Below are 107388 nucleotides of genomic sequence, written 5' to 3'. Positions count from 1 at the left end.
TGAGGAAATGACTACTTCTGTGTAGTGACCAGCAGGGGGCGACTCCTCTGCTCCCATAGACGTCTATGAGGAAATGACTCTACTTCTGTGTAGTGACCAGCAGGGGGCGACTCCTCTGCTCCCATAGACGTCTATGAGGAAATGACTCTACTTCTGTGTAGTGACCAGCAGGGGTCGACTCCTCTGCTCCCATAGACGTCTATGAGGAAATGACTCTACTTCTGTGTAGTGACCAGCAGGGGGCGACTCCTCTGCTCCCATAGACCTCTATGAGGAAATGACTCTACTTCTGTGTAGTGACCAGCAGGGGGCGACTCCTCTGCTCCCATAGACGTCTATGAGGAAATGACTCTACTTCTGTGTAGTGACCAGCAGGGGGCGACTCCTCTGGTCCCATAGACGTCTATGAGGAAATGACTCTACTTCTGTGTAGTGACCAGCAGGGGGCGACTCCTCTGCTCCCATAGACCTCTATGAGGAAATGACTCTACTTCTGTGTAGTGACCAGCAGGGGGCGACTCCTCTGCTCCCATAGACGTCTATGAGGAAATGACTCTACTTCTGTGTAGTGACCAGCAGGGGGCGACTCCTCTGCTCCCATAGACGTCTATGAGGAAATGACTCTACTTCTGTGTAGTGACCAGCAGGGGGCGACTCCTCTGCTCCCATAGACGTCTATGAGGAAATGACTACTTCTCTCTTGATTTATTCCCTCAGTGAACATTGTGAACATGAGTTTATGGTCTCAGTCTCTAGTTTCTTCAATACAGCATGATGTTTGTTGATGTTTGTCTTGAGTCAAACAGACCATAAAGCAAGTGATGCTGAAGGGCGGGGCTATACAATAATTGACAGGTTGCACTAAAGAAACATATACTGTATATTAAACGTATAAATTTATTTTTAATTCATTGCTGCCACTTAAACATGCTGCACGCTGTTCCTTTAAAAATCTTTTTGTGTTAAATATGAGTTTTTCTTCCATAGCTGCTTTACTTTATACTTTTTCTTGTTGATTTACTTTTATTTATTACTTATTATTATTACTGAATTACTTAAGAACATTCTGTTATGCAATGGTTTTCTTTTACATTTATTAATTGTAATTTTAATGTTCACATTTGTTTTTTCTAAGGTCTTTTTTCTGTTGTTCTGTTGTAATCTTTAAAGAAAATCCTGAATAATAGAGTTCTAACTTGTGTTAGAATATTTTTTTAAGGCATTTATTTCTATAAAAGTTTGGATTAATCAAATATTTACTTTTTTAAATAAGAACCAGAGACTTTACCTTTCACCAACGAGTATAAAACCCAGCTGTACGCACTCATCCTGTTCCAATAGGAATGTGTGTGTCTGTGTGTGTGTACACATACAATCCATCACCGCGCGCCTCCTCCATTACTCCTGCCGGGGTCTGGAAAGTGTGTAGATGTGTGTGTGTGTGTGTGTGTGTGTGTGAGAGTCGGTGTCCATGGGACAAACTGATTCAATTACTGTATCATTAAGAGATGAATGGAGAGACGTGGTGGAAGGCAACGGGGGAGGAGAGGGGGAGGGGGGAGAGAAGGGCAACAGGGGGGGAACAGAGACGGAGACGCCAGTTGAAAAGGCACAGAGTTGTTGCTCTGGTTGAGGGGGGTGAGGGGCAGGAGGAGGAGGAGGAGGGGGGGGGGCAGGACATTCTCCAGAACAGCGATCGTTCAAATGGAAGTATTTGTTCTTCTGTGTGTGTCTGTGTGTGTGTGTGTGAAACTTCCACCAGTGTTTACAACACGTAGACACACACAGAACCTCTGTGCTACGCTCAGCCAACGAGACAACCTGTGTTTTCTCATCATGAATGAGGTTCACGAAGAGGGATGTGTGTGTGTGTGTGTGTGTGTGTGTGTCCTATAGTTGATCAGAAGTCTTTTTAAATCATCTCCAGACTTGAATAAACTGGGATTTGAAAGGTCTTGAGGGAACACTAATGTGCAAGTAGCTTCCTGGCTGATGATTGGCTGTCTGTGATGACGCAACGTTGTGGAAGATGCAACATGATTCAAGCTGTTGAACTGATGCTGAAGGTGAACTAAGGACCCATCGCTGTATCTATAGACAATGAAATGAGCCGTTGTCTCCCCCTGCTGGTTACATTGGTGTACTACACCACAGAAGCATCCTCTACTCACCTCACTCTTAACTTCTCCTCCTCCTCCTCCTCCTCCTCCTCCTCCCCTTCCCCTGTCTTTCCAGTGCAAAACGAGAATTAGAGAGAGCTTCCTCGTTCTCATCTGTTCTCTGCTCTCCCCCCCCCCCCCCCCCCCCCTCCCTACCCCACGTGTATGCAAAGTACATACATACACATACACATTCAATATCCACAGGTGAAGGTTTTCCACTTGGACACAAATGGTGCGTTGCAGTGTGCGCTCGTTAATGCAACAGTTTGAAGAGAGCCAGAGGGAGGAGGAGGGGAGGGGGTTAAAGAGGAGGAGGTTGTGCATCAGTATATCAGGAGCAGATACTCATGAGTCCACAGAGGAACACCACAAACTAGCACTAATAAGGTAAGGTTGGTCTCTGTTTTTATAATCAGAAGGATCACAACCACTTGTTTACTTCTTTTAAACTACAAGGTGCTTTTCTAAAGTAAATCTTCAAAGACAAGATGTATGGACCATGTTTATATCAATGAATTATACACTTCCTCCGTCAGATTGTTTTTTTTCTTTCAGCTATGGCAGTAAACTCTTCCTCCAACGACTCCCTTCATCCTTCCTACCTCCCTTGCCTCTTCACCAAACCAAGCTCCTTAATCTTCATTGCATCCAGCACCACAGTCGTCCTCCTCCTGGTCCCCCTCTTCGTCCTGGTGCTCTACCTGGGCTTCCAACGATGGCGGCAGCAACGCTCATCCGCGGTGACGAGTCACTCGGACAGCTTTGCCTACCACATGGCCTCCATCGAGCTGCTTGGGGTTCTAGGGTTCATCCTTAGCTGCTCTGGTATCTACAGGCATCAAGTCTCCACATATTCCACGGGTGTCTTTCTTCTGTCGGTAACCTGGTTCGGACAAACGTTCTTTCACATCCTGACCTGCGTGGAGCGCTACCTGGCCGTGGTCCATCCCGTCACCTACCTGAGCCTGAGGACAGAGCGAGGCATCAGAATCAGAAACATCTCCATCGGGGCGGTTTGGCTGCTCAGCTTTGCGTCGCAGACTTTGGAGACTTTGGTGACCTCCCGAATGTTAGGTGTCTCCCTGTTGATCTTCTCCGTTGTCGTCACTTCTTTCTGTAGCCTCTCGGTTCTGTGCACTCTGATTCGTCCAGGGCCAGGGGAACAAGGCAGAGTCAGGGAGGGGGTGGACCAATCCAGGCAGAGGGCCTTCTACACCATCGTGGCCATCCTTGGGGTGCTGTTAATGAGGTGTGCGGCTAGTGTGTTTTACCGCAGTCTTGATGAGGAGGGGGGCGGTTACGCCTGTAGGCTCATAGCTGTGACGAGTTGGTTAAACGTCCCCAGTAGTCTGGTCTTACCTCTTTTGTTTCTACACAGAGCGGGAACATTAGCGCGCTGCAAGAACACCACCCAATGAAAGACAACGGTGTCCAAACAAAGCGCAAAGTGTGCTAATAGAGCGAGTTTAAGATACCACAAGATGAGGTCAATTATTAAGAGTTCTGAGTAAGCAGTAGGAATCCACAAAAGTTGGATGAAATATCACACAGAATACTTTATGAAGCTTTATATTGATGCACATCTGTAAATATATCTAGATATACTTTATAAAAATATAAAGGGAAAATGTCCAATCTGATTTGAATGGTGTAAAAATATGTAATACAAAATGTTTTTGCATGTAGTATACATTTACACAAATGCATATATGTCCAGTATAAATGTCGCATTGCATATAATGACTAAAAGTTGTAGAAACATGTAAATCACAAAGGGATGTTAATATGATATAAAATACATTTACCATTTGGTCCATTTGCTACTATTCATCATTTATCAGACAGTTGTCATGGCCACTTTGTTTTTTATTCAAATTAATTATTTGATTTGGTTATATTTTTGAGAGAGAGACATAGAGAAAGCGAGAGAGAGAGGGGAGGATGGGGGGGCTGTTACTGTATAAACACACACTACAGTGTATCCGAGTCCACAGATTGAGGAGCACCACAAACTAACTCCAATAAGGTTGGTCTTCTGATTACTTTTTAACACTGAATGAAACAGACGTGAAATTATGAAAGCCCATTTCCGTCACAAAAAAGGTTTAGAAAGTCGAAATTATGACTTAAAAAGTCAAAATTATGACTTAAAAAGTCAAAATAATGACTTAAGATACCCTTGCAGCTGGATGTTGACGTCACTACGGTCACAGAGAGGTGTCGTTCGTGTTTTAACAACGTCTCGCTGATGAGCTTTTGAACCGGGAAGTCAGAATCTGTGAATATGTTTTAACTTTACGTTCTACGGACACTTGCACCCACTCAGTTATGAAGGTAGATTTATGTCTTTATTATGCAAACCAAAAAAAATTCGAGAGCAAATTTCTTGCATTGTAAGCAAAAATACAGTTTTTAAGTAAAAATATATGAACTGAGAATTTATTATTTGTTAGTTTTGCTTATGAAACTATTGTTTTTTCTCTCAAAACCTTCAGTCTCAGAAATAAAATCTTTGGTCTCGAATCAAAAAGTTTTGCCTTGGATTGTGTACATAGTGGGCGGGGCTTACGCCGCTGAATGAACCAGGAGTTTCTATTGGTGGATCGACTGGGCACTCTGCGTCCTTTCCGCCATTAAATTCTAACGGGAGGCGACTGTGAGGAGCGACACGGAGGTAAGCAGACTTTGTACTGTAATCATTTAAAGTGAAGCAGCACTTTACGTTGTTTTCATGTTGTTAGTGTCGCGGAGTGTTTTATTAAGAACGACATGGAGGCCTGCTGCGTTGACACTGATTTTATGATAATTTAAAACTAATTGGAAAAAAGGATCGTTGTTTGCAAAATAAGAGCTTTGTTGGCCTTTTACATCAAACATTTTCTATCAATCCATTAAGTGGTTAACAGTCGCCATTGGGTTGTGTTTTTTTTCCTCCAGATATGGCGGCAAACAGCTCTTGCTCATCCCGCAATGACTCCCATATTATTCCCGACTGCCTTTCCTTTACGGATCCCCTCCGCCCCGGACTAAACCTCTTCATCTTCACCGCATACATCACCACAGTCGTCCTCCTCCTGGTCCCCCTCTTTGTCCTGGTGCTCTACCTGGGCTTCCAACGATGGCGGCAGAAGCGCTCCGCCTCCTCATCCGCGGTGACGACGAGTCACTCGGACAGCTTTGCCTACCACATGGCCTCCATCGAGCTGCTTGGGGTTCTAGGGTTCATCCTCAACAGCTGTGATATCTACAGGCGTCAAGTCGCCACATATTCTGAGGGGTTCTTTCTTCTGTCGGTAAACTGGTTCGGACAAACGCTCTTTCACATCCTGACCTGTGTGGAGCGCTACCTGGCCGTGGTCCATCCCGTCACCTACCTGAGCCTGAGGACAGAGCGAGGCATCAGAATCAGAAACATCTCCATTGGGGGGGTTTGGCTGCTCTGTTTGGGTGGGGCAACTATGGAGGTTCTGGGCTATTTATTCATATCTTTAAATTTTTTTATCGTGATCTTCTCCTTGGCCGTAGTGTCTTTCTGCAGCATTTCTGTTCTCCGCGTTCTGATTCGTCCAGGGCCGGGGGGACAGGGCGGGGACAGGGTGGACCAATCGAAGCGCAGGGCCTTCTACACCATCGGGGCCATCCTAGGAGTGCTGTTGTTGAGGTGTGCTGCCGGGCTTGCTTGGGCTGTTCTCCATGAGTTGGGGAAGGAGGATGCGTGTGAGTTTATATCATTTGAAACTTGGGCTAATGTCCTGACTAGTCTGGTTTTACCTCTATTGTTTCTACACAGAGCGGGAAGATTACCGTGCTGTAAGAACAGCAAACAATAAGGGAAGGAATTTACAGAAGACTTATAAAGTAAAAATATAGATGCAGATATAAAAAATTGGGCTCACTGCCTTTTTCATCTTGAATTTAACTCAAGAGGGAATTTGGAAGCTTTTCCCCCATACTTTATAACCATGTATTGTCTTTATTTATTTCCCTCTCATATCCAGCGTGTAGATACCAAGTCTACCAAGTAAAACTTTTGGAAGTAACGTTGTCTAGCTGTGGTCCTGGTTCTCACCAAGGTCTCCGGAAAAGTTAACATGAGAGATTTGGTGTTTCCAAATCCCAGGAATTACAAACGAAACATGGCCTAAAAACAACGTAACGTTCACTCGGCTTCCCACAGGACACCAAAGGGTGCCCTGTGTAAAGGTTCCAAAAAGCTCTGCTCTTATTTTAAACACCCTCTGTTTGGTGCCTACGTGCTTCTGATGTTTTTTTGTTTTGTGTCTCTGATAACTAAACATGTGTTTTTTTTATTAATTCATGATTATATCTTTGGTGTCCTGTAGAAATGTTGAGATAAGAGAGATGTTTGTAAGAGGCTTGATTAACGTAACACAACTATGCAAATCAGTAAATGACTGTGATTTGAATACACAGCAGGCTTCGTTTTCCCATCATTTGAATTCTGTCAATTGTCCATTTAATGGGATTGATGTGTTGTGGTGTGAAGTAGTCAAGCATGAAGGAATGTTTGTTTTGAATATAAGCAGAGTTTAGGTTATTTAGAGATCAACTGTTTCCGAGCATCTACAATGTTCTAATAAAATGTATTCAAAAATGTTGAGTTTTTTATTGTTCGTTTTAATGGTCACCAAGGAGCTGAATCAACTCAGCAAAGTCAGTCACGATAAGGTATAATGTAATATACTAACATAAAGTTTGAGTCTGTAAAAACTGTATGTATATAACGTCTATTTTATTGTATTCATCAATTCATTCAATTCATCAATTAAAAAAAAAAATTATATATATAATTTTGATTCTAGATCAACTTAGATTTTTGGAATGTAATAAAATGTATACAAACAAAAATTGTGTTGGCAAAAAACTGAGAAAGAGGTTAAACTTTTACAAGGTAGAGATCCCGAAACATGGTGAAGTGATGCGGACAAACAGGAAGACTGTCTCCAAGACCCTGAACACAAGGATTACAAAATATTTGCCTAACTCATTACCTGACAGTCAAATGTGTGCAAACTTGTTCCTATTCAAATCAGCTCGAGACACTTTGTCACGATCTGAACCAATATCAAGCAAAACAGACAAAGATTTCTATGAGTAGAACTTATAAGAAAGAAAATGGGAGAGATGGCCATTTTAGTGGGTTAACTTCTGCACAATATATTGAGATGCACCTATGAACCTAGTTTGTTGGGGAAACACCAACTCAAAAGCCCCACAAAAAGAAAATGTGCCTGTTTACATTCACGCCCTGGTTGTGTGTCCTTTCCACAGTCCTGTGTGCGTCGCAGCTGGGTAGTGATGTTAACTTTAAAGCGGCAACGTCATGCGCACGGTGCATACAGGCATATATGCGGCGTTAGCATGTAGCTAACTAGCTAGCTAAACATCCCAGGTGTAGAAGTCTCTTCAGAAGCGACGTATGTGCGGCTTCCCTTTCACACCGGTCCGTGGTCTAGTTGTGAGGTCGGGTTGATCTGGGTCCAGCTGTTTTACCTCTAGTTTCTTCACCAAATTTCTTCTCTCGAACCAACTTCGGTTGGGTCTTCTTGGAAGGACGCCGCCGGTGGCGCTTTCAGCAAAGAGCAAGCCCAAATATCAATGCATTTTAGGATGCTGAAATTATAATGTCACTCATTTACTTAATCACTGATTGGCTGAACCCAGCCAGCCCAGCTGAGACATGGTTTCCAGGATCTTTCCATGTACTCGGTTTAGTATGTTAACATGCTAAACTGATCTAATAAGCAAAAGCACAGCTACAGTTGACACAATATGTTTATATATATCTTCATTATGAGTAGTTCCGGTTTGTGAGAAATTTGCTTATTCAACTTTTACCAAGATGTTGTTTGACAGGATTCAAATCAGCTGTGACTAAAAGTCTGGAATTATTCAAATCAAACACCTGTTTCTATGTGTGTCGCTTGTCATTTTAAGACCTAAACAAGCAACAAGCCAGACTTTGGTCCAGTATTTTGCTAATCAGTCGGTAATGTTATTTTGTCTATAAACAAAGTTGACTAGAAATGACCTAAATTTATTGACGTACTAGAAAAACACAGCATCTTGAAAGTTGCACAGCACAGCGTCTTTAATAAAGAAATATCTTTTTTTAATCTCATACTTTTTCTTTGGCTGAATTATGGCTTCAGAAATTAAGATGAAGGGATTTTGTATTTGCTCATATACCCTGAACGTAGTAATCTGGTTTGGTTAACCTACCCAGTCTGACTTATATTATCAACCTGTGTAAGTAGACTCATTTTATTAGGACGTCAACGGAAAAAGAGTTTGCAGTGAAATTGTCAGGTCATGCACCATGCATGTAGGTCCCTCTCTATCATGTAATGTCAGGTCATGTTTCTGCGTGCCGGTGTGTCATCAGACTGCAATGCCAATCATAAGAGTTGTGATGTGCAAACGAAATATGAAAATATGGACCACGACAAGAAAAACCAAACAAATGCAGAGATTTAATTTTTTGGAGAAACACAATGATTTTAGGGAAATCCAAAAATAACCACAAACCGTCCCAACAACAATAAAACACAAAATTACCACAAATAAATACAATCTAGAGATGATGCATTTTGAAAAGATGAAAATATTGACTCTAATCTGGTCCTTTTACGGATCTGTGGATGTTCTTACAAAACAGTAGTTTTCCTGCCTTGTGGAGAAAAAGAAGAGGCAACACCAGACTACTGGGCAAAGTTAACCAAATAGAGGCCAACCACATACTACATATTTCAGATTCCCTGACATCTGGTGAGGCATACCATGCACAGTAAAAGGCAGTCCCTCCAACCCTCACCAATAGCACCCCCATTATGACCGTGATGGTGAAAAAGGATCTCTTCTTTGCTCGGTCGACCCGCTGTCTGCCCTCCCCTTGTGCCCCTGGCCCTGGACTAATCAGAACGCAGAGAACCGAGAGACTGCAGAAGGAGACGGTGATGAACATCAAGGCGACTGAACATAAAGCCACGATGTTCATTAAATTGGAGTCAGCACGGTATAGGAAACCTATGTCTGCAAACAAGATAAACCAAACACATCCGACGGAGACGTTTCTGACTCTGATCCACTTCTGGCTCCTCAGGCCCAGGTAGGTGACGGGGTGAACGACGGCCAGGTAGCGCTCCACACAGGTCAGAGTGTGAAACAGCTGCTGGCCAAAAAAGTACACTGATAAAAGGCATATACCCACGGTAAACATTTCTGTGATACCAGTGAGTGAGCCACAACTGCAGAAAAGGCACCCTGTGATATTTATGAGCTCGATGGCGACCATGTGGTAAGTGAAGACCTCAGAGTGGCTCGCCGTCGCACCACAGCGCTGCCGTTTGAGTCCCAGGTAGATGACGTAGACACAGGGAGGGAGGACCAGGAGGAGGCTGCAGGCGGTGAAAGTGACGATGCTTAAATTTCCGGCGGGACTTTTGAAGCAGTTTTGCACGAATTCAAAGATATTGCTGGAGTAAGAGTTTGAAGGAGGAAATGTAGAAGAAGAGGTGTTGACTGACATGACTGTGGGCAAGAGGTATGAGTAGAATGAATAAGATAGAAAATGGGAGAGGGAAACAATTGGAAACAGTGAAATTATTTCATGGTGAATGAGAATTGGAATGAGAAGGATACGGTTAAGCAGTTAATGTATACATCTTAAAAAATGAAAAAAAAGTTGAATGGATATTCCTATTAAAATCAATGAATCAGGATGGTCAGAGCTTTTGGCCATTTTAATTGGCCAACTTCAGTATAAAACATACAGACCTTAACTCACTGAGGAGAGGGTTTACAGTAAAAGCTCAAATATCCATGTTAAGGTAAAGATAGATACAGAACAAGCACAAATATTGATAATGCATGAAAAATTAGAATTGAAAACATGGCACAGAGACTAAAACCCCTAAACAAACATTTGTGATGCATCTAACAAAAATCTGTGCGACCTACTTTAACATCACCACTATAAAATCTGACATCCACATTAGATGATTAATATAGTTTCTATAACTTTCAGAATAGTAATGAAACAGTGTTTTACATTTTTATCTACCTGTCAAATGATCATTGTTTAGCATTACTTTGTCATGTGATGACAAATAAAATTCAATAAAATGATACTCACTTTGACGCCTGATGTTAGATCTCACACTTTCTGATCTTCTGTCCTTTGTGTGTCTGGACTGAAAGCTTGTGTGTACTATATGTAATATATATATATATATATATATATATACATGTATACATTTGCATATGAGTCGGTGTATGTTTTGCATGTTTTGAAACTCGTAAGCCTGCATCCTAATAACTAAACAAATAAAAACATTGATTAATGCAAGTAGGAGGCGGGAGTGTGTGTGTGTGCCGGTATAGGTGTGTTTGTGTGGCTTAGTGTGTGTGTGTGTCTGTGAGATAAGGAGGGGAAGATATGAATGACTAAGGGGCTAGCTGAAAGCTAAGCTAACAATCACATGGCAGGTCGTGTGGGACAGGTGTATTGGTTCTATGATCGATCAAAAGAAAGAAGGTCAGACTCAAAACAAGACAGATCGCATGCGGATCAGTGAGACACAACAGCGGTTAACCGCATCACCCAGTCACGCAGTTCGTAACATACACCCATCGCTCGTTAGACAATGCAGCAAACATCAAAACAAATAACAACAACACATGCTAATCAAACGTCTGTCGAGGCTGATGAGGTTTCCTGTTCCCTCGAGTCTTGCTCGGTATCTGCTCGGCCTTGTGTTGCTGGGATCGATTGGACCAGGGGCGGAAAAAAAACTTTTTTTTCTCGAAAATCGAGCCTTCAATGCATTTTCAATGAGGATTTGGGGCTCGCACTTACACACTTGCGTCATACGTAACAGAGCAAAGAGAGCGAGGGGGGTGGGGATATTACCAACACCAGTGTTGTGATAGTTCATGAACTCGTTCATATTTGGGGCGAACGTGAACTGTACGTACTGTATTAATGCCTGATGAACGTTACTGTGAACTCGTGCCGTTCACAGACACCCGATCTGGCAACACCAGCCTCCAGTGTCGCACCGCGCATGCGTCATCAAAAAAAAGAAATGCATGGAGGCGACAGCTGCGTGTAGCAAAGATGCGGCGTATAATAATTAAAATTAGTTTTATGAAGTTACTGACAAGGTCGGTGAGGATGGGAGGAATCTGACCTTTCTTTGCAAACATTTGCACTTTAATGATAACTGTTGTGTTTTTATTCCTTATTTAAAAAAGACCATTCAAGCAGCATGTGTTTGAGAATGTACTGTAGGGGTGAACGCTGCAGCTGCTGCTAGTGTGGAGTGAATGGACAGCAACATTAAAGCAACAATCCCCTCAATGCTAATGTAAACCCTGGTTGGATAAGGATTCAAAATTGGATATGAAGATTAAATCTGATGCGTAGCTTCAGTGTTAAAACTGATTAAATAATTCCTGTCTGTGGTTCTGGGCTGTGGCAATAATTTTGAAAAATAATAGCTTGCAGCAACATATGGAAAAAAAGAACTGAACTAGTTGGAACTGTGAACTTCAAATATTTTGAAGTTTGAACTATGAACTGAACTAGTTCATTTTAAAATTTGTGAACTGAACTTTGAACTAGTTCATGTAGAAAGTGAACTTTCCCAACACCGACCAACACAATAGATTGGCCGTAACACACTCACCCGTTTTAGAATCACATTCTGTTAACTTGTTAGAATGTTAACTTGTGTATAATTCCCAATTTCTATAGATGTATTTGCACTTAATCTTACTAAATTCTACAAGGCAAATAAATTAAGTTAAAACTTTTTCCTTGGCCCCATTTGTCTTTGTAAGAAAATGTTCTATTTTGTCTTTATTATTTTTGTTAGAATGCACCAAAATGCTTCGTTTGTATGTGAAAAAAAAGTATCTTTATTTAGCCCCTACAATAAAATTCACCAGCCGCCACTGGATTGGGAATCTCGTGAACTGTTGAGTTTCTCGCTGACGCAGAAGCTGTTTGTGCTCTCTAACACACAAGCTGAATCTGAGGGGGCAGAGGAAGCTTTTCTTTCGAATTTGGGCTGCTTGGACCGGGAGAACTTCTCTGGAGCAGCTGGCGGTCTCACCGCAGAGGTTTGGTGCGGGAAGCGTTGGGTTGGGGGGGCCTACCCGCTGGAAGCTGGAGAGGCTGAATCCATAACGGCATAATTTTAATAAGATTTCAATCTCTCACTCTGCACTGTAATTTTTAATTCTTTTAATATTTACATATTTGCTGTTTTTTTAATTGTCTTTGAGTCTGCCTTGTGTATGAAAAGCGCTATACAAATAAACTTGCCTTGCCTTGCCTAGATCATATCTCAGGGCTGTTTCACCTAGAGAGAAACCGCACATACGTGTGAGGACCAATTTCTTGCAGGGTTTTATGTCCAGTAGCAGCAATGCATTCAAAAACTGGGAGCTCAACACTGCATATGTATGGATTAGTGTAGAATTTTGGTATTTGGTAATTTAGAACATTGGAACATTGGAACAAATCTCTGAATTAGATATATGATGTATGGTGAAAACAAAGAATCTCCAGGTCTGCTGTCTCTTACATTTACAGGTACATTTAATGAATAAATGACCCCCTATGATGTCTAAGAAACCTGTTTTCATCGGACACATGTGAAAAAAAGCAAAAAAACAGATATTCATTGTAATTGTCTTCTTTATGAGTAGTTCTGGTTGTGAGAAATTTGCTTATTCATCTTTTACCAAGATGTTGTTTGACAGGATTCAAATGAGCTGTAACTAAAAATCTGTATTTATTCAAATGAGCCCGTCTTTGTGTGTCACTTGTTATTTTAAGACATTAACAGGCTGTGAACCAGACATTAGTCCAGTCTTTTCTTTTAGGTATTTCATATTTTCTGCAATGTTTTGATTGCCAATTGTGTTGTTACGGGAATGTGACATGTAGAAAACCATGAAGAAAGGTACAATGATTATAAAAAATAAATAAATAAAGTCATAGCGCCATACAACAGCTCTAATAAAATAAATAACGCTCAACCACAAGGACACGAAATGTTTACAAAGCGCTGTACAACTATAAAACAACAATAGAAGAGTCATTTTCTGTGGACATTGATCTAATCTGATCCTTGTCCTGAGCTCTTACAAAACAGCAGTTTTCTTGCCCTGTGCAGAAAGAGAAGAGGCAGCACCAGGCTGCTGGGCAGAGACAACCACGATGTGGACAACCACACAGTACACTTTTCAGACTCAAGATGCAGATGGTTATATGATGCGGAGTAAACTGTAGCCCCCCCGACCCTCACCAATAGCACCCCCAGGATGACCGTGATGGTGTAGAAGGCTATCTTCTTTGCTCGGTCCATCCGCTGTCTGCCCTCCGCCCCCCGTGTCCCCGGCCCTGGACCAATCAGAACACGGAGAACAGAGAGGCTGCAGAAGAAGATGATGAGGACGATGAAGGCTAAGCACCAAACAGATAACACGATGATTGAATTGGTGTTCACCAAGTATAGGCAAGTCACGTTTGCAAAGCAGAGCAGCCAAACACATCCGATGGAGACGTTTCTGACTCTGGCGCCGTTCTTGCTCCTCAGGCCCAGGTAGGTGACGGGGTGAACGACGGCCAGGTAGCGCTCCACACAGGTGAGAAGGTGAAACAGCTGCTGGCCACAAATGTTCACTGCTAAAATGCTCATACCCACCGCGACCATTTCTGTGATACCAGTGAGTGAGCCGCAACTGCATAGAAGGCACCCTACGATACTCATCAGCTCGACGCCGACCATGTGGTAGGTGAAGACGTCGGAGTGGCTCGCTGCCGTGCCGGAGTGCCGTTGTTTGAGTCCCAGGTAGATGACATAGGCGCAGGGAGGCAGGACCAGGAGGAGGCTGCAGACGGTGAACGCGACGGTGCTAAAGGTGCCGGCTGGACTTGTGTAGCAGTTCTGCAGGAAATGATAGAGACTGATGGAGGAAGAGCTGGAAGGAGGAAAAGAGGAGTTTGTTGACATGACTGTGTGCAAGAGTCAGGGATGGAAGGAATAAGATGGGGGAGGGAAAAACAAGAAGAAATAGTGAAACTATGTAGATCATGACTCTCAGCATCTTCTTTAACAGGCTAACATGCACACAACACCAATGCTAACATGGTGGGGTTTAGCAGGGAATGTAAACGTTTTAAATGATAAAATATGAGTAAAACGGTAATTCCCATTCAAATCAAGGCATTAGGAATGTCATTTTTAAGTGTACCTCTGCAACTGCAAGGGTTTTGGCTGGATAACTTCTGCCCAAATAACTTGACCCACGACAGGTCACCGACTCCTCGAGGTCAGATTAATCCGTAACGACTAAAGCGAGAAGTGGAGTAGTGACGTTGGGCTGCAGGATGACTGGCAACGTAGTCCTTCATCCACACGTTACTGTCCCAGCGTAGGGAACCATCATCGACCGATAGTCACAGCTTCTTTTCTGTCACCACTACAGCGTTATATCAGGGTGGGATTTAGCATCCAAAAGAAATGAGGGAAACAGCCGGCTGGTTCACAGCGGCAGCGCTAGCAGAAGGACAAGCTAGCTGGCTAACTATGAGCTTCATCCGTCTCTGGCGTGTCGTCGACTACGAGCTGGGACGCTTTGCAGCCCCGGTGACATGCTTATCACCATGACAACTAATCAACCGCGCCTTCTTTATTCTGGTCAAATGACCACAAAAAATAGTTTGAGTCAGTTCTACTGCGTTCTAATCCTCTGAATCCAGAACCAACTATTGTTTGGCTATGCTTGTGTTAGCATGCCAATATTATTGAATTAACAAATGCCCAGCTGAGGTTAACACAATGTGTTGAGTTGCAGGGTTCAAATACGGTGGGGGGGTTGTAAAGAATTCACACTGTCGCAAAAGTGTACATAATTGGTCCTTTATTTCATCTTGATATCCGTAAAGGTTATGTAGATATTTCACACGTGAGAGGGACTGGATGTTGCATTGGTGACAAACAACACTTAGTGACCACCGATAGACACAATACAGTAAAAATAGATGCAGAACAATCCCAAATATTGATAATGCATGAAAAATCTCAATAGATAACATGAGAGCATGAGAACATGTCACAGAGAATAAAACTCCCAAACAACTGAACTGTAAAGAAACAAACCAACTACAAATACATTTAAAACAACCACAAAACAGTGGAGAACAACCCCAGAACAACAGCTACTAGAGGACAAGCTAATCTGATCCTTCTCCTCGTTGGTTGATGTTCTTACAGTGAAGCAGTTTTCCCGCCCTGTGAACAAAGAGCAGAGGCAACACCAGACTGCTGGGCAGAGACAACCACGATAGTGACATCCAAATTCTGCACCTCTCACACTCCCCCTGCTGCAAGGTGGCCATATAGACTAGAGTAACTGTAGCCCCCACTACCCTAACCAATAGCACCCCCATTATGACCATGACGGTGTAGAACGCTCTCATCTTTGACCGGTCGACCCGCTCTCTGCCCCCCCCACCTGCCCCCGGCCCTGGACCAATCAGAACGCAGAGAACAGAGAGGCTGCAGATGGAGACGACGATGAACACGAAGGCGAGAGAACAATAAGTGAGGATGTAGATGTAACCGGGCTCGCTCACGGACGCCAAACCCACGTTTGCGAAGCAGAGCAGCCAAACACATCCGATGGAGACGTTTCTGACTCTGGCGCCCTTCTGGCTCCTCAGGCCCAGGTAGGTGACAGGGTGAACGACGGCCAGGTAACGCTCCACACAGTTCAGAGTGTGAAAGTAAAGCTGCCCATATGTGTTTAAGCCATTAAGGTACAACCCCCCCATGACCACTCCTGGGAGACAGACGAGGGAGCCAAAACAGAATAAAAGGGTCCCTGTGATATTCATCAGCTCGACGGCGACCATGGGGTAGGTGAAGACGTCGGAGTGGCTCGCCCTCGTGGCGTTGCGCCACTGTTTGAGTCCCAGGAAGATGACGTAGACGCAGAGAGGCAGGACCAGGAGGAGGCTGCAGGCGGTGAAACCGGCGATGCTAGAGGCGCAGGACGTGCTGTCGCAGTTTTGCAGTAAATCGTATATATTTTCGGAGGAAGAATCCAGAGGAGGAGAAGAGGAGTTGACTGACATGACTGGGAGAAAAGGGCTTGAGTAGAATGGATAAGAGAGGAAGATGCAAGAGTGAGAAACGACTGGACCTTTCTCTTGCCCCACTCACACAGCCTGCTTCTCAGTAAGTAAGTAGTTTACATGAATTAGCATTTGATGTTAGCATCCCACGTTCCATCATGTCTCAGGTGTGATCCTGTCTCCGTTCTCTCATTGGCACGTTTCTCTATCTGATACCTGCCGAGCTCCCTTGCACTCATGTTGATGATAACACCTTTAGAAGACTGTATATATTATAACGCTTTACCAGCCCTTAAATGCTTTTAAATCATTCCCTAAATCCAACAGGAATGTTACCTGTGTTTGAGTATATAAAATTAGTTTTACATTTGCTAACGGCATGTTAAGAAATGATTGTGTAGAATATGACCTTTGGAGACATTTTGGAAGAAAAACTCTGTGAACTACATTTGACTGATATCTAAAGCCTTTAGTCTGAGACACAGACAGCTTTTGACCTCAAGGAGACACAGAATATGATAAAGATATCTGTCATTTGATATGACAAGATAAAAGCAAAATGACCAAAAACAGGGGTTTATTGTCTTTAAATATGTACAAGATTCTTCAGATTTAGTAAGTTTATCCATGAAATGAAAGCATAGAGACTGATTAACCCCAAACACTCACATTCCACCATTGATACGTCTGCAACTAATTTCTTTTGCATCCAACAAGTAAAAAATGAACAATCGAATCTTCAGAACTTTCAGAACAGTAATGAAGCCACATTCTTAGAAACATAAAACAACTGAAAAGTTCCCTGATGAACAAACACTTTTAAACAACATTTTTAATACTTTATCAAAAATCACTTTTTGTACGCAAGGGGACGACAATTATTGAATTAAAATCAACTCACTCTGACGTCAGTTTTTAGATTCCAAATCGTCTGATGTTCTGACCGCTGTGTGTCTGGGTGATGCTGCTCAATAAATACTCTGTTAAACACTGCGTGTGTGATTGTGTGTGTGGGTGTGTGTGGGTGTGTGGGTGTGTGTGTCTGTGTGTGTGTGTGAGTGTGAGTGTGTGTGTGTGTGTTTTGCATGTTTTATAACCAGTAAGCATCACTCATTCACTTCAAAATTCTTTTGATTTGCATCTAATTTCCTTCACAGATGCAGCTCAGCCGTTAATAATGATTCATTTTATAAAACATCTGTTTTTATTCTTGGGAATGTTAGTGTTCAAAACTGTAATCACTGTTTTATTATCATACATTTCTCGTAACAGTAACATCAAGATAAAATGATGAAACTTTTTTTCTTTGTGACGTATAGTGATGACAAATCTATTCGATAAACTAAATGATTAAATCCTCCTGCAGCCCATAGTACATTAAATACTTGCATTGTGTATTTCCTTGTTGGCAATAAGTCTGTTTTTATTTGGTGGAGGTAAGACGGCATTCAAATGAGTTGTAACTTAAAACATTCAAATCCCGCCTGTCATCCTCATTTGTCATTTTGACACCCAAAGAGGCTGTGAAGCAGACTTCCAGCCTTTTGCTAAAGTGTCTTTATATTTTATTCTGTGGCTCATCATGATTTCTAGGGGACGCCGAGGACGCCACAACTGCATAAAAGGGACCTTGCAATATTTATGAGCTCGACGGGGGCCATGTGGCAGGTGAAGACGTCGGAGGGGCTCGCCGCCGTTTGAGTCCCATGTAGATGATGTAGACGCAGGGAGGACCAGGAGGACGCCGGAGGCCGTGCTGTCGAGGTTGAAGATGGAGGAGACGGACGCAGGAGAAGAGGAGGAAGAGTTGGCTGACATGACTGTGGGCAGGAGACCGTAGTGGAGTGAACAGGGGAGAAAGATGGGGAGGGAAAGACAAGAAGTAATCCGAGGATTACCAAAGTTATGACAGTTCATCATTCAATTGATGATCATTTTCAACCAAGGCGGGATGCAGGAACATGGCCAACCCTAATTATGCAGAACTTTAATAGAAAATGACTTCAACATTACTCAACTCTGCTAGTCTTCTGATCTTGTGTCCGCGGTGTCTCTGCACTGTGAACCCTACAAACCCTCATCGCGCTGTGCATGTTTTGCATGACATGGAACGTCGGGCGCTGCGTTGCTTTTTGACCGGCAGCTTTAGGGGACACGTTCTGGTCCGTCTCCGTCACGCACTTCCTCGCTCAGAGACACTCGTTATTACTCCGGTGGTAAGAACACAGTAATCACAGACTGCCACGACATTTGAGAGTCAATAGTGATCAAAGGTATTTATTTCACAGATCAATGTAACGTGGTCCAGTGCACTAAGGAGAGATGCACATTGAATCCTTTGTGCTTATTCACCTCATCTTTCACCCACTGGATGTGTGACATGTTTCAAAGGAGTAACTTAAGGCCGGATCTTTATTCAAATCAAACACCTGTCAGTCTGAGTGTGTGTCCCTTGTTATTTTGAGACCTAAACAGGCGGTAAACCACAGCATAGTCCAGTCTTTTGCATAAACCTATTGGGTATTTTATATTGTATGAAGCAATCATCAATCAATGTGACTGTTTGTTTGGGTTCATTTGGATCGACACATATACCAACCAGGGGAATCCAAATGACCACAAAGACATGTAAACAGAATACAGAGAGACAGTGAAATAAAAAATGATATATATATATAAAAAAGATATATTTTCTGAAAGAGTAATTTAATGAGATGCAGCTTCCGATGTGCCGATGTTCTCACAGCAAAGCCGTTTTCCTGCCCTGTGCAAAAAGAGCAGCGGCAGCACCAGGCTGCTGGGCAGACCGAACCACGCTAATGAAAGCCACATGGTGCACTTCTCCGACCCCCCCACGTGGCCCGAGGTATACACAGCAGAGATGACTGTGATTCCCGTGGCCCTCACCAACAGCACCCCCATTATGACCGTAATGGTGTAGAAGGTTCTCATCTTTGATCGGTCGACCCGCTGTCTGCCCTCCCCCCTCTGTGCCCCCGGCCCTGGACCAATCAGAACGCGCAGAACAGAGAGGCTGCAGTAGGAGACGACGATGAGGATGAAGGCTAAGGCACAATAATGGAAGATGAAGTTGGAACCGTTTTCCTCCAGGAATAGGGAAAAGGTGTTTGCAAAGGACTGCATCCAAACACATCCGATGGAGACCTTTCTCACTCTGATCCACTTCTGGCTCCTCAGGCCCAGGTAGGTGACGGGGTGAACGACGGCCAGGTAACGCTCCACACAGGTGAGAGTGTGAAACAGCTGCTGGCCACACACGTGGACGGCGAAAAAGACAATACCCACCAGCATGTCTGGGAGACGAACGAGGACGCCGCAGCTGCATAGAAGGCACCCTGCGATATTCATCAGCTCGATGGCGACCATGTGGTAGGTGAAGACGTCGGAGGGGCTCGCCGCCGCGCCGGAGCGCCGCCGTTTGAGTCCCACGTAGATGACGTAGACGCAGGGAGGGAGGACCAGGAGGAGGCTGCAGACAGTGAATGCGATGATGCTGGAGGCTCCGGCTGGACTTGTGTAGCAGTTCTGCAGCAAATGATAGAGACTGATGGAGGAAGAGTTGGAAGGAGGAAAAGAGGAAGAGGAGTTGACTGACATGGCTGTGGGCAGGAGTCAGGGATGGAAGGAATAAGAAAGAAAGATGGGAGTGGTTTACAGAGATAGGGAAGTGATATGAACCATGAACACCTCTTCACCTCTCACTTTTGTGTCCATTCACAATTCCAACTCCAACATTCAAAAGTTGACAAAACTGTGAACCATGAGTGTGAATCAACTTTTTGAAGTTTCGAGACGAGGAGCTAGATGTGTGTCCAGTGTCCTTGTCAGACCAACACAGCGGACTTTCAAAGGGACGGTTAGATATTTTCAGCATGAAAACAGGAAGCTAATTTGCAGAAATAAGAGATGCAAATGTAATGAAAATACATCCCAAGTTATTAAGTTTCGGTCCCTTTTGTCTTGTAGTATTTATTCTACTTTATTGGTCAAAATCAGACATGAAAACATGAAGGTATCTTCTATAGAATGATCTTCCACATTTAAACAAGACTATTATAGGACAGATCTAATATTCTTAAAATCAGGGATTTTTTTGTGTAAACTAACCACCTCCATTATTCTATTACTTTAAAGACTTAAACAGATCGAATACCAATAAGAGCTCATCAAAATACACCTACTTTGTTTGGAGTTTTTGATTGTGATCTTTCTGATATTCTGTCCGCTGTGTCTGTGGACTGTGGACTGGACGAGTGTCGATAGCTGCAGTGTAAACGTGCTTCTGTGTGTGAATGTTTTGCATATCTCGTAACCCAAGAAGTGCTCTTTGACTTTGGCTTTGTTTTTGATTTGCAGCTTTAGATGGAATTTGATCATCTGGCTCCATCACATATGTGGAATAACACCACACCACTGCATTGCTCAAAGACCAAAGACCTTCCACCGCTTAGCCGGGGTCAGGTCGGGGGGGCAACAGCTCCGGCAAGGGGGCCCCAAACTACTGAACCTTGGCCTTCAGACACAGAGGTACAGATCTTACCCCAACTTCACACTGCTCTGTGACCTCCAGTGAGGTGTGGAGATGCCCATTAGGACCACATCATCTGCATAAAACGACCAGCCCCGACATCCTCTTCATGAAAAACCACAAACGGGATCGGTGACGAGGTGCCGGTCCCAAAGCCCGCCACCCACCGGAAACCAGTCCGACCGACGGCTCACCGCCTGAACTGGGCGAGCTGGGATCGGACGTTAGCATGCTAACACTTGCTAGCCTAAAAAAATCTACATGAAAATACACTCCATTTGGATTCCAAACTTTCTGATCTTTGGTCCGTTTCTGATCTCTGGTGTGCTGTGTACATTTGAATCTGCGCATGTGTCTGTGTTTTGCATATTTTATAATATAATTATAAATCACTTTGAACTGCTTGTATATTCACAACCTCAATAACAAATCGAGAGGAAACACACAAATACATTTCAGAGTAGTTATTGCTTCTCTTTATTTAGTCATTTAAAAAGACATGATATACAGGGAAGGAATCATTTAGTGTACATCATTTGTAATCAGGTTTATTATGGTGAAGAGAGCTCCATGAACCCAACATCGTTAATTCGTAGTAACTTTGATTTATGACTAATAATCTCTAGCTTTATTTACAAATGTCTATGAACTGAAAGATGTGTGTTAAATGTTTTTAATGAGATCGCTTCACAAGCTAATCATTTTGCATTTTGGAGACAGATCAGTGAGCAGAGAGATAAACCTGATGTACCAGCTGTACATTGTGTGTTACTTTATTATGAATATTTGTTTTGTCATTTTTTGTTGGAGTCGATGTTTGATTGGATTATAAAAAGCCGTCACTTAAACTGTTTAAACAAGTGTGTGTCACGTAGACCAGACCCTAGAACAGTCTTCTGCTAGTAGATTTGGATTTTTATATATTTGAAATCGATACATAGATCACTGTGACTATTTAGTTAGAATAGCTGAATCAAGGATTGGAGGTTAATAACAAAAAAACACAATCGCATCTATTCAATGAGATGAAACATTTTCTTTGAGCCCACTTTGTGAGGGTAAAAGCTACTGTGAGGAACATTCAGAAGGGTTTATGAGGCCTGGACCAGGACCAGGACTCCAGGGGAAGGTCTGAAGACTCCAGGTCGTCACAGGGACTTTAGAGAGCGACTATATGCAAACTGAGGATGTGCTACTCTGATCCCTGTTCTGATCCGTTCTTACAGCAAAGCAGTTTCCCAGCCCGGTGCAGATAGAGCAGAGGTAGCACCAGACTGCCGGGCAAACCGAACCACACTCCGGACAGCAGCAAGTCACACCGGACCTGCTCGCTCCACGCCACGGAGTTGTAGGCTGACAGGACGAGCAGGTATCCCCCCAACCGGAACAAATGGGTTCCCAAGATGGCCGTGATGATGTTAAAGGCCCTGACCTTGGACTGGTCCGCCCTCTCCCGTCCCCCGGCCCCGGCCCCCGGCCCCGGACGGACCAGAACGCGGAGAACTGAGAGGCTGCAGAAAGAGATGACGACCACGGAGCCCACCGAGAGACAAAAGAAGAGGGCGGAGCTCATGAACAAGTTCACGCCAAACAACCCGAGAAAAAACAGCCAAGCGAATCCGATGGCAACGTTCCTGATCCTGACCCCGCCCCTCTCCCTCAGCCTCAGGTAGGTGATTGGATAAACCACGGCCAGCCGGCGCTCCACGCAGGTGAGGATGTGGAAGGGAACCTGGCCGTTGGTGGCGACTGAGATAACGTACGCGCCGATATTCGCCAACGGCGTCGCATGGGCCAAGGCGGCGCAGCAGTAGAGGGCGCACCCGAAGACGCAGATCATCTCTGTGACGATCAAGTGGTAAGTGAAGACGTCACAGTGGCTGGCCGCCTTGGAGCGCTGCAGCCGCCACCTTTGGGCGCCCAGGTAGATGACCAGGAGGCAGAGAGGGAGGAGGAGGAGGACGTCGGCGAAGCAGAAGGCGCTGAAGATGAGGAAGCTGGATCTGTAGTTGAAGCAGAGACCCATGCTCGGGTCCAGGGAGGAATTGGAGGAGGAAACGTGAGGGGGGCGGTGGGAGGCGTTGAAGGGGGACGAGGAGTTCAGGGACATGACTGTTGATGGGGAGGAGACAATAGCAGACAATTAGGACCAATAAGGCGAGCGATGCATTGTGACAGGAGAGAGGGCTTTTTACACTCGTAGCGTATAAATCTGTTTTTCTTTGCAAACCCAAACACAGAGATTTAAAAAACAGATACTCACTTTTTAGCAGCGCTTCTTCTTGAGCTTTTAGCAGCTGGTCTCCAGACTGGACTGACGCTCTGCTTTTGCAGCTCTTTATATATCTGTGGTTGCGTGCGAGTGCGATTCCATCTGCGTTTTTCTTTCTTGTGTTTACGTGTGCGATGATGGAGTTTATTTTGCATGTGGGTTAAAGGTATCATATTAATCTGTTGGAACTTTATACTCTAAATCTCAGAAGGGAAATGGCCAGTTCGGCTGTTGGATTGTATGACATTCAAATGAAGATCATCTGAGAGGTTGATGACACACAGAGACACAATATATATATTTTTTTAATGAAAGAAGACAATTTAAAAGCAAAAGTTCCACTCTATAATATTTAGAAAAATCACTTCAGTTTTATTTGTTCTTTGTAGGGCTTCAGAATTGTATATGGTTTCTTTGCTAGAACGCGTTTCGGAGGCGCTCTGGTGTAGCGACTGTCTCTTTAAGACTCCGGTCTGCTCTTATTGGCTGAAGGATGGAGGAGGAGGGCGGATAAATCTGAATGGCTCCCTAAAAAACTAACTGGATGTTCATATACTGTATGACAGTTGGGGTTGGAGGCCACTTAAGGTGAATTCATTCACATATGGCCAATACAGATCACCGTAATAAGTAATACTAATGGATAACAAAAAATATTTTTGCCACTGAACACAAAGGATTACTTCCTAATTAATATTTTAGTCCACTAGATGGCAGCTTTAATCTGAGGGTGCAGTCCAATGATCAGCTGAGCTTCTTTTAAATGTCTCTATAACACAAGGTTGTTAGGCCACTGACAAACAAAAACACATTGTTTTACCTGGATATTTTAAGGTTTTTACAAACATGTAATGAACTGTATAAATGATCAATTGAAATAAAAATGTAAGTAAGGCAGGTACAGAGACTTTTTCAATATGTTGGCCCACCAAAGAACGACTCGTGCTCGCTCGTAGCTCTACACTTCCTGCTCTTTGCATTGTGTGAGAAACGTTACCATGGGAACAAAAAATATACATCCGTTGTTGTTAAAATAAAAAGATTATTATTTTTAATTTCCTTGCTTCATACCCAAATCTGTTCAATGCAATTCAACTTTGACACACGTTTCAACTCGTTAAAATATTTCATTTCCCGGCTGTAAGTGAACGCACCACAATCCCTTAAATGAGCTGTCCGCGGTGCTGAAACCTCTTCATCCGGGTACCCGCACCACGTCAGACGATGCCGGCGTATCGTGCGGTCTCGTTTTGACACACTCACGAACACACACACACGCACACACACACACACACACACACACACACACACACACACACACACACACACACACACACACACACACATATGTACGCACACGATAAAGGGAACAATGGTGCTAAACGGGGTAATAATGTCTCGTGCGACTTAAAGAGGGTCGCGGGTGGCGGAAAGCAACGTGCTGACGTAACAGAAAGCGTGACGCTCGGTCCTTGCCGAAGATCGTCTGTGCTTGAAGATGAAGACTCCTCCTCCTCTTCCTCTACCCCGGTGGGAGTTATCCACGTCGCACGTTGAGTTATTTTGAACGTTTTTTTTTTTTTAAATGTGTCTCATACTTCTTTCAAGCTTCATCTTTTTTGAATATACAGAATTTAGAGCTTTTCAAGATGTGTTATATAAATAATATAACATGTATACAAAATATATATATAAACCATATATTGTCATTTTTATTACGTTTATGGTTTTCTTTGGTTTGCGTATTCCCTATGTAATTATATCTGCTGTTACATTATTAACTTTAACGTGTTTACAAACCTCTGAAGTAGCAGAAATATGAAATATCTACTTGATGTGAAGACTGCAGGGTTTCTTTACTGCAGTGTGATCCATCTCAACGTGAGACGATCTCTCTCTCTCTCTCTCTCTCTCTCTCTCTCTCTCTCTCTCGCTTTCTCCCCCTCTCTCTCCACCTGGGTTTGTTCTGGAAATCATCGGCATCCACCAGCGATTTGACCAAAATAAACGGACCATATCGACGTTAATCGGAGGATTTACCGCCGTTTCCTTCCCAGCATTCGGATAAAAGCCTCCTTTATAATCATCTATATTTAATATCGTATCGAGCCCTGTTGTGAAGTGATGTCTGTCGCGGGGTTCAAGAAGCAGTTCCATAAAGCCACTCAGGTGAGAGCTGCCCGTTTGTGTCTGATACAACTTAGTAGTTTTATTCTCACGGGTCAGAATGAAAGGTAAACAGGTGATGCACATAAATAATGCAAAATGATTATATATCACAATAAATTGTGACTTTATCTGTATATTAAAACATATATTAAATCCCCTTATTTGTTGATTGTTACAAATATTTATATTTTGGTGAAAATGGGACAGTGTGAACATGAACGTGGTTTGGATGTGGATTCAGTAGCAGGGTAGTCCCTCACACACCTCATCTTCTGTTACATAATGTACCATCCCTGCGTGTGTGTGTGTGTGTGTGTGTGTGTGTGTGTGTGTGTGTGTGTGCAGAGCCAGTTCCTTGTTGCTGCAGACAACAGGGAATTCCCTCCTTCACGTCTTCTGTCTGTCTTCTCATCTGTTTAATGTCCCCTCGTCTTCCGCTCTGTCTTCTTTTTCACCATCAAGTAGAAAGACCTCCATCATCTATATCTCCTCTGTCCCTCCATCATCTCTATCTCCTCTGTCCCTCCATCATCTCTATCTCCTCTATCCCTCCATCATCTCTATCTCCTCTATCCCTCCATCATCTCTATCTCCTCTGTCCCTCCATCATCTCTATCTCCTCTATCCCTCCATCATCTCTATCTCCTCTGTCCCTCCATCATCTCTATCTCCTCTATCCCTCCATCATCTCTATCTCCTCTATCCCTCCATCATCTATATCTCCTCTATCCCTCCATCATCCCTATCTCCTCTATCCCTCCATCATCTCTATCTCCTCTATCCCTCCATCATCTATATCTCCTCTATCCCTCCATCATCTATATCTCCTCTATCCCTCCATCATCCCTATCTCCTCTATCCCTCCATCATCTCTATCTCCTCTATCCCTCCATCATCCCTATCTCCTCTATCCCTCCATCATCTATATCTCCTCTATCCCTCCATCATCCCTATCTCCTCTATCCCTCCATCATCTCTATCTCCTCTATCCCTCCATCATCTCTATCTCCTCTATCCCTCCATCATCTATATCTCCTCTATCCCTCCATCATCCCTATCTCCTCTATCCCTCCATCATCTCTATCTCCTCTATCCCTCCATCATCTATATCTCCTCTATCCCTCCATCATCTCTATCTCCTCTATCCCTCCATCATCTATATCTCCTCTATCCCTCCATCATCTCTATCTCCTTTATCCCCCCATCATCTCTATCTCCTCTATCCCTCCATCATCCCTATCTCCTCTATCCCTCCATCATCTCTATCTCCTCTATCCCTCCATCATCTCTATCTCCTTTATCCCTCCATCATCTCTATCTCCTCTATCCCTCCATCATCTCTATCTCCTCTATCTTTCCATCATCTCTATCTCCTTTATCCCTCCATCATCTCTATCTCCTCTATCCCTCCATCATCTCTATCTCCTCTATCCCTCCATCATCTCTATCTCCTCTATCCCTCCATCATCTCTATCTCCTCTATCCCTCCATCATCTCTATCTCCTTTATCCCTCCATCATCCCTATCTCCTCTATCCCTCCATCATCTCTATCTCCTCTATCCCTCCATCATCTCTATCTCCTCTATCCCTCCATCATCTCTATCTCCTTTATCCCTCCATCATCCCTATCTCCTCTATCCCTCCATCATCCCTATCTCCTCTATCCCTCCATCATCTATATCTCCTCTATCCCTCCATCATCTCTATCTCCTTTATCCCTCCATCATTTCTATCTCCTCTATCCCTCCATCATCTCTATCTCCTCTATCCCTCCATCATCTCTATCTCCTTTATCCCTCCATCATCTCTATCTCCTCTATCCCTCCATCATCTCTATCTCCTTTATCCCTCCATCATCTCTATCTCCTCTGTCCCTCCATCATTTCTATCTCTTCCATCCCTCCATCATCTTATCCTACTCCATCCTGCCATCAAAGATATCTCCTCCAAACCTCCATCATCTCTATCTTCTCCATCCCTCCATCATTTAAACCTCCTCCAACCCACCTGCAATTATATCTCTTCCATCTCTCCATCATCTCTATCTCCTCCAACCATCCATCATCTCTATCTTCTCCATCCCTCCATCATTTATTCCTCCTCCAACCCTCCATCATCTCTCTTCCAACCTGAACCCTCTTTGTCTGCAGCCTTGCTGTTAATAAACCTCAACTCGAGGTCCATTGTTCTTTATTTAAAATAAGAGGCAAAGCGGAAACATCAGAGACGTCGCTGATGAGAAGAAGTCAGCTCACCTTTCTCTCTTAAAGCTAGAGTTTAAATTGTCAACATGGTTAAATCATCGTTGTTTCCATAGCAACGTTGATTCATTATTTCATGAGAATGTTGCCACACAGACGGCATTAGACGCTGAAGCATCTCAGTATGAAGGTTGGTCCCACCTTCCCTTTTCCACTGAAAACTGAAATCTGGTGGGAATCTTCCAAAAATGATTTGTTTAACATGTTGTTTATTCTTTAAAATGTTTGCCTGTAAAAGCCCAGCATCCGTCTCCCGGGGTGAAATAGTTCCTGCACATGTGATGCGATGTGCGTATCGATCCCTGAGGGGGCAACTGGGTCACTGCAGCAGATCACAACAGGAAGTAGAAATCACCAGCAGCATGATGGGAAGAAACGCTTTGCACTTTGTGGGTGAACACGTGACTCTCTGCTTTTTCTCGTCGACATGGATGATGATGATAATTATTCATTATTAAGTACGGAGACGTCACTTTGAGCCAATGGGATTCAAGGAGTCATGCTGGTTGTTACTTTATTAGTGCACTGACCACGGAGATGTTCTGCTCTGCAAAGGATAGTGAAGACAGAGTTATCTAGTATCCAGGTGTCAATCAGCGCGTAGCCCCGCCCTAAAGCGTTTTACTTTATGGTCTGAACCGCAGCCCGTTGACACAATAGAGAAGATATTTAGGCTTTTATTTCTAAAGTACAACATCTGTAATTGGTACATAGATTATGATCCAGATGTTTGTAATGGACTAAAACCCGTAGACACCTAGGAGCAGTTGAAAATAAAAGCAGTCACATGATTGATGCGGAGCGATGCCGTCTTTCATCAGTAGTCAAGAATAGATCTGTGAATCAACAGCAGGGTTAATGGAAAGAGAGACGTGGGGGGGGGGGGGGGGGGGGGAGAGCGGTAATTCCAGAAACAACCTATTCATGATCTATTTGTGCGATTTGACCCTGTCCCTACCCTGGTGATCCCTCGGACATGTAACCGTGGGCAACGGGGTAAATACAGATGATTACAGATCTTCAACCAGAGACAAAGTCCTCCAACCCTCACAACCAAGATGGCCGCCAGCAGGGGCGAGAAATGAGACACCTTGGTGTCACCTGGCTGAATAAAACATGAAGGAGAGAGAGATCAATGATCAGATGTGCACAGAGGGGAGAAGCACTTCCTGTTTCTCATCTGCTCCTCTTCATCATTTACCGCTGATGACCCCAAACATCTCATGAGTAAAAATCCTACTTTTGCTTCACTCGCTCATCAACTACTCCTCCTCAATGCAGCATGATGTTCATTTAGTGAATGATGGTCCATGTAGAGCAGGGCCTGGGGAGGGTCGGGGGGTCGTATCATCATTTATTGTTAAACATCAGTGACTTTCTCTGAACAAAGCTAAACAGAAATCCCTTTAGTGTTTACAAAGGTTAGAGCTAAAATATTGCGGCAATTAAAGCAAAATAAATGAGCCAAATTTATAGAGGACTGTGAATAAAATGACTACATATAGAAGCATAAACATTACCCAGTGTGATGAGAGGATGAAGGAAAGGCGATGAGCAACTTGTAACTGAATAACAAATCGCACAAATGTGTCGACAATCACCTTCAGAACAGGAAGTCAGAGCAGAAACTAGAAGACCGATGAAGACTCTACTTCAGCCTGTCTCTCTCTCTGTTGTCTCCTGATCAAACACGGCAAACCCTCGGCACCGTGTTGTCGGGGGCAACCGCACACACACACACACACACACACACACACACACACACACACACACACACACACACACACGCACACACACACACACACACACACACACACGCACACACACACACACACACACACGCACACACACACACACACACACACACACACACACACACGCACACACACACACACACACACACACACACACGCACACACACACACACACACACACACACACACACACACACACACACGCATGCGAAGACGCGAGCACGGGGACGCCGAGCTCCAGTCGGCTGCCTCAATAATTGATGGTTGGGACGAGTGACAGCTCCCTGAACTCCCTGCTTTGTCCGTCTGACCTTTGACCTCCGACCTCCCCGCCGTCGGTTCGCCTCTCGAAGAGAGCCGGAAGTGTGCTGCGTTTCTTTCACTAAGGCGGGGGGGGGGGGGGGGCAGTCCTGTTGGTCGGTTTGAATGTCAGGGGGCGGAGCCGCAAATGAGAGTCGGGCTGATTTTAATGTAACATACGGGAAAAAATATATGTGAGTTAATGTTTCGACCCCCTTCAAAATAAAAGCAGCTACAGAGACACAGTGATGCTGATGGTGAGGGTCCTGCCTCCTCTTACGATATCAGAGAGGCCTGACTGTGTGTGTGTGTGTGTGTGTGTGTGTGTGTGTGTGTGTGTGTGCGTGCGTGCGTGCGTGCGTGCGCGTGTGTGTGTGTGTGTGTGTGTGTGTGTGTGTGTGCGTGCGTGCGTGCGTGCGTGTGTGTGTGCGTGCGTGTGCGTGTGCGTGTGTGTGTGTGTGTGTGTGTGTGTGTGTGTGTGTGTGTGCGTGCGTGCGTGCGTGCGTGTGTGTGTGCGTGCGTGTGCGTGTGCGTGTGTGTGTGTGTGTGTGGTTGCACACTATAAATCTCCTGGAACAAGAGGATCGGTTCACAGCAGAACCACCGATTTATCTTCCGTTCCTCGCTCGTTCTTGAATTCCTTTCTTTATTCCCCTTCCTTCATCCTTGTGTTTTCTGTCACATTACATTGACATACTGAAGATATCGCTGGGCTGCATCCTACAATCACTCCCTCACACAGTAACCCTCCATATTACGCCAGCTTTCTGCCCCAGTTTGTGTGTCTTTGTGTTTGTCGCCTCGTTCGTCCTGAATTAAAGAGCCTCGGCTCTGCTGCAGCAGCACAAACAGAAGGCCTCCATCTTCCTGCTCTGGGGGTGTTAATAATGCACGACTCTTGGTGTCCTATCCGGGCTTCCTGCAGGAATCGAACCCACAGTCAACATGCATCTGCACAGCACTGACAACCTGCGGCGGGAATTGCACGTCACTGCGATTGGCCGGTCTGTTGTCAGGGGGCGGGACTAGGTGCATGGAAATTGGATAACAATGGGTCCGAATAAGACCAGACCCAAATAAGTTCAGAGAGTTTAAGACGGAGCTCGTCCTCCAATTTCTTCCCATAAATATTTCCCTTTTTCTTTTCGAACAACAGGTTTGTGGAAAAACATCTGTAGAAACTGCCCACTGAGCTCAGAAAGCATCTTTGGCCTCTTTCATCTGTTCCCCTCCAGATGTTTCCATGGCAAATCATTGAAGGCCTTTAGATGCTTTTGATGCTCCGAGCCTCGCAGGAGCACGCAATCACTTAACTAGGGCATCTGGGTAATTGAGGTTTTATGAAAAGTAATGGCACGATGAGATGGGGGATATAGATTTTGGGATTAATAGCCGGAGACGGCACTCGATCCAGCCTTTTATCCATCTGCAGTCCAAGATGGCCGCTGAGTGTTTTGGCAACGGTTCAGGCCGCTGAAGCCACTCCGCGGCTCTTTTTTCTCATGCTCCTGATTCTCCTCCTGGCCGTGATGGCGCTCTGAGCGACGGTGACCTGAACGCGGGACGAGGCGAAGGACAAGGGAGACAAAGGGAGACAAAGGGAGACAAAGGGAGGAAAGGGAGCAAAGGAAGGAGTGAGGAGGAGATGGAGAAGAAATATAGCTGGGGGAGGAAGAGGAACAGATGGAGTTCAGTTCATGCCTCAGTGGTCTAAAAGGTTCTCGTCTCTGCACTGTGTGTGTGTGTGTGTGTGTGTGTGTGTGTGTGTGTGTGTGTGTGTGTGGTTCTTGGAACCATGAGAGCAAAAAGTCAGATTCCTGTCTCCATGGCAACTGCATCTTCATCCTCATCTGTCTGTCCTTCTCACGTCTTCCCTGCTGTTTATATATTTGGTTACACGCTTACGAACTAGTGTTCTCGCCCTCTCCCTCGCTCACTCTCTCACACGCACACACACACCTACACACACGTGTGTCTCTTTGGTCAAAGCACGTCCTCTCTAACACACACACATTGAGGCACACACACCGTATATATTTAAACATGTATGTATGTATGTTTTTATATATATATGTACATTCATGTTTTTTGTTTCTGTTACAGAAAGTCAGTGAGAAGGTTGGAGGGGCGGAAGGAACCAAGCTAGACGATGACTTTAAAGAAATGGAAAAGGTAAATACTTATATACTGAATCCACACCTCAAATAAATCACTATAAAAGAAAAAAACATTTCAATATAGAAGACTACCACGGTACCATTAAAGTATAAGCCAAATATATAAGCTCTAATAATAATAATAAGACTTTGACTTTTTCTCCTTCCGACTTCAGGGGATTAAGCTCTGTAGACGGCTACGGCCGGTTAGCTTAGCTTAGCTTAGCATAAACGGTCTTGCCCCCCGAGAGCAAGAATTTGTTTGGAGAGTCAGTCTTTATGCTAAGCTAAGCTAATGCGCAAGCAGCTGTAGCTTCAAAACGGACATAACGGTCGTCTCCCACAACGACCCCCGTCTGTTTCTCCCTGCAGAAGGTGGACGTCACCAGCAGAGCGGTGTTGGACATCATGACCAAAACGACAGAGTACCTTCAACCTAATCCAGGTATCAAACACACACAAACACTCAGGTCGCCACGGCAACGCCGAGCGCAAACTGATGCTGTCAACCCTCGCAGCGTCCAGAGCCAAGCTGAGTATGATCAACACCATGTCCAAGATCCGCGGGCAGGACAAGGGACCCGGGTACCCGCAGGCCGAGAGCGTCCTGGGAGACGCCATGTTGCGGTTTGGACGGGAGCTCGGTGACGAGTCCAGCTTCGGTAAGCACATGTTAGTGTGAAAACTATACTAATGGCATGTCAACAGCATCCTTTGTGGTTAATCAAAATGCTTAATGTCACACGCCACAGAGGGAGAAGGCAATAATCCATCACCTCTCTGTCTCTCGTGCGTTCTATGAAGGCTTGGCACTGATTGATGCCAGCGAAGCGATGAAGGAACTCGGCGAGGTGAAGGACGCTCTGGACATGGAGGTCAAACAGAACTTCATCGACCCTCTGCAGAACCTTCACGACAAAGACCTCAAAGAGATACAGGTGAGCACAAGATGAAGACACAAGTCCTTCAGGTATGAGTATAAACATTGAAGACGTGATAAATGAGAGTCACATTACGTGTTACAGACGCTGTGTTGAGTCCTAAAAAGTCTCCACCCATGTCTGCTTACGCCTCCATTGCAGCACCACCTGAAGAAGATGGAGGGCCGCCGTCTGGACTTCGACTACAAGAAGAAGCGTCAGGGGAAAGTCCAGGATGACGAAATCAAGCAGGCGCTGGAGAAGTTCGACGAGAGCAAAGAGGTGGCCGAGCAGAGCATGTTCAACCTGCTGGAGAGCGACGTGAGGCCTTCTCTTTATTAATGTCCGCCAGTTATTACATCCGCTAATCCATCAAGGGTCTTCGTTTTATCCACGAAGCAAACCCAAAACAAACTAATCAGTTGACTTTAATAAAGTTAAATGCAGAACAAATGTGCTGCGATTCGACATTTAGAGCAAGAGAGAAAAGGACAGATTTGGTTCTTCTGGGGGGAACTGCACAAACCTCATTTATGATCCACGGTGAGTCTGTATCTTACCGATCGTGTGCCGAGCCAGACCAGCATGGCCCAGCATGGCCCAGCATGGTTCAGGTACAGGACAGGTTGAGCTTTTGGAAAACAGAACAGTGTGTGTGTGTGTGTGTGTGTGTGTGTTGTAGATCGAGCAGGTGAGCCAGCTGGCAGCGTTGGTTCAAGCTCAGCTGGAATACCACAGCCGCTCTGCTGAAATCCTCCAGCAGCTCTCCAGCAAGATGGAGGACAGGTAGTCATCGCCCCGTGTGTGTCCAACGGCAACCGATTGAAAAAGGTGCTGTTTTTATTTTTGTTTCTGGCCCTTTCAGGATAAAAGAAGTGTCCGCTAAGCCGAGGAAGGAGTACGCCCCCAAACCCAGAATGACCCTGGAGCTGCTGCCGCCCAGCGAGAGCCACAACGGGGGCATCAACTCAGCCAAGTCGCCCGGAAGATCACCAGGTACACTCCTCTGCTCCCATAGACGTCTATGAGGAAATGACTCTACTTCTGTGTAGTGACCAGCAGGGGGCGACTCCTCTGCTCCCATAGACGTCTATGAGGAAATGACTCTACTTCTGTGTAGTGACCAGCAGGGGGCGACTCCTCTGCTCCCATAGACGTCTATGAGGAAATGACTCTACTTCTGTGTAGTGACCAGCAGGGGGCGACTCCTCTGCTCCCATAGACGTCTATGAGGAAATGACTCTACTTCTGTGTAGTGACCAGCAGGGGGCGACTCCTCTGCTCCCATAGACGTCTATGAGGAAATGACTACTTCTGTGTAGTGACCAGCAGGGGGCGACTCCTCTGCTCCCATAGACGTCTATGAGGAAATGACTCTACTTCTGTGTAGTGACCAGCAGGGGGCGACTCCTCTGCTCCCATAGACGTCTATGAGGAAATGACTCTACTTCTGTGTAGTGACCAGCAGGGGGCGACTCCTCTGCTCCCATAGACGTCTATGAGGAAATGACTCTACTTCTGTGTAGTGACCAGCAGGGGGCGACTCCTCTGCTCCCATAGACGTCTATGAGGAAATGACTCTACTTCACTCTTGATTTATTCCCTCAGTAAACATTGTAAACATGAGTTTATGGTCTCAGTCTCTAGTTTCAAGTCTTCTTCAATGCAGCATGATGTTCATTTAGTGAATGATGGTCCATTTAGAGTCAAACAGGCCGTTAAGAAGTGGATACTTTAGGGCGGGGCTACACAATGATTGACAGGTCGCCCCCTGATGGACACTAGAAAGAATGCAAGTTTAAGGAATATGAAATCTTCATTAATGTGTTTCCGCCCCTCCTCAGCCCCCCTGGACCAGCCCTGTTGCCGAGCGCTCTACGACTTTGAACCGGAGAACGAGGGCGAGCTTGGCTTCAAGGAAGGCGACGTCATCACCCTGACCAATCAGATCGATGACAACTGGTACGAGGGCATGATCAACGGCCAGTCCGGCTTCTTCCCCATCAACTACGTGGATATCCTGGTGCCGCTTCCTCGCTAGGGCGACGCCCCCCCCCCCCCCCCCCCCCCCCCCTCCGAACCCGAGCCAGTACCCCCGGGGGAAGAAAACAGCAAAACTATGCCCTCCTTCCACTCCTTCTTCTTCTGCGCTTCTTGCTTTCCGGCCGATGAAGGAGACGGGGCGGTGGGACGGGGACTACAGGAGAAGAAGAAGGAAGGGGGGGGGGTGAGGAGGAGTGGCAGAAGGAGCGAGGATACAAAGACGATCTTTCAAGCCGCTGGCTCCAGATAAAAAAAACCCGGTGAGGCTTTGGTGGCCTGAGGCTCACAGGAGGGGGGGCTGGGGGGATGGGAGGTGAGAGGAGAGGGGGGGGGGGGTGTTACGTGCATGTGTGCGCCCGTACGGTGCGCTTGCACCTGTTCTGTTCTCCATCTGCTACGACCGAGCCACCAGCCCTCCTCTTCTTCCCTGGAGCCTCTCGCTGTGCTTCTGACTGGTCCAAGCTGACTGTGTGCTTTCCTCTCTCTCAGCAGGGGGCGCCGGCCCTCCCCCTCTTTCCGTCTTTTCTGTGTCGGCTTCTGTGCGGTGTGCAGGCCTCTGACCCCCCCGATCCAGAGGTGCTATACGTCACGCGCCCAGCTGCTGTTGTTGAACTGACCCTTCTGTAAAATACTCCTTCTTTCTCTGCGTTTGCATTGAGTCTCGGTGGCTGTATGCATGGACCAGCCAGATCACGCATTCTAATGATGGGGGGGCGGGGGGGGCTGGTTTTCCACAACGCATCTTTGGATTAAAAGTCGCTTCTGCATAAGTCGCTTTTTAAAGGATGAAGAAGGAACACACGCCTTTTTGACGTCTGTACATTGACGTTTTTTGATGTTCAAGGGTCAGAAAACTTCTCAACTTGAACATGAGGAACATGATGTTGATTAAAGAAGCAAAATCCGGTGCCAGAACGCAGCGAAACGCAAACACCAGCAGCAACAGGCTCTGTGTTCTCACTTAACCATCCACAGTGTTTTGTGTGTACTGTGTGGATTAGATCCTCCTTAACTCACCTTATTTGTGGCTTTTTTTGCTTGTGGGACTGTGTGAAAGGGTTCTAAAACTCCCGCTTTACGGCCTTCGATTGCCGGAGGTGTTCGCCATGGAGGAGTCTGATTTGTCTTGAAATAATCCTGATTGATTTGAAGCCCTGCTGGTGATATGTGGTTTGGACCTTTCCGTTTTATTCCACTAAACATTCTAGAAGGCGTAGGACTTGGAATTCCGACCCCAATTCGGGATCTTTCCAAAAGTAGGAGAGCGAGAGCCGTAACTACCGTATCACTTCCTGAGAGCTCAATGTATTTTACATACCAGAGAGAAGTCTTATACATACACTTACATCAAAGCCATTAGTGTTATCGTCCCCAGCGCACTGCATTGTGGGATACTGGTGCAGACGCAGCGTCCAGTGTTTGCTATTAGTGTTGGAGGAAACCGTTAGCCGCGTTAGCTCCCTGGTGTACCCCCCCACCGACTGTATGAAGTTACTCCACCACAGCCACGTGTTCGTACGTTCCAGAAGTCTTGACAAAGGGTTTCACCTGCAGCGGAAACATTGGTTCAGAGATCTGTTGGTCTGTTGGTCTGTTGGTGTCTCGTCGGCTCGTCCTCGCGGTGTGATGCCGCCACTTTCAACGAGTCTCACATTGGATATTTAACGTTGTGTTGAACTGACGTTGTGTTGAACTGACGTTGTGTTGAACTGACGTTGTGTTGAACTGACGTTGTGTTGTCGCAGCGTTGAGGGGGAAGCGCAGTGCCTGAACAGCAGGCTCTTCGTCCCGTATGAAACATACAGAGAGAAGCTGCACACTCTTTTCAGTCATTCGTTTGGGAAACATTGGCTCCCAAAACTACTGTATTATGCATTATTTTTTGTCCCATGTTCTGCCTTTTCTTTGCTGCTTGGCCGTGTGACGGTTCTCACGTGAGATACGAGTTGGATCACAGCAGTCATCCTGTCAGCAAGCAGCGGCTTTACGGCCCCCAACTGGACCAAACTTTTTTGCTTCAACCAAAACCAAACTAATATCACAAATGTGTACTTAAGTGGGCGATTTATAGACAAAAGAAAATTTGTCAAACCTGTCTTTTTTTCCACTTCCCTGATTTACACTCAGGGTGTTTACCCCAGAATCCACCGCTGCATGAAAGAGACAAAGTGTCTCAATCATTTTTAACGAGAAGCTATGAGGTTTTTAAAGTATTTTCACAGATGATACGCTACCTTTTTGGTGATAAAAAAAAGTATTTCTACTGTATTCTGCGGCAACAAGTTGACACAGTTAATTAACAGCTATGAACTGGATCAATCAGTGGACAAAAGTAATCAATCAGCAGGTTTCAAGCTTGGTTTTCTTGTTTTTAATTAAAGGTTTAGTTTAGTTGATGATGAGAAACTTTACGTCCCATCAAAATGCTTTAAAGGTGCTTTCAAAACCCATAATAATAAAAAAAACAAGAACGTACTGTTTTTTTTTACCAGAGACTCTGAATGTGGTGGATCCACAGTCAATGTCAATAAATGGCGATCTAACAATAACACGGCTGAAGGGGACATTTCTCCTCTGCAAAAGCAGGTTATCTACAATAATATTATCAATACAATAATGAACTGACTCTGTTTCTGATTGTTCGATAACCCTTGACGGCTTGTTGTTGGATTTTCCCGAATAAAATAGATTCTGGAATCTTACAATCCTTCGACATGCTCCAGCTGTATATTTATCTCCTCTGCAAATTACAAAGTGCTTTAAGACATCATTGAATTTTTGTAGATGAGCATTTTGTCGCTCTTTTGAGTCTTTTGGTATTTTTGTTTGTGCTGCTTGCCCCCCCCCCCCCCCCCCCGTCTGCATCTGACATGTATTCTAACCTCAATGAGGAACTTGTACAGAGTTGCTCTCCAGAAGAAGCTTCTTCCGGAGCAAGCTTTTTATTCAGTCGAGATGAGTGATTGTGGAATTATGCTAATTTGAATGAATTGACCACAACATACAACATAAAAATCGACTGGCAAAGATCAAAACCACACTTGTGTTTAACATGAGACCAGTTAGCTTAGCTCAGCGTTGTCTCTGCAGCAAAACATGAACCATTAAATGGTTGCAGGAAGAGGTCATTGTTTTGGTAAATAATAACCTTATTATTGGCTGGTGTGAGGTGAGGAACAGCACCGTCAGTTACCTTAGCGTAGAGACTCGAAACGGTAGGAATCTGCTCGCTCGGCTTAAAAAGAATAAGAACTCATGTTAGTAACAGGATCAGCATCGGGCGGGAGATGGGCTGCAAGCGTTCACTCTCCAATTCGTACACCAAAGGACAGCTTAGAGTCACCACTTGTCCTGCGTGTCTGACCGTGGGAGGAAGCCGCAGAAAACCCACGCGGTCAAAGGGGAGAACTCCACCCGGAAGGGCAGGTACCTTCTTGCTGCAAGGCGACGCAGCGCTAACCTCCACCACAGTGCCTCCCCTCAAAGAGGTCGTTAGAATTTACTAATACTCAGTTCCCCAAATCTCAAGTGAACCAATGAGGCGACCCCGGCTCTCTTGGCTGCTTCGCCCTAAAGAAACATTAGACGCTTGCCTTTTGGCTGCAGGAAATAGCCTCTGGAACCTGGTGTCCTCTGGTGGGCTGTGTGTTTGTCAGTGTACACACAACGTGTTGATGTTTATGTTTTGTACGTGCTTACGTATTTATTTATTTATTTATTCAACCCTGCGTCCTGTTCGGCACTTGTTATCGTGTTTGACGATTTGCCAATACTTTGGTGTATAATGTGCAGGCAGGCATTGAATGGAAAGGTTTACCTGTTGCTCTCTTCTTATTGGACAATAATATAATCTAAGACCACTGTATGTATAACTGCTTGTCGATGATCTATAATGTAATGACAATAAAGACACGATAAAGAAACAAGTGCAATTGGTTCGTCATGGAGGGATTAGTATAAGTATAAATGACACTTCACGTGCACTCTCAATGGGAGAACTTTTAACTTGAAATATTATTTGGGTCAACAATATAAAAATCCAGCTTCTTTTAACCCCCCAAAAACATATAGAGTACTTAAAATCATCCCCATCTTGACTGACGACAAAGCACTAGAAAAGTCTAATGTAATATCTATCCAAAAATATGTGACACAGTGACAACTCGGCATTACGGCTCTTTTTACTTTTGATATTTTCAATAAAATGATTGGGTTTGGGATGGAGTATTTTATACTACACTCTATTACTACTTAAGTGGCCTCAATTGATGAATCTCATACTTCCACTATAATTTATAGGTCACATGCTTTATATTAAAGATATTCAAAAATAACATGGCGTGCAGAGGATCTACTATATGAGATCAAATGAAATTATTGATCCACAGAATAATAAGTAATATATATTGACTTGATCTGTATTTGAATAGCCCTCAATATATCCTGTGGCCTTATTGAGCTCCACAGAAGTAATGTTTCATACATATTTTTCGTACGCAATTGAGCCAAAATGGCCGCCACCGGGGCTATGGAGACCTCCCTGCCGCCGTTAGGTTTCCCTCCTTTTAGAAATTAACATGATGCGTTCACGTGCCTCGTAGAAAAGTCCACTTTGATATACTAGAAGTAGATAATATGACGTATTTGCGTGAAGTCCCCTAAATATGTCATTAACATTGTATCAAAGGTTTACTAATACATCTTTCTTCCTCACTTTTTTTGTTGTTGAATCCAGCGACTTGGAAAAGTGAGGAGGAGGAATTTGTAATGCAATATAAGAAAGACGAGATAGGCTTCAACATGTATCAATAGCTGAAGGTTTTATCTCTTCCTGATTGATTCGGTTTGATTTCATTTGTAACTTGTTTTATTCATGCTTGGAGTTAATGGTGTGAAATGTATTAATTGTCGAGGACAATTAAAAGCAGCAAACGACTGGACACACGTTTCACGCACGCCACGGGAACGTTTCACAGGCTGTCAAGCTCGTGTGGGAAAGATACAACAAACCGGAAGTTCATCCCTAAACCTTCACAACAACGTGTACAGTAAAAAACATCCATACAAGATTAAAACGTGTAGCATAATAAGTAATGACTAATTGTCTATCAATTAGAAGTTGTAAAATAAGCATTATATTGTTGTCGCAAATTCAAATTCATCTTAGGATACGGCTCGCTTCAACTTCCGCCCAGACGACGAGAGCTTTATTTTTTAAAGTCTGGCCCGGAAGTCTTCCATTTTTAATCTAGCTAGCTTCATGCAGGTTTCCGCGTGTTGATACTGAAGAGAGAGGTTCGAGGAGAAACAAGTTTTTCGCACCTCGTAGACCCAAATTCAGGCCAAAACCAGAGCAAAATGGACATGAAGAAGAGAGTCTCCTTAGAACTAAGGCACCGGTCGCCGACAGAAGTGAGTAGTCCGGGTTTGTGTTGTTGTTTTGCGGGGTAAACGTTACGTTAAACTTGACCGGCAGGAGAAGGGGAGTGATGGCGAGCACATGGCAGCGTGTCTGCTGAAAAGTGCTCAAAATGTACCGGTTACCGTCTACGGTTCAAAGAGAAGCTGCAACCGGATATACAACCGGGGACGGTGTAGATCAGCTACCATTTAAACCGCTGCTTCACAACCGCTCTTCCCCAACTTTCCCCCCCGGGTAAACATCCGACTGCGCAGCTGTTTACCGCCTCGTTTCCATTCCTAATGGCCCCTCTCCTCGCTCATTTTATTCCAACCTGCACCGAACGTCGTTAAAAGCCGATTAACGTCCGTCCTGTGCGCGCGTTTAACGGCGGCTGCAAAGCGCCTCGGAACCCGAGCCCCGAGACGCTCGTCCGTGTGTCCCGGGCCCCGGCTAATGTCTGGGAGCGCATCACTTCCAAGGTGTTAAATGTCTCTACGCGAACGGTTTGCGGTGCGGAGTAAAGGTTCCTCTATTCGGTTCAATAACGTCTACGTGTGTTGGAGAAGACGGAACCGTTCAATTTAAAGATAACGGTTAACGTTGCGTTGTTACGTAAAAACAACTCGTCACGATATCTCTCAAACGTGTATTACTCGTGCAATGCAGGAAATGCGTCATCGTTTTTTCGGTTTAACACATTTAAACGCGGGTTGAGTCTCGCATTCATTCCTTTAAAACCACCACAACGTCTTATTTTAGCTTCTCGGCGTTCGGCTCTTTTTTAAAAAACATTTTAAAATAATCCTAAATGATCGTTGTTGGTAGCATCGCTGCTCCAGGGATTAGTCGGAGCCTCCAGCGGGCTAAGGGCGCGTAGCCAGCGGCGTGCTAGCGCGCTAAAGTGGCTACTTCACGTGGGCTTGTTGTGCTTTCTTCGCCTCCATTATGGACCCCCCCCCCCCTTATAAAACCTTTAGAAACGAGGCGCTTCCTCGCGCACGGAGCCGTCGGATGGACTGGCGAGCACGGGGGGGGGGGTAGTTAGCACAGGGTGAGCTAACTCTGCAGCGTCACGTGTGTTCGTGAGTTTATCAACAGTCCGCTGGGATCCGTTCCAACATGAAGCTGCGCAGGGTCCACTGCGCGCTGGACGCCGCCGCTTCAGTCCCGGTTCCGATGTTCAAACGGGCTGCAGCAGCCACTCGAGTGTGAAAGCGTGAAGGCCTAGCACCCCTCGTGCGTGACTATTGGCTGGATCCGGATCAATATCTTACAACTTTAGTTAAATTAGGATTATTTTAATATGACTTAAAACGTTCACTTTGATTCTGGTATTATAATGAGGGACACCTCGTTGTCCCTGCACCTAAACCTTCATCCATCAGAACCCAGTCTCAACCCAACTGTCCCTCCTCAGGTCCAGGAGCTGGTTCTGGACAACTGTCGCTCCGGAGAAGGAAAGATCGAAGGAATCACAGAAGAGTTCTCCAACCTGGAGCTGCTCAGCCTCATCAACGTGGGCCTGACCAGCGTAGCAGACGTCCCCAAACTGGACAAACTCAAAAAGGTGAACCACTCGATGCCTCAGAATGCTACTTATTACTCGTGTAGGACACTGACTGCAGAACCGTGAAGAGTTCTGCATCAATCTAAAAGATCCAGACACATTAATGCTTGAATCAAATAACTGAGATAAAACGTTTAGGAGAATCTAGAATCTTCTCTGCAGCCACATTTCCTGTTAATAATTAAAGAGCTGATGGGAATAAATCCTCCCTCCGTCTTTCTTCTTCTCCTCTGCAGTTGGAGTTGAGTGACAACCGGATATCGGGGGGTCTGGAGGTCCTGGCAGAGCGGCTGGTGAACCTGACGCACCTCAACCTCAGCGGGAACAAGTTCAAAGACATCAGCACCCTGGAGCCGCTGGTGGGTGGAGTCACGCCACCTTGTGATGGTTCTTGTACTGAGGAGCCGATGGTTCCACGTTGCCGCACAGCTCCGTGTCTTTGGAGACGAAATGTTTTCAGATGTTTCGTTGAACTGCGTTTTACATCCAGCCTGACCCTCTACACCCCCCCCCCCCTCCAGAAAAAGTTGCCCCAGCTGAAGAGCCTCGACCTGTTTAACTGCGAGGTGACCAACCTGGCCGACTACAGGGAGTCCATCTTTAAGCTCCTCCCCCAGCTCACCTACCTGGACGGCTACGACATCGACGACTGCGAGGCGTCCGACTCGGACGGGGAGGGGGACGGCGTGGAGGACGAGGACGAAGAGGGTTTGGGTAAAAAACAAAAGTGCTTCAAAGTGTCCCCGTCTTTTGTGTTAAGTATTCTGTATTAATCGCCCCCCCCCCCCTCCATGTGAATCCAGAGGGCGAGTCGGAGGACTTTGACGAAGAGGAGGAGGAGGATGAGGAGGACGTTGTGGCCGAAGAGGACGACAGTGCTGACGACAGCGCTGAAGAGGTGAGTCGTGATCTTAGCTTCACTCGTTTTTACTGATTAGCGCTTGAACGCATCACTGTTTGTCAACTATAAGCCGTCACCATGGTTACACTGATCAGCATCATGGGAACTACTTACAATTAATTACTATCTGATGATGAAGTTGGTTTATTTCATTTTAGGATTTCCTTTTTAAAAAGTTTAACGTTAGGTGCAATGATTAAAATAAAGACATCGTCCCTTTAATGCTAAGCTAATTTGTTAGCATTTAGCTCCCCAGAGAGTAGCTAATGCTAATGCCGTTAGCCTGCAGTGAGCCGCTGTGGACTTTTTTAACCCTTCGTCCCGTCTCTGCAGGAGGGAGAGGTGAACGGAGACCTGGACAGCGAAGACGAGGAAGATGAGGACGACGATGACGAGGGTCAGTTCATGTTTCCTTTATTATTGTTATCTTTATTGTCCTAATTAGTGACTTTACTTCATCAGAGGACATTGTCTACTTGTAACAGGAAGTGAGAACATTCATACAATAATTTATTTCTAGAAGAAAATTCTCTTAAATAAATATTTTATTTAGTGAATAACTACATAAAATAATTAAAAATGTAGTTGTTGTTTTGTCTTCTGCAGACGAGGACTCGTCTCCGGCCAAAGGAGAGAAGAGGAAGAGGGACCCTGAGGATGAGGAGGAAGAGGAAGATGATTAAGGACACCCTCGCCTCTTGCCTGTTGACCCCATCCTCCCCCCTAAATGACCCCCCCACCACCCCACTCTCCTGGGCTGCGTTCCATTTGTACAGCCGGCCTCCTCCTGCTGCGTCCTCGTCTCCTCCTGCTGCGTCCTCGTCTCCTCCTGCTGCGTCCTCGTCTCCTCCTGCTGCGTCCTCGTCTCCTCCTGCTGCGTCCTCGTCTCCTCCTGCTGCGTCCTCGTCTCCTCCTGCTGCGTCCTCGTCTCCTCCTGGTGCGTCCTCGTCTCCTCCTGCTGCGTCCTCGTCTCCTCCTGCTGCGTCCTCGTCTCCTCCTGCTGCGTCCTCGTCTCCTCCTGCAGACTCAGACCTAATTTTTCAATCTTTGCCAAAGTTTCCCTCGATCCACAAATTTCAGTCTTTTTTTTTGAATCATCTCATCAAAAGATGCAAAGATAGTTTCAAACCGTCTCCAGGTTCCCTCTCAGGCTTCTGATCACTTTGTGGTGAGACCATTATTTTTCATCACTTTCTATAAAATGCAAAAATTGTACTAGAAAAAAAGCCCATTTCTATTTTCTCAGAGCAGAAAGTTAACGGATGTTTAGTTTTTCAATGAAACCTGAAGCGCGTCTGGGATCCATAACTAGAAGCAGGATTAATCTTAAATATTCTGTCAATCGATCAATAAACCTTTGACCTACTTTGTTTTTCAGAGGATTATGAAGCTTTATGAACTCTAAATGTTTACGGTTATCAACTTAAAAATTCTTATTTTAAACCTCTGGGCGCAAAGTGGAAGATTCCTACTCTGGAGAGACAAGTGAACGTCACACCCCCCCCCCCTCTCCCCCCCCCCTCCAGGCAGAGTCGGGTCAAACTGTTCTTTTGTGCCAACAGAGCTTTTTAAAAGAAATATTTTTTCAGAGAAATGTTTTTTTTTGTTTAATTTTGTATCGCCGTCTCTTACATGTCCCCCCCCCCCCCCCCCCCCGCTCAGAGATCCAGTCGATCCTTCACGCTCACACCCACTAGTTGACCATGTGTTTTTCTTTCTTTTTTTTACTTTCTGTAAGTTAAAGGAAAATCCAACAAAAAAACACACAAGGACTTTGTAAATAAAATCTTAACATTTTGCTCCCTTTTGTCTCTGTGAACGCGTCACAACACCTACTGCATCTGGGGTCATTCTAACCCCCCCAGAACATGTTTAATTAGAACGTCTTCTGTTAAACTCATGTAATGTAATAGATATATAAATATTCAATAATCTTTCTTCATATACAGACATGTCTGAAACGTGTTGTCTCAGTTCTATGAACACATGAACTCGTCACGGTTTTCTTCTGTTGATGTTTAAGTGAGAATGTCTTCGGTTGTACTTTATTTGTTAAGTGCTCACCAGGAGCCTTCCTGTGGTCAGGCCCAACCCAAAAGGTTCCTTTGACTCTTCAGCAGAAACAGCTGCTCGGACCAAGAGGACCGCGGCCATCACATCGTCTCCTCTCCACACGGAGCTTCTTCACAGGAGACGAGAGGTCATCTTCACTCCTCTCCCCTTCGGGAGTTGGACCGGGTGAACGGGTCCACGCTCCGATACACGCCTCGGCGTCATGCTCCTGGTGTCACGCGGTTGATGCTCACGCTGTAGATCAAAGCACCAGAGGGTCCGACCGGGTCGAGTTCAGCACCACGGACCTCGTTCGTTCCTCCTGTAGGACCTGGACGGGTCGGGTGTCCGTCTGGAGGCCTCTGGCCCCCCCCCCCTGTGGTCTCATTGATCGGAGCTGATCACTAACTCACCGGTCCGTTGGCTGCCTCATCGATCAGTGCCTCGTGCAGAGGGGACACCTGTCCATCACCCTCAAACTAAGTGGGTACAGGTATAAAGTTACACATGTGTTTGTGGACGTTTTAATTGGTGGAGTTAAAGCTGCCCCAAGAAATGATGAAATATGGTGAAGCATTAAGTGGAGAGGTGCTGAATAAGTACTAGCATTATACACTAAGGTGGGGGGGGGGCTGTGATTGTCCCTTTAAGGAAGCCAGGCAAAGGCATGTGACAGAGTTTGGTTTTTAGGGTTCTTCATAAATGTGGTTAGTCGCATGTGGACCTCCGATGACCGAATGTGACCGAAATCAAAGCTTCGCTAAGGTTTCCTTCATGAAACAAGTAGACGGCGCCCCCATGTGGTCTCCTCCTCACAGACAGGGGACTGTAATATGTTTAATAAACTGGGGGGGGGGGGGGGGGGGGGGGGCGCGATCTCGTCAAACAAAGACCCAGAAAGCGGCTCCTTTGAAGACCGGTTGGTGCCGCTGTCCAGTCAGAGAGATCAACAAGAGCAACGCTGTCATGGAGGTTAAAGGTCGCTGCGCAGGAAGGAACCATCCGCCAGCTACACAACAACAACAACAATAACAACAGAGCCCGACTGGACGAAGTCATTCTCAGAGAAAAGGAACATTTCTCACAAACACAGGACTTTCACCCTGAAGGTCCTTATTTGGTGCCCTTTTCTTACTACGTCACTGAGGGAGGTGATGGTGGCTCCTAATGAGTGCTTAGAAGATGTCTCCATTAAACGGTGTATTGTGGGTTGATGTCAGGAGAGATGTTGAGTCAGGATGCTGCTGTGTGAGGGCAACGCGCCTCTTTACTGGCTTTTAGTGCAACTGTTTGTGCATTTACTACTTTAGAGATCATAAGGAGCCCCTTACCTGGTGTCCACCGTCTTACTGGGACTCGTTTGCAGGGACAAGAACAGAGGTGAGTGAGTTGCTGATGTTCAGATCAATAACAGTAAATAGTGGTGGTTTACTACAAACGTGACTCCAGATGACGGAGTAACACTTGGAATCAGCTGAAGAAGCTCCAGTGGCCTCAGGAGGCTTTGTTAATATCGATATAAACAACCACTGTATGTAAATAGCACATCCTCATGAGCATGTCCTCTGGACTCCAGCTGGGACTGAAACATTCCACAGAAGAGACTCGTCAAGTGACAGGAGCCCATTGATCCAACTTCCATTATTCAGTCACATGACACACAAAGTGGTTCTTTGGAGGTTTGGAGGCGAAGGTAAAACCAGCGTTTTGGTCTGCGGTGTGTTTGTGGTTGTTGATGTATTCTTGTTTGTGGTTGTTGATGTATTCTTGTTTGTGGTTGTTGATGTGTTCTTGTTTGTGGTTGTTGATGTATTCTTGTTTGTGGTTGTTGATGTGTTCTTGTTTGTGGTTGTTGATGTATTCTTGTTTGTGGTTGTTGATGTATTCTTGTTTGTGGTTGTTGATGTGTTCTTGTTTGTGGTTGTTGATGTGTTCTTGTTTGTGGTTGTTGATGTATTCTTGTTTGTGGTTGTTGATGTATTCTTGTTTGTGGTTGTTGATGTATTCTTGTTTGTGGTTGTTGATGTGTTCTTGTTTGTGGTTGTTGATGTATTCTTGTTTGTGGTTGTTGATGTATTCTTGTTTGTGGTTGTTGATGTATTCTTGTTTGTGGTTGTTGATGTATTCTTGTTTGTGGTTGTTGATGTGTTCTTGTTTTGTTGTTGATGTATTCTTGTTTGTGGTTGTTGATGTATTCTTGTTTGTGGTTGTTGATGTATTCTTGTTTGTGGTTGTTGATGTATTCTTGTTTGTGGTTGTTGATGTATTCTTGTTTGTGGTTGTTGATGTATTCTTGTTTGTGGTTGTTGATGTATTCTTGTTTGTGGTTGTTGATGTGTTCTTGTTTGTGGTTGTTGATGTATTCTTGTTTGTGGTTGTTGATGTATTCTTGTTTGTGGTTGTTGATGTGTTCTTGTTTGTGGTTGTTGATGTATTCTTGTTTGTGGTTGTTGATGTATTCTTGTTTGTGGTTGTTGATGTATTCTTGTTTGTGGTTGTTGATGTATTCTTGTTTGTGGTTGTTGATGTGTTCTTGTTTGTGGTTGTTGATGTGTTCTTGTTTGTGGTTGTTGATGTATTCTTGTTTGTGGTTGTTGATGTATTCTTGTTTGTGGTTGTTGATGTATTCTTGTTTGTGGTTGTTGATGTGTTCTTGTTTGTGGTTGTTGATGTATTCTTGTTTGTGGTTGTTGATGTGTTCTTGTTTGTGGTTGTTGATGTATTCTTGTTTGTGGTTGTTGATGTGTTCTTGTTTGTGGTTGTTGATGTATTCTTGTTTGTGGTTGTTGATGTGTTCTTGTTTGTGGTTGTTGATGTATTCTTGTTTGTGGTTGTTGATGTATTCTTGTTTGTGGTTGTTGATGTGTTCTTGTTTGTGGTTGTTGATGTGTTCTTGTTTGTGGTTGTTGATGTATTCTTGTTTGTGGTTGTTGATGTGTTCTTGTTTGTGGTTGTTGATGTATTCTTGTTTGTGGTTGTTGATGTGTTCTTGTTTTGTTGTTGATGTATTCTTGTTTGTGGTTGTTGATGTGTTCTTGTTTGTGGTTGTTGATGTATTCTTGTTTGTGGTTGTTGATGTATTCTTGTTTGTGGTTGTTGATGTGTTCTTGTTTGTGGTTGTTGATGTATTCTTGTTTGTGGTTGTTGATGTATTCTTGTTTTGTTGTTGATGTATTCTTGTTTGTGGTTGTTGATGTATTCTTGTTTGTGGTTGTTGATGTATTCTTGTTTTGTTGTTGATGTATTCTTGTTTGTGGTTGTTGATGTATTCTTGTTTGTGGTTGTTGATGTATTCTTGTTTGTGGTTGTTGATGTATTCTTGTTTTGTTGTTGATGTATTCTTGTTTGTGGTTGTTGATGTATTCTTGTTTGTGGTTGTTGATGTGTTCTTGTTTGTGGTTGTTGATGTATTCTTGTTTTGTTGTTGATGTATTCTTGTTTGTGGTTGTTGATGTATTCTTGTTTGTGGTTGTTGATGTGTTCTTGTTTGTGGTTGTTGATGTATTCTTGTTTGTGGTTGTTGATGTATTCTTGTTTGTGGTTGTTGATGTATTCTTGTTTGTGGTTGTTGATGTATTCTTGTTTGTGGTTGTTGATGTATTCTTGTTTGTGGTTGTTGATGTATTCTTGTTTGTGGTTGTTGATGTGTTCTTGTTTGTGGTTGTTGATGTATTCTTGTTTGTGGTTGTTGATGTGTTCTTGTTTGTGGTTGTTGATGTATTCTTGTTTGTGGTTGTTGATGTATTCTTGTTTGTGGTTGTTGATGTATTCTTGTTTGTGGTTGTTGATGTATTCTTGTTTGTGGTTGTTGATGTGTTCTTGTTTGTGGTTGTTGATGTATTCTTGTTTGTGGTTGTTGATGTATTCTTGTTTGTGGTTGTTGATGTATTCTTGTTTGTGGTTGTTGATGTATTCTTGTTTGTGGTTGTTGATGTATTCTTGTTTGTGGTTGTTGATGTGTTCTTGTTTGTGGTTGTTGATGTATTCTTGTTTTGTTGTTGATGTATTCTTGTTTGTGGTTGTTGATGTATTCTTGTTTGTGGTTGTTGATGTATTCTTGTTTGTGGTTGTTGATGTGTTCTTGTTTGTGGTTGTTGATGTATTCTTGTTTGTGGTTGTTGATGTATTCTTGTTTGTGGTTGTTGATGTATTCTTGTTTGTGGTTGTTGATGTATTCTTGTTTGTGGTTGTTGATGTATTCTTGTTTGTGGTTGTTGATGTATTCTTGTTTGTGGTTGTTGATGTGTTCTTGTTTGTGGTTGTTGATGTATTCTTGTTTGTGGTTGTTGATGTGTTCTTGTTTGTGGTTGTTGATGTATTCTTGTTTGTGGTTGTTGATGTATTCTTGTTTGTGGTTGTTGATGTATTCTTGTTTGTGGTTGTTGATGTATTCTTGTTTGTGGTTGTTGATGTGTTCTTGTTTGTGGTTGTTGATGTATTCTTGTTTGTGGTTGTTGATGTATTCTTGTTTGTGGTTGTTGATGTATTCTTGTTTGTGGTTGTTGATGTATTCTTGTTTGTGGTTGTTGATGTGTTCTTGTTTGTGGTTGTTGATGTATTCTTGTTTGTGGTTGTTGATGTGTTCTTGTTTGTGGTTGTTGATGTATTCTTGTTTGTGGTTGTTGATGTGTTCTTGTTTGTGGTTGTTGATGTATTCTTGTTTGTGGTTGTTGATGTATTCTTGTTTGTGGTTGTTGATGTATTCTTGTTTGTGGTTGTTGATGTATTCTTGTTTGTGGTTGTTGATGTATTCTTGTTTGTGGTTGTTGATGTGTTCTTGTTTGTGGTTGTTGATGTATTCTTGTTTGTGGTTGTTGATGTATTCTTGTTTGTGGTTGTTGATGTATTCTTGTTTGTGGTTGTTGATGTATTCTTGTTTGTGGTTGTTGATGTGTTCTTGTTTGTGGTTGTTGATGTATTCTTGTTTGTGGTTGTTGATGTATTCTTGTTTGTGGTTGTTGATGTATTCTTGTTTGTGGTTGTTGATGTATTCTTGTTTGTGGTTGTTGACGCCATCGAGCAGGTTAGACAGAACAATTCCAATCAATGATTGATGGACTTTTAGAGTGTTGAATGGAAGGAAGACATCAGCGTGAGTAACGCTGCCCAAAGGATGCAACACGATGAACGGGTGGATTTTCACTTTATTCATGTCTCAAATGAAGTGATTCTTCCAGAACACTGTCAAAGGTTGACAGCCAACAAACACACTTTGTCACATGTTCAACATTAAATAATGTTTTCTTGTGTAAAACAAGGACACGTCTCTGTTCATAATTCACTGTAATAAGTGTTACTGGAAATAATCAGACATGATGCAGAATGCTTCAATGTATTTTATGTCTTTTATTCATTTTTTATTTATTTGCACCGAGTATTTCCAAATACTAGACTTTGTATCCACACATCCACTGATACAGATACAGTAGTAACGTTAATCTAATTCTCTATCTGCCCACAGGTTCTCATCCACATCTCATGTCATCATGGACAATGCACCTAGGGAAGAACCATCCCTGGAAAGCTTCTGCTGCTGTGTCCAGGCATCCAGCCTTCATTGGGTCCAGGAGGGACATTTGATCAAGTGGATGGTGCTCATGAACCTTCCACCTCCAGGAGGAAAAGAGCTCCTCTCTGGGGTTGAGGAGAGTAAGGAGGGAGGGAAAGTGACTCCATTCTGTGATGACTGCAGACCACCTGGTGGTGAGATGCCACATTGTCCCATAGTCATAAATGGTTTCTTCTCTCTGCGTCCCTCACCCAGAACAAGCCTTCCATGGAGATCATGAGGAGACGTTCAGGGTTGTGTGGCCCAGTCAGTGGCTCCTCTGCCCACCTGTGTAGATGTGTAGATGTTCCTCTCCAATGAGAATCACCTGTGGTTGGTCCCATTGTCCAATTGTTTTTATAGCATTTCATTTTAAGATTTAAAATGTTTCATTAAAATCTTACTGTAGAATTGTAGCAAATTGCTGTCTTATTCAGTTTAGTATTATGTTATTATATTATATATTATGTCATTGTTTTGAACATAAGTTTAACCGTATTGAAAAGGCAGAAGATGTAGTCATTGAATGCATTTTGTGTCTTATATTTATTCTGTTGTGCTCACTGTGTGAAGAGGTTTGAAAAAGTGATCTAAAGAAACGTGTCCTAACGACTGTAAAAACTGTTAAAACTGTAAAAAACCGTAAAGCCAGTTTCTCACAACTCGGCTCAGGAAGAAAAACTGTTCTCAGCTTTTTCTTTCAGACTCTTTTAGTTTCTTTCAGTTTTAAATGTTCATCCGGAACCAAGAAGAATAAATAAATACAGATTAATAACACTGGAAAGGAGATCATTACCCACAATTCCTCTCTGTGACAGTAACAGTGTGATGATTAATGTTGATAAATAGTTACAATACCAAACACGTTTAAAAACAACTGTTACTACTGTGACACATGAATACTGTTCTTTATCCTGTGCTCTGAGGTAATACTTCACCCTGTAGTTTATTTTGGAGGGATTCATTTGTACACAGTATTATATTGATTGTTAATAAATACTAAAACAAAAGGAAATAAGTATAATGCTGTAAATTTATACAAGACAGTAATACATGATGTACTGCGTTATGTAACATGTACTATATGTATAATGTGTTTTTGTACTGCTTTCTTCAGTTTAAATACCAACGTGGCCACCGTCCCGACATCTTCCTCCCTGCGTGTATCGATGGCTGCAGGTGAGGAGCGGGGGGGGGGGGGGGGGGGGGGGGGGGTATCGATAGCTGCTGCGCGCGCACCAGGTCCCACCCACGCGCGCGCAGCAGCTGGAGGGCAGCCTATAAAGCGGATCGAGGTCCGGTGTCCACCTCACCTGCGTGATCACCGACGCCTCACGGTCTCTTCTTCTGCTCACCTGAGGGTCACCGGAAGTACCGGAAACACCGCAGGGAAGAGCCAGGTCTGATCCGGATTCACCTGAAACCAGGACTAAAGGTGAAACATTTATTTTGTAACCTTTTCTGTATAAATCACAGCTGTCTGCAGGGGTTCAAAATAAAAGCGTCCGAGTCACAGAATTGGTTCGTGACGTTTGTGTTTTCAGTAACGCGGGGCACTTTTATATAAAGTAGGTTTAACTGTAAATAAGATCTTTTTTCATTGTGAAAGTCTATCATAATATCAACATATAACTATTTAAGTGTGATCCTAGTTTCCTCCTCTTCTTCCAGCGGTCATGACTGGTCACCTGCTGCTGATGGTGTATCTCGTGCTCGTGCTGGCTGCGTGCTCCCGCGGCTCGGCGGCGCGCGTCCGACTGAACTCCATCCGAACGGTGATCCTGAGGGAGGCGCACGCGATGCCGGTGAACAGGAGCGCGTGGGAGCCGAGCATGGACCTCACGGTGAGTGTGTGTGTGTGACGTACTGTGTGACGTTGTGTGTGACGTCAGAACCGCCCTGACTCTCGCGCACGCCCTCCTCCTCTCTCGTCAGCAGTTCCATCAGTGCATGAGCGACCTGGAGTGTATAGAGGGGAGCTACTGCCACGCCCCCTCCCAAGGCCCCGCCCACCCGCGCTGTCACACCTGCCGCAGGAGGAAGAGGCGTTGCCATAGGGACGGGATGTGTTGCCCGGGCAACCGCTGCAGCAACCGTAAGACGTCTTTACGTTTTTACCTTCACTTGTCGTTTATAGTTAACTATGTTTGAATGACGTATCAAGCAACTTAAAAAAAGTTATATTTATATAATATATAGTTATAGTATAGTTATATAGATAATAAATAATTTAATATATATAATATGTGTATAAATGATCCTCCAGATGTGTGCGTCCCCGACGAGGACGCCTTCGTGTCCCAGAGGATCCCGGACCCAGAGGGGGGGGCGAGTCCTCTGTCCAAGAGGAGCGGCTGGAGGAAGAGGGGGGGGGCGGAGCTTAAAGGGGCCTCCAGTAAAGGTAACTTTATTCATCAGAGTGGAACAAAGGAGTCTCAGTGTTGGTTGTCTTTCGTTTTTAAAGCTTAAGCAACGACACGTTAGAATGTTATTTGTAAAAGTTTAAAAAAAAGTAGAATTTATTTTCTAGTTCCTTAAAACAATAGAATGTACAACATGAACATTCCGTCTTTCTGAGACTGGTGTCCCGTGTCCCCGCGTCTCAGGTCAGGTGGGGGACCCGTGTCTCCGCTCCCCGGACTGCTCGCCCGGTCTGTGCTGCGCTCGTCACTTCTGGACCCGCATGTGTAAAAGCGTGCTGCAGGAGGGACAGGTCTGCACGCCGCGCCGCCGCAGGGGCCGCCGCGGCCCGGAGCTCTTCCAGCGCTGCCCCTGCGGCGCCGGACTCGGCTGCCGGACGCTGAGGGGACGCAACGCCAGGTCCTCGTCGTCCTCGTCGTCCTCGTCGTCCTCGGCGTCCTCGTCATCCTCGTCGTCCTCGTCGCTGATGGCGGCGGCGAAGTCCAAGTTCACGGCGTCCTTTTCGCGCCACGCCTCGCCGCACACGTCGCCGCTCTCCTCGCCGGCGGAGAAGTCGACGCCTTCGAAGGCGAGACTTCACATGTGCCAGAAGAACTGAGGGGGGGTGGGGGGGGGGGGGGGGACGACACTCTGTGAATAACAAACCTGTTCACACCTGTGAGAAGCCCCGCCCCCTCTGGAACCAGGTCATTGCTAATGAGCTTCCTGTCGAGCCGCATTCAAAGCGGGACGTGAAACCCTTTGTGGTTGGGGTCTGGTTTCCTCTCGGGGTGGGGGGGGCTGGGGGGGTCTAGACCAACAGGAACCCTCTTTGAAGTCCGGTTTGAGACCGACACAAAGTCTGAATCCACAAAGGAGGTCCTCTGCAGATGTTTAACTCTCTGAGAAGACTTTTCATCTCAATGTTATCATTATTTATTCTGATTTTCAAAATAAAAGACAAAGTCTGCAAAAAACCCTCAATTAAATACAATTCGATGTTGTTTTCCTTATTTTGATTTGAGATAACATCAGAGTTTGTCATGCAGAGTGAAACAAAGGAAACAATGGAGTCACTTTATTATGTAAAGCTGAGCCCAAACCTGAAGTTCTTCAACACCTCCTGGAGTCTGTGGAATGGAACCAACGCCTCTCAGAAACTCCCCCAACACACCTGGGAAGCTCCTCTTCTTCTCCCTCCTCTTCCTCCTCTGCTTCTTCCTCCTCCTCCTCCTCTTCCTCCTCTGCTTCTTCTTCCTCCTCCTCCTCTTCCTCCTCTGCTTCTTCTTCTTCTCCCGACCGGCCGTCAACAGAAACTCGTCTCAAATTGTCAGCTCGTTCAAACTTTGTGTCTGTTTTTTTTTTATTTCCACCTCTTAAAGAAGGAAACTTCTGTTTCTGTTGAATCTACATTTTTAATGATTAAAAACCTCCTTCCTGTGGAACACGTTTGTGTGTTTTTGGGACAAATAATGTATTATTTAAAGGTTGATGTTTGAGTGATTCACTCTCCATCCTGTAAATGACTGTAAAGTCTTTAAAGAACATTTCAACAAATCTCCATAACATGAGTCCCAGTAATAAATGGTTCCAATTTAAAGACTAAATGTTCAACCACTGAAACAAAGATCTTCTCTTTTTTTAACATTTATTCTGAACAAAGGTGTCCTTTCAACAACAAAAAATGACGACCAAATATGGTGATTGTTTGTGAGAGCAGAGAATGTTCCTGTGTGCTCAGTGTGGAGATAACACACACACACACACACACACACACACACACACACACACACACACACACACACACACACACACACACACACACACACACACACACACTTTACAGCCTAATAAAAGTGAGGGACAGATGGGAAGGACAAGTTATTGTTTAACCAGGACCCCCCCCCCCTTACACACACACACACACACACACACACACACACACACACACACATTGCATATTGATCAGTGCAGGAAGTGTGACAGTGTTTTCCTCTCCAGGTGAACTAAAGCAGGTGAGGCACTTTTAAACGTTTTTAGACTTTAACAGTCGGCAAAATGTGAAAGTGATTCATCGTCTGACGAGTTTTATGATTCATAGTTATTTATTATTATAATGAAGGTTCTTTAACGTTATTTAAACGGTTTTATGTTCGGTCCAAAGACCGTAATGATCGAGTCATCAAGTCTAATATTAGAGAAAGGGTTTTACTTCCTTCAGTTTACAGGTTTCCAAATAAAATAAATGAATTACCACATTTTTTATTGTTAAAAAATAGGTTACGTGTATTCATAAATACGTTGTTGGATGCAGTTTTTAATGAAAAATAAGAACATTTTTGATAAATTAAAAAACAAAAGTGCTGTTTGAAAAAGATTTCTTTGTTATTTTGAAACTCAGCTTCCTGTCATGAATCTTGATCGCCATGGTGACCACCACTCGGTGACCCTCTGCGACCCCGAGGGGGAGCACTGCGTGCTTGCGCTGAACGTGCTGTTGGTCGGAGACCGGCAGAGTGGGAGGAGCTCCGTGGGGAACGCTCTGATTGGTCGGTGCCTTCTACGATACATTGACACATAGTGACCAGCAGGGGGCGACTCATCTATGAGGAAATGACTCTACTTCTCTTGATTTATTCCCTCAGTAAAGATTGTAAACATGAGTTTATGGTCTCAGTCTCTAGTTTCAAGTCTACACATGAATCTTGTGATTATATTGATTTACATTTACTTTCTTGAAAACAGAAAAAGAACAAAGCTACGAACAAAACTTCATTCATTGTTTCTTCCCGAAGGTGTCGACGGATTCAAAACCGGCATCTGCGTTTCTGGCGTTGCCGTGACGACAGAGCACCGGCTGCTCAGCCGAAACTTCCAGAGGTTTTTCAGGAGAAAGGGGGTGGAGTCAGACCTCACGCTGAGAGTGGTCGACACGCCTCCTCGGTCGCTCCGCCCACAGAGTGTGATCGAGCTCTGTCCCGACGGCGTGCACGTGCTCGTGGTTGTCGTGAGGGCTGACCTGCCGCAGGACGACGCACACCTGGGGGAGCACGTGGAGGTACACGCACTCACACACAGACGCACACACACACACACAGACACACACACTCTGCAACACACATATTGCGTGTGTGTGTGTGTGTGTTGGTGTGTAGACTCTCTTTGGTCCAGACTGGCGTCGCCACGCCTTACTCGTCTTCACGCACGCCAACCACCTGAAGGGGGCGGGGCTTCAGCCGTCAGAGTACCTAACGCAGTCCAGCAGTTGGTTGAAAGCTTTGGCCGACGAGGCGGGAGGCGGAGTCTCGTTTCTGGACAACAGCTGCGATTGGCCATCGATCCGAGGACGACCGCTGAGGGATCGTCTGCTCCGCCTCTCAGCGGGCAACCATCACGAAGCTCTGAGGGTGAGGACGGAGGTCTGATCCTCAAGGTGAGGACTGAGGTCTGATCCTCAAGGTGAGGACGGAGGTCTGATCCTCATCCTGACGGAGGTCTGATCCTCAGTACTCAAATCTAACGATAACTGATTACTTTTGATGGTTCTAGATGAAACCCTTGGAATGTGAGAGGGCCCTTCTGTGGTTGTGTTCTTCTAAGAACCCTCATGAAGGTCCTTGATACAACCTCCAGGTTTGAGTGAGTGTTTCCATTAGCAGATCAGGTACAACCTTTTAGTTTGGGTATAAAACTCTGTAGGTGGGAACATGATCAAAGGCTTTACCAAGAACCTGATGAAGTTAGTAACTTCATTTAAAATAAATTCTCAGATATGACTTGATTAAATCATTTATGAATTTTATTTTGGTAGTACACATGTAATTCTTGTATTATATTGAAACTTTTATTCAAGTGAACAGCTGTTTTTAGTTTTTAAATCAATAAACAACAGGGATGTAACTTTAATGTAACATTTTCTTCTTCATGTGTCAGCTAACAGTACTAGCTAGGCTGCTAACCAGTTAACCGATTACTTTCACAACTAAAAACCAGAACTCGTAACGGGGAGTCTACCCAATGACGGCGTTGGTGAGGGAGGGGGCCCGGCACAGACCCTTCCCCCTCACCTCGAACCCACGGCCTTTGTAGTTGGCCACGCCCCTCGAGTCCACCTGCAGGTCGGGCTGAAGGAGCTGCCAGATCCTGTCCCTGGACTGCAGCACCCGGTCCGGCTCACCTGAGAACAGAGATACCAGAGGTCCGTGGTTACCTGGGACACGCCCCCACTGTCATTATCCTGCTGTTTGTCACCATGGTTACCGGGGTAGTTGAGAAAGGTGATTCTGTCCCCGGGGCTGGAGCCCGTGGGCGGGGCCAATGGCTCTCTGCGGCCGTCAGGGGCGGAGCAACATAGGAGGCGGGCCTGGGAGACCACGCCCCTCACCTTACGGGCCTTGACGTTGCACAGCAACACGACCAGGCCGCCCTGCAGCGGCAGAAGAAACGCATTTTAGATCAGTGTTTATAGTAAAGACGCAGATATTATTAAATAAAATTTAAAACAGAACAAAGTCGTTCTGGAATAGAATATTAACAATAAAGATAATAAAGTTGATACTTGATGCAAATGAAATATTTAAATAACAAAATCCTTATAAAGTAATAAAGTTGCAGCGTTTCTTTAATAAAGTTGCAGCGTTTATATAATAAAGTTGTAAGAGTCACAGGTGGGGCGACCTACGATGAGAGAAAGAGAGAGAAATGTAAAGAATTGTCGTGCTTTTCAATCCTTTCCTCACTTCCTCCCTGCTCTCACCTTTCCTCTCTCCTCTCCTCCTCCGGCCCCGTCTCTCTCTATGGTCATGTGAGCAGGGGGGAGGAGCTGCCGCTTCTCCAGCAGGTGGAGTGACAGGTGAGGTGTGGGCGGAGCTAGAAGGTGGAGGAGGCGGGGCCGGGGAGAGCAAAGCTTTCGCTGAGGGAGAGAAACAGAAAACGATTTAATCTTTTGGTTAAATCTCTAATAAAGTTCTCATTAGATTAAAATTATGCTTCTTGGACAAGAACATCAACTACAGGAGTTTTTTGTGTTCATGTTTGTGAGGATAACTTAAGACGCAGGAAGACATGGAGAGTGAGGACATTTCATGAAGTGAAGACACTATATTGAAAGTCAGAACATAAACCCAAAGTGAGGACGTTTTAGAAACGCTTAAACCCTTTTTTGTGCAAATTCAGTAACATTCGAACTTTGGAAGGAGGATGGAGGAGGTCTGTATTTGTGTATGTGTGCGTGTGTGTGTGTTTGTGTGCGTGTGTGTGTGCCACACCGGTGCGTCTCCTCTGTTTGTCCTGCAGCTGAGTCCTCAGCTGCTCGATGTCTTTCTTCAGCTTCCCGTTCTCCACCAGCAGCTTCTTCTGGTCTCTGACGGACGTCTGCAGCACTGAACAAAGGCAACGAGTCGGATCTCCTCCACCAGGGGGCGCACAAACCACGTCACACAAACCACGTCACACAAACCACGTCACACCGCCCCTGGACTCCACAGACAGACAACGGTGGAGCTAAAGAGACAAAGGACATTTAAATCTCGGCGTGTCTTCAGTGTCTCACGCTGTTTCTCTCTGACCAGCAGCGCCTGAGTCCTCAAGTAGTCCACGATCTGCTCGCCGTCCTTCGGGTCCAGTTTGATGAGCGCGGCGGCCAAGCTGAGGGCCGAAGAGCAGAGAGTTAAACCGAGGACGAAAGAAAACCAGACGTCAACAAAAAGACTCAATTATCAACAAACAATAAGTTGCTCTGTAGAAAAACCTTTTTTTTTTAGGGTTCTAAGCTTTTCCTCAACTGGTTAAACCTTAAATCCACATCACATCTTATTATATCTACACTTTGAAAAACAAAGATCCTAAAGCCCTTTGACCTGTAGAGACAAACTTCATCATCTTCTCTTACAACCAGCCACCAAATCCCCCAAAACTTGACAGATTTTTTTTTTTATATTTCAGAATAAAGACGAGCGTTTGAGGATGTGAAGACAGAGAAGAAAGAAAGCCATGAAAGCAGAGACGTTGTTGATGAAACAGAGACTGATAGATAACGCACATTAAACACCACACACACAAACACACACTGAAACCAGCCTATTTGCATTATGATAAACAGGAAGTACTGTCTGCTTTACGTTTACAGGTTACTGGTCATTTCCTCATAGACGTCTATCGCCTCCTGGTGGTCACTACAGAGAATGCAGCTTCATCTCATAGACGCTGCACACCGATTCAGCGCTTTAATTAAGCCCAAACCCACAAGCAGGAGTCTCAACCTTTAGTTATTCTGCTTGACCTTGTGAGGACCAACATTTTGTCTCCAAATGGTGGTGGAGTCCCCACAAAGTGAGTAAAACATGCGTTCACACACACACACACACACAGTGGCAGCTGATCCCTGAAATGCAGAAAGCAGCTGCAGCCTCCGGCTATTAATATCAGTCAGAGTACTTCATCTAAGTACAAGTAGTAGTATCTGAAAAACACTGAAACAACATAAGTAATCATTATACAGAAGGATTCGTTATTCAATTTTTTATTGTAATTATGTTTTTGATTAGTTTCATCGGCAGCATCGGAATGTTCTGGAGCTGGAAATCATTTTATCAACTAAATCAGTTACAATCAAGAAGAGATTAAAAGCAATTTCATGAAAAGAGATGTTGGTCAGCATCAAAACCAACGTGTGGGATTTAGAAATTAAAAATATGATTATTAGAAGTCATTTAGCTCTGTAGGATTGTAGCATAGCAGCATTGTAGCATAGTAGCATTGTAGCATTGTAGCATTGTTAGCTCTGATCTACCTGGGGTTGAACAGGTCGTCCACACTCTGCACTTTGTCCATGTTGTAGTCGGTCTGCTGGACGGAGGAGGACAGATCACAGTTTGACTCTCAGTCTCTCAGCTGCTCCCTCGCCAGCTGCTCAAAGGTCAAAGGTCAAACTCCTCCCCTTTCAAAGGAAACCTTTTATTTTATGTCCACTTTATTTTCGTTTAAGTCCTCCACTGATGTACAACAATAATAATATTATATATACAAAAATACTATGTTAAAAATGTTATACAATAATAAAGCCAGGCAAAGGAACAATTGGAATTCAGGACTTGTTTTGTGGGATTTTACTTTTTAGTTCAAAGGTGGTGTACATCACTAAAAATATAATATATAATATGTCTGTGGCTTACTGGTATTTGTTGCTGGTTTAACAAGCTGCTGCTGAGTGACACAAGGAGAGAAAGTGAATGTCTTTATCTGAACTAATGCTGTCTTTCATATGAAGGACTTTTTAATATTCATTTCCTCAGGCTTTTAGAATAAAAAAAACACATTTATGAGACATGAACCCACAACCTTCACACCGAGGGGACGTTGCTCATCTGGTTGAGACGTCCAGATGTTTCAAAATGCTTTCTCTCCGGCCCGGTACCGGTCCACAGAGCGGTGGTTGGGTATCTGTATGTTTAAAAGAAAATAAATAAAATCATATTTTCATATATTTATATATTTGGAACTTATATATAAATATGTAACAAAGTATAAACTTTATACATATTTATATATACAAACCGAACTGACTCACCTCCGATGACGTCACTCTCCGGAGGCGAGTCAGCAGGGCGCGTCACAGGAAGCCGCCGCACCGTGTTGGGATCGTGCGCGCGCGCGCTGACGGGGAGCGCGCAGGCGCGCGGCCGCAGTCACGCAGGAGGGCGTGAGTTGAGCAGAAGAGCAGCGGAGAAGTTTTTGGGAGACGAAGCAAAGTGACGAGTCCCGAGAGGAGGAAGTTACATTCGATCATTTTCACCGGTCAGGTGTTTTTTTTATTGATCCCGCGCGCACGTTACCGGTAGTTAGTGCGCGTGGTTTCACCTGCGTGACGTTAGAGGACGAGGGAACGTCCGACAGGTGAGCAGCTCTTCCGGCTCCTGAGGTCCGGGTCGAAATACCTGAAGTTTCTCTGGGAAAACATTCAGTAAGTAAAACCTCCGGAGAATCAATCAATCAATCACTCGATCAATCGATCAGTTCAAGTTATCAGTCATCAGTAAAGTGGGAGAAATGATTGTTTCTAAACTTTCACAGTTCCTGTACGGATCCATAATGTTTAACACTATTAACAAGTTAATCAATGTCCTGCAATCATTATATCGCATCAATACAAACAACTATAAATCTATTTAGAAATGAATAAAACCTGCCTGATGTATATTATAAATCATTTATAAATATAGGATTATAGTATTGATGCATGAATGTATTTGTTTTTACTTTTAATCCAATATTTAAGTTTCCTATTCTGATTATTAATAAAAACAAATCCTTGTTTCATACAAATAATAATAACTTTGAGACTAATCTGATACTAAAGTCATCTTCACGGCATAAAGCGAGAGACGGAACGAGAACTCGTGTCTCTAATCGGTGATTTGGGGCTAAATTGTGTCCTCGTGGTCTTTAAGTCGATTAAAGTCTGCTGTCGTAAACAGGAAGTCGATCTTTAATGAAAAGTCACACAGAGCAGATTTAAGAAGCTGAAGCTTAACTTTAAGCAATTATACCCAATTTATAGATATTTATAAATGGTAAAACTTTAATTGACTTATTCCTGTTTATTTGAATATTGTTTTTGTTTATTTTATACTTATCTAAATAGATTTAGATTTTAGATGTAAGTTTTCCCTTTTTATTCACAGTCTTCAAAGCTTTGGCTTTTGTAAAAATATCTTTTACGTCCCTCAAAGGCGGGTTTTAGAAAAATAAGATTTGATTTTATTATTTGATGAATTGTTTTACTGGTAAAAAATTCTGAATTCAGTTTTCAGCTTCTTAAAAGTGGGAAATATGGTTATTTTTTCAAGTTGTTTTAAAGACGATGATGAGGAACCTTTACAGAGAAACATTACTAATGAACCATTACTACAGCGACTAATCAATGCTTTGGTTTCTATCGATTCTATCGGATTCTATCGGGTCTCCATGAAGAACACGTTCATTTAAGTCAAAGTGAAAAACACTTAAATCAGTGTTATTAGGATTCTCACCAAGTTACATTTAAAGGTGATTTCAGCGTTAAGATGCAGTCTGACTCGTTCTGGAGTCACATGGGTACCAGCCCCCCCCCCCCACACACACACACACACAAGCAAAGTGTGTGTCTGTGTTCATATGCACTAAGGGTGTGTCTGCTGTGTCCCTCCCTCAGGTCACCTGCAGCCTGATGTGTGTGTGTCTTTGAGATTGTGTGTGTGCGTGTGTGTGTGTGTGTCACTACGCTGACATGAGGAAAGAGTTCATATCTCTTCTGGTTCTCATTGAGAATCCGATGGATTTAGTCACGGCTGGTTTCCGTGACGACGACACATTAACTGCACAACAAAGAAGCCGCGTGACGACGTGATCAGCTGACGACTCGTAGGAGGGGCTTAACTTAGTCAGTGTGTTAAAACAGTGAAACTGATTCAGTGTTTTGGCTTTTTTTACTACTCAGCTGACACGATACAGAGGCTGTGATTGGTCGGTGGAGAAGAGAGACTCCTCCCCATTGTCGAAGGCCGATGGCGGCAGAGGAACTGATCCAGGACCGCGACGACGTCCGTCCCCACGTGGAGGTGGACGTGACCACGGAGCATCCCGACAGGCCTCTGAGGGCGACCAACGGCGACCCCGGTCGCCACGCCTCCTCGCCGCCTGACTCCGCCCCCGAGGAGCAGCCCGAGTGCGGCAAGCTGAGCAGCCTGTTCAAGCAGAACCAGCTGATCCACTCGCTGAGCAGCGGGCTGCGGCGCCACTGCGACTACGTGAAGATCGCCGTGCCGGAGGAGCGCGCCGACGCCCTGCCGGCCGAGTGGTGGAAGACGGGCGTGGCTTTCCTCTACGCGCTCTTCGTCCTGGTCTTCACCACCGTCATCATCACCGTGGTGCACGAGCGGGTGCCGGACAAGTCGGTTAGTCCGCCGCTGCCCGACAAGTTCTTCGACTACGTGGACCGGGCGCCGTGGGCCTTCACCGTCACCGAGGTCAACGGCCTCATCCTCTGCGGCCTGTGGCTCGTCCAGCTGCTCTGCCTCAAGCACAAGTACTGGGGGGGGGGGGGCTCGTACTTCCCTATGATGCTAATACTATGTGAACACACTGTGTACTTCTACCGTGTACTTGTACTCGTCTGACAGAGCCATCGTCGGGCGGCGCTGCTTCTTCCTCATCGGGACGCTCTACATGTATCGCTGTGTCACCATGTACATCACCACGCTGCCGGTGCCGGGGAAGCACATGGTGTGTGCTCCCAAGGTACAAGTACTCACCAAGTACTCACCAAGTACTCACCAAGTACTCACCAAGTACTCAGCGTTCACTGAGTGTAGAGTCAATGTGCGCTCGTCTCTCTGCAGCTGTACAATGACTCTACGGGGAAGATCTGGAGGATCCTGGGGATGATCTCCGGAGGAGGTAACCAATGAACATCTAGCTGTGTTTAACAGAGGAAACCCTGCTCTCTGATTGGCTGAAAGACACCGAGGCTAATCGTGGCTTCAGTAAACTATTTAGAAATGTTTACTCTTAGATCACTTGTAAATTAATTATATATTTTGGGTGCAAATCGCAGCTTAAAGCGCCCGTACTTGTCTGCTAGCTTGTGAAGTAGCCGCGGCTAAGCTAAGCCCAAAGCTAAGACTAAAAGCTGTGTTTAAAATGTTCCACTTTGTACATTATTGATGGTACTGTAAATCCTCACTTGTATAGACACAGACTTTGTGTAGCTGTGGACCTGCTGCCTCTGGGACTCAGCGCTCTGTTGTTGTTGTTGTTGTTGTTGTTGTTCAGGTCTGTCTCTGACCGGGTCCCACCTGATGTGCGGTGACTTCCTGTACAGCGGTCACACCGTCATGTTGACGCTCTCCTACCTCTTCATCAAAGAGTGTGAGTTCTCCCCGAAACCATTAGTCCAGACTGATTATCGACACAATAAATACAGGAATGTTTTGATAACTATGTAATGTTTATTTCAATGTCAAAAAAGATAAAACAAAAAATTGTTGGATTTTGACTGTTAAATAAAATGAATGTTTGACATTACAGCCTTTTTCGACATGACAGCCTTTAGTTTAAATTTTAAACCTAAACTAATTTAAATTAGCCAATGTTTTTAGCACTTTTTTATTTTAGAAAATGCATTAAGTGACATAATCTGTGTGGACTTCCCGTGTTGGATGTGGTGGTACCACTAGTTCTCTTATATAATATGATATATATATATTGTAGCGTGTCTGAAGTTCCAAAATGTATATGGTTCTGTTAGTATTGCTTGGGCCAGGGTTGGGGTGCCGCCCCTCCCGGGGTTTTGGGCGGGTGTTGTGGGGTCGGGTGTGTATGAAGACCGGGGGTTTGTTTTTGAAGACAGGAATAAACCCAATTCATGATAAACCTGGCTCCTTATTGGCGCGGAACGTTATATATATACGTATATCTATATATCAATGTGTGTGTGTGCCAGACTCCCCACCCTGGATGTGGTGGTACCACTGGTCCTGCTGGCTGCTCAGCGCCTCGGGGGTCGTCTGCATCCTGGTCGCTCACGAGCACTACAGCGTGGACGTGGTGATCGGCTACATCGCCAGCACCCGGACCTTCTGGTGGTACCACACCATGGCCGACACACACGTAAGCGCACACACGCGTTGCAGTAGAGGAACTGACCACTAGGTGGTTTCGTATATAAAATTGTATTCACTGTTGTATTTATATAATTATATAAAAAATAAATCAAACCATAGAATAAATCTTACAAGGCAGTACACAATAGATGAATAGATTATGCCAGATATATAGTTATGGATGCTTAGATATCTCAGAATCAACCCAAAGTGACTCGTTAAACTTGTATCTAACCTGAATGAAAGCCTGATTTGAGCCTCCATTGGTTCATTCTTTGGTGCGTTTCTTCTAAGGCGCTCCGTCAGCCTCCCAGCAGCTTCCTGTCCAGGACCTGGTGGAGCCCCGTCTTCAACTTCCTGGAGAGGAACGTCCACACGGCGGTCCCCATCACCTTCTCGTGGCCGGTCACACTGCCTTCCTGCTGCAGACCGCGGTACCGCATGGTGGAGGGGGGGAGGGACGAGTGATAAGGGGGAGGGGCACGTGATGGAGGGGAGGGGCGATTGTCTCCTCCTACCAAGGAGAAGGAAGAAGAAGAAGAGACGTTTTCATTGATGACTTGATTGAATAAACACAGGGTGGACCTTCAGCAGGTGTTTCCTCTGGTTTTCCTTCTTCACGTCTTTTTCCCCCTGAACACAAACCTTCCTCTTCAGAATTCATCCAAAGAGGAAAAGTGACCCGTCTCCTGATGGCTGCAGGTTTCCATCTTTAACGTCTCCGAGTGTCCACACAGCCGCAGAACTACGTTCCTTAGAAGACAAACCGAATTCAAAGAGGATCAAAACCAGGAAGTGGAAATAACCGCTGTGTTCATTGTTTACATGTTTACAGGCACTAATGCTATTATTCCCCAAAAGGCAAAATTCACATAAACATGTTCTTATCTTGAGTGGGATTTTACTAGTTAATACTTTCGTCTTTTTTTAAATATGAACAAAAGAAACTGAATGTTTTGTGGACAGAAACATTTTCTTTTCATCTTCTGTTGATTGAATTTTAGCCAATGAGTCAAATGTTTCCTGTTTTTCTCGTTTATCAAACTATTCAGAACTCTGATTACAAGTGGAACCGGACTTTAAGAACCTTCAGCTCTTGTTCTGGTGCAACATGAAGGTTTTGCATGCTAACGTGCTAACGAGCTAACAGGAGGAGAGAGGAGAACTTCTTTACTGATGATTCTCTTCTTTTTGGTGGAGAACATCTCCTTAACTTGGGAGCTAAAGGGTAAAAACCAACATCTGTGGTTCTGATTCATCTGTTACACAATAATCCTCTGATCAAAGTTTCATGATCAACAACAGAGACGTTTACGTAGAAACGTGAAGGCGGCTACGCTGTTAGCGACATGCCAATGGAATGAATCAAAGGTCCCATGACTAAATGTAAGGAGTGTAGTTGTAAAAGTCTTCTTGTGTTGTTGTTGTTGTTGTTGTTTGGTTAATATTTACAAGTGAGAATGTTCTTTGTTCCGAGTCCACGTTTCACTGGAGAAGAACCTGAAGCTGCTTCAGAAGCTCTTGGAAAGTTCTAAGTGTTTCCTGACGCTTCGTTGTGTGTCAAGTATCTGATAATAAAAGATTTATTTTCATTTTCAGGAGTTGTTGTTGTTGTTGTTTCTTGCTGGTGTTTGTTTTGGGGCGTTTCATCCAGTGGTCTGAGTCCGTCTGCAGGTCCTTTTATTCAAAATCTGGTCTCCTATGGAGTTCATATTACTGCTAGTACAACTAGTCCCCTCTAGTATTACTATGAACAGGTAGTAGTAGTACTACTAGACAGAAAAACACAAAGTATTGAACATGTCAGTAGTTCTAATAAAGTAGAAGTAGTCACAGTAATTAGTAATAGTGAGAGTAATAGAAGTAGTATTATTCACATGATTCATAAGGGCAGTTGTGGTAGAAATGGAAGTAGAGACAGACATACACTGTAAATGCAAACATGGTATTTAATAAAAATTTGTAAATTGACTGAAATCCGTTTTATCAAAATGCTTTTAACACTTGCTTTTAGTAAGTTACTTGTAATTTGTGGTTGGAAAATCTCACCACCTCAGTCTGCTTGAGCTGGTGAGATTTAGAAAAAGTACGTTTTTGATAATAGTGATTTTTTTCTGTGTTGGAATGTAGATAAGTACATTTACTCAATACTGGACTTTAGTGCAAAGTAGCCTACTTGAGTTTATTTTTCATATTACCTTCTACTTTTACTCCACTACACTTCAGAGGGAAACATGTTATCACTGCATATGTAATAAGATACGTGATATACAATAATAATGATCACAAGAGCCCTTTTCTTCTATCGAGTATGCTACTTTTTACTTTTTATATTTATATTTTATATTAAGTTTTTTTGTGGTCATATGTTCTTACTTAATTGAAATTTTCACTGCAGGACATGTACTTGTATCAGAGTAATTTCACGGAGTTGTATTAGTACTTTTGCTTTGTTAGGGTTTTGAAAACTTCGCCCGCTTTTTTTTTCGAATCCGTCCTCTATTCACCTGACGGTGCAACGGACGACGTGGATCTGAGCTGGATGGAGCTGGACCGTATTGAGCTGGATGGAGCTGGACCGTATTGAGCTGGATGGAGCTGGACCGTATTGAGCTGGATGGAGCTGGACCGTATTGAGCTGGATGGAGTTGGACCGTATTGAGCTGGATGGAGTTGGACCGTATTGAGCTGGATGGAGTTGGACCGTATTGAGCTGGATGGAGCTGGACCGTATTGAGCTGAATGGAGTTGGACCGTATTGAGCTGGATGGAGCTGGACCGTATTGAGCTCGATGGAGTTGGACCGTATTGAGCTGGATGGAGCTGGACCGTATTGAGCTGAATGGAGTTGGACCGTATTGAGCTGGATGGAGTTGGACCGTATTGAGCTGGATGGAGTTGGTCCGTATTGAGCTGGATGGAGTTGGACCGTATTGAGCTGGATGGAGTTGGACCGTATTGAGCTGGATGGAGTTGGACCGTATTGAGCTGGATGGAATTGGACCGTATTGAGCTGGATGGAGCTGGACCGTATTGAGCTGAATGGAGTTGGACCGTATTGAGCTGGATGGAGTTGGACCGTATTGAGCTGGATGGAGTTGGACCGTATTGAGCTGGATGGAGTTGGACCGTATTGAGCTGCACCCCAGCGGCTCTCGCGTTCATCAGCCTCCTTGTGCTTGGCACACTCATTTGGTGAGTAATATTTAACCCTTGTTTAGACCGATTTCTTTCTCTCGCGCCATAATTGGCGCGTTTCCACCGAGCGGTACGGGTCGGGTCGGGTCGGGTCTGTTAACCATGATTTGGCGAGCGTTTCCACCGGCAACAGTACCCTTACTTGATCGGCGTGGTATTGGACGGAAAGTAGATTGACGTCATTCGATCGCGCAAAAAGCTAACCGTAAACAACAATTGACATGGACTCGATAAAAACGGCGCTTCGTGTGTTTCTTTCCCCTTGTCGTCATTTGCGGCACGCGCAAATGACGACACTCTTTCCACCAATCAACCCGTACCGTACCGTACCGCTCGGTGGAAACGCACCAGCGCCATGTGTTTCGTGCTTGCTAGTAGCCTAATGATGTGTGCAGTAATGTCGGCTAACGCTAGCTGAACTACATTATACAAAACGTGGGTGAAGCTTGGTCAATGCTTTATTATTTTGTCTATATTTCTTCATCAGTGTTAAAGGGAACATTAAAGACGGTCAGGTTAAAGTTGAGGAGAGACGTTAGTGTAACGGTCGCACCCGCTGCCGGAGATTTTTTCTCGAGTACTGACTCAATGACGCATCACTTTAGTTTAAGCTAGGCTGCTAAGTTTGGTACTTTTCTAATTTAGCTAAATTTAGCCACCAACAATAACAGGCTGTGCTTGTTAAAGACCGGTGTGTGACTGGGGATATTACCACAGTCAACTAACTTAATGTTATTTTATTCAACCCTGCTCACTTAACGCTATTAATAACGCTAATGCTAACATGTGTAGCTGTTACCACGTGTAGTCGCGCAGTGCTTGTCTGATTACACAAGGGGCGCAGTGAGAGCCCACAGGTACAGACGAAATTGTGTCTCTGAAAATATCGTAACACCCAGTTTATCATAGGGAAAGTATTTGCTGGCATACTCAGTGGCCTAAGTTATTCTTTAAGGTCATGTTGTCTAGAATATGTACATTATAACACAGTCTTTGTAGGTAATAGGCCTGTGTGTAATAGGTTTTGGTTGTGTTAAATTGTTGTATTCTTTTTAACGGTCCCCTTACAGACCCAAAAGAGGGAACTGTTGGCCGGGAACTCAGTGAGCTGATGCAGCACATGAGCTGGATGGTAAGTAGGTTAATTTTGCTTTTGATTTGTATGATAGTTTATCAATCAAGTTCTAAATGAGATGATCCAGACCAACCTGTTCTATTTTCTGTCTGAGCTCTGCTTGTGCCAAATAACTGTTAACGGGTCTTTTCTCTCTCTCCCTCCCTCCCATTAGACACCAGTGGTGACTTTACTTCGCTCTGTTGTCCTCAAAGGCATTCCGATTTTACTCAGTGACGACTCCAGTGAATTCTGCTCTGTGAGTACTTGCACAATAGTAAAAGTTTGGTTGCATTAATATAAAACTATACCTGTGCTGACAGAAGATGTATTTCTATCTGCATAATATACGACATACATTTTGAACTCCACAGCTAATATGAGAGGTATTTAAGCCTGTACATGAAAATGTACATTCATTCATTAATTCATTTTAAATGTAAGGAGCAGAAGTCTAGGTTGAAAGGTCGTTGTCACTGTTATGGACCTTGCGGACCATAGCTTTTGTTTAACCACACCAAATTTATTTTGTTGGACATTTAAAACCATATTCATGGCAAATGCTTTCAACACTAAAAGTTAATGTTTTCGAAGAGCATAAATTGCCAATACTGAAGAAGGTGTGTGTGTCTGTGTAGGATACAGCAAGAGACGAGGCCCTGAATGCATCACTGTTGGTGTGTTACAGTTGTCAGTGACGATAGTCCTCACGAAGGTCCAAGTTCAGTGGACCTCCAGCCCATCTCCACTGCCATCATTCTGGAGGGAGGTATCGTCATGGATTGTATTAAAAACTTGCCTCAGGCAGTTTGTCTGTTATTTGGGCTTACATATGCTTTGCATTTGGATTACCCAAAATGCATAGCAAATACACTTAACTTCATTCAGACTGTGATGCTTGGACTGGGAAAGAAAAAAACATTTACGGTACTGAGCAAGTAACCGGAATAAAACTTATTTTATCAAATATTCTGGACAATGACTGAAGTATGTGAGTTAAGGACGTGTCTGACTACTCTTGTACAGTAAATGCAATATTTTTATTGTACATTTTGTAGAGATTTCTCCAAAGTAAAAGCCCTATAATTGCAAGTTCAAAAGCACCATTTCGCAAAGTTTGGACTGCAATAAAAACAAATTTAGCAATAGTTCCAGGATAAGACCAATGTACCTGTGTTAAGGACCTCATAGACTACTAGCATGATGAACATCAAACATTTTTACTGTACAGATTTTAATATATCTTCCAAGTAAAAGTCATATTTTTGCTAGTTCCAAAGCACCATTTCTCAAAGTTTGGACTGCAATAAAAAGGTTCCCCATTTGTACAAACATTCTGGCCAACTCTAATCTTGGTGAAAAATAGCTATAAGTGGGTCCTTCACACTCATATCTTAATCATAACATATTTAAAACTTAGAAGGTTTTACAACTGAATATAAAGTCATGAACATTAAACATCTTCACAAATAACAGTCAAATACCAAAACAATTACAAACAAAGACAACAATTCCAATTTGCCTTCTCTGCATTTTTAAGATTTTGTAGCCCATTTGAAGGCATTGGCTGTGGAACCAGCGCAAACAGCTGTCACACTGTATCTAAAAAAAGAGGCAAAATGAACCACGTTTGCTTAATGATGGTCGAGTAATCAAAACATAATATTAGAAATTAAAACTGTTGAATAAAGACAATGACCAGAATAAAATAACACTTACCCAGTTTGTGAGAGCAGGGTGGTTTTTTGGGCAGCGCACATCGCAGTTTGATTCTGAGTCAAACACTTGTATACAAACACAAATTTTAGATCTTGAACATTACAAAATCAATATATAACCTGGAAGATTTCTTACTCACCAGATCCTTTAAGTATTTTCAGCGCTGATGTGACATCTCTGTGGTGTCAAAGTCCATGTTTGGAATATTTGGAAAGGCCTCCATGACTTTCTTTGCCATCTAAAGAATGGCAGAGTTACGTTTCAGCAATGATAATTCTGTTAAGCCAACTAAAATCCAACATGTTGAAGATATGAAAACATTAATCTCACGAAGAACACAACCAACCCACAGCTTTCTCCATCTTGCTGCACTGGGTGTTGCATAACTCCTTCTTTCCATTGTACATCCACCAGTCAGACTTACTGTGGAGGATCTGGAAGAATAATTCATAAAATTGTCAATGTGGTTATGTAAACTCATACAGATACAATTTTTATATAATATGTAGTAATTAAGACAAATTTATGTGTAATATCTGTTATTTTATTCTTTTTTAATCCTGTGAATTTGTAAATTTGATGTGAAAGAATTACTTTTATTATATCTATTTTTATTTCATGCGGAAAAGACGTCTCCTCTTTCCACCTCAAAACGTTCCCAAGCCTCGTCTCATCCTCACTATGGCGTTTTGCATTGTGATGGTAAGTTGGGTCAAAATATGTTGTCAAAGTATTTTATAGCGTTTGGAGAAGTGCAGAGAACAGGATCAAAGACAATCTGGGCTTCATTTATATTTTTTCTGAGCAATCAATTTTAAAAAGACTATCGTTGGAGTTTTCTCACTTCAGTTATACCACCACAATTAAGTTGCATTTATTCATTAATAATTAAGAGATAGATATGAGGTAATCCAATTTATGTATTTTTTCATAAATTCTTAAAGTACCTCCATTTTCTTGCTGCACGGTTGGAGTCTGCGAGCTCTGTCGAGGGAGGGATTGGATCAACCACATAGACGGTAATTTGTGCAGCACTGATGAACTGAAAATAAAAAAATCATAAGTTGAGAACGATTTTCATGACATCCCAAAAAAAAGGAAGACCATAAGAATAAATCTTGTCAGTACTAACCAGAAACTTCCAGTGTGTATTTTGTATGTTTACAAAAGACACAATCGCTTCAAAGTTGATCTGTAACACGTTCAAAAGAATTAGATTCATTTTTTTGAATATACCCTGTGGTTAAAAAGGTTGATCTAATAAACTGAATCTGCTTCATTGAAATTGACATAGTAATAAACATGTAAACAGCTATGAAACCTTTGATTGGTTCGAGTTACCTTTGACAAACTGTTCCTCTTTACCAGATCTCGCTTCCCAGAGAGCATCACACCAGCCGTGTAATGATTCAGAACATTAATAGAACATTAATAGAACATTAATAGAACTCCCCAAACGGAGCTCATTCACAGTCTGATGCAAGAGACTCTCCATGACCTTTAGGGATCGAGAGTCTATTAAACATCATAAACAAAAGTCACATTTGGAGCATTACTGGTGAATGGGTTACTGTCTGTTTGTTGTTAAAAGAGTAGATTAACAAACTAGTCTGTCACAGGTTTACAAGTTCACATGTTTGCAATAACATCTTCAAATGTACTGTGTTACTGTTTTTAAACCGCCACCTAATCATCAATCATTTCAAGATATCAAAGTCCATCTGGTCCTTATTTAGTGTCCCATGAAAGCAGTAAACCTGAAGTGGGGCCATTTATTTTCCAGATGTTTTCATCTGTTCTTATGCAAACGTCGCCTGAAAGCCAGTAGTGAGGTTGAAGGGTCCGTGTCTCACTGTGGTGGATGATGAAGCTTTTACCTCTTATCTGTGAACGTATCACAGACACCACCACTTATCTGTCACTTTTTTCCACAGTTGCATCAGCTGAGGGTCATGAAAGTAATGCTATTTTTAGATAAATACAGAATACTGAACATATTAAATAAACATGGGCAATAACATTTGAATGATTTTTGATTTTTTCAATCACACCTTCACCTGTGAAGTAGCATTGTCGGTGCTTTCAATGATACCTCTCTGCATCCTTATCATCCTCTGTTGGGTTCTAGATATATAAAATGCAGTATTAATGTGAAGCTTGCAATCATTTAATGTCATACTAACGACATGGTCCAATGTCTATTGGTATTTGTATTTCATGTAAATGCCATAAATCAAGTGTACTACGAACAAAAGGCAACAATAGGTTGCTGCTTTATAGACGTTCTGGTTAAACTTTCATTTAAACACACCTGAGAAGGCGTATGATCTTGAGAACTTGTTGACACCCCTTTAACAGCCTCGTCCTGAATGTCACTGTTCTGTGTGCTCAGAGAAAATGAATATTTGAAGCAAACATGTTATCTATTACATTTTATGCTAATTACACATATTAACACATGACCTTTTTGTTGTGCTTTTTGAAAGCAAATGGCTTGTTCTGCTTTCTTTGCTTCCACCGCTCAACATCAACCAGACGTGTCCACAGTAAATCAAACGAGTAATAAGATTAAATAAATAGGGTGGGTAATCCATCTAAGGCATTTAACAACAAGCGTAACGGTTAAAAAAAACATTTCTCTGTTTTTCATTGCGCAATTCTAAGTTAACCCAACAAAATTAATTATCAAAACAAGCAACTAAATATTTGATGTCAAATTTAAAATGTTTACCTTCTTTGTCTTCTTCACAGAGTCGCTGTACTCTCTCAGAAGGACGTTCACTGTCGTCTTGTAGCTGTAGACAAAGTCAGAGTCTAGTGAGTTTTGTTCTTTGAAAGCGGATCTTTTTCAGGTCCCACTGGCTTTTTTCCATTATTCCTTTCATTGGTCTTTTCCTGGAATTATTGCTAAATCTGATTTAATTTCAGTCCAAACTTTGAGAAATGGTGCTTTTGAACTTGTAATTATAGAGACCTCTCTAGAAATCTCTAGAAATGTACAGTAAAAGTATTGCATTTACTCTACAAGAGTGGTCAGACTCGTCCTTAACTCAGAATATTTGATTAAATAGCTTTTATTCCGGTTACTTGCTCAATACCGTAAATGTCAGCATAAACGTGCAGTAGAATTCAGTGTCTGGATCAGACTAGTAAAGAGCCATCAGCAGGCAGCAATCTGCAAGTTATAAAAATGTTCTCCTGATGTCAGATGAAGTTTGATGCTTTCATGCCACTCAGCTGGCTTGTTTACGATGTAAAACAGTCTGTACCATGTTATGCTGGTATGCTGATGGTGGAAATAGTGCAACGTTGTGTTACAGAGTTGTTGTTGGTTAATGTTGTCAACAGTGAACCTAGCTGACATAGGTTTATAGTTTGTGTTTTGGGAAACTTTTAACAGTTGTAATGTAGAACAAATACAAACCCAAGGAGTGATGTTTTTAACCTTGTTTGAACCTTGGACTGATGCTCGCTTTGGGACACAAAAGCATTCGTTGTACTTTCAGTTTTGATCAGAAATGCAATTTATTTTTCATGCACTGAAGTCCTGTAGTATAAGTGTAATATTGTGAGACTTACATTAATAGAATAGTAGTAGGTTATTATTGACTCGTCCATGTCATGGTCCACAGTCCAATCAAACCACACGTTTGTTGTTTAGCTGCTGTTTTGTATTTCAATGAACAAGAAAGTGATACTTGTGATATTTGTGATATTTGTGATACTTGTGATACTTGTGATACTTGGGAACAGAAGACTTGAGGCTGAATAATAGATTAATGCACATTGTTATTACAATAGTCTAACATAGATCACACTATAAGCAATGTTACTATTAGCTTTAAAATACATTGAATATGAAAAGTGGATGGAGAAGAGTAATTTTATTGATTATTGGGTTTGGTTATTAGGTTATTACGTGAGTAATAAAACACAAATGATGTTGGAGAATTGGAATCAAAAGTAAAAACAATATCAAATGACTATTGTTCAGCCGAGATCTGTAAATTATGCAAAAAATTTTTTAAATAAATGTAATACAGCTGAATCAACCAAGTGAGTGTCCTTTTATTATGTTTTTGCCTTTATTAGGTACCAACAGTTAAAAATAGATAAGAAATAGGGGAGAAAGAAAAAAGGACGAGGACCCATTGAAGGAAATGAGTTTGTTTAATTTAAGTAAACTTAAAAAATGAGCAAGTAATAAGTTGTAGATATTTAGTAATTCTAAGTGGGGTTAAATTTGTATCAAGCAGTCCACACCAAATAAAAATAATAATTTTACACTAAGCATGATTATTAAGTTACATGAACTTAATTTTTTTTTTTTTGTTGTACTACTTAATTTATTTCAATTCAATTCATTTTATTTTGTACAGCCCAAAATCAGCAAATTATCCTCAGCGGGCTTTACAGTCTGTACACATGCAACATCTTCTGTCCCCAAACCCTCACATCGGCACAGGAACAACTCCCCAAAATATGAAAAAACCCTTCAATAGTACTGGATACTTCAAATAAACAAGCTTTTCTAAATCACTAATCTTAAGATTACTTTGCATACTTTATTTAAGTAAGGTCAACTAATTAGATTTTACAGTGTAGTGTTTTAAAGATTTTGATGTCTTTTCACCTGATTGTGTGTGTGTGTGTGTGTGCGTGTGTGTGTGTGTGTGTGCGTGTGTGTGTGTGTGTGTGTGTGTGTGTGTGTGTGTGTGTGTGTGTGTGTGTGTGTGTGTGGGTGTGTGTGTGTGTGTGTGGGTGTGTGTGTGTGTGCATGAGATCAATGATCGGATCAATCGATTGCAAAGATACATACATATACAGTATATATATATATATATATATATATACTGTATATGTGTGTGTGTGTGTGTGTATACACATGCATGTACTTACTATAGTTTCACGTGGTCTCCTTCTATAACGGATCGCAGTGGCCCCACAGATTCATTTCTAGAAAGTGTCGTCTACAGCGGTGATTTTGCCCCATCGGTGTTTGGTGAGAGATCTAAAATCACCTGATTAACCATCGCCGTGTGTCTGTGACAAAGAGCAGCAGATGATGTCGTACTCTTGTATTTCAGTGGGGGGCAGCAGAGGGCGATAAAAGACAATAAAGTCAGTGCTGCACGACACGTGACAGTTTGGGATCTCAGCAGGACGAGCAAGTGACAGCGATGGAGACGTTTCTGAGAAGGGAAAATACAAAGGCCCAACCGGGCCCTGGACAAAGTTCTGCCACGGATGAAGGCCCAAGTACGAGTGGTCAGAAGAGAAAAGACAAGACGGTGAGCTCGAGGTATTACAGTAACAGCCATCTTTCATTTGGATTTACGTTCACTGACACCACTGTACTTGGTGTGTGCTGAGAAGCTATCCGATAGCGCCATGAGGCCATCAAGCTCAAACGCCACCTCCTTCCGTTCAAAACAAGACGCTTACGTACAAACAATGAGAAACAGGCTACTTTTTTTAGAACAACCACCAAGTTAAAGGAGAGTCCTCAGAGCGAGCCACCTTGCTGCTGAACTCGTAGCTAAATCCCAAAAGTCTCACAGTGGCAGAAACATTGATACCAGCTTGTAGAGCCACTGTAGATGAGATGCTCGGCCCTCTCTCGCTTACGTGGGAAACTGCACTGATGGTCGCACCAAAGGCTTCGTGAGGTCAAAGAAAGAAACCCAGAGGCTCTTGTTACGCACCGTGAGGCCCTCGCTGCAGAGACCTCACCAGCAGATCCAGCTCCTGTGTTGGATGAGGTCCGATTACTCAAAGCTGCTTGAAGTGAGGAGTGGTGCAAAGCTGGATGAACTGTTTCATCATCATATGCGGTGGCGGTTATTATTTATTACACAAATAGTGTTATTCATTTCCTGACTTTGTTGTCTGTGAAGATCCCGGAGTGTTAATATTTGGTTAAATGCGGCTTTCTAGAAAACAATAAATGTTTACGTTTAGGCCCCCAGTGCGATCGTCACACTTTTTCTGACCCCCTCCAGAGAAGAGAAAAGTTCTGTGGCCCTCACAGGAACAAGTTTGGGGGGCCCTGCTGTGGAGGAAGTCTTTCTACCTGCAGGAATCCATGTTGTGTTCATCCAAACAGGCCCAGGTTTCACACTAAGTGAGTATAAATACATTTACAAACTATATGTATTGTATGTACTGTGTTAGTGCCATTTTGGTTGGTGTTGTGCCCCAGAATTTTGTAAGTGTAAAAAATGTGCCGCGGCTCAAAAAGGGTTGAAAGTCACTGCTTTACAGACCCTGATCCTTTTAAGCAGTAACACCAGAGTCCACCTCTAGGTGGTCTAGAAGCTTCCTCTGCAGACATAGCTTCCTACGTGCTTCCACCGGATCTTCTCCATCAGCGAGAGGTCAAGCCAAGGAGGAGGACACTCCACCAGGAGAGTGGGGTCTTTCAGGAGAAATGGGTCATCTGTTCACCGGATTTAAAGACAAACCCATGTGACCTGTTTGCTCAGAGACGCCACGAAAGATTTCAACCTCAGTCGCCACTAAGTAGGAGAAAGTCTCAAATCCAAAGTACACAAACAGCCACCTTCCCACGAGAGGCTGCTCTCACGGCGTCGCATGCTGAAGCAAAGGAGCCAAGAGGTCAGAAGGTGAGATGGTGAAGAGGCTGAATGGTTGAAGACTTTGATACGACCCCTTTGTGCCGTCACACAGTGACTCGTAGAATTGTGTCGAGGAGAAGATGGAAGAAGTTACGCAAGACTGTGAGAACTTCTCCTTGGATGAGACGTGATGGATGTCAACCAGCTGCTGATCTCCATTAAGAGCCGTTGACAGTTTAAAGTGCAGCACAAACAAAGCAAAGCCTCAGGTTTCTCATCAAAGCAGAAGCCGTCATGGGGGGGGAGGTAGAGCAGGTCTGCAGGGAACATGTCACACCACTGATACAGTATCTGGCTGCTCATTGCAACCTTTAGTTGTTGAAGACGATCGATGCATTGAGCATGAAGAACAGGAAGAGGCTGTTGGTTCAATCATCATCATCACCACCACCTAACCCCCCACAGACATGGACACACACTGGTCTAATTTAAAACAGCTCGTGTTCTGACCTCATCTCAAAGGTCAAAGCAGCCTCAGAGGCCTGCAGGGACGAATCAGTGAATGATGAGACGTGGACAGGAGGGACAGAGAGGAGACGGTGTGTCCTCAGACGTCCTCCAGCAGTCACATTCACTGTGACACACGTTCCTGCTGCTTCATATCAAAGGGTTAAAGATTTATTAACCAAATATTATTGCCCTTCTGTTCATATAATGGTGACTTTAAATGAAAATACGCTACTTTTGAATTTATTGTTGAATTCTGTGCAATTAATCACAATTAAATATTGTAATCATTGGTCAGCACAAAAAAAATACACATCTGTACCTTTTGAAATAAATTAAATGACTAAATAAATGAGATGGAATTAACTATTTCATTTGTATAACTATTAAATAGCTTTTTAACAATTGAATGGATTTAGATTTAAGTGCTTTTATATAATCAAGCAAAATAAAAAAATACAGATTGGAGAGTTAAAATATGAGAGGATCTTTTAATGAAGTCATGAAAATGTAAAACAGAAAAATAAAATAGAAATTGAATGAGCTAAAAATAATTTCAACAAAAATGAAATTGCTTGAAGGGATTTGGTTGTAATTTTGTGTTTGATAAAAAAAGACCAGAAAAATGTTCATGTTGTTCTACAGCAAAGTGAATCTACTGTGGTTCTGTAAAAGTTCTTCTAAACAGTAACAACACAGAGTTTTGTGAAGGTTTATTGTGTTTAGAAAAGGTTTCACTGCAGTAGAAATCGCTGAAAGTAAAAATCACAGAACCAACGAGTCCAGAACCCTCCAAACAACTGGATCACATCTCATTTAAAGTCATCGAGTCGCTGATTTCAAACAGAAAAGCTGAGAATCACACGTAGAAGAAGCAGAGTCCACATCCAGCTGGGATCTCCAGAACCGGATCCAGCAGCGGTCCAGCTTCTCCTTCCATCTGAAGAGCAGCAGGACCAGAACCAAGACCAGGACCAGGTTCAGTGATTGGGGACCAGGATCCGTCCTGGTTTAAACAGAAGAACAATCAGCATTAAATGCAGATACTGGACCATTAAAACCAGACTGAACTGGTCTGAACCACCAGACAGGTGTCAGAGGCAGCAGGTGGACCAGGTCCAGACTCTGGTGGACCTGCTGGAGGTCTCCTCTCATTCTGCTGCATCAGTGAAGATCAGTGAGCTGTGTTCTGACCTGTGGATTTCCTCTTGTAGTAGATGAATCCAGCCAGAGACAAGGTCAGACCCAGGATGAGTCCTGAGGCTCCGATGGCCACCTTGTTCCTCTCAGACTCGGGCATGGACGGGTCTGAGGACAGACATGGAGACGGGTTAGCAGAGAGACAGGTGAAGAGGCAGACAGAAGGTACGCAGACAGACAGGTACTCACCCCAGTCGGTGACCAGAGGTTTACTCAGACTGATGTGCTCCACCACACACGAGATCTTCTCTCCAGACCTGCTGACACACAAACCAGCACCTCAGTGGTTGTCCTCATCAAGCTGGAGCCCCTGGAGCAGCTGGAGGTGGAGGTGGGCTCACCTGGGCGTGTACTCCAGGTGGGAGTGGGTCTGGTAGTACCAATCCCCGTCTGCCAGCTCGTCGGTGGAGGTGACCCCGGTGGTCTCTGGCCTTCCGTCTCTGGTCCACCTCACTATGATGGTCTGGGGGTAGAAGTCATAGACGCTGCAGACCAACATGGACGAAGATCCACCACCAGGGGGCGTCTCAGAGTGCAGCCTGACGTAGGGCTCAGCTGGAGACACACATGGTTTGTTCTGTGAGCTCACAGGTACCTGGAGCAGTACTAGCAGTACTTAAGGTAGTAGCAGTAGTACCAGCTGCAGTACAAGTACCAGTCATGTACTCAGAGACAAAAACATCAATGAGGAAACTGATGGAAGTACTTTGCACCCTGCTGGTAGACAATGATCAGAGAGGTTCTAAAGTTCTAGAAGGTTCTCAAAGTTCTACTTAATATTTTAAATAAAGTTTGCATAAACCCTTGAATTCAAACTGTTTCCTTTGTTTTATCTTTAATCCTCTAATTCTATCATATAATGTGGTATAATACAACATCATTATATTTTTACATATTAAATGAATAAATTATATGATGATTATATTCAATTTAATTCAATTCATTTTATTTTGTATAGCCCAAAATCGCAAATTACAGATTATCCTCAGAGGGCTTTACAGTCTGCAACATCCTCTGTGCTGAAACCCTCACATCAGCACAGGAACAACTCCCCAAAATATGAAGATTCAACATCATGAATAATTAATTACAGAAGCTGTGTATCACATTGTTGAATAGATTTTCTAATAAATGATTATTAATTTAGAATAAATCACTGGGGTGATTTTCTCTTTGTTTTTATAAACTATTATGAACTATTTTACACAGTTAAAGTTTAGATTTGAGCCTAAAAAGTTAATTACAACAGACTTTTTTTGTTTAGTCTGATTTTATTCAAACTTTGCATTTACATGTAATTTTACTGAATTACTTTTAATATTCCTTAATTGATTAATTTAAGTGAATCATTTGACATAAAACGTCTTGATCAGAGTCCCAGAAGATGTAGAAGTGATTCTGAGGTCTAATGAGGTGATGAGTAATGAGCACATGAATAAGTAGTAACATCAGTATGAGCTGCAGTAGCAGAACTTCACCACCAGGTGGAGAAAGACTTCACCTTTAGTCAATTAGACATGATCAATATATGATAATGATGTAATGACTATAATCATAATGTGATGATTATAATGTCGCTCTGACTCACCTGACTTAGTCAGCACATTGTCGTACCAGATCTGGATGTTGTGTTGACAGTAGGTCTCCTTCTGAGCTCTCATAGCACTCAGTTTTGAAGGGTCTTTGTTCCAGTCTTCAGCGTTCTTCACTCCGTACTCAGTGAATCCAACAAACTTCCCCACTGAGCTGCTGAACCTCGCATATTCCATCTTGTTGTAGTAATAAGACCTGATGAACTCGATGTCCTTCAGCTCCGTGGAGTTAAAGACACAACGATCCACACTAACCGTCATGAATCCATCTGAAGAACAGACACCATGAACACTGTTATTGATCACTGATCAGTCTACAGATCAACAACCCATCTATTGATCATTGTAATGATTAATAACCACAGTATTGATCAATAAGTGATGTATTGATCAGAGAATTTATCAACAAACTGTGTATTGATGAGTTTGTTGATCAGTGGTCAGAGTATTGATTAGTGTTTAAATGAATAACCTGTCTATTGATCAGTGTAATCATTAATAATCAGATTATTGATCAGTGTAATGATGAATCACAGTATTGATCAGTGTAATGATGAATATTCACAGTATTGATCAGTGTACTGATGAATAATCACAGTATTGATCAGTGTAATGATGAATAATCACAGTATTGATCAGTGTAGTGATTAATAATCACAGTATTGATCCTACCTGCTGCGTGGAGGCTGATGAAGAGGAGGGAGACGCTGAGGAAGGATGAAGCCATGTCGCTGTGTTCACGGAACAAAGTGACAAAGAGTCGCTGAGAGCTGCTGTAAAAAGCAGAGCACAGGTCACATGACCTGCGTCATCATCGTCATCAGCTGTTACCAGGCAGACAACATCAGCAGAGTGAGCAGCAGTAGAATAAATAATATTATACTAATATTATACATGTTCGTGTTATTGTTAATGACACATTGTTACAGTATTAACAAAGTGAATAAGACTATTAGTGTTATTATGATGTCATGATTATGATTTGTATTATTATTAACAGTCATATTAACATTATGTCAGAAACGGGATGCAGGCCGAAGCAGAACAAATGAAAGACTTTAAGTCAGCAGTTCAAATTCCACGAGACCGAGAGGAGAAAAACAGACGAGACCAACAAGACACAAAGTTACACACACGCCACGAATCCTACACAAACCACAACATGCAATGACAATAAAAACCTTTGAACCTAAAACAAGCCTTTATTGATCATTTAACAAATCATTTACTTTTATTTCATATATTTATTTATCATTCAGTGGCATCAACATTTCAGCCTCTTTGTTAAAATTATGTTTTTGAGAGTCTTGCAGATTATTTCATAATAATAATAATATTTTAGATTTAAAATCAGCTCTAAACCTCCCGATGCAACAATAAAATCTACATTTATTTCACATTACACACAGACTTATATTCATTTTCTTCCTGGTTTTGTTGGTGCCGCCTGCTTCGCCCCTTTTTCTTGTCTTTATGTTAATTGAGTCACGTGGTGTTTGGTATCAATGGGGATGAAGGTGTGTCAGAGGTGTAGTTTGGGGAAATGGAAGCAGACGGAGTCACATGTTGTGTTGACTGTTAAAATGAAGCATAATGTAAAAAAATGAAAAGAAGAACGCAGTAACATGATGGATTTATTAAAGTTATCTCCACTTCTCCACCTCTCTGTGACTCCATCACGTCACCTACACCTTGATGGAAATATAAAGAAACAGTTCATTCAGGAAAAGGCTTTTATTTTAGTAGCTTAGCTTAGCATAACTATGTCTCCAGGCTAAATTGGATCAATAAAAGGAAACATTTAATAAACAGTTGAGTCGGTTTATTCTTGATTTTTATTCATAATTCCTTGAAAACACACAATATTTGTCCGTAAAGGATCTCCAGCAGGAATAAAAAGAAAAAAATGTTTTCATCTCAAAGATTCATTCTGAATTTAATTCTTATAGTTTAAACACGTCGTGTTCTTCAAACCATTAAAAGTGCTGCTGAGACACAAGCAGAGGTCAAAGGTCAACGAGTCTGACTCTATTTTAGAGACACAAATGTGAGAAAATAAAAAGAGATCATCTCTACAATGTCATCATGATTTCAAAATAAGAGCACAAGATTAATTTAATGATTAATTGAACAAGAGTCAGAGATGATTAACAACATTAATTAGATGATGAAGACGATGAAGATGAGACGCCTGTATGATGAAGATCAGCTGCACTCGTTTCCTTTGATGAGGAAGAAGGTTCCAGCAGCGACTCCGAGGAGACCAACAGTCAGACCGACTCCACAGAAGACCGCTGGTCCAACGCTGGGCTGAGACACCTGCACATCTGGAGACAGAAGAGACACGTTAAGCTCCACATCTGGAGACATGAAGCTCAGCCTCCACATGTGGAGACAGAAGAGACATGTTGTGTCTCACCATAGAACTTGACCAGTGGACCGTCGTTCAGGGCCAGATGTTCCACCCTGCAGCTGTAGATGTCTCCCAGCTTTGGGGTGAACTCAAGGCTGGAGAACTGGTTGAAGGTTCCATCTTTGTTGAGGTAAGGAATGTTCCTGCTGGCTCCTTCAGTGACGTTCTCCTGGTTCTTGGTCCAGGAGAAGGTCACTGGAGCAGGAAAGAAACCAGTCACATGACAGATGAGCGAGTTCTTCACTCCCAGCTCCACGTCGTCCTTGGGGTAGATCATGTGACTGGAAGGAGGATCTGAAGAGAGAGAGCAGCTCTTATTAGAATCCCTCTCATGAAGAACATGTTTGGTCTGCAGGATTCATCCTGGTTTCTGGTTTGGTGTTTCAGAAGAACGCTGTTGTCCACGTTCTCCTGACCTCCACCAACCAGGTTCCTCAGAGACCCAAAGAGCAGAGTTCTCCTCCTGAAGCTACCTCAACATCTGGAGTGTGTGAGTAAACAAACTGTTTGTTGTTCTTCAGACTGGTGTTTATCTCTAAGTGTTGTTGTTGTTGTTGTTTTTACCTCCACAGTCAACAATAAATATCTTAAATACAAGTTTGGTTTCAAGTGTAAATACAGAAAATAAATTTCAGCTAAAAGAACAAACAAGTAAAAACAGTGAAATGATGTCATGATGAAGTATATATAAATATATATTTGTGTATACAAAGTACAATAAGTATGAAGTGTTTGTCTTTACCTCGCTCCAGTGGAAAGTCCTTGAAGGCTTTCACATGAATTTTCTGGTTAGATTTGCAGATCTGTTGATCAGCCAAAGCTTGTTCATAAGCTCCTTCTTGGTACTCCATGGGATCCACAAAACTGGGCTGAGGTTTGACTCCTTTTCCCAGTTTAAAGTCTGCGTACCAGAGCTCTTCTCCATCCAGACCGTACATGAACTCTCCATCAGAGTCAGAACAGCCATTAATACGAATGTCCTCATGTAGAACTGAGGAGAAAACACAAGGTTTGTTTATTTGTTGTTTAGTCTGTAAATAAACAAAGAGGCTGTTTATTTGTTGTTTAGTCTGTAAATAAACAAAGAGGCTGTTTATTTGTTGTTTAGTCTGTAAATAAACAAAGTTTATTTGTTGTATTCGTACCTTCAGAACAGAAACATGAGTTTAAAGTGAGACAGGAACTCACCATCAGCTGAGACACAGAAGACACCAGAGAGGACGAGGACGAGCATCATCTTCATCATCTTCATGGTCTTCATCGGCTCTCTGTGGACCAGAACCAGACTGAGACTCTGAACCTTCTGAAGAGAACTGAGAGAAACTCCAGCAGCAGCGGAGCTCTTTCCCTCAGCAGCCAATGAGAGAGCAGAGCTGGTGTGATGTCATCAGTGTCCAGGTAGAGACACACTGCTGCTCACATGATTTCTGATATTCAGACATGAGGACAAAACTCAATCAATAATCAATGCTGTATTCATAGAATAAAGCTTCTTGTCAAATGTAACACTTCATTTTAATGGAGTTTTTCAAAATAAAGTCTTTAAATACAGATGATTGTTTAGAATCAATGAAAACAGAAGACGTGAGCTTGGACAACGTGATGGAACTTGGAGTTGAGAAGCTCCTCCTTCTGTCAAAGGAGTCACTGAAGGAACTAGGAAGCATTGAAGGCCTCAGGACCCTCCAGAAGGACCTTGAACCTGCTGACCCCCCCCCCCCCCCCCCCCCCCCCTGAATGAATGGATGAATAAAGTAAACGCTGAGTTGTTGTAACTTGATGAAAACGACTCTTCACAGGAAACAGAAGCTGTGAAACACGAGACATTTTCATTTTTAATGTGAAAACAACTTGTTCTGAAGAAGTGAGACGGATCAAGTTCCAGTTTCCTCGTTGTGTTCACCACCAAAACCAGTCCGACCACTGGAGGACTTCAGGGGCCTCAGTGCAGCCTGGACCTCCCCATCTCACACAGTGCAGACGCTCAGGTTTCCTGCAGCGCCTGAACGCAGCAGCGTGCTGGAAAGTCCCGTCCTTCACTTCCTGCTCAGCAGCCAATGGGAAGGAGAGCTGCTGATGAGTCATCGGTTACCAGGGAGACCTGAGGACACAGAATGATGGAGCTTTGTGTCTCAGGACAAGAAAATGATGAGTGAGTTTAAGACGTTAATGTGTGAATTTGAGTCATTTCTGTCTTCTGTTGTACATCTTTCATGTTGTGACACAGTGTGAGGGACAGTGTGAGGGACAGTGTGAGGGACAGTGTGAGGGACAGTGTGTGAGACAGTGAGAGGGACAGTGTGAGGGACAATGTGAGGGACAGTGTGAGGGACAGTGTGAGGGACAGTGTGTGAGACAGTGTGAGGGACAGTGTGAGGGACAGTGTGAGGGACAGTGTGTGAGACAGTGTGAGGGACAGTGTGAGGGACAGTGTGAGGGACAGTGTGTGAGACAGTGTGAGGGACAGTGTGAGGGACAGTGTGAGGGACAGTGTGTGAGACAGTGTGAGGGACAGTGTGAGGGACAGTGTGAGGGACAGTGTGAGGGACAGTGTGTGAGACAGTGAGAGGGACAGTGTGTGAGACAGTGTGAGGGACAGTGTGTGAGACAGTGAGAGGGACAGTGTGTGAGACAGTGAGAGGGACAGTGTGTGAGACAGTGAGAGGGACAGTGTGAGGGACAGTGTGTGAGACAGTGTGAGGGACAGTGTGAGGGACAGTGTGAGGGACAGTGTGAGGGACAGTGTGTGAGACAGTGAGAGGGACAGTGTGTGAGACAGTGAGAGGGACAGTGTGTGAGACAGTGTGAGGGACAGTGTGTGAGGGACAGTGTGAGACAGTGTGAGGGACAGTGGACATGTAACATTTCGGCTCCAGCAGGTCTCCTTGTAGATGAATGATTGTTAAAGTGATGTCATAACAGGTCCTTGTGATGTCATAGAATCGTCTCCTATACATTAATCTCAATGATGTCGCTCCTTCATCATGAGGAAGAGTGTGGTGAACTCATCCAGCAGCTCAGATGAAGCTCACTGAAGCAGGTTCAGGTTTTTGGATGCGTTGCTATGGTGATTCAGACAAACCTGCTTCAGGGAACATTCAAACCTGATCTTCTTCATCTCATCCTGAGGATGATGAAGCTTTACTTTCACTTCCTGTTCCACCAGCAACCAATCAGAAGCAGAGCTGCAGGGCGTCATCAGTCACCAGGAGCAGACTGCAGCCAGATGTGGACCACGGACCAAGCCAATAAAACATAAAATGAAAAATGGAATCAAGGTTCTGAAAATAGGATCAAAGTGATTGTAAAAAACTAAGATATTTAACACAGCTCATAAAGAACTTTCCTAGTAAGCAGATATTTTAAATCCTTTCATTCAGTCGGTTTGCGATTGTCAGGCTTTTATGTTGTAATCAAAGTGTTATAAGATGGAGACAAACACTGTTTGCTGTGTTACATTCACTCATTGAGGCATGAAGCCAGATGTTTCTACAGAATGTATTGAAACGTGAGGGAGACATCAAACAGAGGTTCCAGGTTACTGCAGATTCACACCTGGATGTGAAGAGGAGGAACCAGGAGGAGACACTGAAGGAGAAGACAAAGACGGTCTTGATCCTGTGTCTCTCATCGTTTCCTGTCCTCTGTCTCCCTCTTGTGGTCACCTTCAGGCAAACACTTTCTGTCCTTTCTCTCCTCCCCTCATTATCTCTCACAGCTGATTCCACTTTTGTTCTTATCATCGTCTCACCTGAAACCTTTTCCACCTGATTTCAGCTTCTTATTCCCTCCTTCTAGCCACGTCTTGTTGTCGGATTCTTCCATGAACTCTCCTGTCTCCACCTGGCTGTGGAAGGTTTCGTTACCTTCCCTGTGCCTGTCTGCAGGGGTTCTGATCGGTGCGTATGGAAGTAAATCTGTGCCATCGGGGGTTGGAATAAAAAAGGTGATTGAATTTCTAGCACTGAATATTTATGCATTGAAATGATGTACCTGAATGTTTTTCAACATTAAAACACTGAAAAAAATTCAACCTAAAAAAAAAACCTGTTAAAATATTCAGCCGTAAAAGAAATCATGGCTACAATATTCAACCCAAAAATTTCAACCTTGACACACCAACATCCGGGACACTAAGGAAGAGCAATCGATTCTAGATTCAAGATCAGGAGCGTGCGTCAAGCTGAAGGAGCGAGCACCCAAAACACCTTCGGATTGTAAACATGTCCAATAATAACCGGGCTTTAACTCTTCTTCAGCTAGGAGTTCTGGACATTGAATGTGACCGGATCTCTAGATGCGGGGGGAGAAAGTCCATCCCCTACGCCAGCTTAGGGCCAATAGAAATCTGTTCTTTGTCTTTTGGGTTATAAAACATGATGTTCTTGCTCCTGCCTTTGCAAACGCAGCGCTGATACTTGACCTGTGATCTGATGAATAAATCTACCAGAACCAGAGAAGAAGTTTGGCTGAATTCTTCCAGATGTCCCCATCCAGGCTTCACATTTTGAACACGTGCCTCTCTTTTTAAATTATCTAACAATCCTCACCGACCTTGTCAGTAACTTCATAAAACTCATTTAAATTATAATACGCCGCCTCTTTGTTACACGCAGCTGTCGCCTCTATGCATTTCTTTTTTTTGATGACGCATGCACGGTGCGACACTGGAGGCTGGTGTTGCCAGATTGGGTGTTTTTTCCGCTACTTATTAAGGCGCGTTTATGGTGTGTTTTCAATAGAAATCTGGCAACCTATTTGAACAACTTTAACCTGAAAGAACGCGCCGTTCAGACACCAGAATGAACGAGTTCACAGTGACGTTCATCAGGCGTTAATACAGTGAATTGTCATGAACTATCGCTCAATGAACGCGTTCAGGCACAACACAGGCGGCTGGCAGTGACCATCACGGGATCCCTGACCACTGTCCTCGTGGGTTTCAGTCTGTTTCTGTTGAGGCTCTGTTTGAAGCCCGTGGACTTTGAGTTCGATTCTAATCGAGGACTAAGTTCCTTTTTTTATTAAAGACTCTTGATTGCATCTCGCTCCTGGTCCTCCATCATTCACGACATAACAAAGACATTCAAAAGACACCCGGAGGGTTTAAAAGGACCAAACTGGGAGAATTCAGCTTTGACTTGGTCAGAATTCTTTATTCCACCAAAAATGTCCCTGTTCACTTTGTATTTCACTTTGTAATTGTATTCTTTATCATTTTGTTTAGGTATTAAATACTTTTTCTTTGTTAAATGTGATCCATGTGACTCTTTCATTCATCGTGGTGTGATCTCCTTCCAGGGCCCTGACCCTGTTTTAATTTAATGTGTTGGTTTTATTGCTGTATCTGTGTTCATGTGCTTAATGTGCTGGTTTTACTGTGACGTGTCTTTGAGTAGCAACATGTAAAGCACTATATGAATAACATGGATTATTATTATTTAGCCTACTTTGCCTTAAAAGTGAACAAAGGGAATTAATGTTCCTCTGGAAATTTACCTTAAAGACTCATTTTATTCACAATGTGAGAATGTTTTACAAAATGCACAAATCTCTTTAAGCTGTTCTAATAATAAACGTCTTTCATACAGAACAAACAAGACTGGGGTTTGTAGTTGTGATATTTATACTGAGTTTATTTCACTTGAACTGCTTCAAACTGTCTCCAAAATGATCTCCGTCATAAAACCGCTCAAAAAATGACTCGTTAGCATTACTTAAATCATGGAATGGATTTCAACATTATTTTATTGGTCTCTCTATGCTAAACAATAATGTTACTTTAACACTGTTATTCAGTTGGGTTAATATAGCTCTGTACAGTTTAATCAGTTTCAACTAGATTAGTTGAATTTAATTGAGTTCAAATTAAATACATTTAACCTATTAATTCGCATTAACTTAACTCAATAAAATTAAGTTGGTGGAACTTAACTTATTGCTCACAGAAAGCTCTTCAATCAAATGGAAATCCTTTCCATGAGTTTATTAAGTTAAAGAGTAAATATTAAGTACAAATAAATGTAACCCTTTTGCCACCTTACTCCAGAAAATGAAACCTTAAATCTTATCAAGTGGCAAAAGTCACATCTCAAATAATGAAAACACAGGATCTCAGTTTCTTTAAGACGGTGTATTAATGACAGCAAACACACTTCCGAACCTTTTCTCAAAAGAGACACAAAGAATATGAACATACAGGAAACAAAGATAAAACCCCGGGTATAGTCTTTCCTTCTCTTAACTCAGTTTTTAGTCACTCTTCTATAATATCGCTGTGGTTGGAGCTCATAAAACACTCCTCCGGTCCCTCCGTGAATGGATGCAAACCAACAGGCAGCGACCGCGTCGTTAGCTTGGCTCCCGCTGGCCACCTCAGCTGGGCTTCCTTCGTGCGTGGACCAACCTCCAACGGGGTGTGGAGTCCGACTCACGCCCTCCGAACACGGCAGTCACAGTCCACGCTCACAACGATCCACGCCGACCTTCTTCTTCTTCTTCTTCTTCTTCTTTTTCTCCCTCTTCTTCTTCTTCTTCTTCTTCTTCTTCTTCTTCTTCTTCTTCTTCTTCTCCCTCTTCTTCTTCTTCTTCTTCTCCCTCTTCTCCTTCTCCTTCTTCTTCTTCTTCTTCTTCTTCTTCTTCTTCTTCTTCTTCTTCTTCTTCTCCCTCTTCTTCTTCTTCTTCTTCTCCCTCTTCTCCTTCTCCTTCTTCTTCTTCTTCTTCTTCTTCTTCTTCTTCTTCTTCTCCCTCTTCTTCTTCTTCTTCTTCTTCTCCCTCTTCTTCTTCTTCTTCTTCTCCCTCTTCTCCTTCTCCTTCTTCTTCTTCTTCTTCTTCTTCTTCTTCTTCTTCTTCTTCTTCTTCTTCTTCTTCTCCCTCTTCTTCTTCTTCTTCTTCTCCCTCTTCTCCTTCTTCTTCTTCTTCTTCTTCTCCCTCTTCTCCTTCTTCTTCTTCTTCTTCTTCTTCTTCTTCTTCTTCTTCTTCTTCTTCTTCTTCTTCTTCATCTTCTTCTTCTTTTCCCGGGTCCTCTCCCGGAAGTGTTCACTCTAAGGTCATGAACATCATGCACGTAACAGAACGACCATCACAAATCAAAGTATATTTTTAAGTCTCTCATATTAAACAGAAATTATTTATACATTCCAACATCTTAAAATAACAATTTAGTATGAACTTTTATCTTTTACTTAGTCCTATGACAATAATAATAATTAAATACCATTGATATTTATCAGAGTATTACATAAAGAAACCTTGTATTATGTGGTTGAGGCAAGTTTGTTTAATTCATTTAATCAAGTTTAAAAAATAATTTAGCCTGAAGCATTTGCATTGCATTACATTACATGGTTTACATGTTTTAACCTTACATTACATGGTTTACATGTTTTAACCTTACATTACATGGTTTACATGTTTTAACCTTACATTACATGGTTTACATGTTTTAACCTTACATTACATGGTTTACATGTTTTAACCTTACATTACATGGTTTACATGTTTTAACCTTACATTACATGGTTTACATGTTTTAACCTTACATTACATGGTTTACATATTTTAACCTTACATTACATGGTTTACATGTTTTAACCTTACATTACATGGTTTACATGTTTTAACCTTACATTACATGGTTTACATATTTTAACCTTACATTACATGGTTTACATGTTTTAACCTTACATTACATGGTGTACATATTTTAACCTTACATTACATGGTTTACATGTTTTAACCTTACATTACATGGTGTACATATTTTAACCTTACATTACATGGTTTACATGTTTTAACCTTACATTACATGGTTTACATGTTTTAACCCATAGTGTTAAAACATGAACAGACTGACAGCTGATCATAGTATTGAACAGTATTTCTTTGCATAAGAGGATGGATGCACATATTTCACTTTACACTCTAAACAATGTGACCAATGGTTAAAGAGACAAATAATATAGAGTAAAATGTATTAAAAAATTAATTAAATCTATAAGAAATATTTAGTAGATCCAAATCAATCAATTTAACAAGGAAAATTGATTAATGTTTACTTATCAAAAGTTATTTCTAATGACTTTGGGTGAAATTGACTTATATTTAAGAGACATTCATTTGCATTTACTGAATATTTATTTGGGTTTATACATTTTTTAAATTGAATTTGATTAACTTATTATAAAATAAGTCTGGACTCTCCGTCGTGTTCCTGAAGGTTTTCATCTTTCGTCTTACATCTAACAAATGACTTGTACGTTCACAAATACCTTATTTTACATTCACCAACAGGCAGGTCAGAGGTCAAACTATTTCTACATGATAGTTTCATTCCTGGAGCTCCAAGTCCTCCAATGCAGCTTGTTAAAGGGACTCCAGGCTGCTTTGTCAATGGCTCTGAATTCATTCAGTAGTTGCTGTAGTCAGATGAGATGGTGAAATGTGGACCGATACCCAGAGGACAATGATTATTATCATCAATGAAAATGTAAAACCCAGCAGCTTCTGCCACAACTTACTGGTAGAAATAACGATTGTTGTGATGTGAGCGAATCAGAGATGAGAGAGATCTCTTTCTTTATCTGTCACCATGTGCTTCAACTTACATCACAGCCTCATGAGTTGATCCATCGACTCCACGAGCTCCACCCTGATTGACAGCATCGCTGCTCGTGGTGAAGCTCGAGTTACTGAGAGTCTGAAATGACAAAAACAAACATTACTCCAATCCCAAAATACACAAAACCAGCTGTGACTCCAGGAAGTCTCCATGAAGCCCCACAAAATGCACAAGATATTGTACTGGAATACGATATATTCTGACAACATGTACATGTGTAGTACAACGAATAAAGACAGTCTACATTGGAATAACAATAGTGTCAACTTCATGGAAACATGAACATGCAAACATAATAATGATTGAAACCTTCAGCCTGAGCTCCATGGCTGCACGTGGCAGGGGGAGAAGTTGAGAACATTGAGCGTGGTCCTCCTGCTCGGACATGAACTTTGATTCAAGCTGCACGATGTGATTCAGGGAAACTCAAACAATGACATCACTTCTAGAGCAACACACATTCCAAGTGGACACGTGCTTCTTAATGTGTTCACACAGATAACGAGTGACCTCACGTGATAACCAGCGATAACGACAGCTCGCTGTGACGTCAGGACCATCGGAACCACGACGTCACTGCGGCACAGCGACAGAAAGATGGCGGTGTGAACGTTAACGTGACGTCACTAACGGTGAACACATGAACACTAACTTCATATAACGTGGGGTTTTAGCACTCTTGGTTAGTTTCTTTCACTGACTATTCTCCAGAAATGTAACGTTAACCATTGAAGCCACATGGTGTCACCGGGCTGCTTTTAACAGCTTGTCATGATTAAAGTTACTCATTAAGCTAGCTAGCTAGCTAGGTTAGCTTGTCACAGAAACTATGAACCAACATGGATATCATAAAAGCCACTGACGTTAGCTTAATGACGTAAATGCTTTTACAGCGCGGTCAAGTTGGCGTGTGTGTGTTAACTTTAAAGAAGAGAAAAACCATGTCAAAGTGTTTTAGTACCAAAAATTACACAGGTCTTAACTTTAGGAAACAGCGTCCCTTCGTCCTCGTGACTCAAAATGCGTGTCACTCATCTCTCTTCTCTTGATAATTAACACAACTCTATCATTTAATATCGACGTGACTGAATCTCTTCAAAGTGAAGTTGTTGAATATTTAGTAAAACGAACACAATGTGGTCACGTTCATCTTCAAACGTAAATCTTTATTATAAATATAACGTTTTGCAATAAAGTAAATTGGACATCCGGTCCATTTAATTTTTTTTCAGTGGAACCGGTTATTTTATTTATTCCACTTTTACTTGATTTCCTGTTTTAATTAAGTTTAATATTATTGCGGTGAATGTAATTGTAATTGATCTAGTTGGGTCTTTTAATTGAATAAGTGAAATGTTTCATTTAATTAGTTAAGTATTTCTGGTTCACTGTTTGTATATAATGTTGTTTAAATGTTGCATTCAGGGAAAGTGGGAAGTTACGGCGGAAGTTGCGTTTCGTCTCTTCTGCGCCTCCTGGGCTTCCGTAGTCCCGTATTTTTTTTTTTCCTTCACAGATCGGTTACGCTGTTGAAGGTAGATTGTGGGGAAAATGATGTCGTACTATTTTGTTATGTTCTTTATAAAAACGTAATTGTATCAGCGACCATTACCGTGAGCAACATTACGTTATTAATATTACGACATCCAGCTGACGAGGTGCCATTGTTTTAGATGTTAAATATACTTTTGGTGGTTGTTTAATTTGGCGCCATTTGTACTAGCTACATCCGGTGGCACTGACTCATATCTTCTCCTCTATGAAGCTTGTGTCTAGGAAGCTGAGGCGCAAATAAAGACCAAAAGGCACTATTTGTGTTTTATTGTCTTCTGCAGTTACGTGTCTTTTTTTTTCTTTTGTTTTAATGACTGTTGTCATTCGGTTATTTATTTTGTTTACTTGGGGTTGTGGTTTTCCCCTTTTGTCATGATTATTTTGATAGCTGACAGATCAGTTACGCTGTTGAAGCTTGTGTCTAGGAAGCTGAGGTGCAAATAAAGACCAGAAGGCACTATTTATGTTTTATTGTCTTCTGCAGGATCGACTTCATTCATGCACAAAACACATCTGTTACACATACACACTTTTTAATTTTACTCATCTAAGAACCAAAACGACACAGAATAATAATCATGTTTCATGTGGCCCTGACACAGGGGTGAAAGGTCTCCGTGCTGCGTTCAGGGAACCTCCAGCATGCTGCGTTCAGGGAAGCTCCAGCATGCCGCGTTCAGACAGGATTCGCTGCGTTCGTGAGTGCACGCGCTCCAGGGCGCGGATGACGGCGTGCAGAAGGGGCGTGGCCTCCCGCTGGCTGCGTGCACAAACCAGCCGCAGGAAGAAGGTCCGGTCCGGGAGGGCGAGGAAGACGAACTCTGCAGCCTGACGGAGGAACCAGGGGTGGTGCGGCGCCAGCGCCACCATGTAGGCCGCCCTGAGGGAGGAGCGTGGGCGCGTTAGTAGTGATGACCAGAAGAAGCTTCATGAAGCATCGAGGCTCGGCATACATTGGGCTTCATTGGCTCCACTGTGCCATCTAGTGGACAATACATGTACACAGGAAGTTTTCAGAAGGACACCACTGAACTGAATAAATCAATTCATGACCTGATTCATGATTAAATTGATTCAGTCGGATGGTCGGCTGCGAGAGGTTTTCAACGTCACAACGTACGAATCCAAGCCTCAATGCTACACAAAGATCGTCCTGGATTACTCAACACGCGCTTCAAAGCCTCGACACTGACACATTACTACATGTTAGCATGACCTTGGAAAGTAGGCATCAGTGACCTGTTAACTTTGTCCTCAGTCTGTTAGCATCCAGGAACCTGCTAGCTTTAGCCTCTGTCTGCTAGCATCCTGGGACATGTTAGCTTTAGCCTCTGTCTGCTAGCATCCAGAACCCTGCTAGCTTTAGCCTCAGTCTGCTAGCATTGTGGGACATGTTAGCTTTAGCCTATGTCTGCTAGCATCCAGGGACCTGTTAGCTTGAGCCTCTGTCTGCTAGCATCCTGGGACATGTTAGCTTTAGCCTCAGTCTGCTAGCATCCTGGGACCTGTTATCTTTAGCCTCTGTCTGGTAGCATCCAGGACCTTGCTAGCTTTAGCCTCAGTCTGCTAGCATTCTGGGACATGTTAGCTTTAGCCTCTGTCTGCTAGCATCCAGGGACCTGTTAGCTTGAGCCCACTTGTGGAGCGATGAGGTTGCTACCTGCTCAGCTCTCCAGGTGTTCTGTATTGTCCATCGCTGTCCGGTCCTTCAGCCAAACCCTCCAACATGAGCTTCAACCACAGCAGAGAGCGATGAAGGCGCAGCAGAGTTCGGCAGCCTGATTCCGTACGCTTCGAGAAGTCGACCACGCCTTCTTTTAGCTCCGCCTCCACCAGCCATCGAATGGAATGAAGCGCCTCAAGAGGAAGAACCGAACAACTAGAATCACCCAATAACTTCATATCATCCGGCCGTTTTCTTGTTGTGCGTGACACTCACCTCACTTTGTGGTCCAGATTTGTCTCCCGGACCACGTTTCCCATGATGCTCCAGGTCGCGTTTGAGTGACAGCTCTCGAATAAGATTGACCTTCTCCTTCACTTTGTCAGAGAAGAAACTGACCATCGTCCCGAGAGACTCCATGAAGCTGAAAGAGGGATTCAACGTGTGTTCTTCTACCTTTGTGAGGACCGTGTTTGTACTAACATGAATAAGTTGATTAAGCTATAATTGTTTTACTATTTGTCCCTCTGGAAATCCTGACAGGAAATACATTTCTATTCATAGTCCAAGTAGTACCAACCAATCAGATTTGTGCTGTACGTCGAAGCTTCATGAGTTAAAGCTGCATTCTGTGTAGTGACCAGCAGGGGGCGACTCCTCTGCTCCCATAGACGTCTATGAGGAAATGACTCTACTTCTGTGTAGTGACCAGCAGGGGGCGACTCCTCTGCTCCCATAGACGTCTATGAGGAAATGACTCTACTTCTGTGTAGTGACCAGCAGGGGGCGACTCCTCCGCTCCCATAGACGTCTATGAGGAAATGACTCTACTTCTGTGTAGTGACCAGCAGGGGGCGACTCCTCTGCTCCCATAGACGTCTATGAGGAAATGACTCTACTTCTGTGTAGTGACCAGCAGGGGGCGACTCCTCTGCTCCCATAGACGTCTATGAGGAAATGACTCTACTTCTGTGTAGTGACCAGCAGGGGGCGACTCCTCTGCTCCCATAGACTTCTATGAGGAAATGACTCTACTTCTGTGTAGTGACCAGCAGGGGGCGACTCCTCTGCTCCCATAGACGTCTATGAGGAAATGACTCTACGTCTGTGTAGTGACCAGCAGGGGGCGACTCCTCTGCTCCCATAGACGTCTATGAGGAAATGACTCTACTTCTGTGAAGTGACCAGCAGGGGGCGACTCCTCTGCTCCCATAGACGTCTATGAGGAAATGACTCTACTTCTGTGTAGTGACCAGCAGGGGGCGACTCCTCTGCTCCCATAGACGTCTATGAGGAAATGACTCTACTTCTGTGTAGTGACCAGCAGGGGGCGACTCCTCTGATCCCATAGACGTCTATGAGGAAATGACTCTACTTCTCTCTTGATTTATTCCCTCAGTAAACATTGTAAACATGAGTTTATGGTCTCAGTCTCTAGTTTTAAGTCTTCTTCAATGCAGCATGATGTTTATTTAGTGAATGATGGTCCATTTAGAGTCAAACAGACCATGAAGCAGTAGATGCTTTAGGGCGGGGCTACACGCTGATTGACAGTCACAGATGTAAATGCTGTTTCTATGTCATCCTCCGTCCAAATATGGTCACTTCCTGTCCAATGGTTAACAAAAAGTCATAATGGCGATGGAAAAATCGCTGTCATTCGATACCAAAGCCAGGATTGATGTTTGCCTCCTTTTAGTAGTCTTTATGCTAAGCTAAGCTTACAGGCTGTAGCTTCATAGTTTGCAGACATTTGTTTAGAAGAAGGTGTGTACTTGAGGAGCTGATCCCAGCTCTGTAGGTACGGCTCCAGCATGACATCATCGGCGTTCGCCATGCTGGACTTTAAATAGGCCAGCAGACGCCAGGCCTGAAACGATTGGCCAGGACACTCCTGTGTGAGGGGCGTGGCTTCGGGAGGCTCCGCCTCCTCTGGGAATAATGGTGGCTCAGGCTGCAGAAAAATACATACAATTTAGCCGAGAGACACATCTATATATCTATAGATCTATAGATCTATGTCAATTAGCTGCATTTTAATACAAACCAAAAATAATGGCCTTCAGTAAAGTACTTCAGTAACTTTTATATCTGACTCAACATTCCTTTCATGCACATTAAATATAAAAGTCCAACTTCTGAAAAGCTTAAAAAACTCTTTTCTCTCCTGAGTTCTATTCAGAAGGTTTATGAGGTCATCTCAATGTCCAGTGAGTTCCTCTGGTTCTTCTGAGGAGCCTCCGTCAGTACACTCACTTTAACATTAGCATCCTCTCAAAACTCCCTTGTTGTTTTTTATTAAACAATCAACACAATAAAAGAGTAAGTTCATGAACTGAAGTTCCTCCAGACAGCGCAGAAGTCCCTCTCAGCCAATCAGAGCAGACAAACCTCTTTGTCCAGACAGGAAATGAATCACGCATGTGAGACCCGCTGCTCTAAAGGTCATAAATACAAACATTTTTTCTCACCTTTTGCCGGAAAAAAGTGAAACATGGCTGCCAGGAGTCGCCACAGTCTGTGAGTCCAGTCTGAGCTGAAGGAGGGTGTTTATGACAGGAGTTTTTACTGGCAGAATAATGTGTATGTATATATATTATTATGTATATATTTGTGATTTTTACATATTATTTTTTAATATACTAAAGTATTCCTTTCTTTGTTAATGATCTTTTATTGTTCATTTATTTGATTTCTTTTATTTTTAATTGAACTATTTTAGTAAAATACTGTATTTGTGTAAAATCCTACAGACGTAAAATGTACTAAAATATTAATGTAGTAAAAGCTGAAATTAAATAAAGATCAATTAAAATTTCTCAGCTCACCAACAGTGCGGGTATAGCTGAGCTAGTGCTGAAATAAAGTACAAGTACATCCATAACGGTACTTTAGTACTTCAGTAAATGTACTTGTAGAGTTAATACTTGACAGCAGCTGATCCAACATGGCCGACATCGAAGGAGGAAACTCACGGAGCCACAAGGAGCTGATGAAGAGGAGCAGAGCCAACATGGCCGCTAGCAGCAGGAGGCGAAGCAGCGTCATCCGTGTGAGGGTAACCATGGTAACTGCACCCCACATTCACACAGTGTGTTAAAGAACACACACAAACACACACTTTGCCTTTAGCTCAGCTAACGTTTCCTCAACGTCGTTTCTCATCACGTCCTCACGCTCACTCTCTCTTTGGGGTTAAAGGTCGTCTGTTGGTTCACTCCCACTGCTGCACACGCTCAGTGAGACCTTTGCACTTGACCCCCCCCTGTTTACCTTTGCCTGTTTTATGTCTCTACACATAAAAACACACACACATACACACACAGGACCAAGGCCACAAGAACCATTCTAGGTGAGTTCAGGTGTCTCTCATAACAGTAGGATAGTCTGTGGTGAGTTCAGGTGTCTCTAATAACAGTAGGACAATCAGTGGTAAGTTCACGTGTCTCTAATAACACTTTGACAGTCTGTGGTGAGTTCAGGTGTCTCTAATAACAGTAGGATAGTCTGTGGTGAGTTCAGGTGTCTCTAATAACAGTAGGATAGTCTGTGGTGAGTTCAGGTGTCTCTTATAACAGTTGGACAGTCTGTGGTGAGGTCAGGTGTCTCTTATAACAGTTGGACAGTCTGTGGTGAGTTCAGGTGTCTCTTATAACAGTTGGACAGTCTGTGGTGAGGTCAGGTGTCTCTTATAACAGTTGGACATTCTGTGGTGAGTTCAGGTGTCTCTTATAACAGTTGGACAGTCTGTGGTGAGGTCAGGTGTCTCTTATAACAGTTGGACAGTCTGTGGTGAGTTCAGGTGTCTTTATCAATAGTCGTTTACTTATTGAAGACCCACACAAGATGAAAGTGAGGAGAAAATGATTTAATGATGTCTTAATTAAATGAAACTTTTAACAACTTTTAAGATTCATAAAGACACATATGGATTTAGTCTCATCAACAACTTTAACACATCTGATCTATTGATTGATATTTTGATTGATTGAAAGCTTAACTGATTGATTGATTGATGTCTCTGGTTAATGAAATAGAAGGAACTTGTTCTGTGTTGAAACATATCTCAAGGAAGAATAAAAGGTTTTTTCAAAGGGTTTGGAAAAGCCGCTGTCGTCATTTTACCCACAATGCATTGAGGGACTCCTCAGGTGTGTGTGTGTGTGACTCCCCAAGCTTTGACCTGCAGGATGTCACACAATCCAGGACGTCCCTGAAGAACCTGAAGAACAACGAGACGGCGTCAGTAAACGCTCCAGCAGCCAATCAGAGAGCAGCATTCAGCCCGCTGTGATGTCACTGCGTTCACCTTCAACCTGTCGAGGATTTCTCCAAACAGACGCTGAGCTTCCAGAGACTCCGCCTCCTCAAAGTAATCCGACACGTCGACCTCCACCATCATGGACGAGATGTTAGCACACGCACCTGCAGGGATCCACACGTCACCTGTCTGACAACAACAACCTGTGTGTGTCACTGTGTGTGTGTGTGTGTGTGTGTGTGTGTATGCGTGTGTGTGTGTGTGTGTGTGTGTATGCGTGTGTGTGTGTGTGTGTGCGCGTGTGTGTGTGTGTGTAATGTAATGGCAAAATATAATGATGCCATAATGTTTTATTAGATTAATGTCTAAAACCAATCGTGACTTTAATTCTGAGGAGGTTCCAAGACACCAGCTGTGTGGGAACGATCTAAACAGAATAATCTCAAAGCACCTCTCCTCTTTGATCCCATTTGTCTTTGCATAACACCGCTGCGTGGAGGAAGGAGAAGGTGTGAATTTCTTTGGCTATTGTCCTAGATCTAATCAAACATCTGTTGTAAGCATCTTGAGTTTCCCTTCAAGTCTGAGACCTCCTTGCCTGTCTCAAACTCTTTAGCATAACAAAACCAAGGTGTTAACCCTGTCGATGTATAAATATAGCCATGTTCCTCTCAAACATTAAGAAGGAGCTTGCCACTGCCTGTCCATGTATAGCTGTTGCAGACCTCTTACTTGCAAGAAATAAACAAGCAGAAAATACAACTTTGATTGACAAGAGACTTTACAACTGATTCCCGATTGCACGAGAAAATATTCCACAACAGTATGCGTGTGTGTGCGTGTGCGTGTGTGTGTGTGTGTTCTCACCGTGGAGGTGGAGGAGGGCCTGAGCGCTCACAGGTGTGTGGGTCAGGATCAGCGTGTTCAGGCTCTTCAGGCCGGCGGCACACAGCTCCATCGCAGCCTGCAGGCCGAGGTCGGGGACGCGCTCCAGCTCCAGCACCTGCAGATGAGCGCAGGTGTGCACTGCACACACACACACACACACACACATTCTTAATCACAAGGTCACAAAGTCACATATTTGGTTTTGTGTGACCAACCACATTTATCGTCTTCAGGTTCTCTGTCACCTGAAGACGACTCACCCAGAGCGGCCAATCCCTGAGTCCCACACCCGGCCCCGCCCACACTCAGGGAGCGGAGGTGTGGCCAGCATCGACCAATCATCTGCAGGCAGCGGTTTCCAAAGCGAGTGGGCTGTTGGCTGAGAGAGAGGCGGGTCTAAAGCTGGTTCCATGTGTTTCAGTGGCTCAATCTCCCCCCTGACCCCTGACCTCTGACCCCTCAGGGACTCACTGAGGTCACCTGGTCGGTGGTCTAGTGTTTAAATGGAGTAAATATGAAGGACAGCACTGCTGTCACATGTCACGTCACCATGACAACAACTAATATGCTCTTCCTCATGAGGTCAGAGGTCATTCTAAGGTGTGTTTGTTTTTTTTGTCTAAATTCTCACAGAGTCACATGGACCCTCAGAGTGCGTCATGTGACCGTCTCCAGTCTGCGTTTACTCACCAGGGGTGAGCCGGCGCCACCTGCAGGCTGGTGATGGACCTGCAGCCTGCACCCAGGGCCCACAGCACCTCATGACCCAGAGGGTGGGATGAACTCCTGGAGGAGCACACAGACAGGTCAACAGACCAGTAGACAGACAGGTAGCAGCCAGACAGACAGGTAGCAGACTGACAGGTAGCAGACAGACAGGTAGCACACAGACAGGTAGCACACAGACAGGTAGCAGCCAGACAGGTAGCAGACTGACAGGTGGCAGCCAGACAGACAGGTAGCAGACAGACAGGGAGCAGGCAGACAGGTAGCACACAGACAGGTAGCAGCCTGACAAGTAGCAGACAGACAGGTAGCACACAGACAGGTAGCAGCCACTCACCTGTATGTGAGGGTCTGGAGGCTCCTGCTGTAGCAGCTGGCGAGCCACAGCGTCCTGTCTGTGAGGATGTGAGGACACTGAGAGACAGACAGGTGGAGCAGACTGCCGCCTGCTGAGCGCAGCAGCGCCTCCACCCCCGGCTCCACGCTGCCTCTGATGGACAACACACGCGGCTCAACTACAATACCCACAATGCACCTTCACTCATGGGGATGAGTCCTCCTGTCATCTGTTCTGCTGAAACCAATCAGGCCTCGTCTGGACTGATATTAGACGCCGTTGCCACGGCAACACCCACAATGCTCATAAGAAGCTTTGGTATTTTTCCCAGAGTGCATCACTCCTGATCTGTGTGTGTGTGGGCTTGCTATGCTATCTTAATGAGGACATTGAGATCACTTTCTTTGTTAAAGTTTTGTTCTGACGATGACGTTTAGGTGTTAAAGAGGGTCCTCACAAGGCCTGACGGGCCTGTGTGTGTGTGTGTGTATGCGTGTGTGTGCGTGTGTGTGCGTGTGTGCGTGTGCGTGTCCTACCGTGTGTTCTTGTGGTAGTCCTCTCGGGTCTCATTGGCTCGTCTGCTTCGAGGTTTCAGGTTGTTCAGAACCAAAGACTGAGTCTGAGTGCACCACTGAGACAGCGTGGTCAGGAACTACACACACACACACACACACACACACACACACACAGGGCGTAACGCACTGAATCAGCTGTGTACTGAGCCTCATGGTATATAGAACTTAATTCAGTGTTAAATATGCTCCTCTACCTCGGCGGATACTCTGGCGTTCTCCAGGTGGAGGCGTGTCCAAACTGCCGGGTGCCTGGCAACGAAGCGCCAATCGGAGCAGACCTCGGCGGCGTGGAGCAGCGAGCGGGCCTCCAGGTAGGGAAACACGCAGAAGAGCCCCGCCCTCAGCCTCAGGGAGTCCGCCCCCAGGCGCCCATCACCATGACGACGGGAGGGGGTGGAGCAAAGGGAGGAGAGGGCTTCTGTGGGAAGGGGGGAACCAGGTGTGTTCCTCCTGGAGGAGATCAGTCTCCTCATCTCAGCGCTGCTCCACAATCCCTCTTCCTCCTCCTCCTCTTCATCATCTTCCTCCTCCTCTTCAGTGCTGTAGTGGCGATGGGGTCTTTTGCTCCACGTTCTCCCACATCCTCCCTCCTCCAGGGTCCAGGGTGGAGCGTCCAGGTGGTGAGGAGCCGGCCCCCCCTCGCCATCCCACCCCCCTGAACCCAGAGACCAGGTGCGCATGCGTCCCCTGGGGGACAGAGAGGACACGTCCTGTGCATGAATACACATTCACACCAGCAGCACTGGGGCGATGCGTTCAGGTACCTGCAGGGACGCTGGCCGTACGGCTGCTCTCCGCTGTGACTCCTCTGGAGACGAGAGGACAGAGACGTTTGTTATGGATCCATCAGCTTGTGCTCTCATATTTATATTCATCCATTCATCTTCATTTTCAGATGTTTTTTGTCTCTCACCCGGTTGCCGAAGATTCCCTGCATCTCCCTGCCCTCCAGGCTCCGCCCCCCTCGGCCCGGGGCATCGGGGTCGTTGTGCTCGTAGCCGTCGCGTCGCGAGCTGAAGAGCAGCAGCTGCCTCTCTGCTCGGTCGGCTCGGTCCAACAACGTCTCTATGAAGACCTGCAGGTCGCGGAGAAGGTCAAGGAGTTACGCCCTGAGACGGTGAAGGTGTGAGGACGATGGAGGAAGACAGAAGGTCACCTGCAGTCTGGATTTAGCCTCGGCCTCTTTCTTTGCAGTCTCTCTCAGGAAACACTCAATATCCCCCATCTCCCTAAAAACACACACACGGACCTCGTTTCTACTGGACTTGTGTCTGTGGGCGGAGCTTAGATGAAGGCAAAGTTATTCTTTACGTTCGCTAAGGTTGGCTTAGAAGTTTTGTTGTTTGTTTGTGTTTGTTTTTTTCTATAAATGATCCAGAATCTTCGGTCCATCCCAAAGCTGCTCTTGAGAAAGTTCAAAAGTGATTTAATTGTCAGAACCGCTACTTTAGAACAGAACTAACTAGTGAGTTCAGCTGGTTTATCTCTTCTCCATCTCTGAAACTTTCTGTTATTGTTGCTCCCTAAAGCCTCAATTCTAAGTAACTAAACGTGGTTCTGTTTGTTGTTGTGTATCTTAAACTCGCTGCAGGTGATGAGAGTCAATTAGAACACACAAAACCGCCTCCAGTTAAATCCACCCCTCACAGGAAGTGTGTCATAGTTTCATCCATTCATGAATCTCTCTCCTTTCATTCTAAACAGAAGGGACTCGTGGACACGTTGACCGACCGCTGGCGTTGGCTCAGCTCTTTGTCTCTTCCTTCCAGGTCGTCCTTTAGTTGCTGCATCGTCGCCATGGCAGCAGACACCTGACAGATAGAAGCACGTTTAAGACACAGCATGTTTTGGGCTTTTTTTACTTCCCTGTTAAAGGCACCCACCTGTTTGGACAGGTGTGCCTCCCTCTCCTCCACTTCCTGTTTCTCGCTCTTCAGCCGCTCCCCGCCCCGCCTCTCCAGCTCTAGCTCCGCCTCCCTCCTGCGTAGCTCCTCCTTCAGCCGGGCCACGCGCTGGTTCACCCTCTCCTCCACCTCGGCAAAGCAGCGGGCGATTCTGTGATCCAGGCCCAGGCCCATCCTCTCCTCCAGCCCCACCCCGACCGACAGCCCGAACTCCACCCGCACACCCGCCTCCGGCGCCGGGCCGCCACGGGCGCCGAACATCTGCCCCAGCAGCCGGATGGAGGCCGCTGACGGGGCCAGGTCCAGGGAGGAGCTTGGTCTCTGGGCCTCAGCTGGGCCGGGCAGAGGCAGGACACCACCGGGTCTGGAGCTTCTGACCCGGGTCTGAAATGGGACATGAAGGTAATGTCTGTTAAAGTCCAGTCAGAGCGGAGAACAGGTAGGATTTCATCGTTTAGTCATTTCTCTCTAAACTAAACCGAATACGTTTGTCTTTTAGACTGTTAGTTGGACCAAAAAAAGACACCTTGGACATTTGTGACTTTCTGAAGCCACCAACCAATCAGCAGCCATCGACACGTTGACCCGATTTACCTGTGACAGCACCAGCAGCGTCTCGTAGGTGTGTCGGCTGACCAGGTGAGCACGGAGCTCAGGTACGGACGAGAAGCGGAACTCGTTGCCACAACGAGGGCAAAAGTAGGGCAGCTCCGAGGAAGAGGAGGAAGAGGAGGAGGAAGAGGAGGAAGACATGTTTCTGCAGACCTGGAGGAAAAGAGAGGAACACTGGAAACGCTGTGTGGTGTGTGTGTGTGTGTGTGTGTGTGTGTGTGTGTGTGTGTGTGTGTGTGTGTGTGTGTGTGTGTGTGTGTGTGTGTGTGCTGAAGCAATATAAACTGGGTCATAGTGTGTGTGCTACATATTTGATTTGATGGATTTGATTTGATTTTGTTTGTGAAGATTTTATGAGAGAAATCTGTATATTAAAAACAGCAAAAACTATGCATTTGAGTCCCTTTGTGGAGGAGACATATTTCAATATTTCACAAACACACACATGCCTGGATTTGACATTTGTAGGTCATGTGTGTGTGTGTGAGGCTAATCGTTAAGTGAAGCATGTATCTCCCTCCCGACTGACTGTGTGTGTGTGTGTGTGTGTGTGTGTGTGTGTGTGCGTGTGAGTGTGTGTGTGTGTGTGTGTGAGTGAGTGTGTGTGTGTGCGTGCGTGTGTGTGTGAATTTAAACATGGGTGGGTGAGCAGGAAGAAAGCGATGTGAGGGTGTGGTTTCTCTCCTTCAGTTCATCTCGTGGATTCTGTTGAACATGAACTTCAGCAGCTGTGTCCACGCTGTCCACCTGTAGCCACTTAGCTTAGCCCGCGTCAAAAAGGTAGAAATACAACGAGGCACAGAGTTGTTTTATATAACCAGATGAAGAGCTGAGTTTGTCCCATTCAGATAGCGCCAGGCTAGCAGTTTCCCCCTGTTTACAGTCATTATGCTAAGCTAACCTAGCCAGCTTCTTGCTTGGCAGCGAAATCGCAGCATAGGAGTGATGTCAATGTGAAAGACATCAGGAAAGCAAATACACATTTCAGATATCTTGCGTGCAATAGCGGCGTGTGGTGCATAGATCTAACAACGCAAATTCTTAAATTTAATGCTATTTGTGTGCCAGAAAGCCCAAAGCTAAGTTAGACTAACTAAGAACAGTAAGGAGGACGCTAGCTAACAAGCCTCCGTGCTACGACTGTAATGTAAAAACAAGGGAAGCCTTTTAGTCGTCGAGGTTTATATGAATCCACAACGTTACAAAGTTAATTATAAAAAATATCAAAAATCTTCTTCCTCCTGCGTTTAGTTGATTAAAAGTGACAAAACATTCCTTCAGTTTACATTTGAGGATCAAACCAACATCAACACATCAGTTCATCCATCATTAACGTCATCATTTAGTAGGTGAAAATAAAACAGCCTTAAAGAGCAGAAATGGGTCTCTTCTTCTTAATAATGTTTAATTACCACATTTCATTCATTCAAATAACTATATAGTTTATTGACAAGCTGCTCAGGTGTTAAATGCGTCCGGTGTTTACCGGGTAAACACCTCCAATCTCACCTGTAACCGCTGCGTCACGCGCCCAGCTTCAGCCTCAGACCCGTTGCCATGGTTTCCCCCTCGATTTTCCCGCTGAAGAGCTTCTTCCGTCCTCGCGCGGATCGATCGGTTCTGAGCGGGAGAGTCGCGTGCGCCTCGTGTGTGTGATCCAGCCGCCTCGCGCCCCTCCCCCCCCCTCCCCCCGCGGCGTGCAGCCTGTGACGTGGGGCCGCGTGACGTGCCAGTTGTGACATGATGGCGGAGCAGAAGAGGGAGGGACTTAAAGCATTCAGGAGTAGTGAAAGTACTACGAAGTACAAAGATATTAGCATTAAATACCCTTAAAATAACAAAAAATAATAATAAAAGTACTCATTGTGAAAAATAAAATAGTAAAATCACCTCAACATTGTAAATAAAGTACTTGAGTAATGCCCTCTAAATAATAAAAATGTGTATATAGTACAGTTATACTAATGTGATGCAGTGAGTACGTTTTACGAAATTTATTCAAATTGGGTTTTTGAATGAAAAAGTTATTTCAATTCAGTAGAATATTATAGTACTTTTTTATCTATAAAATGATCACAGTAGTAATGATAACACTGGAATGGTGGTTAAAAATAAGAAATGGTAGTAACAATTATCATACTACTAATGGTATTATAGTTCACTAGTATTTCCATTAGTATTAAAATGATAATAACTATGATAATTGCATATTTAAGAAAAGATTAATTCAATTAAGATTAATTCAATTAAAACTTAATCACTTTAGTAGGTTTCCCAGATTCTTTTCTGCAGTAAAACTATGTAGTATTAATGTTATAGGAGTTTTACTTATAAAGGTCGGTTCAGTAAGAGATGTTTGTCTCGTATATCTACTGCGTTAATGTGTGCGTTGCATTTATCTATATTATATTGGGCTTATTACTAAGTAATGTACAAGTACATCAGAGCAGTACTTAGATACAATACTTCCTTCACACCTCCTCCCTGTGATATTTAATGCAGTGAGGAGATGTAGTGCTGCCTGGTGTCCACTGGGGGCGACACCAGTATGAGGATAAGACAGGTGGGAGTTAGACTGTTCACTGGAAGCTAAAAGCATGTGATCAATGAAGCTAATAGTTTGATAGGAAAGCAGATCCATGTTGGATCTCTGTTGCCTGCTATGAAACATGAGGATGATGAAGGAAACAGAGTCGTTGTGCTGTTTGTTTGTTTTTATTTACAGCAGCATCCTCCATGCAAAACGAGGGAACATGAACCCGCAGCATCAGCACCGACACCAAAAGGTTCTGGATCACAGTTCACTTCACGATCATGTCATAGAAGAGTGACGTCATCGCCGCCATAGAAATGTGGCGCGTTGGTTCTATAAATGTACATAAACGACGAGGCAGAGGTAGACGACTATAAAAATAGAGATGTGTTACCAACAAATAGACTTCAGATACAAAGAGGTTCGAGTCCACAACGACATTCTGACGTCAAACATTCAGCTTCTGCACGGCCTCATGCAGGAAGTCCAAGGTTTTGTCCCGCCCCCCCATCCACAGGGACGGCCCGGGGTTGACCTGCTGGTCCGGGATCAGGTCCACATCCACTCGGTGGAGTGTAGTCCCAGCATGCACCGTGAGATGGGCCGTCACACCTTCTAAACACCCGCCCATCCTCCCCGGGGGCAGCTAAAGTCAGTGTGACGTCACATGGAAACATCTCTGACGCATCGTCGAAGGTTTCAATCCGGAATTGTAGACTGCAGCCAATCAGAACCGAGGAGCCGCTCAGACGCCGGGCGCGTTCAGGGCCAGCGAGTAGGCGGCCATCATCTGCGCGCGCAGCTGCTGCTTGACGTGCACGCGCCCGTGCCTCTTCCTCTCGTCGCTGCGCGCGAAGCGCTTGCCACAAACCTCGCAGGAGAAGGGTTTCTCCCCCGTGTGCGTGCGCGTGTGCGTGGTCAGGTGATCGCTGCGGCTGAAGCTGCGCGCGCAGATGGTGCACTGGAAGGGCTTTTGTCCCGTGTGGATGCGCACGTGCCTGTTGAGCTCGTCGGAGCGCGAGAAGCGGCGCTCGCACCCTGCCACCGAGCACGGGAACGGTTTCACTTTCAGTCCGTTCTTGGCGGGAGCTCTCCTGCCCCCGCGTGGCGGCTTGGGGCCTCC

The 107388-nt window shown here is 43.9% G+C and overlaps 11 protein-coding genes across 14 annotated transcripts in view; 5 read left to right on the top strand and 6 right to left on the bottom strand.

The window, feature by feature from the left end:
• Positions 1-24961: 24961 nt before the first annotated feature.
• On the top strand, positions 24962-34788 carry LOC119222993 (endophilin-A1-like). The gene is made up of 9 exons (XM_037480043.2): positions 24962-25325; positions 31745-31813; positions 32170-32242; positions 32316-32459; positions 32602-32735; positions 32880-33038; positions 33400-33503; positions 33583-33713; positions 34562-34788. The coding sequence occupies exons 1-9, from the start codon at positions 25281-25283 to the stop codon at positions 34756-34758; spliced, it is 1056 nt and encodes a 351-aa protein (XP_037335940.1). The 5' UTR covers positions 24962-25280; the 3' UTR covers positions 34759-34788.
• Positions 34789-39999: 5211 nt separating this feature from the next.
• Positions 40000-44431, top strand: LOC119223026 (acidic leucine-rich nuclear phosphoprotein 32 family member D-like). Of its 2 annotated transcripts, none has more exons than XM_037480109.2 (7): positions 40000-40172; positions 41582-41731; positions 41968-42090; positions 42253-42445; positions 42535-42629; positions 42966-43029; positions 43218-44431. In XM_037480109.2, the coding sequence occupies exons 1-7, from the start codon at positions 40119-40121 to the stop codon at positions 43313-43315; spliced, it is 777 nt and encodes a 258-aa protein (XP_037336006.1). In that variant the 5' UTR covers positions 40000-40118; the 3' UTR covers positions 43316-44431. The 2 variants fall into 2 exon arrangements, with proteins under 2 accessions (XP_037336006.1, XP_037336007.1); XM_037480110.2 differs by having other exon boundaries at positions 40002-40172; positions 43239-44431.
• Positions 44432-51541: 7110 nt separating this feature from the next.
• Positions 51542-53388, top strand: LOC119222167 (dickkopf-related protein 2-like). Its single transcript, XM_037478559.2, has 6 exons — positions 51542-51667; positions 51904-52076; positions 52168-52327; positions 52499-52633; positions 52839-53052; positions 53340-53388. Exons 2-6 carry the CDS (start codon positions 51909-51911, stop codon positions 53386-53388), a joined length of 726 nt encoding a protein of 241 aa, XP_037334456.2. The 5' UTR covers positions 51542-51667; positions 51904-51908.
• Positions 53389-54592: 1204 nt separating this feature from the next.
• On the top strand, positions 54593-56204 carry LOC119223049 (GTPase IMAP family member GIMD1-like). Of its 2 annotated transcripts, XM_062566364.1 has the most exons (5): positions 54593-54647; positions 55034-55181; positions 55428-55690; positions 55788-56051; positions 56104-56204. In XM_062566364.1, the coding sequence occupies exons 2-5, from the start codon at positions 55043-55045 to the stop codon at positions 56107-56109; spliced, it is 672 nt and encodes a 223-aa protein (XP_062422348.1). In that variant the 5' UTR covers positions 54593-54647; positions 55034-55042; the 3' UTR covers positions 56110-56204. The 2 variants fall into 2 exon arrangements, with proteins under 2 accessions (XP_062422348.1, XP_037336041.2); XM_037480144.2 differs by lacking the exon at positions 56104-56204 and having other exon boundaries at positions 55788-56083.
• Positions 56205-56544: 340 nt separating this feature from the next.
• Positions 56545-59701, bottom strand: LOC119223007 (aminoacyl tRNA synthase complex-interacting multifunctional protein 1-like). Its single transcript, XM_062561255.1, has 6 exons — positions 59423-59701; positions 58184-58278; positions 57900-58013; positions 57372-57544; positions 56893-57058; positions 56545-56809 (listed from the first exon to the last, which is right to left on the bottom strand). Exons 1-6 carry the CDS (start codon positions 59461-59463, stop codon positions 56643-56645), a joined length of 756 nt encoding a protein of 251 aa, XP_062417239.1. The 5' UTR covers positions 59464-59701; the 3' UTR covers positions 56545-56642.
• Positions 59702-60281: 580 nt separating this feature from the next.
• On the top strand, positions 60282-64741 carry LOC119222978 (phosphatidylcholine:ceramide cholinephosphotransferase 2-like). The gene is made up of 7 exons (XM_037480018.2): positions 60282-60592; positions 62108-62695; positions 62790-62907; positions 63009-63066; positions 63442-63537; positions 64112-64278; positions 64566-64741. The coding sequence occupies exons 2-7, from the start codon at positions 62175-62177 to the stop codon at positions 64737-64739; spliced, it is 1134 nt and encodes a 377-aa protein (XP_037335915.2). The 5' UTR covers positions 60282-60592; positions 62108-62174; the 3' UTR covers positions 64740-64741.
• A 13344-nt stretch (positions 64742-78085) lies between these two features.
• Positions 78086-80989, bottom strand: LOC119223031 (H-2 class II histocompatibility antigen, E-S beta chain). Its single transcript, XM_037480118.2, has 6 exons — positions 80852-80989; positions 80176-80448; positions 78929-79142; positions 78777-78844; positions 78582-78695; positions 78086-78393 (listed from the first exon to the last, which is right to left on the bottom strand). The coding sequence occupies exons 1-6, from the start codon at positions 80904-80906 to the stop codon at positions 78368-78370; spliced, it is 750 nt and encodes a 249-aa protein (XP_037336015.2). The 5' UTR covers positions 80907-80989; the 3' UTR covers positions 78086-78367.
• A 1203-nt stretch (positions 80990-82192) lies between these two features.
• LOC119223037 (HLA class II histocompatibility antigen, DP alpha 1 chain-like) lies at positions 82193-83922 on the bottom strand. Its single transcript, XM_037480126.2, has 4 exons — positions 83781-83922; positions 83335-83583; positions 82599-82886; positions 82193-82506 (listed from the first exon to the last, which is right to left on the bottom strand). The coding sequence occupies exons 1-4, from the start codon at positions 83851-83853 to the stop codon at positions 82385-82387; spliced, it is 732 nt and encodes a 243-aa protein (XP_037336023.2). The 5' UTR covers positions 83854-83922; the 3' UTR covers positions 82193-82384.
• Positions 83923-93207: 9285 nt separating this feature from the next.
• On the bottom strand, positions 93208-97725 carry gltpd2a (glycolipid transfer protein domain containing 2a). 2 transcript variants are annotated; one of them, XM_037480067.2, is made up of 6 exons: positions 97405-97711; positions 96901-96965; positions 96205-96383; positions 94706-94853; positions 94427-94623; positions 93208-93646 (listed from the first exon to the last, which is right to left on the bottom strand). In XM_037480067.2, exons 1-6 carry the CDS (start codon positions 97511-97513, stop codon positions 93418-93420), a joined length of 927 nt encoding a protein of 308 aa, XP_037335964.2. In that variant the 5' UTR covers positions 97514-97711; the 3' UTR covers positions 93208-93417. The 2 variants fall into 2 exon arrangements, with proteins under 2 accessions (XP_037335964.2, XP_062422277.1); XM_062566293.1 differs by having other exon boundaries at positions 93633-93748; positions 97405-97725.
• A 142-nt stretch (positions 97726-97867) lies between these two features.
• On the bottom strand, positions 97868-105404 carry LOC119222899 (F-box only protein 41-like). Its single transcript, XM_062561243.1, has 14 exons — positions 105242-105404; positions 103715-103885; positions 103100-103504; positions 102948-103027; positions 102325-102445; positions 102130-102291; positions 101411-101938; positions 101178-101293; positions 100642-100794; positions 100269-100364; positions 99839-99957; positions 99558-99716; positions 98739-98854; positions 97868-98651 (listed from the first exon to the last, which is right to left on the bottom strand). The coding sequence occupies exons 2-14, from the start codon at positions 103871-103873 to the stop codon at positions 98577-98579; spliced, it is 2289 nt and encodes a 762-aa protein (XP_062417227.1). The 5' UTR covers positions 103874-103885; positions 105242-105404; the 3' UTR covers positions 97868-98576.
• Positions 105405-106434: 1030 nt separating this feature from the next.
• LOC119222971 (early growth response protein 4-like) overlaps positions 106435-107388 on the bottom strand; it is a 1999-nt gene continuing 1045 nt past the window's right edge. Inside the window, exon 2 of the mRNA XM_037480004.2 lies at positions 106435-107388. This exon is cut by the window's right edge and continues 731 nt beyond it. Coding sequence (XP_037335901.2) covers positions 107011-107388 — 378 coding nt within the window. The 3' untranslated portion in view covers positions 106435-107010.

The sequence above is a fragment of the Pungitius pungitius genome, chromosome 1, assembly GCF_949316345.1.
Source record: "Pungitius pungitius chromosome 1, fPunPun2.1, whole genome shotgun sequence".
NCBI lineage: Eukaryota > Metazoa > Chordata > Actinopteri > Perciformes > Gasterosteidae > Pungitius > Pungitius pungitius.
This window is presented reverse-complemented; position numbering and strand designations above follow the sequence as displayed.

Bases quoted from the DNA above. Each gene is read 5' to 3' on its own strand.
- LOC119223031 (XM_037480118.2), bottom strand. From the start codon at position 80,906: ATGGCTTCATCCTTCCTCAGCGTCTCCCTCCTCTTCATCAGCCTCCAC. The intron at 79,143-80,175 runs GTGAGTCAGAGC...GTGTGTCTCCAG, and splicing joins CAATGTGCTGACTAAGTCAG to CTGAGCCCTACGTCAGGCTG. The intron at 78,696-78,776 runs GTGAGTACCTGT...GTCTGTCCTCAG, and splicing joins ACCTCTGGTCACCGACTGGG to ACCCGTCCATGCCCGAGTCT.
- LOC119223026 (XM_037480109.2), top strand. From the start codon at position 40,119: ATGGACATGAAGAAGAGAGTCTCCTTAGAACTAAGGCACCGGTCGCCG. The intron at 40,173-41,581 runs GTGAGTAGTCCG...GTCCCTCCTCAG, and splicing joins GGCACCGGTCGCCGACAGAA to GTCCAGGAGCTGGTTCTGGA. The intron at 43,030-43,217 runs GTCAGTTCATGT...TTAAAAATGTAG, and splicing joins TGAGGACGACGATGACGAGG to TTGTTGTTTTGTCTTCTGCA.
- LOC119223007 (XM_062561255.1), bottom strand. From the start codon at position 59,463: ATGGACAAAGTGCAGAGTGTGGACGACCTGTTCAACCCCAG. The intron at 58,014-58,183 runs GTGAGACACTGA...GCCTTTGTTCAG, and splicing joins GCTGGTCAGAGAGAAACAGC to TGCTGCAGACGTCCGTCAGA. The intron at 56,810-56,892 runs GTAACCATGGTG...CTCTGTTCTCAG, and splicing joins CACCTTTCTCAACTACCCCG to GTGAGCCGGACCGGGTGCTG.
- LOC119222167 (XM_037478559.2), top strand. From the start codon at position 51,909: ATGACTGGTCACCTGCTGCTGATGGTGTATCTCGTGCTCGTGCTGGCT. The intron at 52,634-52,838 runs GTAACTTTATTC...CCCGCGTCTCAG, and splicing joins TAAAGGGGCCTCCAGTAAAG to GTCAGGTGGGGGACCCGTGT. The intron at 53,053-53,339 runs GTCCTCGTCGTC...CTCTGGAACCAG, and splicing joins CTGAGGGGACGCAACGCCAG to GTCATTGCTAATGAGCTTCC.
- LOC119223049 (XM_062566364.1), top strand. From the start codon at position 55,043: ATGAATCTTGATCGCCATGGTGACCACCACTCGGTGACCCTCTGCGAC. The intron at 55,182-55,427 runs GTCGGTGCCTTC...TTCTTCCCGAAG, and splicing joins CGTGGGGAACGCTCTGATTG to GTGTCGACGGATTCAAAACC. The intron at 55,691-55,787 runs GTACACGCACTC...GTTGGTGTGTAG, and splicing joins ACCTGGGGGAGCACGTGGAG to ACTCTCTTTGGTCCAGACTG.
- LOC119222993 (XM_037480043.2), top strand. From the start codon at position 25,281: ATGTCTGTCGCGGGGTTCAAGAAGCAGTTCCATAAAGCCACTCAG. The intron at 32,460-32,601 runs GTAAGCACATGT...CGTTCTATGAAG, and splicing joins CGGTGACGAGTCCAGCTTCG to GCTTGGCACTGATTGATGCC. The intron at 33,504-33,582 runs GTAGTCATCGCC...TGGCCCTTTCAG, and splicing joins TCCAGCAAGATGGAGGACAG to GATAAAAGAAGTGTCCGCTA.
- LOC119223037 (XM_037480126.2), bottom strand. From the start codon at position 83,853: ATGAAGACCATGAAGATGATGAAGATGATGCTCGTCCTCGTCCTCTCT. The intron at 83,584-83,780 runs GTGAGTTCCTGT...TTTTCTCCTCAG, and splicing joins CTTCTGTGTCTCAGCTGATG to TTCTACATGAGGACATTCGT. The intron at 82,887-83,334 runs GTAAAGACAAAC...CTCTCTCTTCAG, and splicing joins GGACTTTCCACTGGAGCGAG to ATCCTCCTTCCAGTCACATG.
- gltpd2a (XM_037480067.2), bottom strand. From the start codon at position 97,513: ATGTGGGGTGCAGTTACCATGGTTACCCTCACACGGATGACGCTGCTT. The intron at 96,966-97,404 runs GTGAGTTTCCTC...ACCCTCCTTCAG, and splicing joins CATCAGCTCCTTGTGGCTCC to CTCAGACTGGACTCACAGAC. The intron at 93,647-94,426 runs GTAGCAACCTCA...CTCCTCCCTCAG, and splicing joins ACACCTGGAGAGCTGAGCAG to GGCGGCCTACATGGTGGCGC.
- LOC119222978 (XM_037480018.2), top strand. From the start codon at position 62,175: ATGGCGGCAGAGGAACTGATCCAGGACCGCGACGACGTCCGTCCCCAC. The intron at 62,908-63,008 runs GTACAAGTACTC...GTCTCTCTGCAG, and splicing joins ACATGGTGTGTGCTCCCAAG to CTGTACAATGACTCTACGGG. The intron at 63,067-63,441 runs GTAACCAATGAA...GTTGTTGTTCAG, and splicing joins GGGGATGATCTCCGGAGGAG to GTCTGTCTCTGACCGGGTCC.
- LOC119222899 (XM_062561243.1), bottom strand. From the start codon at position 103,873: ATGTCTTCCTCCTCTTCCTCCTCCTCTTCCTCCTCTTCCTCGGAGCTG. The intron at 102,292-102,324 runs GCGTAACTCCTT...CGCGACCTGCAG, and splicing joins CACACCTTCACCGTCTCAGG to GTCTTCATAGAGACGTTGTT. The intron at 100,795-101,177 runs GTAGGACACGCA...GTTGTCCATCAG, and splicing joins GACTACCACAAGAACACACG to AGGCAGCGTGGAGCCGGGGG.